Consider the following 144,179-nt stretch of genomic DNA (forward strand, 5'->3'; position numbering starts at 1 on the left):
TAATAATAATAATAATAATAATAATAATAATAATAATAATAATAATAATAATAATAATAATTCTTCTTCTTCTTCTTCTTCTTCTTATTATTATAGAACACAATACTACAAACACTAAAACATCATCATTATTATTATTATTATTATTGTTATTGTTATTGTTGTTGTTGTTGTTATTATCATACATTGTTATAGTTTTGGTTTTAAGTCATTTTTATTACAACAGAAACAAAACAATTTTTTTACCAATTATAATAGCCACATTTATGTCTATGTTTATTATTAAAATGGTGAGGTGAGTTTGTTTGTGCTTCAAACCTAATTGTTGTTTTCTTAAATTATCGTTCAGTCTACTGTAGTCTGTTGTAATGTATTTATCTTTAGTATTTATATTATTTGGATGGCCAATCAGCTTTCACACGTCCCTTGTCAGCGCAAACACATTGATCTTCCACCAAGTGAAACCTTACACCAAAGTATCGCACAATAACTAATAAAACATGACCGCCACCAGGCCAGCCTCAACAAATATGACAAAATGAGAGCGGTGAACCTGTCACAGTCAAGAAAAAGGACACAACACACATCGCCTTTCAATGAGCCCATGAGGCAGATGGCTCTATCTACACAAGAGTACCACTTCTAATTCAGTCACTTGGCTCCAGCGCCGCCACCTCTGTGCCTCACCAGTCCCCATTTTGATGCATTTCTGCCAGAGGTATCCATTATGATTCATTTAAGCAGTGCTGGGATGAACCGCATAATGCCATGAATATAGATTCGTCCATCTGCCTGCCCATAATATCTTGATTTTGGGATAATTGCATTGCCTGGTGTTTGGCAGTGCATTCAGGACAGTCGCTTCGTAGTCTGTCATACAGTTTGTTTCAAGAACAACTTAAATACATCACATTGCGAAAGTCAGATGGATTTTTATTAGTAATTTTCATTGTATTTAAATGGAGATACTGTAACATATGTGTCTCGATGAGTATGAGACTCATTTTGTCTGTAAGCTGGACCGCGACTCATCTCATATCACTCCTAGGTTTAATTTCCACCAACATCCTCAGGTGGGAGCGCAAACATCCAGCCCCTTCATTTCCTCCCGTCTCGCCGGAATACCTCACAGGCTAATGACGGCGATGGAGAAGGAACCCGTCTGTGTGTTTGCTGCAATGCAATGTGTGTTTGCTGCCCCTGCTGCTTTTGGCTCTAAACAGAGAAGTCCTGGCGAAGAAGACTTCCTGTCTGGCTCTGACTGGCAGGTGGGCAGTTTGGCACCAGGCCACTGGTTTCTCAACAAAGTAACTGTCACTATTAGAAGAATTTTAAGTTCCTTCAGTCTGTGTTTCCTGCAGTCTGTGCAGTCTGTAGGAAATTGAAGTCATTTTTAAAATGCATGATTGTCTTTGCATTAAATAACAAAATAGTTAACATATGCAAAATATTAATAAAATGGTAAAATATTAAGCCTTTATTAACACCTGGCATTAACGTGAATTTTTATTTTTGTTTGCATTTATTTTTAAATAAAAGCATTATTATTATTATTATTATTATTATTATTATTATTATTATTATTATTATTATTATTATTATTAATGTGTATGCTTACCATTCAATACAATTTATTATGTAGAAATATGTATAATAATAATTATAATACTACTACTACTACTACTAATACTAATACTACTACTACTACTAATAATAATTATTATTATTATTAGTATTAGTATTAATAATAATAATAATTATTATTATTATTATTAGTAGTAGTAGTAGTAGTAGTAGTATAATTATTATTATACATATTTCTACATAATAAATTGTATTGAATGGTAAGCATACACATTAATAATAATAATAATAATAATAATAATAATAATAATAATAATAATAATAATAATAATAATAATAATAATAATAATACATTTAATTAATTAAAACATTACTAAATGAAAGTAATCTTATCTTATAATAATAATAATGATAATAATAATAATATAAATATTTTAATAAAAGTATAAAATACTACATTTTATGATGATGATGATGATTATTATTATTATTATTATTATCATTATAATTATTATTATTATTTTTTCTGCTGTTGTTGTTTAAAATAATTTATTATATAAATATAATTTATATGGTATATAACTATAGTATTTACAATTATTTATGGTATATGAATATTTTTGTTGATAAATTTTTTAAATTGGCAAATAACAATGCACTGATGTATAATAATACACAATCAAATTATATATATATATATATATATATATATATATATATACACACAAATAGTGTATGTATATACATGATAATAATAATATTTAGTAAAAAAAAAATATTTTCTTATTATATTTAATATAAAATGACTTAAATGTTACATTAAGTATCCATAGGTGTTCTCATACTTTGAGGCCGCTTAATTTTCCAGACTGCAAAATGGACATGAAAGCATGCTGAGGGAGAGAGGGGAAATAGAAGTACATCTGAAGGTAGAGCGATTTGTTTGTCTGTTTGATTTCGTCTCAACGCCTTGCTCTGTCATAGTACTGACATCACTCTCCGGCACACTTGCGAGTAAACCAATTACGACGAGGGGAGAGGCGAGAGGCAGGGAGAGGAGGGCCACGGCAAAGGTCATGTCAATCTCAATACCCTGATGGCTTTGAAATGAAAAACCTTGACCTGTCTGGACAGTTTAGTGTCTGCTTTTTGATAGTTCTGTCTTGCCATTATGGCTCACTGAAACCGGCCGCAGTGGACTGAACAATCAGCACAACTGACACTGCTTTAAAACTGCATGAGAAGCATCTAATCAGATTTATTTATTTAAATGCTGATTATTACATATTCTTGCCATTTCAGAAGCGGCTTTAGGTGCAACATCTCAAACACCAAAACAAAATGGCATCTGTTTTTTCCCAGCAGCCCATGAGGATGCTCACGTCAATGCACACAAATAAGTGCTAACACCTTATGAAGGTTGAATTTTGTTTCCTTTTTACTGCTGACAAGAGGAAGGACATGTTATCACAGCTTTTCTTAGGATTAGCAGGCTTTATCTAACGATGCATAATGAATCGGATTTATCTGTCCCTGTTGCTTTAATCGACACTCAAAGCATTGTGGGAAGAAAAAGCAATCTGAAGGGAACAGGTTCATAGTGTCACCTTATCTTGAAATGAGCTAGTTTTGTGGCTTATTGTGAAAGCAGGCTCTGAATTAACTATGCTGACATTGACCGCATATTGGCCATGCACCATTTCATTGTTTAGTCAATGCTTATTTATTTAGGATTGTAATCACTGAGACATATACATTATTTTGCTAAAATGGCTTGCGAAAGAAGGATACTCACTTGTTCTGAGAGTGGAATTCTATGCACTAAATGAAACTGTCTGATCATTTTTAAGATCCATGCATTAGACTCTTTCTAAAGGAACCATAGTTTTCATTCCATTTCAATTCTAGTTTATTTGTATAGCGCTTTTTATGATACATATCATTGCAAAGCAACTTTACAGAAAATTAAGTTTCCACAATATTTCGTAGTAGCTTATCAGTGGTGACTGTCAGTTTATGTGCAAATGGAAGACATTTTCAGAAAAATTTATAAAAGACGTAGTCAAACAGACAATGAACATTATTAACAGCAATTACAGTATTATATGATGCAATCACACTTGTAGCAATATTTGGTAGTTCTGTATGTTGTGGCAGAACTTATAGAGACATAATTAGTGTAGCATCTGTTCAAACAAAGTAAAATTAATTAGTTTAACCCAAGCTAAAGAATAATAATGCGCATTTGATCAGATATAACTGCAGTCCAAAATTATGAGATGCATTATTTGAATGCTTGGCGAAAGAGATGTGTTTTTAATATAGATTTAAAAGAGAGTGTGTCTGAACTCCAAACATTATCAGGAAAGCTATTCCAGAGTTTGGAGGTCAAATGCGAAAAAACTCTACCTCCTTTAGTTGACTTTGTATATATATATATATATATACTGTATATATTTTTTTTTTTTTTAAATGGCCTCATAATTTGCCAGTACACTAGGATCGAGTTTTGGTTTCTTAATAAGAGGCTTAATAACCGCCAGCTTGAATATTTTTGGGATGTGACCTAAAGATAACGACGAGTTAATAATATTGAGAAATGATTCTTCTGCTACGGGTAACAACTCTTTCAGTAATTTAGTTGGTACAGGATCTAATCTAAACATGTTGTTGCTTTAGATGCAGTGATAAGTTTATTTAGCTCTTCCTGTCCTATATTTGTAAAGCACTGCAGTTTATCTTTGGGTGTGATGGATGAAACTGAAGTATTAGAAGCTGTAGAATAAACGTTTGTTATTGTATTTCTAATGTTATCTATTTTATCAGTGAAGAAAATCAAGTCATTACTATTAAACGTTGATGGGATATTTAAAGTGGGTGGCATCTGGTTATTTGTTAATCTAGCCACTGTGCTAAATGAAAACCTTGGATTGTTTTGGTTATTTTCAATGAGTTTGTGGATATGTTTGGCCCTGGCAGTTTTTAGAGCCTGTCTATAGCTGGACATACTGTTTTTCCACACAATTCTAAAAACTTCCAAGTTAATTTTTCTCATTTTGTACTCAAGTCTATAAGTTTCTTTCTTGAGAGAATTGGTATTACTGTTATAGCATGGCACAGTAAGTTTTTCTCAATTTCAATTTGATGGGGGCAACAGCTTATAATGTATTAGAGAAAATAGTGCCCATGTTGCCAGCCATTCATTTGTATTTTTGGGTACACATAGCAGTTGAGATAAATCAGGCAGGTTATTTTCGAATTTGTCTTTGGTGGCTGGAACAATAGTTCTGCCCAGATGGTAACGCTGAGCCACATTAATATTAGTATTAATAGTTAATATTAGTGATACGCAGCCTGCACAATACAAGGAAATGATCAGTAACATCATAACTTTGAGGTACGATATCTATATAAGCTAGATCGATTCCATCAATGATATAATTAAATCTAGTGTATGGTTAACATGATGAGTGGGTCTGGTGACATTTTGCTTGACTCCAAAAGAGTTTATTAGGTCAGTAAATGCAAGTCCTAATGCATAATTTGTATTATCAATGTGAATATTAAAATATCCAACAATTAGAGCTTTATCAACTGTAACCAAAATGTCTGAGAGGAAATCTGCAAATTCTTTTAGTAATTCTGTATACGGCTCTGGTGGTTTGCACACAGTAGCCAGAGCAAGAGATACAATAGATATATTTTGGAGGTCTGACAGTGTAACATTAAGCAGAAGTATTTCAAAAGAGTTAAACCTGTATCCTGTTTTCTGGGTAACATTGAGAATATGACTATATATTGTTGCAACACCTCCGCCACGACCAGTCTGACGGGGCTCATGCTTAGAACAGTTGTTTGGTGGAGTAGACTCATTTAGACCAATACAATCATTTGATTTTATCCAGGTTTCAGTCAAGCAGAGTACATCAAAACTATTATCTGTGATCATTTCATTTACAATAACTGCTTTGGGTGTGAGTGATCTAAAGTTTATGAGCGCAAACTTAAACATGAGGTTTTGTTCATTTATTTTAAAATTTTCTGTTTTAATCATGATAAGATTTTTTTTTTCTAGATCCTACATTAAATTTATATTTTGATTTTGATTTGATAATCTTAATAGATTGTACAGCGCAAGTACTTCTATCATTTAAGTCGGTAGAACAAAAGCCATCATAGTAGTTATTTGAGAATTGGCTTACTAGTCATATGGAGCGAAGTGTCCTGGATATGTTGTCCAAGAGGAGTTCCACTACGACTCTGCTGGGGTGCAGGCCATCAGTGTGAAAAAGCCTAGGACGCTCCCAAAAAAATATTGCAATTATTAACGAATAGCAGTTTCTGTTCTTTACCCCATGACAATAATCATTCATTTAAAGCAAAAAATCTACTGAATCTTTTGTGTCCTTGTCGATATGTGTGGGTGTTCCTGACACGATGATCGTTTGGCACGGGGATCGTGCTGTGCACCGTCTTAGCCCTGGCATAAAGCACGACTGCTCCGGGGCTCTTGTCGGCCTTAAGGATCGTGGGTATCTGCGCAGAAACATCGAGAACATGAGCCCCAGGGAAACAGTGAGTGTGCACTTTACCTTTGGTTAAAGAAACATGGACGTGTCGGATGATGGAGTCTCCTACGATCACAGCTTTGTGTTCCGTCTCGTGGTGGGGAGCGAAGCAGTTCCGGGTGGAGATCTTGAAGACCGGAGGGGGAGAAGCCTGAATACTTACCCCAGACTTGAGAGCGTCAGCCTAGGAGGTTGTCCTCACCTGCATTCAAAAGTAGACATACATCTGCTATTAAAGCAAGTTAAAGTGAGTAAAGCAATGGTAATGTGTGTAATTAGAGTATTAGCAATGCAAGTGGGATTAGCGACAACCACGTTGGCGATGCTAACGCGCTATAAGCTAAATAGCGGACACGGGAAATCAAAATAAAACTAGTAATAAGGCGCTCTGATTTTTTTTGTTGTAGAATACGATAGAGGATATATTCACATATTATAGAAACGAAAATGATGGTGTATAAAATAGATTTTAAGATAAAAAAGTCAATAAAAAAATAACGTGACGGAGCTCAAACTCAAGACACAACAGCAACAAACAGGAAGTCTTATTTTTGTCTTAGCATTCCTACAGTAGAATAAAGTTTAACTATATTTATATTAGTATTATTGTTATTAATATTATTATATTATTAAACCTCCCCCCATTTTAATAGACTTAAACATACATATATTTTTATATAAAAATTACATTATATATATATATATATATATATATATATATATATATATATATATATATATATATATATATTTATTATTATTATTATTATTATTATTACTACCTATAAGAGGTTGTTGTTGTTGGTCTTGTAGTAATCTAACTATTCTAATGGAACAGTCTGTGTACTCTGTAAACTGCTGATTTCTTTAATTTCTAAATTGCTATGGTGAGTTCAGCAATATACATAAGCAAAGAAATGAACTATTTTGAGTCGAAGGTGCAAAAATAGGTCTTATAATTCTCCTGGCTGCCCAAAAAAAAAAAAAAAAAAAAAAAAAACAAATATATATATATATATATATTTTTTATTTTTTTTTTTTTTTTTAAACTGCATTAATTTGGTGTATAAAATCCTTTAGTGAATAAAAAAACTTCTGGCAGGGAATAATGAAAGCGGATTCTTTGACCTTTGGGACAGTGTTTAGCCCAGCAGTAAAATTAAAAGTATAAATCAAAGGTTCTGTAATAATATCACTTCTTTTTCTTTTTTTTTGTCAAATGAGTTTGTGAGGGCCTTTTAGATAAGCATTTTCACAGCCGAATAATATTCTAGTATCAGTGTTTCTCAGCAAAAAAAAAAAAAAAAAAAAAACATTTTCTCATTTTCTTATCACTGGGCATTGTTACATTCAACATTATTCCGATGAGACGAGATCCATAAACCGGCTAGAACAAAGTGGCAATGCATTCATATTTATCACGGGTCACCTCCTGTTTCCTGCATTCAGGAGAAAATGGCTGGTTTTTCTTTGCCTTGTTTCCTCTTTGATAGAGGAGATGCACGCGTTTGGCATAAAGTGAGATGCTGTAGCTTGTGGCAGAGGATAGAGCTGATGGAGGGGGCAATGGGAGGGCAAGAGAAGGTGCATTTATGTGTGTTCATACTGCCTGTGAGCTGTCTGATTAGGTGCCATCATGCTGGGACATCCAGAGAATCTGTATTCATTCGGTCATGCACCTGCCATCTAAAGCAAAGGGAGAGGAGCTTTTGAAAAACTGAATGAAATGACACTGGAGAAATGGGGATGATAGGGAGAGAAGGAGGCTTACAGACAGGTGAGAGCAAAATGGTGTCTTTTTCTAGGTTCATAATAGCTGACTACCATATTCTGCAGTGTAGAGCATGTGTACTGTGTATGTTATGCATGCATTTTCATGTACTGAATAGCTGGAAGACTTACTATATTTGCCAAAATGTGCTGTCTACAATGGAGTGTATTGAGAGAGTGTTCTTGACTTGATCTTCCATTTTTAGTGGGGGTAATAAATGGAAGTAGTGCTTAGACTTAGGTTTTTATTTTTATTTTATTTTTACATCATTTCAAATGCAAGTTTATTTAAAAAAGCTATTTATTTCTGAGATAATTTCTTGGACTTCATTTGTTGAATTAAATTGGATGATTCCAGTTTCATGAAAACATGCCCAAGTCACATTTCACTTAAAAATCAGAAGAAGAAAAAAAATAATAATCTGAAATTATATGAATAATTCTGATTACAATTATGTAAGAAAAAAAAATTAAGTATAACAGATTTTAAGGCCATTCATAGTTTCAATCACCTTCTATCACTAAATTATTTTTACTGTAATACATGCAGCCATTATCTATTTTTAATGTAATAGAAATTTGTAATTGAAAAAAAAGTTAAATACTATAAATAATGTACTATTTATTTAGTCTCTTATTTATTTGAATTATAATTGTCATTAATGATCTGCACTGTTGTAATAGTTTTTTTTTCTATTATAGTAATAGTCATATTTATTGTAGTGGGAGTTATTACATAATCTGTTTTTTTATTATTTTTATTATTAAAAAGTTATTTTTTTATTATTAATATTTAATTGATGAATTTTTTATGTTACTATGTGCATATATATATATATATATATATATATATATATATATATATATATATATATATATATATATATATATATATATATGTGCATATTTTATTTACATGCATGTGACAACCATTAAAAACACTGCTGCTACACAGTGTGTGCAATAGAAGCAGTCAAAATCACAGAGGCAGTAGACAGGTTGGGTGGCTCTGCAACAGGAAGAGGACTGCATGACACATAGAACAGGAAGCTGTAAACGTCTCATCCCCCATTGTCTCCATCCCCTCTGCATGGGCAGTAGAGATCCATCAAGAATGGACAATGTTCAATAAAAGCACACCAAGAGCCTTGTCTGCCTGGGTGGGTAACAAATGAGGGGGCTGGACCCTGTGGTCCCTCCTGGCTCTCAGCTCTCCTCTGTCTGATAGTTTATCTGCCTTCTGTCTGTCTCTCTGTCCCCTGAGCTCCCCCGTGGCTTCTCTTCCTGTTTGCCTATCTCTGCACCTGTCTGTATCCCAGCATGCTCTTTTTTTCTGTCTCCGGCAGTTTACCTCTCTGAATGTTTATATGTGTGTATGTTGTAATGTAGGTGTCTGCGCACTCATCAATGCTGAAACACTGTTTATGATATACAGTATTGTTCAAAATAATAGCAGTACAATGTGACTAACCAGAATAATCAAGGTTTTTCGTATATTTTTTTATTGCTACGTGGCAAACAAGTTACCAGTAGGTTCAGTAGATTCTCAGAAAACAAATGAGACCCAGCATTCATGATATGCACGCTCTTAAGGCTGTGCAATTGGGCAATTAGTTGAATTAGTTGAAAGGGGTGTGTTCAAAAAAATAGCAGTGTGGCATTCAATCACTGAGGTCATCAATTTTGTGAAGAAACAGGTGTGAATCAGGTGGCCCCTATTTAAGGATGAAGCCAACACTTGTTGAACATGCATTTGAAAGCTGAGGAAAATGGGTCGTTCAAGACATTGTTCAGAAGAACAGCGTACTTTGATTAAAAAGTTGATTAAAGAGGGGAAAACCTATAAAGAGGTGCAAAAAATGATAGGCTGTTCAGCTAAAATGATCTCCAATGCCTTAAAATGGAGAGCAAAACCAGAGAGACGTGGAAGAAAACGGAAGACAACCATCAAAATGGATAGAAGAATAACCAGAATGGCAAAGGCTCAGCCAATGATCACCTCCAGGATGATCAAAGACAGTCTGGAGTTACCTGTAAGTACTGTGACAGTTAGAAGACGTCTGTGTGAAGCTAATCTATTTTCAAGAATCCCCCGCAAAGTCCCTCTGTTAAAAAAAAGGCATGTGCAGAAGAGTTTACAATTTGCCAAAGAACACATCAACTGGCCTAAAGAGAAATGGAGGAACATTTTGTGGACTGATGAGAGTAAAATTGTTCTTTTTGGGTCCAAGGGCCACAGGCAGTTTGTGAGACGACCCCCAAACTCTGAATTCAAGCCACAGTACACAGTGAAGACAGTGAAGCATGGAGGTGCAAGCATCATGATATGGGCATGTTTCTCCTACTATGGTGTTGGGCCTATTTATCGCATACCAGGGATCATGGATCAGTTTGCATATGTTAAAATACTTGAAGAGGTCATGTTGCCCTATGCTGAAGAGGACATGCCCTTGAAATGGTTGTTTCAACAAGACAATGACCCAAAACACACTAGTAAACGGGCAAAGTCTTGGTTCCAAACCAACAAAATTAATGTTATGGAGTGGCCAGCCCAATCTCCAGACCTTAATGCAATTGAGAACTTGTGGGGTGATATCAAAAATGCTGTTTCTGAAGCAAAACCAAGAAATGTGAATGAATTGTGGAATGTTGTTAAAGAATCATGGAGTGGAATAACAGCTGAGAGGTGCCACAAGTTGGTTGCCACACAGATGTCAAGCAGTTTTAAAAAACTGTGGTCATACAACTAAATATTAGTTTAGTGATTCACAGGATTGCTAAATCCCAGAAAAAAAAAATGTTTGTACAAAATAGTTTTGAGTTTGTACAGTCAAAGGTAGACACTGCTATTTTTTTGAACACACCCCTTTCAACTAATTGCCCAATTGCACAGCCTTAAGAGCGTGCATATCATGAATGCTGGGTCTTGTTTGTTTTCTGACAATCTACTGAACCTACTGGTAACTTGTTTGCCACGTAGCAATAAAAAATATACTAAAAACCTTGATTATTCTGGTTAGTCACATTGTACTGCTATTATTTTGAACAATACTGTACAGTTTAATTGCAGGTTTCAATTGTGACAACTTAGCCCATATAGAGTCACCTGTTTTCCACCAGTTTCCACTGTGAAAAAGGCAGTTGCAGACCAGAGAAATTGGCTCAGCTTTAGCCTCTAAAACATGCTACTATCAAAACAAGAATTGCTACTAGCTAATGCAAATTATTTTGTATATTGTGTGATTGATATGAATTCCAGTCAAATAAATACAAAGAAACTTAGCAGGAATTGTAAACAAATATTGTGATTTTGGAAAACAGATTATTTTGTTCCACATAAGAAGGAAGCATTTAACGCTAATGCAACCTAATCAAGGCCAAAAGATGAACACTGGGTGTGTATTTTTCATTCTTGTGCTTCACATGGGATGATGGGATATGTAGTTTGATCGCACAAGCCTTCCAGCTCATAGACGAGTTATTTCTAGCAAGCTAGAAAATAAATTGTGCTGTCACAACGTTACAGACAACCCAGGCTCATTGAAAATACATCCCTGTGGTGAAATTTATTAAAAATATTATGTTGCATATTGCACATTTACGATGACAGTAAAAGTCCATTTCAGTCAGATAAATGTGAACCTAAAAATGCTACCTAGCCAATAGTGTCAAAAGCAAATGTGAGATAAAAAGGGATTTGCTTAAGCAACCATGCCATTTTAGCTTGCTCTTAAAAGTATTTGAGCTCTTGTATCGTGATATATGTTTCTAGAATCATATTCAAGCACTGCACATTGCCAGTGTAATGCTGTATCAGGTGGGCTACAGAGCAAGTTTACTATGTCAAAAATGCCATACATTTGGAGCTAGTTATGCAAATGTTCAAATTAATATGCCAATTAATTGTTAGTTTTCAAATCATTGCTATGGTAAAGGTGTTTTGAGGCCATAATGGCATGAAAACAAGTCTTTATTAAGCGATAATTTATTTCCATAATCATAATTTTCCATAATCATAGATTTGTGATAAAATAAATTAAAGTTGTTGACGTTCTACTAGCTCTAGTGTCCATTTCAGTTAGAAATTGCTATGAATTTCTTGTAAAGGTATTTGGAGTTTTTGAAATGTTGGTAGAGGTTCCTGAAGGAAAAATACAGGGTTCAATCCAACCATTTTAATTGAGCTTACAGTCGAATGTAAGAAAGGAAGGGAAAGGGTTTATGCAGATGTTGTCTGTCATCAGAAGTTCAAGTCATGACCTTTTAATAAAATATTTGGTAAAATAAAGATCACATAAAGATCAATAATAGATAGAATTTCCATTTCATGTCGACTTGGTGGAACTCACATGCAATTAATTGCTAAATAAAATCATACTGACATGACTTCAACATGCCAAAGGATCGCAATGCACTTTTTTTTGTGATCAGGATTTGTTGTCAGTTACAGTACATTAGTATGCTGTGTAGTCAGTTATTGTTTGTCTCTTAAGTCAGATTTCCCTTCAGCCCATCTCACGCTTTCTCTCCCTTCATTCCTGCCTGGGAGATCAGGGTCATTAGTATTCAGCGGGAATCAAACACCTGCCAGCCACGTGAAGCCTCACTGCGGTGAGCACAATCAGCCAAATGTTTTCCTTGTGCGATGAATGTGTGTGGCTGTCACCATTCCAGTTGATATATGTGTTCTCTGTTCTCTCTCACTCGCTTCGGCTCCATCCCTCCCTCTGTTTCCTCCATTCTTCTATCTAAGATTCACCAGAGGGGGTCTGTGAGGGTAAAATACCGCATAGAGGCTTCAGGTGCGCCTGAACGACACCATACTCTGATTAACCATCACAGTTCTTGCTCCACTTTACAAAATGGCTGATCGCTCGGAGAGTTGTAGGAATATTGGCAGCCCAGACGTATGGCCATACTTCATTTTTCCATTTAGGACACAAGCTGGTCAGTTGCCACTGGCAATGTGCTAAAGGCTTTGCAGGGTCACCGCAAGGTTACACGCCAAATGGACCTCCATTCCCCTAGGGGCGCCATTACACACTGCCAGATGATATAATGACCAAGAATGAAACCGTGATGCCCGTAGGCAGAATTTTAAAGCAATGCTGTGATGTGACTCACATGATGGAGAGATGTGCGCTCACGCTAACAGCTAGTCACTTGGAAAAGCAATGGTTTTATTTATTTTCTGTTTTTAATTCCACTGCAGAATGTTGGTTTTTAATTAGCATGGTTTTTCATGTATTCATGTTAGCACAAGCATGTATTTAAAAAATTATATATATATGTGTGTGTGTGTGTGTGTGTGTGTGTGTGTACAAAAATAAACTTTTTTTTTTAATTTTATCAGGATTCAAAAGTTAATAACTTTTTTTATTTCATGAACAATAAAGAAGGTAAGGTTTATATTGATAAATATTTATAATAATATACAAAACTTAAGTATATTTGATTTAAATATTGCAGTTTCTTGTCAACTCATATATTTCTAAGCTAAAATGAAATGCCATTTTTAATAAATTCATATAAATGAAATCACAAAATATTGAAGTTCAAATGAAAGACTTTTTAATTGTTTATTTGATTAGTCTGCTCAGCGATAATCAAGAAATCCGTTGATTCTCAAACAGAGCTTTGTAGTTTGCTGCACTCTGTCTTAACTAGAGGTGTCTGAGATTCTGCTGAGCGTGGAACTTTTCAGTAGTGCAGGTGTGTGAGCCATCACACGTTGTTGTGATTCACATGTTTGAAACACTCCACAGTTCGTAATCAATGCACATGTGAGCATCTCACACAAATGTGCCACCAGTATGCTAACATAAGCAGTTCTTGGCAAACAGATCTGATCCGATGCAGTCTTCTATCTGCTCTTCACATTGCATCTTGTACAGTAGACCTTGAGAGAAAGAGAAAGAAGTAACTGGTTAAACTGTAACTTGGTTCCTCGCAATCTTATTTAGTTTAAATTGAATTGAATATACTGTAGTGCCTGCCATCTGTTTAAAGTCCATAATACAACTTCAATATCATCACTGAAAAGAATCTTTGCCCTTCTTTCTGTATATGAACCGTTTAAGGTTGATTCTAATTAAGAAGAGGTTTCAGTCTTGTGCTAGTCTCCTAATATATGTGCGTGTGTGTGTTTGTTTGTGTGACCGAGAGAGAGATTCAATTGATTTATGCCTGCGGAGATTTGGTCACTGTGTTACATTTGCTTCTTCATCTGTCCCTTCCGGAGAAGCGGCTGTACTGTCCTTCCCCTCCAGCTTCATGGGCGTTTATACAGCTATAAACAAAATGCACATTGAATGTTGTGCCTATGGCCTACTTTGTTAAGGACCATAAAGATGACTGACTGCCTTTATGTTCCTGCCGGTTTTTTCATTGTTTGGCCCGACTGCAGAGGTGCTGGCACAGGATATTAATGCTTCCTGTACCGGGACTCTGTTTTGTTGACTAGCGCCGGTGCTAACTTTGTTTTATGACATAGGGAGCTAATCATGCTGCCTGTACTGCAAGAATATACCGTGGCATGTTGTGAAGGAAAAAAAATGGCTGAAACAAAAATAGCGAGTGTGTAAAATAGCTTCAGAACTGTGGCCTAGCAGTTAGCATGTAGCACATGAGTTTAGCTTACTACTGTGTAAAAAAAAAAAAGTGTTAGCAGTTGTTTCTTCAACAAATGACACAAATTGAGGTGTCATTTGTGTTCGTAGGACTCTCTCAAATCTCTAAAAGCAATAATAAATGCAGCTAATGTTAACGGATAGTGTGAAGTGTATTTAGTGTAAGCAGTGCTAATGCTTATTAGAAGGCGTGACGGGTTCTTAGCACACCTGAGGCTCCAGTGGATGGTGTACCATTAATCTGTTTCACAGAGATGAAATTGTGATAACCGGTAAGCTGCTGCTTTCAAGTATTTGCACATTTCCATGTCTCATACTGAGTGAACGAGCTGTTTATTACTTAAGGAGGCACTCTATGAAAATATTCCTCTTAATCGCTTCATTTTTCCTCAGCGCTTGTCACTGGAGTGAGGCGTCCTCACTGAAGAGGAAATAAGCAACAAATGAGGTCTATGAGGCAGTTTTTGTGAATACAGTAAACTTTAAAGTAACATTACTTAAAAAAAAACAAAAAACAAAAAAACACCGGGCCATAAATCCTGTGCTTTTATTTATTTCTTTTTTTTAGATATGTTTATGTTAGATAACAATGCAAGTAGGGTAGGTAGTTTTGTAGGTATGAACTGTCTGTATGCTAAAATGGTTTTGTACTACACTGACCCTGTACATACAGTACATGCATGTATGTTTTGCAATTGTATATTCTGCATAATTTAAAATACAGTATCTCAGGAAATATTTATAATGAACGCTAAGCACCTTTTGTCAACTGGCATTTTGCCAAAGAACGCCGAATGTTATTCCTTATTCATGGAAACCCAAAATTAGCCACCTGAATAAAAGTCCTTTGAGTTTAGAGGTCCTGCATGTTTTTGGCTCACGCCCAAGGTCTTATTTTCCTCTGTATGCCTGAGGATACTTTGTGCAAATAACGTTTGAGTCCAGACATGCCTACCAAGGCGCAATCGAAGAGGGTTTTCGAAGAGAAAAGTGGCAAGATGAAGACAGCATTGTTGTTGTCTGCCTCACAGGCAATCAGAACACCGGGGAGCCGATCCACTGTGTTCATATTCTCTGTTTACCCAACAAAAGAGTTTTGTCATTGCTGCTGACACCGAGGGGCACCGGAGGTATATCTGGGCAATTCGCAAATTAGGAAAAGAAGAAAAGCAACCGACCTCAGGCCATTACAGCGGTCTGCACAGGAATGAGCAGAAGAGACAGTACAATTACGGCCATAGGAAGTGGCTCGAGTGTTTTCCAGCTCTACCACTTCCAATCAGTCTCATATGCTAAGAAAAGAATGAATCATCCCCTTTGCCCGTGTCTGTACCTCTCGCTCCCTTGCTCTCGGACGAAGTGGTTTGATGTCAAGGAGACACTTCATTGCACATTGGTGAGATCAGAGGACGTAATGCGAGTAATTTATTCGTGCAGGTCTTCATGGCTGCTTTGCATTGCAATCAGGGCACAATTGCCATTAGAGAGAAGTGGGCATGGATAGTGCCTGTTTTATCTTTTATAGCTACCTGAGATAGAGAAAAGTGCTCTGCACATTCAACATCAAAGGAAGCCACACCAGCTCCAGGCAAATGGCATTCAGACAGCAGGGATCAGATGCCTTTATAAACCGGATCAATCGTCCATGTCAACTTTCACACAGATTCGGCCCTAGCAGGTGTGTGTGTTTAAAAGAAAATTAGATTAGAGAGATGGAGTAAAGGAGATCAGTTTTGATTACTCTGGTCTCTAAATGCATGCAATACGATTCCCGGTCCCATGGTTTCCATTTGGGAAATTAGATAAACTATGCTCTAGGTTTGAATGTGTATATATATATATATATATATATATATATATATATATATATATATATATATATATATATATATATATATAATTATTTTTTATTTATTTTTTTAGAAATAATTATCATATTTCATCTGAAACTTAAGCATAAAAGGAGAGATCAGTGCAATGACAGAACGTGAGTCAAATCCCACTGCAGTTCTGGCTTTCACACATGTATCAAGCAACACTCTCACAAACATTGCACAAATTGTGTGACACTGCTGCGCTACATGCAGCAAGGCGATAATTTATGTGTGTGTCTGCATGTGTAATGCATGTCTTCATGCAGGATTACCGTAGTTATTTTCAGTGCTAATTAACAACGGTGTGAGAACATCCTGTAAGCTGTATGAAAATCAGCCCAGAAAGGAGAAGCACATCATCTGTGTTTAAACAACAAGGGAAGCCAAGCTCATTTTTAATGTTTTTACACATGGCTGCAGGTATTTGCAGTGATTTAAAGTGTTTTACAGGAGTAGTTCACCCATAAATGAAACGTTTGTCACTATTTACTCATTCCATTTTGTTGTTCCAAACCTGTATTTATTTATTTTTATAGCACAAAAAGAAATGTTTAGCAGAATACTCTTTTCCATATATTATGAATGGAAATGGGGATCATTCATTCAGCAGGTTTGAGCATTGCACTGAATTCTAGCATTTTTATTTTTTTTTAATCGCTGTCATTATTTGCAATTATATTGTTGACAGTCTGAATTCTGACACGTAGCAGCTGTCTTTGTGGAGAATTTGCGGGTTCTCTTCCGCCCATCTCACAATTTTATTAAACCGACGTTGTTCTTCAGATGCAGAGGTAGAAGAAAAGATGAATTAATGTTTCCATGTAGGCAATAAATTATATTGGCCTTGAGGCTTTCATTGTTCACGAAGGTGGAAGAAAAACATAATTCATCACTGAAATGTGCTTTTTAAAGTGTTTTATGTAGTGCTGAGTCACTTAAAGCATACTGAAATACATAAATGTTTATTTTATTTATATATTTATGCTCTTTTTATTGTTTCTTAAATGCATTATTTGGAATACAGTTGTGCTCATGATTAAGATTTACTTGTGCATTGTATTTATTTATTCAAACATATTATTTGGAATAGAGTTGTGATAATTCAGATTGCATTTATTTATTTATTCGTTTGTTTTTGTTTTTTGGTCAGGGAGGGCGTTTGGAACTTTAATATACATGGAAACTTCTGGACCAAACACAGTTGTCTTGGTCCAAAGAGAAGATGACAAGAAAAGGTTGTCCTGTAGAAAAGGGATGACTCGCTACCCATTTTCTGTTCCGGCTGCTTTAACAAATTGTTTCCTGCATTTTATTGATAGAGTTCCTAACTTAAAATGCCAAAAGGCAACAGTGAGTGAATGCGATCTTCAATTCACCATGCCAGCTGTATAATAGGATTTCGAAAGTGCCATTTGATATGCTCTATGTATTTATTTTGAAGCGCATTAACAGCGGCGTCTGACCTTGTGCATCTATAAGTATAACCGGAAGATATTGAGGAGGAATTTTAAGTTCTGTTACTCTCAAGCTTAAAACGTAGCAATATTAATGCAACTTTAATCGGATCTAATTAAACCAATTTTAATTTTGTGGATAAAATTTGGCTGACTTGCAACTTAAGACCTGCAAACTTAAAATGTATATTTTAATTTAGACAGTGTATAATAATATAATTTATGCACCTTCAAGTTTTTGTTAAATTTAGTTTTTAACTATATAAATTATGATCATATGACTATTAGGGTGATGTTTTAAAGAACATCACCTTTTGACCTTGTTAAGACTCCTTTTAGTATTTACAAAAAATATTTAAATGCTCCTTTTGGGACTTTAAGACTTTCCAATTAAGGAAAAGAAAATATTTTAATGACCCAATTAGCTGCAAGGGTTATTTGACACTTAGCTGAATGTCTCCTCCTGTCTTAAAGGCTAAATCTAATTAAGACATTTCCCCAAGATTTCCCCTTAAATATGTCACAGCAGACCACTGCTATTGTCTCAAAATAATCTCCGTGTATAGACATGAACAGCCGCAGTCGCTTTCATTACATTTAGATTTCAATTTGAAGTTCACAAAGAGCAGTGCAAAATCTGATAAAGGTCCTTTTCATTTCAACTTTCAGTTCAACTAAATACCAAATGAAACCTTGATGATGACTTTTATGCTCCCTAATGAAAGAATCATACAAATTAGTTATGCAGTTGGTACATATTTCATATTACATATTTTGTTTACTTGTTAATCCTTCAGTATGGCTTATTTACCCCCAGTCTTCCCATTATGATATCTACCAAAAGAGATGCACATATATTTGTAATCCCCAAGGGAATAAACACTCCCAGTCCATAGTTTCAGGGGGTTTTTTTCATATGAAAGTCCTTGTATCTTTCACACTGAAGCAGCTGAGCGTATCTACAATGTTAAGCTTTCTTTGCGTACTATTACCTCTCTTTAAAAATAATAAAATAATAACTGGGCCTGTCTGTCCGCGTTCTGTCCACACCACTCGTTGACCTTGTGTCAGGACGTCTGACCTTGTGAACTTAATGGCCTTGTGAATCTTCCTAAGAGAATTCTATGGTTAAACTGACTGTCAGGATCAAAAACCTTGAATGACAGCATGACTATTCCTCCATGTTCTCAGCATTATATGTTGTTGAACATTCAAAAAAGTCAAATGTTAGTTCACTCAGTCAAAGCTTAACAGAAAGGACTTTTTTCTTTCTTTCTCCCATCCAGTCAGGCCAATAGGTCAAACCTTCAGTTGCTCTAGTGAAATTTTCAGTGACCCTGAGGCACAAATGTGAAAAATGCTGTTTTCTTAGAATTGCTTTGAAGTGAAGTTTGAATATTAAGACAGCATCTCAATATTGTCATATACAACATCATTTGTATATATAAATATAAAATATTTTAATTAACAAAATTACTACTAAATATTATTACATTTACATATAAAATACAGTATTTTATTTAACAACAGTACTTCTAAATATTATTGCATTTACATTTTATTTGCATTTTAAATTAATTATTACTTTTTGTTTGTTTGTTTGCTGTTTTTAAGATGGATGGATAGATAGACAGACAGACATAGCATCAAACTGATGCCAGAAATGCAGCAATGACTGTATTGGGAAAGTGCTGGTTCAGTCGGCTGTCCTGAAAAACTGTCATTTCGGCCATCGGGCCATCTTTATTCTCAAGGCCTGTCATTTATTGTCATTCAAAACTGAATGTGGGTGTTTTGTTGTTGACGCCACTAAATGAGCTGATGACGTGGCTTTAGGAAACTTGGGGAGTCAATGTTTACCATGGCCCAGGGCCACGGCAGCTGAGGCTTCTGGGGTTGAATCAGGCGTTTAATGTGTGACCAAATGACAGAGAAGAGCTCAGAGGGCAGTCGCAGCTCTAAGAGATAACATTTATTCTGACAAATGAGCCTGCCCGCTTTTCCCTCTCAGATGTATTATGCTGCATTCATTTTCCATTAAGCAACCAATGTCATTTTGTGTGATGGCTCTCTTTTTCTCTCTGCAGGACCCGTGGCTGTGATCAGTGGTGAAGAAGACTCCGCCAGCCCCCTCCATCACGTCAATCACGGCATCATAACCCCATGCACCCTAGATGCCGGGCCAGACGCTGTGGTAATCGGCATGACTCGTATCCCAGTGATCGAAAACCCACAGTATTTCCGGCATGGGCACAACTGCAACAAGCCTACAACTTGTGAGTTCCAAATAGGCACAAAGACTGTTTATTCTGATTTGTTTTTTATGTCTAGATTTATTAAGTGTGGTCATTTGCAATATTTGCCTGCTGGTAATTTATCCTGAAAACATTTAAATTGCATTTGTGTTATCTTGCACTCATAACAAGCCTCCACAAGATTTTGTGATTGCCAGATGTCAAGATTTAAATCTCCCAATCAGAGCTTTCATCTTAAATCAATTCAATTTCTGCCTAGTGCTAAAATGCTATTAATGTTTTCAGTTTGATGTTTTTTTAGTTCTGTTTCTTGAGTATTCATTATTTGGGGACACATACTTTAGAAATTTTTTTTTTTAGAAATTGTAGAAATTTTCACTCTATTATTTGTCTTTTTCATCCGTTTCTAAGAAAAAGCAAAGCACATTGAATTAAACATGAGATTTAAATGTTTTTTTTTTTTTTTTTTTTTTTTTTTTTTTTTTGTGCAATGCAAATTGATTATTAAACAAATTTTGGGCAGATTCAAATCGAATTGAGCTAATGCTTGCCAAATAATTAGATTCACTTACTGAACCACAAGCTATTCATAGTGTTATGTCCAATTGAAAAGAATCAGTGAATCAGTTAATCAATCATTTGGTGAAATCAGTAAATTTGTGAATCAGTGAGTCATTTGAATCTTGTGCCAATTAATGAGTCAATGAATTAATAAAATCATGAATCAGAGAATCAATTCGGGCATGACACATTTAATTAATTTAGTCTATTAATTGGCGAATCAGTACATTTCACAATCAGTGAGTCATTTGAGTCTTGTGTCGAATAATGAATCAATGAAGCAATTCAATCATGAATCAGTGATAAAATGTTATTAATAATCATGGATTCAATTAAACCAGTTAATCATGTTGTTCAATTAATCAAATAATTCAAACTTTTTTGTGTGTTTTTGAATATATATCGTGCACTGCATACTCACAATTCCCATTCCTACTTGCCAACAGCCATTTTTCGAAATCCGACTTTGTTCCACACAGCAGACGTTCCCGGGCTCTTCATTGCCCCCTTGAGTACTCTTCCAAACAGAACTGATTCAATTAAAGTCGGAAGACTCCTGCCATTTGAAAAGCCTAAGAAAGCATACTTATTACAGTGAGTGGCAGCGACATTGACAGTGATTTGTGGAGTTTCTGTCCTTGCCTAAATTTTTACAGTGTACTCAGGGAGTGCGTAAATCTGCTGCCTCCCTTAGCAAGACTCATCATATTTTAGTGCACCTACTGTACTGTCATATTTCCAGAGTAAATTGAACTTGGGTTTAAATTTAGGTCGGCTGCAAATTCCCTCATGTGCCTTACAGATTGAATTCTAGACAAAAGAATATGTATGCTTGAGAAAGAGAAGGTGAAGTGGGAAACGGGGGCGTGAAAAGTCGATAACTTTGTTTAAGAAGAATTTGAGTGGGCTCTCAAAGGGGTCTCAACCACTAAAAAGAAGCTGAATGTTGTGTTTTGAAATGCTCACTTGAAAAATATAGTTATTAATATAGAGAAAAGCTATTATGTAATAATTTTATAACATATATATATCTATATCTATCTATATATATATATATATATATATATATATATATATATATATATATATATATATATATATATATATATATATTAATTATTATTATATTGTATAAATATTTTTAGAAGAAAAAAATCTTTTTAAATGAACTTTAATAGTTAATTTCCAGTTAAAGTTTAATTTCATCTGCTTTAACCAGGGTGAAAAAGAGTTCATATGTTATTTTAGTAACTTGCACCATTGGTAAACCTTCTGATTTACACCTGAGAAAAGGATTCACAATAGTCCTTTTGGGGCGCCGATGGATTTTCTTTTCCACACGGCCTTGATCCGGACTAATCTGTGAATTATCTGTCTTTAGGATTTTACATTATTCCGGGGCTGGCAGAGTGTATTCCCCCAACGCATCCATTCTTTCTGTTCTAGCTTTTCCATGATTTCCAAATTAAGCCAAAATTGGATTCTCAGCGACATGCAGGGAGAAAAAGTGTGCTACCTTGTGTTTCTGGGGACCATGTGCTTCTGTTCTGCCTGTTCCTGCTCCAATATGGAGACAATCCCAAACTAAGTGAGCTTTGTTCAATCGCTTTCTTAATTCTATCGGCCTCTAAAGATGTGATTCTGGTTCTCCACCATCTTTTGAACCCCCCAAAAGTGGCAGAGTATCATCGGTCATATTGTTATTGTGCTGCTTTGTTGCCTCATAATCAAATAAATTTGATTTGTCTGTGGGCAGAGACATGAAACTCAGGAGGGATATAATTTTTTTAAGCACCTGGAGGTAACCAAGTAGATTAATTTAATTAATCTGAGCCAAAGCAATAACAACACAGCTTGCATGAGGTGTCAATGTCATGTCCCAATCCCAAATTTGTATTATTATTTTTTTACGGAGCCCCAACATCCCAATACATGACATGCAAAAAAAAACAATACGGTTTATAAATCGAGGGAATATTTTTGTAAATTTTGTGCAAAATGTATAAATTGAGGGAACAAATTAGTAAATCGTGCACATGATTTAGCCTACTATTTTTTTTTCTGCATTGTTCCCTCGATGTACTAAAACGTGCACACGAGTACTATTTCATTCCCTCAATTTGCTAATTTATTCTGTCGATTTACTAAATTGTTCGCACAGTTTACTAATTCGTTCTCTGTGCATGAACGAATTAGTAAATTGTGCACACGATTTAGCCTACTGTTTTTTTTCCCCTGCATGTCATGTGCGAGGCTCCGTACTTTTTTTCTTTTAGCACTGACATTTTTATTGCAGGTTCTTGTAGATTTTTACATATATATATATATATATATATATATATATATATATATATATATATAGATATATATATATATATATATATATAAACTTCGTTAAACGTACTTTGAGCATTGTCAATTTGTCAAAGTTGTTTATTAGCCTTTCCAGGGATCCTAATTATTCACATTTCAGTGAACTCTGATACCAAAAGGAAAACGAAACAGAATGGAGGGACCCAGATGAAAAACGACAAAGCCGTAGGCAAACAAAGCCAATATCCGCTGCTCCATGAAACTGATACACAATCAAACAGTGCCTGGTGGCTATGGAGAAGCACATGAATGGGTTGTAAAGCTGCTTGATTTGTCATTTTGTACTTGGAGAGTGGAGGACGTGGAAAAAATGAGGTATCAGTGGCAGTATATGATGACTTGGGAGCTGGTGTAGTTTAGTGGGTAAACTGTAAAATATTGAATTTAAATAATTAATTCCTTGCTCTGAATATTTTGTTGTGGTGGTGTAGTGGTTAAGAAGCTGGTCTAATAACCACAGAGTTTGAGTTTAAAAACTACAGCTACAGAACATTGGAAATGGATTCCACCATCCCTCCATAGTCCACGTATGTATAACTCAGTAAGCCAGATAAATCATATTAAGTGTGGAAAAGCATATATATGTATATAAACACCCACAATTACACTGTAAAAACTGCAAGTCTTTAATGGCAAAATGACTGATTTATAATCTGCCAGGCTTGTGTTTGTGGGTGTTTACAACAAAGGTTTTGAGAATGTGCATGCTAATAGATTAATAGCACAGGCTTCTTTTTTCATTCCTTTTTATTTCCAGTACCTCTTCCTTTTCACATGCAAGGGGCTGAAATGAGCGTGAGTTTAGAATAGAAAAAGCAACTTCATGCTAGCTTGAGCATGATTCATTATTAATTAATGACAGCTGTTTTTAGTCAGGCATCATGCTACAGCTTTCTGTAGTTTTATGTTATTAAAATAATCATTAAACTTTTATTTAGAATTTTATTCATATTATAACTAATAATTTTTACTAGTGTGTGTATATGTGTGTGTGTATATATATATATATATATATATATATATATATATATATATATATATATATATATATATATATATATATATATACTACACAACTAAATTCTGCTCCAGGTTAAACTCTCTCTATAGTGACACCATTTGACTACTTGTCAGGTCAGCAGGGCTATAAAAGTATTAAGATGGATATATCGATTACAGTACATACACAGACAGCTTCATTATTGCAGGCTGACTAAATGCAAGGCATATAGCAATGTTGGCCAAACACTGAGAAAGCGGTGAACCCTTTGTTCAATGGCCGTCAATTACCCAAGCTTCTTCCCTGTAATCATCTCTCTCAAGACTTCCACCCAGAACCTTCTGGCATTTTAGCAGCGAACTCATTCCACCCCAATTAGCCATTAAATGACCCCACAGAATTTTACAGCACATTTGAAAATACAACCTTCAAGTACTGAATTATATAGTCTTTACATTAGCTAGCAGCAGTTTTTGTTGCTTGGCACAAATATCTCTACTGAGAATTTGGAGATGCATGTGGAACAATGAAACATCTTGAGTTTTACTTGAACAGACAGACTACACACACATGCACACACACATGCATACATGCTCAAATGACGTTATATGTGCTACGTGATCATGAAAACTTATAGTTTGCAGGGCTGCACAATTAAAATTAAATCGCAAAGGCAATAAATCGCAATTAGGCAGAAGCATCGATTGTCATGCATATCTTTCAGTGAAGCACAGTTCTGTGATCAGCAGTAAATATCCATCCAAAGGCTTGAGGTTTCTTTTTTTTTTTTTTTATTTAAGCTACTAATGTTTGAGAGCAAGGCAGTCTCGGCTGAATGTCCACTTCTGAAACCAGACTGGTTGCTGTTAAGGAGGTTGTTCTGTGTGAGAAAGGCAGAGACTTGGTTGAACACCGCTCGTTCGAGTGGTTTTGCAATGAAAGGAAGAAGTGAAACCGTTCTTTAAAAGAGATGGGTTAAGTGTGGGTTTTAAGTAGTGGGGTTATACGAGACTGTAAATGCTGAGGAAAAAACACCAGTGTGAAGGGATGTGTTAATGAGAGTGAGTGCAGGTAAAACTGCAGTAGAAATGGCTTGAAGGAGATGAGATGGAATAGGATCAAGTGGACAAGTAGAAGGATGATTAGAAAGGATGATATTGGAGACTTCTGCCTCAGAGAGTGAAGAGAAGAGAGTGAACAAGTGTATATTTGCTGGTAAGATGTGCTTGACAGGTTGTGGTGTTGAAAATTGTGCACTGATGGTTTTAATTTTAATAATAAAGAACGTGGCAAAATCGTCATCTTTGTAGAGCTGATGAAAGATGGGAGGAGGAGGATGAAGTTGCCGATCCTGACTCCACACCACTTCATTAGACACACCTTTAGAGAGAAGTGCATCTTTACGGATCAAGATTAAAGCGAAAAGAGTTTTTGATAAGTTTTATTTTATTAAGTATAATTTAAAGCTTTATGTAGATATATTTATTATAGATTTTTTTATTTGCGCCATACCCTTTCAGCAGCCCAGAGTTTAGAAAGATGTTTGCGGAGAACATCAGAAAGCCAAGGGGCAGAAGGGTTGGTACGGGCTGGTCTGGAAGACAAGAGGCAGACAGTGTCTAAACAAGATGTAAGAGTGGAGCAGAAAGTATCAGTAGCATTGTTAGCATCAAGAAATGCTAATTGTTTAGGGGGAGGAAGCCAAGATAAAACCATAGCAGATAGCCTGGAGGGTGAGTGAGCGTAGGATATGTTGAAAGATGACATGTGGAGGGTAATGTGTTGTGTAAGGAACCATGTTGAGCAATGGAGTTACCAGCACATGACCAGTGGAGCAGTGTCGTGTGTAAATAAGGTCCAGTTGGTTGAGATCAAAAGAGGTAAGCAGAGTGTGGAAGTCTGCAGCCTGAGGTTTATTGCGGTGTATGTATGTATGTGTATGTATGTGTATATATATATATATATATATATATATATATATATATATATATATATATATATATATATATATATATATATATATATCCTGTATGTGTATACAGTAGAAATAAATGGTAATAATAATATGTAAAATAATAAATTTGTTTTTATTAATTTAATTAAAAACAAATTATTTGAGCATATGACTATTTATTTCATATTATTTTATATTATTTCATGTTTTATATACATTAAAACAACATATAAAATTATATTTTTTTGGTGTATGGGACCAAAAAAGGTCTTTAAGGGCTCAAGGATATATGTTTTTCATTCATCTTTTCCATCCTTTTTATGACAGGGATTTCTTTGATTGTCTGAATCCAAAGGAAAGAGCGAAGAACAGCCTTATCTGTTTTGACGGAGCACCTTTACTGTAAAACGGCATTAAAGATGATCTTCTCTCTTATGTCTGCTGGCAAGCTTAGAGAGGAAGAGCTCTGTAAAGAGTTACAGACCATTTACTGCTGTCGTTTAGCTGCAGAGAGCTTCAAAGTGATTTTCTGTTTGGACTAATTTTGCGTAAACTGATTTTGCATGTTATTTCATCTCAGCTGATTGCATACGAGAATTTTATTTTCAGTGAATCTCCTCCAGTGGTTGCCCAACTGGTTGACTGAGTTTTTGAGTGGGAACCCAAAAATGTAGCTCAGTTATGCAGCGGGAGCCCTTTTTTTTATTTTCCCCTTGCAATAATTTAAATTTGCATGTAAGTGCTGCCAGAATTACCTAAACAAAAGTAAAATAATTTGTACCCCAATTGAACTCCATCTTATTTTACTGGAATGCATATTTCTATCCCTGTCAGGCCAGAAGGAAGGTCTGGAGGACAGATGCGTAAAGTGGGACATTTATCTCCAGCCATTTAGTCAAAACTGTCAAACAAAATCCTGTTAAGTATTGACCTCAGTCAGCGGGTGCAAAACTGTGTTAAACCAGCATCGATGTGATGTTTTCACCAAAATGACATAACTGTGGTATACGGAAACTGTTTCTTCTGCTTGTTTCCATAAAAGAAGTTCAGAAAGTGAACATTTAACCAAAAAGAAAGCCAGGAAAGCATTCCAGTCTGAAATTGCCGAAGTGTCAGTGTGAAACAGCACTCTTGAGGGCCTTTTAGAAACGTATTTACTTCAAGCAACTGCAATACAAACAATGTGCTGAAAGATATGTCCTTATTTTCTTTGCCTTTGTGCTCTAGACACAAAAAGCATAATAAACTTCTGGCTCACTCACCTTCGGAGGCAAAAGTTTTCCTTTATAGAATTATAAATCATGCTTGACAAAGAATAGTGTCCATCCTAAAAGCAATCCTCTGTTGTTACAGTGGAAATATCATGATGCACCGAAGCAATAGATACAATAACAGCTCTGAGGATGCAACAAAAGCTGCACATAGAGATGAATACAGTCTTATTTTAAGGGCATGGGGAATCATGATATAGCCTTAAATGGATTTCACATTCATGATCTGGAAATGGTAAGATGTATACTTTGAAGACATTTACAACTGTTATTATTATCCAATGAAAGTTAATACAGAAGTAATAAATAAAACGCATATTACAATAATTTCTGAGGGATCATGTGACAAGACTGGTACATCATTTTTTTTTTTTTTTTATCACAGCACTTCATTAATATGTTCCTCTCTGATGGTCCCCTCTTGCCATAAAAGAAACAAACCTGTCTAAAAAAGACTGATGGTCTTCTCTGGTGAACCATAGGGAGCTTTGGCTGAAAATAATTGTGCTGATGGTGCGCACCTTGTGGTCGGCCTTCTCCCATTAGCTACAGGTGTAACCACCGCAGGAAATTAATCCTTATTAGGGAACGTTGAAGGGGGTGCAACTCTGGACGCTTCTGCTGGCCTAATGACAGATACATATCTGCCCGAGGTCCTACTATTCCTTCAGCCCCGGCCCTGCCTCCTGGCACTCTGGTGCTGGCGGTTTAATGAATCTGTATTTTTATCATCTGTCAGTTTGTATTAGATGATAGCTTTAGATTTCTTGCAGGACATTAACGGAGCGCCTGTTTGGTAATGGGAGCGCACAGTGCAGCAGGAATGATGGAATGCGAGTGTTGAAGGAACAGATTTCCAGTGTGCTTGGCTCTTTTATTTGAGTCAAGGGTAATCATTTTGCATGATGTTTGGAGAGGCCTCGAGTTTTATCTTTTTAACTGCTTCCCCGGTCTGTTTTTAGAGACAGTACTGTAGTTATGGCAGGCCTGAGTCATCCAGATGGAATCCATTATCTGCACTGATCAATGTATTTCAGACACTAATGCAAGTGCTTGTTTTATATATATATATATATATATATATATATATATATATATATATATATATATATATATATATATATATATATATATATATATATATATATATATATATATGTGTGTGTGTGTGTGTGTGCGTGCGTGTGTGTTTGTATAAAGAAAATGTTTTATTCAATTATTAAATCAGCTATTGAATATACAATTTTTGTTACAGACCTGTATTTTGTGATGTAAAAAAAAAAAAAAAAAAAAAAAAAGATTAATAATAATAGCTGGCAAAGAAAATTGTCACTATATATATATATATATATATATATATATATATATATATATATATATATATATATATATATATATTACATTTGATATGCATATTGAGGTATGTGTACTTATTTTATGAATTATTATTATTATGAATCTGTTTTTAAGTGACATTAACCCTCTTAATTAACCCTCTTAAAAATAAAGATATTTGTTGTCTTTATTTCCTTTTTAATATTTGTAAAATATTTTAATGTGATGTAATTAAATTATTTCATTCATTTCCTTCCTTTTTATATTTTTTAAATATTTTTAGGTATTATTTTATTATTATTATTATTAAAATGTTTTAATGACACTAAATTGGTAAAGTGTTTTAATAACCATTTATTAGTATTTTTTTTTCTTTTTTACTTTTAAATGTATAATAAAATCAATTAACAAACAATTAACAATTATATTGTAATTACATTGTAACAATTAACAATTATTAAAAATTGACAAACTGTAAAATATAACAAGTTGAGAAAGCCCTCTGTTATGTACACTAAAATACTGATCAAAATCATTCTAGACGCTGGCAGTGTGCAAAGCTACATCTGTCTGCAGAATTGTTCAATTCAAATGTAAGACTTTTTAAGACCTTTTTTAAAGACCTGAAAAATGTATTTAAAAATAAAAATTCATACCATATGAGTGGGTAAGGCAATGTCTATGGTAACGCATTGAACTGTAAAATGACTTTAAAAACACGATTTAATTACAGTAGACATTCAGGTTTTCAAAACAGTAAACATAAATAATTTTCTTAAATGATAAACCTCACATTTCAGTTTTTAAACCTTTTTTTAAAGAAATGAGACTAGTCAGAAGTATAAATTATATTAATTTAAAACAGGGTTTTATGAGCAGATGGCAGGAAACAGTAGACAGGCTTATTGAAAATCCAATGTGATTGCCAGTAGGAGGCGCTTTTGAAACAAATATAGCAGTTTCCCCGGTAACTGCTGTAAACAAAGCAGCGCTGGGCTCATGAATGCTCCTTTTTCAGATAAAGTTGAAATGCAAACAAAACTTTTTGAAGACGGTTGGTTCCTTTCAGAAATACGTATTAAAAACACCTGTTTCACATCATTGCTTGGATTAGTAAGAATGAGTTAAATATATATATATCCTATAGCCTATAATGTTGAAAATGTACAATAAAAGTACTCCGATGAGTTACCAGGATAAGCCTATGTGCTGGGGCTCAGCTCCTGAAACCCCTGGACCAATTTAACCCCTGAATATATATACTGCTTTAGCAGTTTTTAGTTTTCTATTCTTGTACCGTGTGACTTAAACGCATTTTTTAAGATAATTTTTAGACTGCATCACCTGAAAACGAGAAGCCTTCGGAAACCAATTTGAGTCACATCTCTCGCGGTGTTCAAATACTGCTCATCTGTGATACCCAAAAGATGCCTTTGTGTTCTCCGCAGAGCTCACAAGGTGTTTACAGACTTTATGCTGTCGAGAAATTGCCGTTTAAGCATTGGCGTCTGCACCACCTGTCAGAAAGCTCTCGGTCCTGGGGGCTGGCAGGAGGCTTTGAAGGCAGCAGAGTTTCAAATCGCTTAATGATCAGACAAACTATGACAGATGAGATCTTTGTAACCGTTGTCTGAATGAGACGTGAGTCGCCCAGGCCTCTGGATGAGGTCATTGCGGTCCTCCCAGTCTGCCTCACTGCACTCTCTCTCACTTTTCATCTTCTCTCTCTTTTCCATACACCCTTTTCTTTGGGCCAGGGAGCCATAACAGCATCCCAAATGCCAAATCATCAAGGGAAAGGATACAATTATTAGGACCATCATAGCCATCTAAGCAGTGTCGTTTCTCTGTTTAAAAGCCCCTGACTTCAGAGTAATTGATAGGACGGTACCTCCTCGCACCCTCCTATATCACACCAGCGCTCTCCACTCTCAGATCATGAGTTGGAAATGAATTTGCCCCAGATGCAATCAATATCAAAAGATTGACTCGAATCCGAGCTCTCTTCCCCATCTCCAGATGTCATGCCCCCTTCCTCTCATCCATCTATGTCTTAATCTCTTCCATGCAGGCCGCGGCGCATGAAATGTTTACACCGACTGGGAGAGTTTGGGGCATTCAGATCATGTGTTAAGATGCATCAGTAATGACACTCTCACTTCTGGATCCAGTTGGCTGCAGTTTTGTTTGTCAAAAATGATGAATGTTGGATTTAGCTTGGTTAATGTTACCTCAAAGACTAGTCTAGACCATGTCTTCATCCTGATCTTTCATGTTAACAATCCTAGAAAATTGTGATGCTTGAATGTATGTAACAAAAATTTCAATAGTCCATTTCCTGCAGTACATTAATAAGTAAATCAAAGTGGTGCCAAAGTTACAACCTCCAGACATAAATTAGAAAATTTCTAAAAAAAAAATTTTGCATCCTTATGTTGTTCCAAACTTTTATATCTGACTGACTGACTTCTGCTGAACACACAATTTGATGTTTGAAAAAAGTTGTCATTTATTTATTTATTGGTTATGTTTTTTCTTATGGGGCCCTTATCACAGTGTAATTATACATTTAAGTACTGCAACTGTGTAATTCTGCATAATTAGGATCCCCATTGACTTCCACTGAATGGACAAAAACAATTGAAACGTGTGTTCCACAGAAGAAGGAAATCAGACAAATTTGAAATGACATGAGGATGAGTGAATGATACCAGACTTTAAATCCATTTACTGTACATAAAACATGTCACACTATTAGGGACTGAACCTTCCTAAAACCTAAAATTGCCCATGAAAAAATCTAAAAACACTACTAATGTAAACAACTTAAGTCATGCAATGCACTCTCTCTCGGGTTGTTTGTCCTGTTGAGCCTGTACCTCACTATAAATGCTAATTCGTCCCCCACCAACTCATTAAAAGACTCTAATTGCAACATAGTGGCGTAACGGTCATTTGCCCAAAATGTATAACCTTCATCACTTCTCCTCATCATCCTTCCCTTTCCCCATCCATTCTCCTATAATATGCTGCATAATAAAATCATTAGACCGCTGCCGTTGCAGCCTAATTAATTAACCCAATAAAGCAGTAAATAAAGGCCTAGCTCTTAAGGCAGGCCTATGACTGACGTGGCTGTTTTGATGCTGTAACTTTTATGCATCGACCTCCGTTGTCTGTCGCCCGAGAGACGATGTACTTAATCACAATTACCTGGGGCGAAACATTGAACGGAATGCGTGCTCTGTGGATTAGCCTGGTTTAGTACACAAATTGGTTTGTATATAAATCTGGTTGAATTAAGTTTGCTGACTTCTGGCCCGGTTTGTTTTCAATAGTAATGCATTCATTATTTTCGGAGACACGACTCAAGCTTTTTCATCTCTCAAGAGCTCCATGGAAAAAGCCTATCATGGAACCTGGTACACAAATGTACTTTCAGGTACAGGATAATTGAAAGCACTGGGTCTAAATGGCCAGTTTGTGTGCGTGTGTGTGTGTGTGTGTGTATGTCGTTTACTAAGGCTGGTAGGCAGCGATATGATTCATAGGTTTTCGATTCGATTCAAGGATGATTTTTGCTAATTTAGAATGATTCTATTAAATTCGATTCACAATTTAGTTCAGTTTGATTCGATTATAACGATACGATTCTGCATTTTTTAAGTGCATATACAGGATTATTTAAATGCTTACCCTAAATTCTTTAAATGCTTAGTCAGAGGGCAAATTACACAGCAGCCTTTATGGTTAGAGAACCATAGGTAAAAAAAAAAAAAAAAAAACTTTTGTCCATTGTTAGATGCTAGTTTAATGATGCTATGGCATGACATGGCATACATAAAAAATTGTTAGCCACACACACACACAAAAAAAAAACTTTATCATTCAATGGAACTGTGCATATGATTTAGACATTTACAATATGCTCTGTCCGTGCAATAAAAACACAGCTTTCAACTGCTCGTGTAACGCTGTCGGTAAGATGCAAGAGCCATTGACAAACTACAGAAAAGTAAAGATACTTCACTTTAGTATTACTGGCCACGAGTCCTAAGAAGTAATCACACATCAGCTGCATCAGAGATGAATGGAGCGCGAGCGAACACTGTTCAAGTTCTCTATTAGTTTGTGCTTGTATTATTTTAATGTGCATATATTTTGAAAGCATTGAATCACTGTAGAACGATTTAATCGCTTCTTAGCGTTTTAAATCAATTACTATCTGAGATCGGCGATTCACGATAAAAAAAAAATCATGTTTCAAGATTGATGCATATGCATCGTCAGGGTTTGTAATCGATGCATCGAGAAAACGAGTGAATCGTTAAACCCCTATCATTTACACATACACAACAAGGGATGACATATGCAGTGAATGTAAATCTTTAAGCTTCAGAACATTTGATTCAGGATGGGATGTTTGTGAACTGCTTTGAGGCAGTATTAGAGATGTCTGCTACTCGCAGAATGTTCAGTTTCATTAGTTCTTACTCTGTGCTTGTGTGTTATGTGTATGTACGGTACAGATCAATGGATTGATGCATATATATATATATATATATATATATATATATATATATATATATATATATATATATATATATATATATATATTCATAAATTTATTCATAAATATATATATATATATATATATATATATATTCATAAATATATATATATGTATATGTATGTCATTTAAGTATTTGATTATAAATCTTTTTACATAAAAATTATGTACAGTATATTTTGTAAAAATTATAATTGTATGCTAGCTACATATAATATATATTAAATAATAATAATATATAATATTTTTTTTTCTTTTTTTTTCTGAAAGATCAGCTTACCAGTGCATGTATATATATGTATGTATGTGTGTGTGTGTGTGTATTATAATATATTTAGATAGATAGATTATACAGATAGATATATACATACAGTATATTTTAACATGTAAGTTGAAATAGGCTGTGTTTATGTGTGTGTGTATGTATGTATGCGTGTGTGTGTGTGTGTGTGTGTTTGTGTAGAATTACTAATAACAATTTAATACTACTATTATTAGTAGTAGTAGCTGTAGTAGTAATATATCTAATAATTTTTAATAAAAAAAAATACATATAATTGTAAATGATAGATTTCTTCTTTCTATCTATCTATCTATCTATCTTTCTTTCTTTCTTTCTTTCATTCTTTCTTTCTTAATTTATTTTCTGATACAAATATTGACACTTCTATACTAAAATGACCTCTGTTTTTTCTGTTGTACTGTCCCCTCTTCTGAAAATGGACAAGTTTTGACAGGTTTGAACATTCTGGAGCCACACAATTTCATCCAGATCAATCATTAGGGGAGCGTGTTCTCCAGGTCACTCCATCTCAAAGACCCAAGCTGACATGACATGCTGTGGACTAACATGTCCCACACTCATTTCATTCCCTTCCCTCAGTGCTGCCTCCAGGTTGCAAACTACTCCAGGCTCCAAATGAAAACATAGGATTTCTGTAAACGAGCAATCATTCGGAGAACGAGCAGCACAGTTCCCTTTCTGTCATTCAATTTGACATTGTGTCGAGGGTACAACACTAGTGGTTGTTCTTGGGTGCCCAATCTCCTCTTACATCTTTGAGAAAAAGGCCAATGAAATTGGGTGTGCAAAATTTGAATGTCTGGCCACACCCTGGAAATCTGGGTATAAAAAGGCCTGCATAGCATCTGCTCACTCATTCTGTTTTTTTGGAACTGAATGCAGCGTCTCTCACTAAGACATTGCAATTATTCACCTCCTGATCGTGAGGCAGGTTGGGCAACGCCTATTACATTTGCTAGATTGTATAATCTGTGAATGGAACCAGTCCTAAACATCAGTTCTTCGACTCAGGAGACCACTCACCCCTTGGGTGGTTATGCGCTTATTCCTTCCATCTCCGGTTCCTTTCATGAACCTGGACTACCCTTCCATCACATAAGCACTTTACTTAGTGAAGTTTGATTTTAGAACTCATATTGAGGTAGGTTCCCTCGAGTGATCTTTTGTATTGGGTTAGTGCTCCAAATATAGCAGCTCCTCTTGATGCCCCATGTGTGTATTCTCCTTTGTATTGCCCTTGAGGCTCAGTGTTCCCCTAGACAGACATTATTTTGATATGTTCTGGGTTTTGGTAGATCTCCCCTTGTGTGGAGCCCACCTCAGTACTTTCCCTATGTGGACATGTTACCTTCCCATCAGGTAGGATGTGATCTCCGTAGTGCCTTTTCCCCTGGGGGATTTTGTAACTGTCCCAACGTTACGTTCAAGATTTCTTTAGCTGTTTATAATGGTGAGTATTATTATGGAAAAATGCTCTGGCTGAGGGGGCCTCGGCCTCTATCGCGATTCTCCTGGATGCTTGAAATTTGGTTGTAACATGCTGACTTGTCAACATCTGTGCCCCCGTTGACTTGTGACACAGTTCAGCAGTTGTGGCATTTAGTATTGGGAACCCTAGTGTCGTACACTCGACACAATATCGAAGTGAATGACAGAAAGGGAAAATCTTGGTTACATATGGTAACCCTTGTTCCATGCCACAACTCCAAATTGCCTCTGGGTCGAGTGGGTTGAGATGCACATGGGGGAACACGTGAGAGACTCGCTGAATGAAAGCAGATTCACTCTCTGACGGCAGATGACACTAAACTGCATAAAATACAGGCCTTACCCTGGAAACCCCATAAATAAAGCAGCTGTGCTACTTTCTCAAAGATATTAAAATAATTGGCATTTCCCTACACTCGACACAACGTCTCTGTTCCCTCTATCAGGGAATGAGGGTTACCATACGCAACCGAAACGTTTTCCATTTTCCTGTAGTGGGAGAGTGTTTAAGTCTAGCTTCGTTTCTAACTTGGTCTCGCTTGGTCTTTTCTGATCATGAGAAAGCAAACATAAAACCATTTTCTGTTGAATGATTTTCTCAAATTGTCAATCAAGCAATATACACTTCTAAACTAAAGAGCTAAAAATGGTCTGATGCAAGCATTGCACCGTTTAATTTCTTTCTTTCAATAAATGTCCTGCTTTCTTCTTGAAAAGCGTCAAAGCCCTGGCACATGATTACAACTCTTGGAGATATTTTCATAAAACCTATTTCGATCTAAGCCATTTCAGTGACATCTCTTATGCCACAATTGACTGCCAAGTACTGCTGCTGCAGAATGCTTTAGCTTTTTTGCATCACATTCAATAATGCCAATAGACACTCATATATAAACACCCTGGCTTGGTCTGTTATTCTCTCACTGTCTGGTAGTGCATGAATGACCAACTCATAGTGGCAAATTGACTTTGAAATTGAAATGGTCATTGATCATGTTACACCTACTTACACCTTAATATATAGTAAATGTTTTAGAATAAATAACTAAGTAATAATATATGTAGTAATTATAATAATCAAGCACTCTACCTGCAAATTGAGAAGCTAAGCATGGCATGGAGCATCACACCAAATGCAACATTGAGCAATTACAGCAATTTTAGGATGATTGTAATTGAAATGGCTGAAAAATCATAAATACAACCACTAATAATATTATTAAATGGCTTACCACTTTTGGCTAATGGGTGGCGCTGTTATCGAATCATTTTACCAAGTAGGTTTTCAACATAAATCAAAATGGAGGACAGGAAGTTAAGCTTACTCTGGCATAAAGTAAAAGTGTTGTCGACATAAGCCAGGGAATATTTTGAGACCAGTTACTGCAATAGGCTGATGCAAAAAAAAAGTTATTAGCATTTTTTATAAGTGTAATTATTAATGGTTAATGATTGGTTTATTACTCTTGACCAATAGGTGGCACTGTTACCAAAATGATGTGGCATGGTCAGTGTGAGGTGACAATGACACATGCAAAGTTTGTTGCAAATATGTCAAAGCTTTGCAGAGATACAGCCTCAAATACATTTTGGCACCCTTCCAGCAAATTCGTTGATCCGCTAAATTTTGTATATCGACACAAAATCCATAAATTTTTGCCAATGGGGTCGGAAGATGATCCGCGTCGAATTTGGTGAAAAGTGGACTAACGGTCTACGAGGAGTTTGAAAAAGTAGATTTTCATCATTAATCAAAATGGCGGACAGGAATTATGGCCATGTTTGTCATAATTGTATCGATGTTCTTGACATGACCCAAATAATATAGTGCAACCACTTTCATTTCAAAAATCTAATTTATTCAAAAGTTATTAGATTTTTTTTTATATTTCGTTATAGAAGAAGAAGAAGAATAATTTTGGTGTTCATTCGACTTGGCATGAGCCAAGTATTCAGAGGAAAGAATTTCCATTTTCTGGCTTACGGTTCAAAAGTTATTAGATAAACATGAATTTAACTTTGGACAAGTGGTGGCGCTAGTGAATTTGAGTTAAATTTGCTATGGTTAATGTTGAAACGGTCCTCTATCAGTGTGTCATGTTTTATACATTTTTTATAAATGTGTGCGTGTGTGTGTGTGTGTGTGTGTGTGTGTTAGAAATAATAATAATTTGAAAACAAAATATATTATTATAATGTATCAAAATATTACTTATAGTTATAAAGGCATTAAACAATTTAATATTATGAAATATTTTCAAAACCATAATTAAGTATATTATGTATATTAGTTACTATTATTGGTGAGAACAAGCTACTATTACAAGATATTACAAAATGTGTTTAATAAGGAATGTTTCATAAACCAGAATATATACAAGCTTCAAGTAAAATGCCCCCTCCGTCTTTGTGTGTGTGTGTGTGTGTGTGTTCTCCTCATGAGAGCAGCAGAAGCAGGTGATCCATCTTACAGCCATGTTTTTGTTCAGTTCACATGTAGGCTTTGAAATAGTGTGTGTAGATCTATCGTACCAGACTCTATCTTCAATGTCTCTGTAGGAAAGACCAGGGGAAAGATATTCATAATAGCAATGCATACGAGGAACTCTAAATAAACCTGTGATATCTCACCAGCGCATAACCACATGGAACATGTATTTCACCTGCTGTTGACTGGGTTTTAACGGTATCTGTCCCTCATGAGCTGTATTTTCTCACCTACTCATATCTGCTTTTTTAGATGCTCTAAAGCATGCTTTCTCCCCACCAGAGGGAAATCTAGAACTAAGGAGATAAAACGGAGAAAAATGACAAGATGGTGGAATTGTAAAAAGTAGGCCTGAATCGTGAGTGCAAGATGCGTTATGTGTTCTCGTGGGAGGAATGTGAGGAAATGGCACAGTCGTGTGTATGTAGGACACATGGTTGTCAAGTGGGTGTGTCTATGTGCTGCAGACTGTCTTCTGATGGACAGGAAGGGGGTGGGTGTGTGTGCATTTACAGACAGAAACTCGCCCCGCAGTCCTCTCTGACAGTCCTTGTGGGGCTGTTTCTGACAGCTGGTCCAGATAGTAAGCAAAGGATGTAAACACAACCAGGGACACCACAGAAGGCAGGCTTGCATTAACCTTGCCTGCAAATGGCTGCACATCCCAATGCTTTATTAATAGTATCTTGAGGGCGCTTGTATAGCACATTTGCTCGTTTAATCGGGACTGTGAAAAAATAACGCTTGGACATCTTTGCAAACAAAACATGTGGCCTTGTTGTCATGCGGAGCTCTATTTACGTGGGTGTGTAGCTCTCAAAGCACAAGTTATTTTTCATTGGGATGTAAAACATTGGTGAAATGTATCTCCTGATCTCATGTTTGTTTGTTTTTAATCGGTCAGTTTATCAGTTAGACAATTATTTTTAATTCAAAAGGAAAGTCTCTCAAAAACTGTTTGGGTCATATTTCGTTCAGTTTACTGTACATCCCACTCTATGATATTATTGGATAAATATACAAGTATACAAGCTATTCATTCTGGCACTCTCACACACTTACAATCTCCTTTCGCATACATTTATATTGTCGCACACTTACATTGTCCTTTCACATACATACATTTCAGTTCTCACACACATACTTTACATTCTCCATTCGGGTGCACATATTTTAACTCATTCTTGTTTCACAAACATATGTTTCTGCTTAAATAAAAAAATTAATAAATGAATAAATACAAATATATGCACTTTTATTTACTTTATATTTACATTTCCACTATGTATTCTTTATTTTGACATACCTACATCACATACCTAACATTCATAAACATATATTGTCACTTACACTTTTTCTCACTTATATGCATGCATGTCTGATCTATATATATCCATTACTTCCTCTTTATGCAGAAACTCTCTCTCAAACCAGGAAAAACATATGCAATACTTTTCAGATCATCCTAACACATCTATACAATTATGCTATCATCCTGTCTTTTTTATTATTATTTTTTTTTTATTTTAAATGTCATGTAAACCACTTGTTATACAGATCTGTATACAAAAATATGCTCTGATCATTCTTAATGTTGTAATAAGATGAGTGTTTTTCTTCTTGCTAAATATAATTTCCTATCTTTTATTAATTATTTTATATAATTTTGGTGTAAAATAATACTTATCCATGAGGTTTTACGGTATGTTGATGTCTATCTCAAATAGCTATTGTACATTTCCAACCAAGCAGGAAGTGAGAGCGCAGATATGTATGAGAGTCCATCAAGAGAAGAAAACCAAGGTTACAGGATAAAGTCCCTTAGCTTATTATTGTAAAGTCCCCACTCAGATAAAACTGAATAATACATCTCAGCCAGTTCTGATACCTGAACCAGGCAGGGATTACATTTCTTCCATTTATGTGTTTTCATTTGTTTTGCTCTATCGTGTATTTCAAGATGATGTGGAAAAGCTGTCTATAAAGATTGACTGTTAGCAATAAGATTTCACCTGATGCCAATGTCTACTGAAAATATTATCTTAAACTGAAACTGTCCTGCGGAAATTAGGGTTATTAGGTGCCTCATGATTCATTTTGAATTTGATTCAGTAATTCTTGAAGAAAATTCTAAGTTATTATTAAAGGAATAGTTCACCCAAAAATTAAAAATTGCTGAAAACGTACTTACCCTTGAACAATCAAAGATATAAATGAGTTTGGTTGTTCATTAGATTTGGGGAAAGTTTGCATTTCATCACTTGCAGTGAATGGCTGCCACCAGAATAAGAGTCCAAACAGCAGATACAAACATCACAGTAATCCACAAGTAATCCACACCACTCCAGTCCATCAATTCACATCTTGTAGAGCAAAAAAAAAACTACATGTTTGTAATAAACAAATCCAACATCAAGATGTCTTCTTTCCAAAATCCTGCTTTCGATACTGAAAATCTGAATCAGGAGAGAAATGTGCACAGGTCACTACATCGTTTACAACAAAATGGTCCAAATCAGTTCTAAACAAACATGTTGGTGGAGAGAGCACAACAAAGGATGAACTTTTTCACTGGAGGAAGTGTTATTATGGGTTATGGACTCATATATTATTGACAAGAAGCAGTGGTTTGAGGTTGAAATGCTTTGATTGATTTATTTCTTACAAACACTTAAAATGTTAACTGATGGACTGGAGTTGTTTCGGTTACTGTGATGTTTTTATCAGCTGATGTCACCCATCCACTACAGTGGAAATTGTTTTCTGATGAAGAAACAAACTAATCTGTGTCTTGGATGGCTTGTCATTGGAAGAGTGTGTTTTCATCAGATTTTCATTTTTTGATGAACTATTCCTCTAAAGCAGTGGTTCCCAACCACGTTCCTTTAGGCCCCCCAGCACTGCAGGTTTTCCATGTCTCCTTTATCAAACACACCTGATTCTGATCATCAGCTCATTAGTAGAAGCTCCAAAACCTGAAATGGGTGTCAGACAAAGGAAAGATGCAAAATGTGCAGTTTTGGGTGGCTTCCAGAAACGAGGTTGGGAACCACTAGTCTAAAGCTTCAAGTTTTCAGCATCACTGCCCCAGTCAGATATTCTATTTCCGGCTTTTGTTTACTCCATTGTTTCTCAGCCTTCAGAGACTGTAGCATTTTAAAAGGAGCCATTTACAAAACAGTCGTAAGTGCATTAAGTCATCACGCAGGACGAAATGACTTTGTGGCTGACTGGAAACAAACAGGTGCTCTTTCAGATTCATTTAGCGTCGCTTTCAAGCGAGGAAGTAAATTGCTGCGGGGAAGTCCAGCCTAATCCTGTTTTTATTTAATTTTTTATTTTTTTCTTGCAGCAATTTACATGTATTTGAACCCGAATCAGCTTCGGTCTGGTCCGTTGTGTCATTTTCACTGAGACCGAGTAAACATCTGCGGCAGAGCGGTGGGGGTAAAAACGGCCTAATTAGGATGAAGTCCATGTCCTGTATTCCCAGCTGCTCGCTATGTTTAGACAGACGACGTCTAGCGTGGGTAACCTCTTCTCCTCTTCTCCTGAGAGGGCCCTCTCACAACTCAACCTGTGAGGTGAACACAACAAAACAGTTGGCGTAATAAGACAATTAGCCAGCGCAATTTGTAACTTTCCTAATTGCACCGCAAGCTGAAAGCGCTTCCAACGCACCCGTCACCTGCTAATTGTGAACCTATCACTCACTAGAAAATGGAGAATAGGAAATGGAGAAAACAAAAGGTCTTTCTCTCTCTCCATCTTAGTCTCAAGCTCTCTCTCTCTCATCGTCTTTTTCTGTCCTGATTAAAGGAATGCTTTTTAATTAGTTTGGAAGTAATGCATGTGTTCGCCATCCTTTGTCTTAATCTCCACCGGTGCCTTTTTGAAGAAAAAAAAAAAAAAAAACAACTTTTGCGACGGAGACTCGTACAATCGAGTGTGCTGAAATATTTACCATCGTCATTGGAGGCCTGCCACAACGTGCAATTGCCGCGGCAGCCCTAAATGAAATTGTCCCTAATATGTTTCTGCTGATTAGAGCCTCGGTTTTGACGAAGAACGGGGTGATTGCCAGCTAATACAAAAAGCTATCATTGAGTGCTATGTTTTTTGTTTTTTTTTCTTGGAGAATTGGCCATTCTGCTGGGGAAAAATCGTAGAATGAATCGTATCTTGAGGCAGTAAGTATTGATGATGGACGGTGGCTTATCCAAAACTCCTGTTTGGAGTAAATAGCAGATGCTGTCGTGGTCGGCCATATGGAGCTCGCTGCCTCGCAGCAGACTGAGAGCTGGGGATGGAAGCAGGTGGAAGGTACATAGATTAAAGACATGCTCAGGCTGCCTTACATCACTATCAGTTGCACTTCGCTAGCCATGGGTAAATCTGCTCAGTTTGATGTTTCTATTCGTATTGAAGATGGTTCATCAACTTGAGTGCAACATACATGCAAAGTTACTTGTAAATGAACGCGCAATGTGTTGCTCCTAAAAAAGTTGGAAGTTGCATTGCATTGGCCCTTACTCAAAAACTACGAAAAATGAATTTCTTCGTACGTTGTTTGCAACTGTTTTTATTGATATATTTACTTAATTAACATATTCAAAGTGGTTATTTTTACTTTGAAAAGTTTGTCTTCCTGATCTCGTTTGTGTGCAACCACTAATACCCTGTATGAGTTTAAAATATACTGAATAAACGTAACGTACCATTAACAGTACACTAAAAAAACAAAACAAGTGCCCTTGGAAAGCTTTTCATTTCTCATGGTGACCCGCTATATGTTGTTCTATCGATCAAATTTCTTCATAACATCCAGCGATTATCTGGACATCAAAGTCAGACAGAAGATGATCATCTCCAGATTATCACCTGTCGTGGTAGTATTTATTAGGGTGTTTGAGGTTGCATTCTTCTCTCAAGGGCAGAGCGGCAGTAAAGCTCAGCAGGGACTTGAACCGGCAGCAGACTGGTTGCTGCTCCATTAGTCTGCCCAGTGGACCAAGCGTGACTTCATTCATCTCTGTATCAGAGGCTAATCCACCTGATCTCCTGTGTTTAGATCATTTCATAATGCAGCTCCCGATGGGCACTCACACACAGTTTCTGATGTAAAACGTTGCAGGTGTGTGTGTGTGTGTTGTGTAAAGCTACACAGTACAGACGTTCGTTTGAGCAGCCCGGTTAAATGAACTGCATTCAGAGATCACAGCAGCTATCTAGGATAAAAGTGATGAAAGTTCATGAACGCTGGAAAACAAATTACATCAAAGGGTTGCCTGTTTTGTCTGTGTGTATTGTTTTGCTAGGTTATGTTACCTTCTATTACCTTTTATAATGTAAACACAATGTATGATAAATATAATGTATGATACATTTACCTTAAATTTGATACATTAAGGCCTTTTTTTTACTTGATTTGGAATATAAATAAATTCAAATACATATTATTTACTAACATTTTAAATTAATAACATTTAAGATAAATGTTTTACTTGACTGAAATAATACATTTAATACATTAATAATAATAACAGCAAAAAATAGGATTATTATTATTAATAATATATATGAACTATTAATATTGTTGTTAGTGTTGTAGTTATAATTTCAATTAATATTGTTAAATCTTCTTCTTACAAATGTATCACTCTAACAAATTTCTATGTGAAAGGATGTGATTGTTATTATTATTAATATTAATCATACAGTTATTATTATATGAATCATGGACAATAAGACCTCTAAATAAGTTACATTTTTATTTCATATTGTTTCTTTTGGTTTATTTTCTTTCTTTCTTTTTTCTTCACTCTGTATGTCACACGTCACTTTTTGGTGCGATGTTCCTTCAACTTACCTGATCAGCCTGAGTGACAGCATTCCGACTCATGAAATTCACAAGTTCCTCCATCTCTGTTTTGCTGCACTGCCCGCAGGAAGAATGTCACACAATCCGCTCAATCAATCTCTCTCTCTCTCTCTCTTCCCCTCCAGATGTACAGCACATTAAGCGCAGAGACATCGTGCTCAAGAGGGAACTGGGCGAAGGAGCCTTTGGGAAGGTGTTCCTGGCAGAGTGCTACAACCTAAGCCCCTCTAAGGACAAGATGCTCGTGGCTGTCAAGGTAAGAGATGATCCCTCCATTCCAGCAGGGCCGTAGCGCTCTCCAGTTACACAGGACTCGTTCCAAAGGTCAGGGCCCTTTTTTCCAGCCCCCCTCAAATGACATATAAAGTTGATCCCCCTGTGCCAACCGGAGAGGGCTTTCTTTCTTGGAATGATCGCTAGACGTCGTGGTGGAGGATTTGTTGACTAAGATCAATGATGGAAAGAGCTCTGCTGTGCTCTGAGGAGAGATCAGCTACAGTAGCGTTTAATATTTGCCATTGATATAAGGTTTGGGAGGGTATTAAGATATTGCAGTGCTGTGGTTTAGTCTTCATGACATAGAAAGAGAGGAATGAGTCACCGGCGTGGGCAGACGGTTCCTGGATAATGCTTTAACATGGTTTACCACATGGGACTGTTCACCAAGGTCAAGGAACTCAGCGTCCAGTGAGCTCGAGGTGCTCTATTGAAGACGGTCTCTAGATCAATGCTGATGTATGAGTGTGTCAGTTTGTCTGTCAGTTTAGAAATGTCAAGGTTTCAAGGTTTGACCGAGGCTGACATGTTGAGGTATGAAGTCAAACATATACTATTTAGTTGTGAATATACAAAAGTAAAAAAAAGTCAATAATTTTGTATTAAATTATTAGTGATAAATTATATGATTAATAAATATTAACTAAGAAATAATATTATAAAACTTAAATAATAATATAATTAAATATAAGTAAATCTGTTTTTAATGGAAGCCCGTTTCGGCCAAAGGATATCTTCCCTTTTTTTGCTATTCCATACTGGAAAAAAAAAAAAAGTTAGAATTGGAAGGTGTAAACTGTGAATTATGGGAAAAATGTCTGAATTAAGAAAACGATGCAAATTGTAAGACGTTAACTCCGAATTCAAGGGAAAAAAAGGTCTGAATCGCGAAAATGGACCAAATTGCGAGAGACGTAAACTCTGAATTCAATGAAATAAAAAAGGTCCTAATTGCGAGGTATGAACTTAGAATTCAGGTAAAAAAAAGTCTGAATTTTGAGAAATCAACTCAGAATTCAGGGGAAAATGTCCGAATTGTGAGGTATAAACTCAGAATTCTGGGAAAAATGTCAGAATTGCATTATGTAAATTCAGAATTCAGGGAAAAGTGTCAGAATTGTGAGGTGTAATCTCAGAATTGAGCGAAAAAATATCAGATTCGCAAGGTGTAAACTCGGAATTTCGAGAAAGAAAGAATTTACATTTCGCAATTCCGACTTTTTATTTTATTTATAACCCTATATTTGAGTTATAGATAGCTGGTCATAATGTTACCAGCACCCAGATCCCCCATGGGTTCCTCTTTTTCATCATTTTTGAGATGATGTTGGCTATCATGTCGTGGAGCTTTTGTTTAGGTCAGCTGGAGAAATAAATCTGGCGCAATAACACTGTCTTCCAGTGACGGTTTATCATCCCTCAAAGCATATTATTCTGGAGGCGCTGTGATCAAGAATGATGGTGCTGAAGTGTTCATTCTGAATCCTGTGATGGTGTCAGAAGATGATTCTCATGTGCAGAAGAACACAAGCAGCCACATGCCCTGTTTGAAACCCATTGGAAGAAAATCATGAATAAGTTCTCTAATATCAATTGTTTTTCTCTTTTTCTTTTTCTTTTACACAGCAGTAATATTACATCGAGAGCAAGTGTCCTGCTTCTCAGATTTTTCTCCTAAGAAATAAATGGTTAAAAATAGGTTTCTCTAAGACCAAACTGTTCTGTTCTTGGAGGAATCTAATGAGAAATGAGCTTGAGCTACAGTCCTTTTAATTTCATAGCTCTATACGTATACTGCCTTTCAACAATGGTGTCATTTTCACCTATTTTTATTTCACCTAAGGAACTGTAGTAGCAACATCTGGTCTGAGGCACAGTTGACACTTAAAGGAAACCTAAATGTGTCTCTTTAGCTTTGAATGAGCAATCTCCGAGCAATAAAACGTTCCTCTGGGAAGCTGCTTGGCTTGGTCGGCTTCATGGAGCTCCATCACTGCAGCTGTTGTTTGAAAGCCGTCCAGCTCAAAATCAGAGAGGTCAGGTTTTGCCTTGTATTTTGGCCAAAGAGCTGCCAGTGTCTCTCTCGTACTTTTGCTCTCCCCCATCTCCACCTGATGCCCAAGACCTCCAGACCCTTATTACGAGTGACAGCCCCCCAGGTGGTGCTGGATTCGTCCCCTCTGCTCTCTCCAGCCTGTGCAGGTGGCCAATTTTGCAACACAAGGGTAATAAAGCATTATTTATAGGGATAGATACCTCGCCATCTGCGAATTGGTTCCCTCATCCATCTCCAACGCATGTACCTTTTTGCAATTCCTGATATGGATTAACCCACGGTAGATGTAATTAAAATTAAACTGCGAGCTCTGAGGGCGAAACGCAATTATAACATAATTGAAGGAGCGATTCCTCACAAACACACCATGATGCAAGGCTGGCTGTGAGAGGGACTGGGAAACCAATTGACATATCACGGCCAAGGCCACAAAGGGGGGTATTTTTCTGTGAATGACGGGATATATGACAAAAAGATGGATGTGTACAGGCAACTATTAAATCTTTCAGAAAAGACAAAGACAGGCACGAACAAACCCGAGACGCCATGCTGGTCATTTGTGAATCTTCTTTGGCGCCCCAAGGTTTAGACCATAAATATGTGCATTTAAAATTCTGAAAAATCTATAAACTGTTATGAAAGAATATGTTACATGAATAATTGAATGCACTTTGGATGTCTGCAATATTTGTGCAGTAATGGCATTAACGTACTATGTTTTCATGAAGTCAAATATGTGTCAACGTTTTAAGGTTTCACAGATGCTGACATTTATAATTGGTTGTGAATTAAATAAAAAATAATAATTACAATTAAATAAATGGCTATCTTTGTATGTATGCATTTTTTTTACACGAGGAAACAAAATCATTTACAATTTTATTATATTATATTGCACATGATATTAATAAGGAAATAATATTAAACATATGAAATATTACAATTTTATCAAATTAATAAAATTAAATATTAGTAAATCCAGCTTGTGTGTGTGTGTGTGTGTGTGTGTGTGTGTATATATATATATTTATATATTAACTGCATGATTTGAAGCACTTTGGATGTTTACAACATACTGCATGTGCAATAATGTTGTTTTTAAAACTCATTTACATTTTGATTATGCATTTAAATATATTGTCAAAAATAGCTCTGCATGCTCCATTGCTTTGTGGCATATTGTATATCGATTCATAAACCATTAGAGACGGAACCGTTTAGATCCAGATTAGTTGGAGTGGTTAGTCTCATTAACCTGATTAATTGTTCACTTGAATTATTTATTACAGACTGACTCATTTAAGCGCCCTTAATTAATTTACTTGTACTGTGAGTTTCAAAAAACAACAGCAAATGCACATTTAATTCCTGGATATACACAATATATTCAATCATATAAATATTTAACTTTTCCCCACGATATCTTTGGTTTTCCCCTCAATGCTTTAGTTTCTGGGTGTTTTTGGAGTTATTAGACAATTAACTGGTGTCTTATGTGTTTTTGCAGACCCTGAAGGATCCCACCCTCGCGGCGAGGAAAGACTTCCAGCGGGAGGCCGAGCTCCTGACCAACCTTCAGCATGATCACATAGTGAAGTTCTACGGCGTCTGTGTAGATGGAGATCCGCTTATCATGGTCTTTGAGTACATGAAACACGGAGACCTCAACAAGTTCCTCAGGTTCGTGGGTGTTAAAATGCAGTAATCTTTGTGCTTTGCTTGTCTAATGATTGGAGATATGAAGGGAATTGGTTATAATTGACTGAGGTCATAGACCAAGTAGAACATAATTATGGAACCCAGAATTTCTCAACCAGAGGTTCATGATTGAATTGTAGTGGGGCTGCAAACCGAATAGGAATTGTTAGGGCTGCAAAGGGGCGGAAAATTTTCAGTAAATTACCGGAAACATTAAAAAAAAAAACCCTAAATTATGATAATGATAGAAATGCCCATTTCATTTTAAAATATATACATTTTCTATTAAATAATCTAAATGTAACAAAATATAAGAAATTTTATATGGCTAGTTAATGCTTAACATGTACATGAATCATAATTATTTTATCATTATCACCATCTTCAGTGAATGTATTTTAGGAATGTAGTAAAGCATTTTTATTTTACCAAAAAAAAAAAGTTAGTTAATTATATGGGTAGTTTTATTTGTCTAACGTTTTACTGCATGACAATTTCTTAAATGTATATCTAAAACGCATCTACTATATGTATAAACTATATATAACACAATTATTCAAAAGTTTAAAGTAATACAGTAAGTTTACATACTCCTGCAATTGTCATGATCCTCCTATTTTGTTGGAATTTATTAGCATTTTGCATATTCTGCCAAAAATGAGCAGAAATGTATACATTGCTAATAATTACTATAAAAAAAATCAGTATCTTCTATAGCTACTGCATTAGAAAGCCCTGCATTCGCTTTCTTGTTGTGATGTAAAATCCAGCGTTGTGATGTCAGCAGGTTCGTTCTGACTGTGATTGATAGGTTACAACCTTCCACAGAGGTATTGAACAAGCAATAGGAAGTGGATACAAAGGTGTACATGGTTTCAGACAGAGCCCTGTCGAAAGAGCAGAAATTACATTCTCTTTCCAGCCAGCAGGATAGGGGGATAACAGGCGATACATTCGTGACAGGGCAGAGGAACTGGCAGGGATGCAAATCGAATCATACAGTATACGTTTCCTTTGAAGAAGAAAGTAATGCATTGGTAACTTTAATGTGCATTGCACTGACATATGTAAATGGCAGCATTAGCTCATTCTAATTTCATTTGGATTTGTTTTGTCAAGTATTCATGAAAGTTTTCTGAGTTCATTCTTATCTAATGCAATCATTTTAAAGTGTGTTGTAAGCGTCCAAATATTTAAGAGGACTGAAGTGGCGTTATTTTATACTCTCAGAGCTCATGGTCCAGATGCAATGATCCTGGTTGACGGACAGCCGCTGCAGACCAATGGGGAACTGGGTTTGTCTCAGATGCTGCACATAGCCAGTCAGATCGCATCAGGGATGGTCTACCTGGGGTCTCAGCACTTTGTGCACCGTGACCTGGCCACACGCAACTGCCTGGTGGGCAACGGGCTGCTGGTGAAAATCGGAGACTTTGGAATGTCAAGAGACATCTACAGCACTGACTACTACCGGGTAAGAGGTTTTTTTTTCTTCTTCTTTTTTTTTTTAAATGCTTGAGCAAAATACACTACCAGTCCAAAGTTAATTTAGTAGGAATAATTAATTATTATTATAATTTTTTTTTTTTAAGGAGTCTCCTATATACAGTATCTCACGAAGGTTGCATTTAAAAATGCAGTAAAACTGTAATATTGTGAATATTGGTACAATTTAAAATAGCTATTTTATAATGTATTGTATTTAAAAATACAGCCATTGCTTCAGTCTTCAGTTTCATATGTTCCTTTTGAATCATATTGCATATCTTAATATTGTCAATGTTAAACATTTTTGCTGAATATATTTCCATTAATAAATTAATACTTTTATTCAGCAAGGAAACATTAAACTGATCAAAACTTGGGGTAAGACATGCATATTTTTATTCAGCAAGCCATTAAATGTCTTATTAAATGTCTTATTTCCAACAAAGTATTAAGTGAAAAAAAGAAAAAACCTGTAAAAAATAAAACACATTATTAATAATTGAGAATTGAGAATCAATAATAGATAATGATTGGTCATTAAATATTAGAAAGATTGGAGACTGGAGTAATGATGCTAAAAATTCAACTTTGCCATCACATAAAAATTATGTTAAAATATATTAAAATAGGACAGTATTCCTACCTGTTGAATGGTTGAAAGGTAAAAAATGGTATAAAAAAAAAAAAAAGTATTTTCAAAACACAAATTAACCCTCTGTCACCTGTGGATCCATAATTACATGCATAATTGCTCATTTTAATGATTTTTAAAAAGTTGTAATATTGATATATCCAGCTTCTTAGCACTTTGAAGGACCTTAATCAAATTATTTACATCATTAGCTTAGTCATACCAAGTGTTAATTAATAACAAGGTAAAAAAAAAAAAAAACTACATATTTGCTAATTCAAGTTTATTTCAGAGTGTTAAAGATACTAGCATAAATACGAACATATGTAGCCCGTTAAACATTTGACCAACATCTAAATCAGCTTCGAATACAAGCTTTAATGAGCTGTGACCATTTATTGAGTATTTTAAAAATACATTTAAGATGTTAAAAGCTCAAGTTATCGTATGCAAGTTTTAAATCCATGAGGATTCACAACCATATACGATTAAATTAAATGATTATAGCCCCCACTTTTATCTACAGTTCTAATTCATTCAAGCTGGGTTGCTCAATTATATGCTTCAGATCCATTTGCACTTCTACAGAAGATCCTCAATCAGAATCTTGTCTTTTCTTGATGCAGACAGAGGCCTCTCTGTAGATTTGGCCTCGATGACGGAGGGCTTAATTTGCAAGCTTGGGGCCCTAAATGAATTAAAATGTATGTCTTCACTTAGCGCTCAACAAGAGGATGAATGAGGTGACACTGAATTTACAGAGCTCCTCTGTTGCTCGACTAGATTAAGTTGATTTGAATATGATTGTTCATCTCTCTGTTCTGAATGTGACTCATTTTTAAGGCACTGAAGTTAAATGAGAATTTTTCTCACTGTCAAATTTCAAGGAATAATTCAAGAGTCAAACATACAGCAAAAGGCTCAATTAGCACATATTCAGATGTTATTGGTATATATTGGTATGTATGTATGTGTATATATATATATATATATATATAATAAGAATTATTATTAATATTATTATTTTAAGAGCATTAAAATAAACATTATTTTATAAAATAATATTGTATATTCTATTATTCAATTTATAATTGTATATATTTTATTACTTTTATTATTATTATTATTATTATTATTATTATTATTATTATTATTATTATTATTTAATAATAAGTATAATAATAATATATTACATAACAAATATATAATTTTGATTTGTTTATTTATTGCTTTTTGTTTTGCAAGATTATTATTATTATTATTGTTAATATTTACTGTACATACTATATTATTATGATATGTGTTTATATTTATTATAGTCTTTTTTAACAAAAAAAAAATATAATTTATAATCTTGGACATTTTGGAACTGATTGGAAGCAATAAAAGATTTTGAATACTGTGGAGAAAAACAAAAAACTCGTTTGATCAAAAAGCAGAATACCGACTTATGCCTCCAAAACACACTTCTAAATGCAGATCCTTCAGTAGACACAGGTTGTTGCAGTGCCCGGAGCATCAGTTCTGATTGAGAATTGAGGAAATATGTTACATTAGCAGTAAATGTCAAATAGACTATTGCATTTCTTCTCACTTTATATATTCTGTGGCTTACTTTCTCTTAATGGCACTGTGAAATGGCAGATTGGACTCTGCAGAACAAAAGAGACTGCAATTAACCAACAGGAAGTGACCTGACCATCACATTTTTGCACAGGCAAACCTAAATGCAGCTGTGAGGCAATTTGCATTGATGCATAAAGATGAGCAGCATAAGATATATTATTGCTTTGTTTTTTTTTTATTCTTATTATTTTTCTAGCATTATCAGAAATAGCATTGAGAAAGCTATTTATATGCCTAGGTAGAGCATTTCAAATCAGTGACTCTGCTGTTAATTTGCTGTTTATGTAGGAAGCAGCTCACTAGGTTTCAGAAACAGAGCTTTTATCATTATTCTGTGATTTTTGCATGAACGCAAACCTGATTCGCAGGTCTGTCTTAGCTTCCAACTGCAATAGGCACCTACGCCTCACATCTCAAAGCAGATATAAGCCAAAATGGCATCCAACAGCACATCTTCTCTGACACCGATGGCATTCTGACGTGTTCATTCTCCAGAAAGAGCCTCTACAAGGTGGTCTCCTGGGAATGAATGCAGTCGGTTAGCCCAGAGTCAGTATTCATCAACAGCCTGGCTTCCTCATCCATGTAATGATTGTGGCATATAATCTCACTTGCAGAAGGTGGAGAAGCTACGGTCGATTTGGAGTCGCTCAGGTTGTCTTTGTCAGAGTAAATCTGTGCTGAAGGCCATGATGTAGGAACCAAACACCTCAATTCCCTGCCAGCAAGACCTGGCAGAGCAAAGTTGAGCTACCTTGCTACAAATTCATTCAAATGTCTAGAGCTAGCAGGTTCTTCTATGTGGTTAAAGTACTGGAATACTCCATTAATTGAAAACCTGCTCAAAATTCAATCCGCATATGTCTTATTTCTCAAGTCTTTTTAACTTCTGACAAGCACTCGTTTAATGACATCATCTCTCATCAGCTGTTCATTGAAACAAACATGCTATTGATTTTAATATGCATTAATTACCGCTGTGTGATTCCCGTCCTCCTCGTCTCCGATTTCTCCCCCCTCCAGACACTAATTGTGTTGCCTTTCATCGGTGCCCTTTCAGATTGCGTTGGCATTTTTGTCACCACCCTGCCAGCTCTCATTCCGATCTCAACGAAGCCCCGCAGACTGATTTACATGCATCTGCAGTCTCGTCGTTCCACCTCGGAAAAGATGGCGGGAAGCAATCCAGGAGAAGCTATTCAGATGAATAGAAGTTCAATCATTGCAATCGATTCAATTTCCCAAACACTCGAGAACATATTCACTAAACAAAAGCACTGAATATGTCTGTGTTCAGATTAGCATACTAGCATACTACTATTGCTGCCGTATAGCACACACTGTGGCCTAACAAACATAGCCTGTTTCTTTTGGTTTTGAAATATAGGAGTGTGCGTGGACATTAGGAGTGGCTAAAGCAGTTGGTTCTGAAAGTTCAGAATTGCGCTTAAAGAACTCTTTACCATCCGCCTACTTACCATCTCCTACTTCCACTGCAAATAATGTTTCAAGTCAATCTCTTTATGTTGTCTTAAATATTCAACATGCTGTCACTCCCAACTGTTCGCATATTGACGCTTGGTGAGGTACTTCTGAATGACATGAAACACATAACAGGCAAAATATAAGTGCAGTCACGGGTATTTATCGCAAAAACTGACCAAACAATCAAGCAGTAAAAAAGCATTACAAACAAGTCGTGTTGCAAACCAAGTCTATGATGTTTTCATGTGAAGAAGAGAGTAAAAGGTTTTAATTACTGAAAATGATCCCGCGCCATTAACATGCTCACATCACCTCATTCAAAAAGATACTCCCATAGCATGACGCAATCAGTCACTGCACAAACAAAGCTGACGTAAGGCTTTTAATTTGTGCATAGAGCACAGATAACCGCACACAGGACTGAGACGGTGGATGCATCTAGTCCTTTCACAAGCAAGGTTTCTAAAAGCAATGGAGGAGCATGCATTTCGAAAAGTGATGGTGACGGTGTGACGGTGTACCCTGTGTATTAAAAAGTGATGCCAAGGGTTCCTGACCTAGCTTCAATATGTGACAAGTTGGGAGTGACAATGTGTTGAAATATTTGTATGTAAATGCATATTTCAATAAACATGCTGGTATCACTTTAGTATAGGGACCAATTCTCACTATTGTGGTTTAATAACATATTGGCTGATTATTAGTACTTATAAAGCACATATTCATATTCTGTATGACCAAATTCTACATCATAATTCCTACCCAATATCTAAATCTTTCTAACTGTTACTAGTCTGCTAATGTAAACTATTAATATGCAGCAAAATAAGAGTTTGAGGCAAATGTTGTAGCTATTGGTTTCGTAAAGGCAAGAATTTGACCTTAAAATAAAGTGTGGCCAACAAGTCTTACATCTCTGATTAACATATTTTAATCAGTGGTTTAAATCAGTAAATCGTTTTTTTAATTTGATTGTCATTTGAAAAGGTTCATGGAATTGTAGTTCTTTCCCTCATTATAGCCATAAACACAGCATACAGTCGTCTGACTTTTTGTTCGTATTTCAGAATTTTTTGCTTCAAATTAAATTTAAATTAAATGTTTTATGGTTTGTATGCAAGTAGTATGCAGTGTCTTATTCCACTCAATGCCTGAAAAAAAGTAGTAGTCTGTTATTGTGATATATTGTTCTAGCTAATCAAACAAGCCAGTTAACCAGTCTTAAACAGTTAACGCTAAGCTAATAAACTAAGCTCTTGGCTTTCCAATCAAAGCCTAATTGAAAACACAAAGGAAGATAAATGTTTCATTTGACACTTTTAATTCTCTGACATGTAATTTAAAAGAAATTACTGTATCATGTTTTCATGAATAATGAGCTATTTTATCATCAGAATGGGGGAGAGGATCTTACACATCAGCAGCTAGCTGGTAGCATTGCAGCTAATGTATGTTAGCATTTTGTTTGACTGTTTCAAGCTCTCCAAACATTATTCTGTCTCTCTCCTCTCTATCTTGGTCTATTACCGGTGATCATACCTTCATTACCTTCATCCATGACTGACTTTTCTTGGCAAGGATGTTGTGCGCTAACACTAAAGTGGGCCGAGTTAGCCAGGCGAGGAGCTCAGTATGGCCATAGGGAGCAGTTCCTGCCCACGCATGGGGAGCGCTAGCAGCGGCCCAGTAGTACCCTGAACTCCATCTCACGGAACAAGAGGAGTGTTGTTTGACCGCAGCAGGACTGGCATATTGCTTACACCTCCTAAAGGGCAGAGGCGGGAGGGAAAGAGCGAGCCAGAGAGGGGAGGGATATTTGCCACACATCACTGGAGCCTGTGGGACAGCTTCCTCCTCTGTGAGAAACTGGCTGCGAATGAGAATCACAGAAGCGTAGCTGATTAACATACAGTACACAGCCTTATCGTTCCCTACATTAAAGACATTACGGCGGGGGGAAAAATAAACTTTCCAGACCTTTAATTATAGTACATCTCAATGCCTTTATGGTTTCCTAATCGTGACTTTCATATTTTTGCAGTCATTATTCCGAGTCATTTGCAGTTTGTACATTTAAACGAGAGTGGATGCACAACCACAGTTATTTTTTGTTGCTTATTTGAAAAAACAGTGATTTATTCATCGTCAAACATCGAAAACAGTCACATTTTAACATTTGAATTCTTAAATCATCGTCACTGTGCTCTGTGCTTAGAGACACGTCCTGTTGCCAAGGATATACTCTTGCCAAAGCATTGTGGGACGTGAGCCAATAAACATTTTACCATAATCTCATTAAGAGTTCTTTTTCTTCGTACTATTTTCTACCTAAATTAATTTCTGGTAAAAATGAAAGCATAATGCGCTTACTATAAAGCACAAGCAGGCATTCTGAGGATGTACAGTATGCCGCAGGCTGCTTTGTATTCCGGCGCGCAGTCGATAGCCTGACCCCCATGTGAGCAAACCACTAATGAGCCTTGTAATTAATACGCAGTCACCACTTACGAGTTGAAAGCCGCAATAACCACGCAGCCGCCATTGAAACATCACTCTCAGTTGTCCTGGCACGGCTGTAATTAACACAACCCAACAGACATGAAGACGAAATGGATTCTAAACCAATCCAGTCCGGTGTCAGCCCAGGGCAGAGATGATTAATGTCTCATTGTTTTAATCGATTAATATCTCGCTTAACATAGGGAAGGCCTGGAGGGAGACTTTATTTATGGCTTTTGATGATTTGGAGCTGTCAAAAACCTTTAATGGATATATTTGTTTTCCCTTTCTCCGTCTTTCCTGGTTTCTCAGTTTTATGGTTCCAGGCTTGACAAATCTTATGAATCATATTGGTTATTTTTTATGGCAAAAGGGCTTGATCTATTTGCCAGCTTCTAAAAAACTGAAATTAGGATTAAAGGCCCTTTTTCACACCAAAAAACGATAAGTATACAGATAACTATAATGATCTAATTTAGGGTTGCGCTTTATTTTGCAGTTCTGTTACTCATGTACATGCGATGTACTTATTATAGTGATTAAAATAACTGGGTACTAACTAAGGCTGGGTATCGATTCAGATGTCCTGTTTTGATTCGATTTTTGTGTATTTGTGTATTCATGTCATCATATAGTGTTAAGGCATAGGCTGAAAACACCGCAAGTGTCGTCCGTGCTTTAATTTGTGTGTACATTACTAAACAAAACAGTGTGCTGTGCCATCCGCCAGTCATTCATTGATTGCGGAAATCATGGCACCTTATGCGATGTGATAAGATTCACATTAATCAGATCTTGTTTTAAATGGGTGTTGAAATAAATACCAGAAAAGAACGATTCGCAGCTTTTGAGAATCAATTTTGAATCAACATCATTTTAAAAAACTATTTTTTTTTGCCCAGCCCTAGTAATAATCCTGAAACTACCCCTAAACCTGACCCTAGTACCCCAATCTAGTTACCTTATATTACCAGTACTTTCATACTTACTAGTGTGACAGAGCTTTAATAAATTAGAAAATGCTATGAAAAATCAAGAAAATTATGGAAAGTGGACAATTTTTTTAAATGCCTCTAGGCGACTTTTAATTACTTTTCTCCACAAATACGAGTACATACAAATAGGGATTTTAACTCATTTTAATGTGGAGTGTGGCTTGGTTTTGGGTTTGAGTTTGTGAAGGTGACTAGTCCTTGATTATCAAAATTTGGTGCCCCGACAGGTGGGAGGACACACAATGCTGCCCATTCGCTGGATGCCACCAGAAAGCATCATGTACAGGAAGTTCACGACGGAGAGTGATGTGTGGAGCTTTGGCGTCATCCTCTGGGAGATCTTCACCTATGGCAAGCAACCATGGTTTCAGCTGGCAAATAATGAGGTATGCTCATTTTATCGGTTTCCATAAAGAAAAAACAATCAAGAAATCTTCTTTTTTTAGCTGTTTGCTAGCCCTCTGGCTAGCTTTGGTCACGCGTTATTAGTTAACCACAAGCGCTCGATGACTGGCGTAGGTGAAAGCAAGTTGTAAAGACTCATTGCTTTGATGTAATTATTTAACAAAAGCGTAATGGCTACAGAACGTCTTTACTGGACTAAAAACTGGATCTGGAATCCTACAGTCCTGACAATTATGCAGCAATATGAGACAAACTCAGAGCTAATTTTAGCGTAGGTTGTTGTCTGGTCAGAATAAAGGAAGTCTTCTAACAGGATGACAAAAAAGGTGAAATTAAACAATCACTGGCTGTTATATTAAGTAATTTGGCAGCTATAGACGGTAACTCTAGCTCATCTTGAACATGACGTCTTTCTATGAGATGAACAGGAAGTACACATGTTGAAATGTCATGTTGTTGGCGAATTCATCGCACACACATTCCCTTGAGTGACATGTTAATGAGGAACATCGCTGCTTAATTTTCAGCTATTGTACTCCATGTAACATTTCACAACTAAGGTTTGGATGAACTCCAAGCAGCCGCGCACACAGAGAGATGCTGCTCCCAAAACTATTCCATGTTTCTAAATAGCAAAGATTATTATTTATTTTTTACACAAATCTCATAATTACTACTATTGAACTCAATGTTGTTATGGTAAGACAAGAGCCTTATAACATTGTGTTCGCTACTGTGACTGAACTGGGCTTTATTGGTTCATTTATGCATTCAAAACTAAATGTTGCGACTAAATAATCCCATGTGCAGAAAATGAAGGAAATTATATTGTGAGTGACTGTAGACTATAAAAAGAGAAAAGAGTTGTTATAATAAGAGAAGTTTATGGGTGAACCTTGTGAAAGCTTATTTCGCTCCCAAACCAAAAGGGGGAAAAATAAATATATTTTGCATAATGAAAATGAAGGCAGTAATTGTATAATTTTGTGTGGGGGGTATATATATATACCCCCCACACAACATTTAAAAAAATATTAATAATACTGGTTACATTGTTAAATGCCCATATAGTTATATTATCATATAATTACAGTAATTATTATTTTATAATCATCATTGGGAATTAAAACAATTATGAGTAGGACAAATTTTCAAATATTCATGTATTTACAATATCATAAAATTACAGTAATGCTAATCTAATAAGAATCAATGTTGCGAAGGATGGCAATTATAAGTAGAAAAAATGCAAACAATCATAATAGTCCTACAAGTTATTTTATTATATAGTAGTTATATAATAGTTACTAGTAAAACGTTGCTAAAATATGTAAAATATTATATAAATAGTGCTGTCAAATCAGTTGATTGCATCCAAAATTCATCCAAAATTTTTAAATGTGTAAAATGTAAAAATAAATGTAAAATTGTATTGCATGTTTCTTAAGATATACATACATATACATTCACACACACATTCTCACACACTCTCTCTCTCTCTCTCACACACACACACACACACATATATATATATATATATATATATATATATATATATATATATATATATATATATAATATACTAATGTATTATACACACAATAATACAAATAACATATATTTTAATGAGATTCACAGTGATAAGCAGGAATCAGAAGAGAACAGGCACCAGTAATATAAAGCAGAGAATCTATGTGAGAAACTGTGTTCTGTTTTTCTCTGCTGGCCAAACACAGCTGGATCTGCCAAAAATATTCCATTCCCCACTTCAGATTCCCAAGCTGTGAAAAGTGAAAAAAAGCCACAGAGCTTCTCTCTAAGCTTCAAGTCGCAGCTGGTTTGAGCTCTACTTCACACAGGCATTATCAATATCAGCTCAGTGAACCATAATCTACAGGTGCTGTGTGATTTATGCAAGAAAGATGTGTGTTTTTGTATTTTGCACTGAAGGGGCTTGAATACCAATCACATGCACTGCTTCATATTCTGTTGCCAGAGGGACGGTGGCTACTGTATTGCATCAGAACGTATGGTGTCATTTCTTGCCAGTGGAAGAAACTAAATCAAACTTTCAGTCGATAGAACACAGACAGCCACTAGCTGGAGTCAGCCCGGGGAACCCGAGAGACCTCCAACAATCATCTGTCTTTTCTAAAAGTCGATACGAAGCCACCCACAGAGGCAAATGTCTTGAGTTTCATGAGATGGTCCCACTTTGCGTATCATAACTTACAGGCTGTACATGGTTTCTCTACAGAAACAGGAAACTGGTAAATGAGAGAATAGGTCTGCTGTACAAAAGAAACACATCAGACAGTTTTTCAGACCAGAGGTGGGTAGAGTACCCAACAACTGCACTCAAGTAAAAGTAAAAGTACTTCTAGAAATATTTACTCAAGTAAAAGTAATAGTCTGAATAGTTACTTGAGCAAGAGTAAAAAGTAACAGATAAAAAAAAAAAAGTTCTCAAGTAGTTACTGTGGATCATATACTGCATATTTATAGTCTATTTTTATTCAGATATACAGTATAGATTAAAAAAAAATAATAATAATATGTTAGGTAATTTATTTCAATGATGCAAATCAGAATTTTCATCAGCCTTTATGCTAGTCGTCAGTGTCACATAATCCTTTATCCATCATCTCTTTTTTATAAATCAGAAATCTCATTGAAGAATTGCAATAAAATTTATCCATAGTCCACCAATCAGATGTTGTTATGGAAACTACCCTCTAAAAATGATATACGATATCTTTTAAAAGTTTTTGTTGTTGTTTAAAGAAGTCTTTTATTTTCAACTTTTCTATTTGAATATATTTTAAAATGTGATTTATTTCAGTTGTTGCAAATGTGAATTGTCAGCATCCATTACTTCTGGCTTTAGTGTTAAACGTCATTTCCTTCAGAAACATGTAATATATTCTAAAATATTTTAATATGCTGATTTGGGGCTCAAGAAACATTTTTGTTGTTATTGTTAAAAAAAAAAAAAAAAAAAAACAGTTGCTTAATATTGCTGCTTACTATTTTTGTGGAAACCACTTTTTTTTTTATTTGCTAATAAAATAGAACTGAATAACTTACTGACCCCAAACGTTTAGTACATTTTCTTTGCATTTTCGTTCTTTTGTACTTGTAACTAGCAATTTCTGAAAAGGCAGAAAAATATTTGAAAGCAAATCCTACAAAAAAAAGTTAACTTCATAACTGAAGTTCAACTAAATGCTTTGTCTGTCTTACATGTAGTCTATATTACTGTATACGTGTGTGTGTGTGTGTATTAGTGCTTTCAATTTATTAAAAAATAACATTAATAAATCACAAATTTTTTCTGAAATTATTTGTGATTAATCCCACTTAACATTACTGTTTTTAAATATGCAGTTATATTGCAATAATTTCACATTCAATCTTCAAATTAATGTACAAACATCAAGGCAGTATATTGTTTATATATTTGTTTAATGCCATATTTTTTATTGCCAGGCCAGTATCACTGATACAAATTAATACTGGTTTCCCTATAAAGAAAATGTCACCCTAATATTTAACCATTGACTATAGCCATTTATTTTTTTACAATTTAGAGATATCAATTTTAACATTTATTAGACCTTAAAAATAATTTCTTATTTAAGTGAACTTAAAACAATCTTCAGATAAACCTAAATTTATTTTAATATTTAAATTTCAATATTTATAAATTAATCAATTTATTATTTAAATTTATGAAATAATAATAAATGTCATATTTAGCTACCAGTGCCCATCAGCAGAAATATAAAGAAATGTAATAGTTATCAAAAACTAAATTCTAAACTAAATACAGATGAATCCATAAAGCTTTAAAAGTAAAAAAAAAGATTTCCTCTTTTTTTCTTTTGTTCTTGATGAACAGACCTCACAGCTGCTGGTTATTAGAGCATTTACCTACTGTTGCGAGAGCTGCAGCTGTTGAACATGACGCAGATCTGACATGCATCATATTCTGATATTAACTCTCTTTACCTTTTCTGACCCACTTCAGGTCGGACCCACTTAATCTTTAATAATGAACTGACGAGTTGAATCGAGAGTGTTACATAAGGCAGACAGTGCCGGTGTTCTGACGATTTATGCTACCCGCTCAGATTGTCCTAGCTCCCATTAAACAGAAAGGTTGCACAAATCGATAGTGAAAAATGCTACCAATCAGATTTGTTCTACCAGCTTCTTATTCATGTGGTTTGAAGCTTTTTTTTTTTTTTAAAGCCTTTCCTACCCCAACCCTAAACCTACCCACCCATACCTACCCCTACTCTAAAAACAATGCAGATATATATTTGAATAAAAGCTGCTCCAGGACAGTTTGGAAAACCATTTCAAATGTGACTCATACTGTATATAACATATTACATGCATGCAAAGTTTTAAGGCAGCTTTAAACGCCTTTTTGGTAACTTCATGACTTAACTGACTACGACATTGCATGCTCATAGTTTCTTTCACAATTTGATATAAAATGATACAGACTACAGCGCACACTGGCACCTCTGTGTGTGTATTTGAAGAGCTTGCGCTGCGAGAACAGTACCGTTTCCACACTCGTTTGAAGTTGGGGCACGTGTCTGAAACTGATACAAGAAAAAGTGACGGAAGTAGGATTTATGAGGGCGTTGGCCAACCCTAGGCCTCACCCCTGCATTAACGCCATTAAATAATTTCAACTTGTTAAACTGAAAAAAATGTATTGCCTCGAAAAGGTTGGGGACCCCTGCAATTGAATATTTGTGAAGTAATTCCATTCTCCGTCCTCCCCGCCTTTGCAGGTAATCGAATGCATCACACAAGGACGTGTGCTGGAGAGGCCACGGGTTTGTCCCAAGGAAGTGTACGACATTATGCTGGGATGCTGGCAGAGGGAACCACAGCAGAGGTTGAACATCAAAGACATCCAGAAAATTCTTTATGCCTTGGGCAAAGCCACACCTGTCTACCTGGATATCCTGGGCTAGTGTTTGTTGGGAATATGTGTGGATGTCTGCGTCTATCCATCAGAGGAACGAACAACCTGGGATTTACCCAAAACAACACTGTCAGACACCTACAACATGGGGATGGACTTAAGTGCCTGCTACTCCTTTCGATACACTGGATAACAGTCTTTAAAAAGCACTTTTACATTTTGTTTACCTGCATTTAAAGATGTACAGTTCTACTGCAAGAAGAGGAGTCTCATTTCTCTATTTCTTTTCGTTTTGGTAAGAACAGCCTACTTGAACTCTAAAAAAGGAATAATGGAAAATTCCCCCTAAAGTATTAAAAAAATCTCTTTTTTTTCATTTCTTGGCTGCTTGACAACTCTCCCAGTGGTTATTTGTTTCATAAATATATATATTTTTAATTTATTTTTCTTTCTCCAAGTGTGGATGTATGCCATGTTTCTTGCTAAGGGTATATCGCCTTTTGGATATGACTGCTCACCGTTGCCATGTCAGATGATTGGCAAGGACTTTTTTCAGAAAAAGCCTTACTGCGCTGTGATTGGCCGGATCTTCTCTTTGTCGCTACAGGGAGTATCCAACAGGGCTTTTAAATATTCTGAGGAGCTTTTTAGTGAATAGATGAACTTGAAGGAACCACCAATCAATACAGAGGAGTTTATTTAAAAAAAAAAAAAAAGAAAGAAAAAAAAGAATGTATATAATGTAAATTTCTGTGTCACAAGCGACAGTATGTTAACTTATTTCATTTCCTGATTAGATGATTTTAGTTCCTTGGTGTGCTGTTACGGTGAGTGAATTCTATAAATATTTTGATAATATTTTAATGTTTTTATTTTTCACATGTCCATAGAATGTATGCTGATATTTCTAAATGAGCTTCTTTATTTTATTAAATTTTTTTCCCCTCTTTGGGTCCAACCAAGAGCTAGAGAACGGTTAGCGTTTCGATGGTGGAACACACCGTAATGGGAAAGTCATGAGACGTAGCCTCGCTCCTTGTATTCCAGAGACCATTTGCTTTTTAAACGAATGTAACAGGAAAGGTAGATGTATTTCCCAAAGCAAGCTCATGCCCAGAAAATATTAATAGGCCTATTCCATTCATTAACACTCATTGCATTTATGATTTGTGATTATGCTTTTTGCAAACATATTATATTGTCCTTTCCTTTCCTTTGAGTAATAAAAGGTTAAGCTATCTGGAAGAACTAGCATGTGCAAAAAAACATTATATATGTATAATTTTTATAATAATCCTTTCCTAGTTCAGTGACTTTTTTTTTTACTACTTTCCTCTAAAAAAAATATTGTAGCTGCTAATGGAGTCATCAAAATATAATAGAGTGTAATCCATAACAATGTTTTGGATTCTGTCAGGTAATACATATTATTTTCTCCCAATTGTTTTAGAAGACTGTATACACAATTGTGGGGTAACTTAATTGTGTATTCAAGATGGAGCTTTCCTAAGACTTAAGGGCTTCTTTTCAACATTCTTCATTTATTCTGAAGTGACATTTGGATTTTATTGTAATGTGTTCTCTCATTCACTCTCTCTTGCACAGTTTTGCTGGTTCATGCTTTTCATTCAAGACGATCTGTGGCTCAGTGTTTGTCTGATGATAAATCTGTAATCACTGCACATAGAGTACATCAGCCAAGTAAACTTTAGTTCAGCTTTGGCTGCAGATGTGTGCAAATGATTCTTGAGCATACAATCTGTGACATTTCAAAAATGAATCTTGAATTCTGCTTAACTCTCACACATATTAACAGCGGAACATTAATATGTATTTCATGAGTGCTCACGTTGACTCTCGCAACTTCATCCCACCCATTACCAAAAGTGAAAATTGTCAAAAACTTTCCTGCTTTTTCCACTTAAATTGGTGTTTGAGGCAACCTGCCCATCAGAGTTCATCAGAACAGATTTGCGCTTAACCATAATCTCACCCTTCGCATCAGAAAAGTTCCTGACATAGAGGAAGTGACTTAAACATTTGTTGATCTTGTTGTGTGGTTTATTTCTGCTTCCCACTGTGGCCAGATAATTCTCTCCACATCTATGACAAGGGGGAAATTGCAAAAGTCTTTCAATAAGACCGCCAGCGATGTGCTTACGTGTGATAAGATGCTTCTCATTTTGATTTTCTCGTTGGCTGCAGGGCCCTGCTGCAGATATTCACTGACTTCACAATTTTTCCCAAGCTTTCGTGCAGAAAAGTAACAGAGGAGATTTACCCTGGTATGGGTACCCCAAATGCTTGCTCAAAATGTTTGAGGTTCATTTAAGTAAACATGTACACCTGCATCCCAAGACTTCATTTCAAGCGCAGTCCTCTTTACTGAATGTAATTTCTGCAAATCTTTCACTGATGTGGCATACCAGATTTTACATGTCAATTGTAGCACAGAGTGAGCATTCACGCCGAATTAGGTTCTAATTAGAAGGAAACAGACAAAATGTCAGTTTTGGCAATGACACCAATTCCCAGATTTCCTGTAAAGAGACAAGGCTTGGAGAATGCATGTGGGGATAATTTCCTGAATTATCATGAACAGGCTTTTATGTCTTTGGTCTTTGTTCAACCTCTTTTTCAGTGTGGGCAATTTTCGGTAAAAACCTTTCTTGCCCAATTATTTCTCTAATAAAATATTGGTTTATTCAAAAAAGTAAACATAACAATATATTCATCATTTGAACATTGTCTGGGCATTTTTTATGACCATTTTATGAAACAAGGATTATACCCTCATGCTTCTCAACATTTGTGTATGTTGCAACAAAATGTAACATTACTGCATTTAATACTTGCATGTTTCCTAAAGGACTGTGGATTGTGGCTTACTGTTGTGAATCGGTCAGGGCAGCGATTACTGAAGATTATTTGAGTCATTGGGTACATAACTGTGACTAACAGGGTTGAAAGAATCAGACATTTGTCTGTGGTGAGCCCGATCGTTGCTCGACGACCTGTGAAAGGTGGATTATACAAACGTGGCAAGGAGAGGTGGGGTGGCTGTATCGTTATCGCCTGAAGCCGTCGGAGAACAGGCCTGAACTGAATTAGCAGTTTCTGTAAATGAAAGGACGTGAGCGTGAGAGCCACAGCTGGTTTGGAGAGGGGGATCAGATGAGAAAGAGTGTGACAGCAAGGTGACAGTAGGGCAGCTCCAGGGGTTGCCGTGACTCTAATGACTTCACCTTGCAGAAATGGGTGGAAATTACCAATGAAATGAGTTTTTGGCCCGGGCTTTTAGATATCCCTTAAATATGATGGCCAGTCTTTCGGTAATCCTCCCGAGGCAGAGAAGAGAGGTGTGCGGGGAAAAAGCAAGGGTTTGGAGAGATGAATCAGTGAAGGTCACACATTAACAGAGTGGATAGAAGTGCCACAGCGCTGTCTGTTGGCAGGCTAACCGAGTCGAGTTGAGCATTCAGAGCTGTGAGGCAAGCAGAATCTCCCTCTCTCGCTTACCGCCGCCATGGCAGCGAATAAGCGCAGGGCGATTGATGAGAGGTTTAAGACCTTAATCATGAGGAGAAGAAGCGAGGCAGGAAGCTGGAACATTACATCTGGAATGAGCTCTCTTTCAGCACTTCATAACCGTGCAGAAGGGCTGCAGAAACCCAGCACTGTCATGCTTCGCTGCTGATCTCAGATCAGCCCTCTCCTCATCCATTTATCCTACCTTCTGTGGGGTTGATTTACCAAAGCATTTAATGCATGCAAGACTGCCTTACTGGGGCAAAGTGAAGAAGAACAACTATAATTGCCTAATCGCCTCCTAAAATGTTGCTATAATCAGATGCAGAGGCAAATCGTTTTAATACGTTACGTGTTAACTTTTTAACTTGAATTACTGCCTTTGATATATTCTGTTTTGAGCACTCAGATGCAATACTAATCCAAGCGTAGCTTCTTTAGAAACCAGTAACAACCCCATCAAATTACAAATTACCCGACCAGCTTTTAGAACTCATTTAGCACCCTGACACTTGATGTGGCCACCTGGAGCAATAATCTCAAAGAGATGCAGTCACGCTGAATATCTTACTGATTGAATCTGTTATCCCAAAGTCGCTACAGATCTTCAGCTGTCACTGTGGCTCACATAAAAAAATATTATCCGTTTTTGCCTCCAGGATAAAACTAATTTCATTGCCTTCAAAACATTTAATTAAAGATGCTTATCTGATTTTAAACCCCACTCCTAAATTACAAATGAGGCTACCAGAACAAGTCCTTATCTACCTCCAGTGCATTGCCACTTAAGTACTCTTAATGTACTCTGGAAAGAAGCAGTTCCAAACTTGCAGTCGATTCATGGCACGCTCTGCTGATGATATGAATAGCAATGGTAATGTTTTTATACATATGAAGCAGCTACATCCCTGAGAAAGTGCTAGCTGCATTTTGGGAGCCTGACTCAGCACATGCTGCAGCTACTGTCTACTCTGGGCACATGGACAAGCATGTGAATCTTGTTGCTTAGAACCTAAAGTGATCTATAGTTTAGGCCAGCAGATCTCCTGAGCTGTGGGAAAAGCTGAAACTGCTTTCAAGGACAGTTGTGCATTTACCTCCGAAAGCATTGCCAATTGCAACTCTGGATTTCTTTAAAAGGGAGCTTAAAATTGACTGCGGCATTAAGACTTCAGATGGGGATGTCACCCCAGAGCAATCTCCTGCACTGTCAGCAGACTTTGACATCTAGATTAACCTTCCTGCTGTGAGCATGCTGACAGCTCTCATTGGGATGCAAGAAGCATCTCTGATCTTCTATTCCAAAGGTACTTTGGCCCCCTCTCTCCCTGTTTGAAAGGGAAAGTAGGAAGCATGAGCCAGCACATGCACACTAATCCAAGGAAGGTCCTTACGCGTGTCCGTGTGGGAAAGGATGTTATCGCCTTTGGAATGGAAATGTTGAACAAAAGGTGATCTTTCCCAGCCTTCCCCAAGTTTCCCAGTCCGGCAGCGAGCAAAGATACACAAAAGGGCCTAGGTGGATATAGTAAGTCTCTTTCAAGTCTTTTTCAACAGAACAGTTGTATTTCCTAATAGAGACTACGGCCCTTTGTTCCACAGAAGAATGTGTGTCAATCACAACAAAAGGGAAGTGAGCTCCTTTGAGCTCTTGCACAGTCTCTAAAATGTATTATTCCACCTCTGGTCAACTGTGTGAGAAAGTTGTTTACCAAGGTGATTACTACAAAGTAGTTCCAACTTTGAGCGAAAAGTTATTTCACCTGTAATTGTTTTCTTTTTTTTTTATTTACTTGTGCCAGATAATACCTGTAACCTTGTTGGTCAAAGCTCAATATCTAAACAGCATGAAGATTAGTCATCAACCCCTTTGTCGGCCAAATTTGTAAAATAAATTGCCAGTTGTCAACTCAATAAGGAGCCAATATGTCAGTTTTTTCTTTCTATCAGAAGCCTTTTGAAATATCTTTGTTGCAGTATCCTTGCGTATAAGATTTTAAGTGCTGGGGGGAAAAAGTCTAAGCTACTCCTTGCCTTGCCAAGATGTTGTTGATGAAAACATCAGCTTAAACCAGGTTGGTTCTCTGATCAGCTAGTTTAGCTGGATTGGGAGATCAGCTAAGACCAGCTACTCATCTTAGGAGTTATTTTTTACTACATGATTGTAATTCTGAAGGCACTGTTTATAACACTGCCATTACTTTAATTCATGGTTCCTACATCCCAACAATTATCTGTCGTTTCAGAGGCAAGCGAATGTGAGCCTGTGAGACACTCTGTGAGACCGATTGCTGAGAAACCACTTTAAATGTCTTCATTTGCAGCATGGCTTACAGTAGAACACCCCTGCAGTGTTAAGAGGGTGCTAGCAGGGACCTACCCATACAATAACCCAACTAAAAATAACCTTGCGAGGAGGTTTGATGGAGTGCGGTGGTGAGTTTGTGACTCATGCTGCCTATCTAGGCTCAGATCACAGCTCGTCTGCACTAGCTCTGCCACCCACAACACCATACGTTTAAGTCAGACTACTGCAAACTAGCCTCTCACTGCAGCGAACAAGAACATGTTTGAGTCACTGTTATAGTGCAACATCTGGCCTTTTCGTTTCAATGAAATCTATAACGATAGAGCTGACGTTATAGTTCGCGACATGTTTAGTGCATTTAGTACATAGCCTTGTTAACGCATTTCATGAGGTCAGAGCAAGATGTAAACAGGAAGGTGGTGAAATCTGTCACCTTGTGTTCTTTTATTGGTGCATGTAATGCTATTGCGATCATGCAAACAGTTATTTATTACTACATGAAACCCTAGAGACTCACATTTTAGGCCATTGCTTTCAGAGAGTGTTTGATGACTGAACGACAGAAAAAGAAAAGAAGGTCAGAAATAATTAATTGCCCTTAGGTCACAGTAGAAGCAATGTAGGACACATATGCTTTATTAGCTGCAGCGGTGTTACAATCATCTAGCATGCCATTCAACACAGGGATGTTTTTAGAGATTAAATGCTTCTAGAAAAGGACAATTTTATAAGCCAAGCCTGTTTTTTTTTTTTGTTTTGTTTTTTTGTACAGTATTTTGACGAGTTGATGTAAGCATAGCTATATTCACAAAAGTGGGCATACATACTAAATAAATAGTAAACAAACCTATTTCTAATGTAATATTTGGATAAAGGTATTCGCTTAGGTATGTTTTGATCAGACTTGCTAGGCTAGTTTAGGATGCTATTTTTTGATGGGTTAAACTTAAGTAGCTTACGGTTACAGTTTCTCGCTATGATCTTCCTCTTGCAAAGACACTCAGACAGGTTTTCTAAAATCTTATATTGAATAACTTCTGCTTTTTTACAAAAAAATAAAAAAGTTTCCAATTCATCATAATATGGAAAGGTAATGATACACCTTCATGGTGTCTTTCTTAAAAGCATCAGTCATTGGATATTTGACAGAGTTAGAATTTTTGGAAAATCCATATTTTATATATATATATATATATATATATATATATATATATATATATATATATATATATATATATTATTATTAATATATATTATTTTCTTTTCTCAAACAAAGCCTGGATTAAAGAAGGAAAATTTAGATAAGATTATTGGTTTGCAAAATGGGGTCTGCAAAAAATATACATGTTTCAGATCGAACATCCGTCTATGCTTAATGGTAAATCTTGAAAAGCCATAGATAGATAGTCTATTTGGTATTTAAAGCCATAAGGAACTATGTTAGGAATCACACTAGGAGTATATGCACACACTTGTTCTATCTTCTATCTTGCCATCAGACTACTTAGCTTTAAAATATGTGAATCAGGCAAAAATGAGTGGGAAATTGTGTAGGTTTGGCATGGATATGCCATATACAGACAAACACTGCAGTAGAAGCATAGGAAATATTGTCGTCCCACACTTGCAGTGCTAAATCCAATCGACGCTGCGAAAGCCACAGCAGGAGCTGACATTTCCAACCTTGTTTTAAAAACTAACCTCAGCTATATTAAAGTCTGCAGGCAACAGGATTCTCACCCCAACATTATGGCTCACCGTGTATTGTTTTGTCCATCTTTTCATCTCTCAAACATCCTGGCCCTCCAGGTAGTGGACTTGCACTTCAAAACTAGATATTCTGAGATAACGGCGCCATCTTATTTTATGCGGAAAACAGAAAGACTGGACAGGGATCTGGAATGCAGGGAGAGAAGCTAGAATCCTTATCACCTATGTGATTGGACTCTGTGTTTCCAGTAACCCATACTGGCAGAAGAGAAATATATTACCAGTAGGCTGTATTGCAGCAGCCTAAAATTCATGTCCATTTTTTTTGTGAAACGCTTTGTTCACTGACGCCTTTGGTATTGATGTCATATAATCAGTATATACTGTAAACGAGGGTAAGAGATTCATAAAACCATGTTAAAGCAAACTCATATTACACATTAGCAATATCTGTGTGTGTCACTATCATTGTTGGTATTCATCTTTCAGCCTAATATATTTCTCTTCCTGTGAATTGTGTTAGGGAAAAATCCGTTGCAATATTAAACTATGGGAGACATTTAAGCTACACATCTGTACGCATCTGTTTATAGACTATATGTGGTCTTTTTCATCTGGGCTAACGCGAGAACAGCAGTCGGGCAATGTCGAGTTCAAATGTCTGAATATTTATGTGTGACGAGTGCAGATATTTTGTGTTTTCATTGCCATTAAGCTGTGTACGGTTTGAAAAATAATAACTTTGTGACACCCTCTGGCATCCACGGTAATGTATTTTCCATCGGAGAATTCTTAGCTGAAAGGCTGACTTTACTATTTCTCTTGAGTATTTCTATCATCTTGTCCGAACCCCTCGTTAGAATGATGAAGGGACGGGGTGTGAAAAAAAAAAAATCTCACAGTTTCTCTATTTGTAACTCATCGTTAATCCACCTGTGTTCCGTTTACTGATCCATCTATACACTAAAAACAGTTGTAACTAACTATGTATCCTATGATGATTTATGTAGACTTATTCTATAAATAAAAAGAAAAAAATACACTTGCCTTGTGTGGTTTTAAATATATAAAAATATATATTTTATATGCACACAAACACACTTTTTGAACAGACCTGCCTCCACTTTCACTGCTGTCACCAATTCTTGGTAGTATTTTTTACAATAATGTCACTTTTGAAGGTGTACAATGCCTGAGTTACAGCCCAAAGTCATCTGCGCAAACAGGGCACCTTTTCTGGCTCCTCAAACCCCTTTAGGTGCTTTGCCATCTGACCTTGAGAGAAATAACTGTCTCCTTATTCGCACAGCAGGCTGGAGAACATAATATAGCTACTGCTGCCATCACAGCCATATATTATGTGCACCCAAATCACTCTGCATCCACGACAACCTGTCTCCGGGGTGGAAAAGAGGAGACAGTTAGAGCCTCCATACCTGCTGTGTGGCGATAACCTCTTTAGTCCATGACCTTTCCAGAAAATGCAGTGTAAAGCACAGTCCTCTTTTAACCCCTAAACAGTAGCGTTGTTCAGATACAATAGCAAATTAGACCTTATTTGATGCCCCGGGAAACTCACAAGACTGCCAAATCTGTTTTTCATAATTATTTAAATGGTATTCATTGGAGCACTGCATAATCAAAGAAAAATTCACAGCCTTGTAAAGGCATCATCTTTCATCTCTGTGAACCAATAGCTCAAGCGAGCATTACTATTGCACTATTACTTTTCTAACCAACCAGACTTAGTTGCATAAAAAAACAAGCATAAAAATTAGACTTAGGAGCATAAAAAAACAAGCATAAAAATCCCATGAATTTACACTAAAGGAAGCATAGCCCAAGCAAACAGATAGCAATGCACTAAAACATTGTTACAAATAAATACAACAGAGCAAAGTTACTAATAAAATAATGTCTAACAGGGATATTCAATAACACTGCATTGTTATAAATATAGATAAATGAATGTATAATCTGTATAAATTAAATATGGATTCATCCTTGTAAAGCTGTGTTTTGTTGTTTTATTAACATTAATGATACACCCACATAAAAAATGTTTTTTGATCACTTTCACAATCACTTTCCCCTCGGCCGCAAAGAATGTTTACTTGTTTATCATGGGTCACATAATATGCTGTCAGGTCACTAGCCTGATGTGGGCCACATGATCACTGGACTGATCTGGGCCACACTCCTCCTACCTACAATCGGCGCTCATAATGTTTGCCTGATCTGGTCCATGCTGTGCCATCATTGTGACACATGGCCCAGCTCTGGCTGAAAGGGTACATGCCATTGCCGACAGAAGGCAAGCAGTGCCAGCTTGAGACCACATTTGGGTCAAGCCTGTTTATTATGTGGGCAGCAGCAGGTATTTATAGGCTACTGTCCCTTTAAGACTGAAAGACTGAAATCCAATGTAATGATACACATCCTATTTCTTTCCATTTATAATAATTTTACTTGTGTTATACCACCCACTTACAGTTTCCCCGATAATATTTCGACCACCTGGGTTGTCAGTTTGCAGAAAACACAGCATACTGCAGTCACGTAATAGAGCAAACAAACTGGATCAGAGATCACAGATTCTACCTGTGCTAAAAAGCCTCGGCATCCATATAAAAAACTTTATGACCAAAAGCAAATATGTTATACTGGCCACTTACAGTTTACTCAATGTTTTGATGGCCTGGGTTGCCAGTTTGCAGAAAAACACAGAATACATGCAGTCATGGCGGTGAGCAAACGGGATCAGAGATCGCAGATTCTACCCAAGATAAAAAGCCTCAGCATCTATCTACAAAGCTCTATGACCGTAGGCAAATTAAAACGCAGATAAATTTAACTAATTGGTTTACAGTATAAGGTTTGTCGTCTTACACTGTCAGTTGCGCTCATTCGTGCTGAGCGTCCTCAATCGGAGAACATGTGTGAGCACTGATTCTGAGGAGCAGGGGCTGAAGAAACAATATTTGGAATTTAGACTGTATTATACTTTTCAACCAATACCTGTCATGTTATTTCAATTCATTATGTGTCAATTCAAGAGCAAAGAGACAAGAGAGAATTTTCTGGGCTTTAAATAACCTTTTTTTTGTTCAAATAAATTCAATTCAGACTTTAAAATCAAAGTTATTTTTAAGCAACTTTTTCCCAATATAAATATTCTTCCCAACAAAAACATTATAATTTGTAAAACACAAATACACTGGGTGACAAAACATTTAGGTTGGATGATTGTAGTTAAAAAAAGTAAAAAAAAAAAATATATAGCTTAAGTCCTATTCAATTTACCCCCCCCCCCCCCCATAAGAGACACTTAAAGGTGGAATCCCTCCCATTTTCCAAAACGAAATTCTGAACCCGATTTGGCATTCTGTTAAAACAATAGTTACATAACATTACAAAATTTACTGTAAAAATATAACAAAAATATAAAAAAAAAAAAAGGCAACATGTATAGTATTACTTTATCTAAAAAAAAAAGGTTAATGATGAACAGCGAGCTTAAACAAAGCTTGAAGCATCAGAATCGGTATCGACCTATCACCATGATAAGAAATCGGTACTCATTATTGGCTAGAAAACCTTAGCAATGCCTTGGCAAAGACTCAGAACACATGAAACTAGCAACACAATAAAACCTCAAAACACTTCAGCATTATATGCTGCATATATTTTCAACAGACAGCCTCTACTTATGTATTCATCAAAAACCTCTGAATATGGCACTGAAAAAGGCCCACACACTGTGTATATAAGGTGCTTCATGTGATAATTGTACCTCAAAGATGCAAAAAATAATATGGTTGAGTGTTACTAATTGTAATTTCATGTTTATGCATTGCAGATCCAAAAAGAGAATAAAGAAACCAGGACAGTATCTACCATGATTCAGCACTGCTTCAGCATAAGGGCAGCCATATTCTCTTGAATCTCTTCCCAGGGTTCATCATTCTCTTTCAGAGTTCTGTGTTTAAGTTTCACTGCAGAAAGGGGAACAAAAGGCAATACAAAGAGTCAGAAACATTCAGTCATTTTTTGAAACGCACGCTATTTCAAATGAATCATCTCAAATATGCTACCTGTCAAATCTTGATTGGTTCCTCGTTAACGAGGTCGCCCTTCCCGTCTTTGATTCAGGGCGTTAAGGGGTGATTGATAGCTGTAAATCTTTTTCTGAGGATCTCCTGCCATCGTCCTGACCCAGCATAAAAGTGAGAGACAGCACTTTATTAGATCCTTAATTTACATGCAGGCCGCAGAGCACTTCGTCTTTAATTAAGACAATGTGAGACCGTCTTGAGGAATGAACATGACACGTCTCTCATGCTGAACACCAGGCGATTAAAGATAAGATAAAGTCGACCTGCCAGTCTAAATCCATAATGACCCCGTTCTTCACTTTCACCTCTTGGATGCCTTGTAAGGTGGGATAGAGAACTTTAATGGAGCATCTTTGTAAAGCTTTGCATAGTAGGCAAGTAAACAAAAAGTCAAACACATTGCAATTCTGTTTGGTGGAACTAGTGGTAAATAAATTCACCTTAAACATCTCACAGGCCTTTATACAGTGTTGCTAATCAGAAACGTTCATTTTGCATTCCATTTATCTTTGGTTTTGTATTATTTTGTTTGCTAGTTTTTCAATTTAGTTTTCATTCACAGCAACTTCTTCTGATTCCCAATAAGACTTAAGTTAATACATCTCACCATGGAACTCCCAGTGCAATGGCAGGCAACCGCGAATCAACCTGCGTCTGTGCAACCTACAGATCAGACATTATAAACACCATGCAAGTCAGACTGGTAATGAATTATGCAGACAGGGTGAGTTGACAAGGCTTTGAAGGTTGGAAAGGAGGGTGAAAGGCGGCATCATTTTGGATGCACACTGCACACTGCACAATGGAGACAGAGGTGTTGCACACAAGCGACAGGGGATGTGTGCCAAGCATCAATGATGGTTTAATTTAACACAATATACCCCCAATGATTATTGCCTTATTACATCTATTACCACGGGACATAATAGTTTTTGTTTATAATATGTGTGGGAATCACTAAAAGGATAATTTGCATCACTCCTTGTTGATATCCAGACACATTTATTTTAAGTCAACAGGCAAAAAAAAAAAATTCTGTCACTAAGTCCGCCTCTTGTCATTGTATATCATTTTATCTTGTAACCTATGATTTTGGTTCTTCCAATGAATGCAAAAGGATATGATTAGGAACTGAAATGTTCAAATTGTAAAAAAAAAAAAATCCGGGATAGTTCACCCACAAAAAAAAAAAAAAAAAAAAACGATTGAAGTGATTTTATTTTTTCAATGTCCTGGCTCTTCTACGCTTTACAATGGCAGTGAATGGCTGTTGTCTTGTCACACACACACATACAGTTTTGTAAATTTTTGAAAAGTAAAAAAAAAAAAAAAATGAAAAAAACTTCAGAAACCATTTGCATGAAAAAAATATATATAATTACAGTATCATTCAAAAAAAATGTGTATGCACTGTACGATGCATTTAAAAGGGGTTAGGGGTTGTTGACACAGTGGTTAATTCCGTATTTCATTCCGAAAAGGTTGCTGACCCCTAATCTCAGCAATGATCTTGAGAAATTGGAGGCACCTGAGCTAAATTTCAAGTGTTGTTACTCATGAAAATGTGATATTTCATTTTTTTTTTACAAACATTTCTCAAATGATGTTTTCACTTTGTCATTATGAGGTAGAGTGCAGAATAATGAGATACAAATGAATTTAAACAATTGTAGTATCAGGCCGCAACATAACTAAATTGAATACTCTGAATACTTTCTTAATGCACTATACACCTAGCATGGCTTGAGGGTGAGTAAATCATGGGGTAATTTTCATTTTTGGGTGAACTATCCTTTTAATGTTAATGTGGACACACCAAATAATCTTGCCCTCCAGTGAAAACCGGATTAGTTCCATTTGTAAACCATTCAGAGATTTGACTCAAGAGAATGATTCATTCATGAATCTGGGATTTCTGATGGTAAGTAAATGAATATTTCTGAACTATTTCTTTCATACACATTCCTGGAGTTCTATGAATCTGGAGGATTCCCTGATAAAACAGGCCATTCGTGAGTCGTGACACATTTCTTACGGCCTAGATGTAACAAAAGCCTGTAAATGTTTTTCATCCTTTCCATCCCTCCTCATTAATGAAATGCCAGCATCAAAGCATTCAAATAACAGTACACTGATGCCTGTTAAGTAAGTAAAGAGGCTATTTTTCAAGAATTAAATTATATATTAAGTTGGCCAGGGCAATTCCTAATGCTCCCTTTCTTGACGAAACAGCGGCTGCTTTATGATTTATTAAAAACGCAGAACCTAAGTCCCATTAACATTTCAGAAAGTGAGCTATTTTCTACACTCCTTTAATGTACCTTTTAATGCACCACATTTATCCATGGGAGTAGCAGGTGCTGCCGGAGATCAGGCACATCATGAAGTTCACACATCTGCTGCCACTATGAGACCGGGCTGCTAGAAACGTGTCCGAGTTGCTGGATATTCCTCTTGGGCATGAAGTCTGCAATCTCCTTTGGGAGCATAATAAGTGTTATGGGATAGAACGGCGGCCCAGGTTCAGTCAAGCTATAATGAAAATCTAAAATTCCATGTCTGTGAAAGTATAATAGTATTGACACATTTTCTTTTCCGTGTGGTTTTAGCTCATTGCCATTTCTTGAAATTAATCTAGCATGGAGAATGGACTTTAATTGAATAGAGGCTACTGTGTTGCTTAGGTTGCACTGCAGTTTTGGATTGATCTAAGCTCTTGTGCTGTTAAATCTGGCATTATTCTTTTGTGTTACAAACAGCACGCTTAACCACATGAAATCTATAGGCTTTTTCAATTGGCTGAAAATGGAACATGAGTAGATTGTCAACAAAAAGTACAAGTGTATCAAAACCACTTGTACTTATTTATGGGGGAAACATTTCTGAATTGCAAAAAGATTTTGATTGTGTTAGGTCAATAATTGGATTCTGTGTAATCAGCTTTCGTCTGGTGTGCATTTCAACCTTACAAGTGTCATGACCTACTTCTGTATTGATTGACTTCCCATACAGCAAGTGAATATTAATTACAGATGTAACACAGAACCTCATAATAATGTTTGACTCATTCAAGTGGTCAGTTAGCTTCTCTAATGAGGGATGCAATGGCATTATCACAGTGTATTGATCAAACAGTGGTCTCACCAATAACACAGTTTCTGGTTTCATCTCCAAAAAGCCCATGATCTTCAACCATTTATTGTTACTTCACAGCAGGATTGCATACCACACTTAAATGGAGTGTATAACTGTGACCACTTACTCAGTGCTGTTGTGTTGCTAAATTGTCTTATGTTTCACAAGTGAGAGCATCTTCTCCTTATCCGAAGCGACGAGAAAGAGAGACACTAGAGTTCCCCAGAGGGAGACAGTGGGCTCGTCTGATTGCCATGATCAATATGGGCCCTCCTCGCTTTTATATAAGGAAAACAATACAGTGGCACCATAATGCATCTGGTTATGGCCCCCCGGCATACGCTTAGGGAGGCTGCCATTTCTCATCCACTATAAAGCAGTACCTTTTCAGCACATCCCCTGAGGGGCCATGGCACACGCTATCAATGGGAAAACAAAGCACTTTTCACTGTTAGTGATGGTGCAGTCAAACCTGCACTAAGGATTTCCAAGAAGCTGGGGCACTTAATGGAAACTTATGCAATATGCCACATTAAGATATTCAGCACTTTTATCCCCCCCTCGATTTAAGTATATAAGTATATATATATTTTTTTTTTTGCTTTTTGAAGAATTCATTTAACTAACTTATTTAACATGTGGATTGAAGTGTGTGTGTGTACTCTTGTTTTTGTGACATATCAGGACACAACTCTGTATAATGACATGGGTATGACACAGGTATTACAAGGAGAGGGTGACTTATGAGGACACATAACCCATGTCCCCATTTTTCAAAACGTTTATAAATCATGCAGAATGAGTTTTTTTTGAGAAAGTAAAAATGGACAAAGTTTCCTGTGAGGGTTAGGGTTAGGGTTAGGTGTAGGGTTGGTGTAGGGCCATAGAATATACAGTTTGTATAGTATAAAAATCATTACACCTATGGGATGTCCCCACATTTCACAAAAACAAACGTGTGTGTGTGTTTTAGCATATTTTGCAGACAGTCATGATGAGATAAATGCTAGATTAACCAAACAGAAATGCAAACATAACATCAAATAAATGTGTAAATGTTTTTACTCACCTTGTTTACTAAGCCAAACGTATGCCCCCAACGTATTCTATTGGATGAGCCAGTGTCGCTTTTTTACCAATCAGGACACTCAAAAAAGACAGAACAATGTTTAGACTGTGCCACAAAACTACAATATTTATACTTTTTTTAAGGGAAATTACTCACAAATTAAAATACAACCTGTGATTATCTTCCATGTTGACTCAGTATTTAAAATCAAAGCTATTGAGTTCCTAGAGGTTAATGAGACATTGTTTAGATAATTACGAATTATGTGTTTAGCTCCAGTATTTTTCGTGGAGTAACAGGGTGGCATCACAGGAATGCAAGTGCAATGCAAGTGTGATATAAGACGCAAACCACCCTTCATTCCATTAAATTACATTCCCGGAGGCCACTTCAAATGGCATAAATCTAATAACAGGATTCTAGTGAGGTGCATCATGGGTAATACATATATATATATATATATATATATATATATAAACACCACTTTACAGCACAGAAGGGCAGATAGAGAGAGGAAACTCAAAGCTCAGCTACATAATGTAGCAGGAAAACATGGTTGATAGCAGATTTGAAATGTGATTAAAATTTGCATACAATGGTAAAACTCCTGCTCCCAAAATATGTTTACTCTTCATTTCTCATCTCTAACTCCAGTTAAGGTTGCTTACTTGTCCCTGCACAGCACGTCTGCAAGACTGTAAGACAGTATCCTCTCACCCACAGAAACAAAAAAAGAATGGAAAATGACTATTCTTGAGGTCCCTTATAGGTTTACACCCACAACATCTATATGCTATAGTCACTCCACCAAACCAGCAGCTTGCCTGAAACAACTCTGAAGACTGAACATTGGTGGCTTCAGACCAGACCTCTCATCTCGGATCTCTGCTTTTGATCTGGATATCTCTTGATATGTCACAAGTGCATGTCGGCTTCACTCCGGTATGACCTCATCAGACAGCAGAGTCCTCTGCTCTCCTCCACCCCTATTAGCTGGGATGGTTGAAGAGGTTCCTCGGTAGTTATTTTTGAAGAGCTCTCAGAAATCTCGAGATGTTGCTGTGTCCGGTTTCATTGCTGGAATGGACAATGAATCTGGCGAGAGTGAGATGATGTAAAGAAAACTCATAAGAGGTCAGGCTTGGTGGCCTCATTGCCCAGATTATCGACAATTCAATGGAACCATGGCAGCAGCTTGTTAAACTCATGTCCTTTGGCAAAGAGAACAAGATTGTGTTTTATCCCCAAGAGGACATTTGCGGTTTCAAACTCTCTACATTGTTAATCCTTATTAATCTTCAGTTAGAAACATTTGCACTAGGTACAATGTGGGTTCATATAACTCTAATGCTATTTGTATGTTTCATCAAGATTGAACAGGTGTGGAGGACTCGTTCCTCGTACGTTTGGCTAGCCTCCAGCAATACAATACACCTTCCAGCAGAAACAAAACTATAAAGTTGGAGTGATTTGTAGCTGCTGATGGTGCAAAATAGCAAATATCTGAAATTTTCCCATAAAAGAAACTGAACTTTTTAATCCTTGCCTGTATTGGCTTGCTGTTTACGCTCCTCTAGTGGTTGATGCCTCACACCTGAGTACACTGGTCTTTAATTAAGACTCTTAGCAAGACTTTCACACTGCTCTCTGTCCTCTATACCCTGGCGCCACAAGTCTGAAGTGAGCCTAACAAACTAGCAGCTTTTTTAACATAAAAAAGAACCCTTACTGACAATTCCAACTCAGAAAGAAGATTTGGGAAAAATAATCAAGATTAATGGTCAAAGAGATGCACAGCATGACCATCACGTTAATCCATGATACAAATAATTTGCTTCCTCGGACTGGTTTCCCAAACCCCAGAGTACAAGAGCCAGACTTAGATTCCTTATGAGACCTTTTAACCTTTTTGTTCCTCACAAACCACAGCTCGTTCACAGAACGACAGAGAAATTGTCTTTTACAGATGTAGATATGCCAAAATGATGCTAAGATGACTTGTGAGCAACTAATAATTTATAAGCATTACTCCATATTATGTATGTAACCCACACATTTTGCTATCATGTCATGTTATGTATGTCTTTTGAATAACAATTTAATAGTTTATAGGTTTATATTCATTTTGGGTATGTATGAGTTTGAAAGTAATGCTTTAAACATTTCTATCAATCAATACTTTGTAAAATGTATTCTATTCTTGTTATAGAAATCATGTCCAAGTTATACTCTGCAAGTGTGGGAAAAATTCAGATCATGTGACTGATAAGATAGCATGTTGATTTATGTATGAGGAGAAATATAGCAACACCCCAAGCTAAGACAATGTCTAAATGGTCAAAACTGTGTCCAACAGCCATGTTAAAATACTCAGGACACCATCAAATTATGCTTTATGCCTTTTTGGCTTTTTTTGCCACTGCATTTTGACGCTGCTGTTTAGCACTCTTAGAGCGTGCTCTGGCTTACACACCAACTGCTCCTCTAAAACCATAAGGATAAACACCATCTAGTCTTGTCACTCTTCTTGCTGGCTTCCACTTTAATTTCTTTTTTTTTCTGTTAACAGTTTTTTGTTCTGAGATAAGTTTTGCCGCAACGCCATGTCTCAAAGTTCGATCTCTAATGTCCTTATAAAACTTCAACCAGCCCACAACTCTGCAACTTCAGCTAATGCCCAATATATCACTACCAATACCTACTGAACTTCTGGCCAATCAGCAACCTTGGGCAATCCCTGATGACACAAAAAGGGAATCTGTTAGCACAAAGGCAATGCAAGTACAACCTATAGATTCTAGCTGAATTGGTGCATTTAATATAAAGTTTATATGCTCATTGAGAGACTCAATGTGAGGGTTAACTAAATGATTTATTAGTTGTTCAGGTCTATGCAATTGCATACAATACTATAAACTTAGGATTTAATATTTTCACTCTTCTAAACTCATTCTTTTCTCACTTTCTCTCTTTCTGCAACTTGTGCGAATGGATAAATGTGTGTGTTTATGTGTTAGATTAGTTTATATGTCTAAGATTTATTTAATAAAGCCTTATTTATACTGAAAAGAGAAGTATTTAGTGTTTTGTGCTTACAAGTTAATGTTAAACTGATGTTCTTGTTACTGTGCGAATAAATAGTGTTTTCACTATATTTTGGATATTAATATCCATGCAGAGTTGATATTGTACTGCTCGTTCAATTAATCGCTGGCCAATTCAGTGACCAGCCGTAAAAAAAAAGGGGTTTCATGAATTATTCCCTTTGAGCTAAATTGACCTGGTTCCCATAATTGACTTTATATTTTTCATTTATTTAGGAGTAAAATTATTTTCCACCTTTTTTTAGGGATTCGCAAAAAACTTGCTTGAAAATGCTTTCTCACTATCTGAAAATATCAAAAAAAACATTGCAAATCTTCTAATGCTAGTCAATAGTGTCGGCTACACAAAATATGCATCAAATAATAGGAGTTTGTCAGTTACAGTATGCATGATGATCAGATTTGTTGGTCTTCGAGTTGTTGATTTTATAAAAGTGCATTAAAAAATAAAAACTTTCACTGGATGTAAAATTATATTTTTTATATCATGAATTTATTTGTATTTGCTAGTATAAAATGAGCTCACTATGGAGCCTTGAGAGCATGTGACAACGTGCTAATGTCTAATTTACTAAATATAAATGTGAAGCACAAATTTACATTTTACTGGTTGAAGTGGGTGTGAGTTTTGCATATTTGCAATATTTGTATTTTTAAGACAACGAATAGTAACTCTCAACATGCAGGTGTTGCAGAAAAAAAAATATTTCTATTGCTGTTCATGGAAGGGGAACAACTGGGAATAGAACTGATCTTGTTGCTTTCTTCAACAAAATCCTTAATTCACCTCACTACACTCTAACATGTGAAATGTTTCATGAGATTTTACTGAAGATTTCAGCCAAGGACATGGAATAAATGTAAAGCTCACAGTTCTTGAAGTGCAATGTCTTAATGAAATGGTAAGATATGTCTATTCATCAAAACATATGAGGCAGAGTTTTAACATCATTCATCTTGTATGTATGAGAAGTGATTTTAAATAATGGATTAAAACACTTCAAAACAGTGATAATTTTCTTGCTTCAGATTCAGAGTAAGTTATTTGTCCATTTTTCCATTTGTAAAAGATAACAACAAATTTCTAAAACAGGCCATTCATGTTTCATTATTCATTTAATCATGTTCTTCTTTCCTTTGTTTGGTTCTTTCATTCTCTCCTTCATTCAATCATTCATTCCACCTTCCTGTGTATCCATCCTGTCTTCCTACTTTCATACTTTCTTGTGTTCTTTTTTCCTTCCCTCCTACAAACTCAATCTGTTTTTGTTCATCTTACCTTCTTTTCAATTTTTCCTTCCTGTGGGAGATGAAGGTGCTGGGGATCCTGGACTTTTGGGGGTTCACCAGTTACCTACAGCATCGATGTCGGTGGGATGACTCAGCCACACCTGTCTCTCTCGGTGCGATGGCCAACTACAGACAGTAGGACCGCCAGCCCAGCACCACTGCACAATATGACCGCCAGCCCAGCGCCACTGCCCAAGATTCCTTGGACCCTCCAGAGTCAGGGCAAGTCACCGTTGACCCTCCAGAGTCAGGTCAAGTCACTGTTGACACTCCAGGGTCAGGTCAAGTCACTCTTGACACTCCAGGGTTACAGTCAAGTCACCGTTGACACTCCAGGGTCAGGTCAAGTCACCGTTAACACTCCAGAGTCAGGTCAAGTCACCGTTGACACTCCAGAGGCAGGTCAAGTCACCGTTGACACTCATGGGTTAAGCACTACCACAGTTAGACCTCAGGAGTCAAGTCAAGTCACTGGTGATCTTCAAGGACAGAGTCAAGTCTTCAAGTTCTTCATGGACAAATTCAAGTCACCATTGATCTTCATGCGCAAAGGCAAGTCACCAGAGATCTTCATGGACAAAGTCAAGTCACCAGTGTTCTTCATGGGCAAGGTCAAGTCATAGACTTTCTTCATGGGCAAAGGCAAGTCACCATTGATCTTCATGAGCAAATGCAAGTCCCCATTGATATTCATTGGCAGAGTCAGGTCACCAATGATCTTCATGAGGAGAGATAAGTCACCATTGATCTTCCTGAATCCAGTCTAAACTCTCTCTCACTCTAAACTGCGGAATAACCAGAGCTTCTCCAGGTCTCTGCTGAATTACCAAAGCTTCTCCACATCTCTGTTGAACTACCAGAGCCTCCCCACGTGTCAGCCGAACTCTCTGAGCGCTCGACTGATCCTGTCGTGGCCACAGAGGCCACCCTTAACCTTGTTCATGTTCTCGGTTTCAGACTTGCCTATCCAGACTTGCTCTCATGTATTATCGATCCCACTTTGGTGGTCCTCGGTGCTGCCCTGGTGGGCTCCTGTCGCAACAACACAGCTGTGGTGGTCCCTGGATTACTGCCCTGTCAGTTTGGCCCGGGGCCACTGAACGTTCTGTCCTTCCTGGACTTGTTTTTTGTTGTTGTTTTTTTGTTTTGTTTTGTTTTTTCCCCTTTTTATTTTCTCTCTGGTGGTGTTCCTCGGTGCCGCCCTGGTTGGCTCCTGTCGCGACCACACGGCTGTGGTGGTCTTCTGCACCGCCCTGGTGGGCTTCTGTTTCGACCGCACGGATATAGTGGTCTTCTGCGCCGCCCTGGTGGGTTTCTGACTCAACCGCATGACTCCAGTTCCACCTTGCTTCACCCTGGATTACTGGCCTGTCGGTTTGGCCCGGGGCCACTAAACTCTCTGTCCTTCCTGGAATTGTTTTGTTTTGTTTTTTGCCCTCTTCTCTCTGTTTCCCTCTATGGACCTGGTCCTCCGTCCCTCCCCATGATCCTCCGCCGGTCCACTTCCCTCCTGGGCTCCCTGTTTTTGTTTTGCACTTCTTGTCTCCGTTTCCCCATTTTTACCTGGCCCTCCGTCGCTCCACCTCCCTCCTGGTCTCTGTGTTCCTTGGTCTCTTCTTGGTTTCGGGTGGAGCATCTGGTAGCTGCTCCGTGGAGGAGGGGGTAATGTCACGCTGTCTGGTCTCTGTTTCCCTGGGTGTCCACTAGTGGTCTCACTTCCCCATAGGCACCTCACTGTAGGCACTACAATTCCTACTAGCCTTGTCCCTTCATCACAGTAATTGCATTCCTGTAAATTCCACTCAGGTGTCTTCACTTGTTAGTCATTGTCCTCCCTATTTTAACCAGTCCTTTTCTGTTTGTCGTCTTGGAGTCCTTACTTTCCGTCACCTAGTTTCCTCAAGTTTTCTAGTCTTTGAGTTCCTGATCTTGGTCTTGTTTGTTTGTTTGTTTGTTTCTGTTTGGATTGATGTTCTGTTACGACCCCGGCTTGTTTTTGACTGATTTGGATTACCCCAATAAATGTCACACTGCACTTGGATCTTCCGTCTCCTGTGTTCCCGCACGTGACAGTTCCTTCCTGGATCATTAGTTCCTTTATTTCTCCCTTCTCCCTTCTTTGTTTTATTTCTTTCTTTCTCTGTTCATCCATCCATCTTTCCTTCCTGTGTTCTCTCTTTATTCCTTCAGATATTTTTCCTTATTTCCTAATATTTTCCTTCCCATATTTTTCTTCCTTCCTTCTATATCACAATCTTATTTCCTGTTTTTCATTCATTCATTCATTCATTCATTCATTCATTCATTCATTCATTCATTCATTCATTCATCCAACCTGTCTACATTCTTTCTTGTGTTCTTTCTTCCTTTCCTATGTTCGTCCTAACTTTCCACTTTTCCTTCCTTTGATCCTCTTCCCTTACTTTTTTCCATCTTTTGTACTTTCTTTCCTTATTCTTTCCTGGATCAATAAATCCTAATTTTCTTCTTATGTTTCTTCTCCTTTTTTATTTTCTCCTAGAAATTTTACTTCCTTTCCTGTCTGCGTCCTTTCTTCCTTTTGGTTTGTTTCATTCATTTCCTCCTTCCTTCCTTTGATTTTCCTTCCTTTCTTCTTTCTTGGGTTCTTTGTTACTTCCAATTTTCCTCCTTGTAATCCGTCCTTACTTGTAAACTAACTCTACAGTGAGTGTGTGTCATCCTGGCTCTCACAAGATCTTTGTAGCACTTGAGCTCTTGTAGCTCTATCTGCAGCTCTGTTGTGCTTGTCAATGAGATGAGTTACCAGCCACAGGTGAAGAACACTTCCAGCACTTATTTGCTCTACAAATGTGTGCCATTCTTTCCTCTAGTGTGCTAAATGCTTTCAACATACAGAAATCAATAAAAAATGTGTACAATAAAGGATGTACTAATAAGGGCACTATATGGCAACTCCACAGGACATTTTTACTCTATGATAGCACTTAATATATGAAAAAAATAAGATATACTTCTGAAATAAAAAACGTTGATAGATAACACAAAAGTGCCGCTGCACTTTCGTTATCTTGTGCACAAGAATAGGTATGAAAAAAAAGCACAGGTTTTGCAAAACCTCAGAATATTGAGATAACACTTCACCGTTAATAGGCTTTTAAACTTTATCACTTGCTTTTAGATACAGTAGTTCTACATAAGATGATATGGCCAACATGGAGGAATGAATGTTTCTGAAAAGTATATGCTTATTAACACAATATACTCACAGTAAAGGATGACTTTAAGGTGAAAGGGTGCTTTGATCTCCTTTCCAAATTCAGGAAGTCTCCCAACACACATGCCATGTATGAAAATGATTAATGCATGTAGATAGGACACTCACGATGTGTTCTCAGAGAACAAATCTCTTCCAAACTCACACTGTGTCTCTAGAAATCAAAGTGGGGGCATCTCTTGAGTCTACATACTGGATTCAAAGAGGTTTCTTGAGAGGAACTTGCTTGAATTTCAGAGAAAATAAATAAATCCTGGATAGTTCATTGGCAGTGTTCCAATAGAGAAACTTAAGAAATTAAATTCTTTAGAAGACTGCAGTGATTTGATCTGATATTTCTTTGCTTGTTCAGATAAAAAGTTTAATTTTCCCCATGTTTCTAGAGTTTTTTTTTTTTCCCACCACCTGGTGTGCACAGACTGTCAGTTCTATCTGACCTTTTTGCTGAGCTTAAATTTCTGTTGTAATCGTTTCCTTTAATATTCATTTTCCCATCAGACCACGTGCCCAAAATTTTTGAGGCCACAAGTCTTTAAAATTTATTTTAAATCTTAGTTAACAGCTTTTTACATATTTGGCTTTGATTGCATAATGTTCAGTCCAAGGTAATAGAGATTAATCCATTAAAAAACAAACAATTAAAAGTCAAGGCCAGCCATCAACAGCATTTTGTGAAATATTGTGTAATACTTTAAAGGGCAGGTCATATGGTATTTTAAAGTGTCCTAATATTGTGTTAGAGTCCCCTACAATAGGTTTAAATGCATCTAAGGTCAGAGAACGTTGTAAGTTTCTCAAAATATATTTTATTATTAGAGTAATTTTGCCAATAATTCCAAAAGGATTTGCTCCTAGTTTGGAGCAAACCCTATAACTGCCGGTGCAGCAAAATAAACAGCAATTTCACAATGATTATAAAGTCTGTGTGCTACAATACATTCTTTATTATTAAACAAAGTAATTAGAACAACACCCGTCTACAATAATTGACACATTCTTAGGAAATATGGGTTCACAGCAAATTAAAAGAACTACTTCGGTAAACAGGCAGGTTTTTGAGCCCGTAAATCATGACTTCAAACCATGACTAACGACTTTGTCGCATTTCAGGCAAATCACTCAAAACTTCCTGAGTGCTAGAAATTGTAGGTAGATTATCCATTTTATTGCAACTTTATATTCTCCTAAAATCGTTTTTTCAATGTGTACCACTTGCATAAACACCGAATCCATAGGCAATATTATCTGTAGGGGCTGCCATTGTTGTTTCGCTTGCTGTGTAACATCAGAGCTCTGAACTCGGAGTACATCGATCTAGTACTAGATCACGGGTGGGAAATCACGGGTTTGACTGCTGTTCCAGTGCACCTTCACGGGTATAAGGTTGGAAAAACACGGGTAATGGGTTGTCTGGAATGCGGCATAATATTCTTTACCTGGAAACCTAAAGCTGCACTAGGTATTAGCACAAAACCTGTATACTTACAGGTTATGGTTCTGAGAGCTTGTTAGTCCAAATTAAGAGATTAGAAGCTAATAGAAAGTGTTTGCGGGCAGGTCAGACTCTGTTCGTATATCGCGGGCAGGGATTATGCAGATATGTTACCCAGTGACGTATACCGGTTACAGGCAAAAGATTTGAAAATATGATGTCTGGTAAAGGGACTATGAGTCAACTCTCTCTTTTGAGAGACAATATCTTAATTTATCATGCACTTTTTTTGATTACCAACTTTGCGGTTTGTGGATAGCTACGTTATAAACTGCAAAAGAGATATTTTTTCTTCAAAAACCCATATGACCTGCTCTTTAAAAAGAGAAACTCAAGGGATCCATGAGACTGTGTTAATCAGTTTCACAGCAGTGCTTTATTATTATTTTTATTTTTCCATGAGAAAATCACCTGTTTATTTTGAAGTGTAAAATTTAGATTTTAGAAATGAATGAATAACCACATATGGATTGGAATGAGTTGCATGTAAATTTCTGCAATAATACTTATAACAACAACAACAACAAGTAACGTTAAAAATAAAAGACTAATAATTAACTAAATGCTTTTTAACTACTTAATGAATAAATTAATGTGCATAAATGTTTTGGGTTGAGTTACATGTAAAAGTTTTTTTTTTTTAATGTTCTAACTACTTGAATTAAGTTTCTGAAATTCTGACAATTTTAACCAACACGGCGAGGGCAATTAAAGTTTGTGTTATTTCTGATAGTAAGTTGGGCACGGCCAACAGAGAGACTTCAAATGATCACACATGGCAATTAACTAGATACCTGAAACCGTAGATACCTGGCATGCTGTTATTTCCTCCTTTTAATTCGAAGCAGACAAAGGTGCAGGCATATCAACTTTACGTCTGAACGTTCCTCATTACTGCTTCATTTTTCTACAGCCGATGTTTCGTGAAACAACTGTGAAATGACTTGGTGTCTTTTATGCGACTGGAAGCAGCAAAAGCAGGATTTGCCTATCAAAGTGAATCGAGTCAGCAGACCTCATCTAATTCTGCCCCATTGCTTCTGAAGTTGTCCAGACAAATGCAATTCACAGCTAAACCAAGTCAAGCATTGGCTTCAAAAGGGTGTCACACACATACACACACGCTGACAGTACCGGTGTGGTAATCGGAGTGCAATGTCGAACATTTGCACTCATCTCAGCCCTGGCCGAGCAGCTGGTGTGTGGCTATGGGCACATCTAAGCTGTCAGCCTTATCAGAAAGGGTAATACATTGGGGACAGAGACACTGATAAGGCATCAATTATGCATGAAAATAGGTACTCTACATTGCTTTCAGGGTTGGCTTTGCTTTTCTTTGCCAATCTCTTTTATCCAAATGCAGGACAGCTGGATGCTTAATTCACCCTTTTTTTTTTTTTCACAGACGCACTCAATTTTCTAGTCGTGACCATCACGTTTTGGTCATAATTTTCTAGTTGGAAGCCCAGATAAGGCTCTGAAAGTTTCATGAGGGCAAATAAGATCTCCATCTTGTCTAAGGACCGGTGCCATGATGTCACTGGCGACTGCATATATGAGCAGAAGATAGATGAAAACCTGATACCTCAAAAGTGAGAGTTTTCATGCTGGGGAGAAAGAGAGAGAAAAGGATTACTTTGAGCCCTTAATCTTATATATCAGACGTTCTCTTATTTCTATATTTTTCAATAGCCTTCCCTAAAGTATCAAAGCGGGTTGATATTGCTGGAACCTGAAGGAGTAGGGTGTCAGAATTCCCACATGCAACAATCCCTATTAATTTCTCCCATTTGGTGGACCAAATTACGAATTTAACAGCGGCCATCAACCCATCGTTACTCAAATCCCTTTAAGAGTCCAGTTTTAAAAAATAATGTCTGACTTAAAAGATAAACAAGAATCCTTTATAAATTATTACTTTTTTCTTTATTACGTGTACTGATATTTACTTCTGTGGAGAGGGAAAATTGGATGAAAAAAAAAAATTATTAAGCTGACAGGTAATAAGAGTGACAGCCAAAAAATAATCTCCCCGAGGTTCCCAACCCATGTAGGAAGAACCTACAGGTGCTGCGTCTATCATCTTGCTTTTTTGCCATCTGCCACTGCAGGATACCCACCAATAGGCAGCACTGAGAGCTTTGAAGAGGCCTAAGAAATCCTGTGCCTTTCTGGAGGGCTTACTGGCACACGTGGAATGTCAATTTAAGAGCATTTGTGCCCATTTCTGCTTGGATTAGTAGAACCCAGGGCAGCGAGTGACTGTGGGAAGAGATATTGTATTTTTGTCCTGTTTCTATTCATCACTCTCTTGGACTCTTTTGAAATCAGAGTCAAAAGTTTTCTTGCAGTTTGGTTCTGGTAATGACTGGTAAAGCCACGTAGGTAGAAAATCATACATTTTAGTTTATCTGCATGTTGCTTGTGCTTCTGTTGCTCAGTTTTGGGTAGTAACTAACTAAAAGTAGCAATGCAATAACTTAGTTGACTTTGCAGTAGCTTTTTTGGGGAACAAGCTACTTATTACTTATAATATACTTTTTACAGTATACGAGCTGTACAAAGAACAATCAAATAAGGTCCAAATTATTGAATCGGTTCATTAAAAAGATTTACTGGTCAAATAAATTATTCATTTTCTTGCACAAAAGTTTATTTTGTTGTAGCAAAATGTTTCACTAAATTTTACTGCTAACAATCATGCTTTGATTAAATTATACATTCTAGTTTTTTTTATTATACTGTATTTATTCTTAGTTTATTTTATATCACCCACAATTAGTTCATTATTGTTTCTGAGCCAGAAAAATGCTGCTCTGATTATGAAATGAATTAGCATTTATATAGATGTTTTTCTACTACATGGCTTTAATGTAGTTAGTTATTTTTATCAGCTTGTATTAAAACAGCTTAATTAATAGCTTGTAGAAAAGCCACTTTTTAAAGTAGCTTTAACAACATGAATAAATTGAAGTGTAAAACACTACAGATTTTTCCCAAAAAGTAGCTTCTGCAATTACCTTAAATGTAAAATAAAATAAAATGTCACCCAAAATAAAATGTTCATTATTTTTGTGACGGATAAATACTGATCTGATTATATATATATATATATATACACACACACACTGAACAAAATTTCATGAGCTGAACTCAAATATCTAAATCTTTTTCTATGTACACAAAAGGCCTATTTCTCTCAAATATTGTTCAAAAATCAGGGGTTTTTCTATGTGGTTAATTTACATTTACTAGAATGAATTAGCCTTCCAAGGCTGAATACAGCAGACCCACTAAAGGCTGGGACACTGATGATTCAATTACCTGTGACAGGATTACGAGGCTGTGCATTAAACGCAGCTCTTATTTATGAACAGCATTGCTGTTTAACATCTATATCCTTTGTTTGTTGATCGTGAGGCTTCATTGTAGCTGTTAAGAGTTCAAACTTGAACTCATGCCATATTTCCAATGACATTTCTAGTAAATGACTATAGTGAGGGCCTGATGCTCACTGGTTTTACGGTGACTTGTGGAAATTTGTAGGTGACCTGACTATGGAATGACACATATAATCAAATATATGTTAAATAAATGTAGGGCATAAAGTTGAGATCCTCAATCTAACCTCCTTAAAGATCTGTAATTGAGAAAGAAAGGTGAATGACATTCATTTTAATAAAAAGTGGTTCAGGCTCCAATTTGTCAGTTCAATGAGATTCAACATCAGCAAACAGTGTTTAAAGCCGAGAAAAATGAATACACTATTTGCCACCTCTGACAAATCTCTGCCGGAAAATCTGTGCTGGCAACCACAGCGATGGTATATATATCAAGATATGAGCCCTGAGATCTGAGTGAGCTATATATAATTATATATATATATATATATATATATATATATATATATATAGAGAGAGAGAGAGAGAGAGAGAGAGAGAGAGAGAGAGAGAGAGAGAGAGAGAGAGAGAGAGATAATACATCATATTCCTTATTTTAACGGTGTCTTTATCCAAATCATATTGGCTGAGAAACAGGAGAATGCTCTAGGCTATTCAAGTATTTGAAAAGGATTTTATCAGTGTCACAGTGTTGCTGTCAAAACTGCAGTCTGCTGTACTCAGCAGTTCAATCATCTGTGAATAAAGTGATCACTCCCACAGCGCAGGTTAGATGAGATGAAATCCTCTGTGATGTCATAAAACTAAATCACTTTGAGTAACTTATCAGGAATGGAAATAGTAAAGAATTTAAGAATTCTGTTTGAATTTGTTACATTAATAATACTATTTATAAATGTTGTCAAATGAACAGTTAATCAGATTTAAGTCTGCACATGTTTGAACCACTAAAAAAAACTTCACAGTCATTTTTTCCGGAATCGAGCTACACTGGTTGCGCTGTATGTTTTTGGTACACTAAAAAGAACCGGAAAATAAGAGAATTTCCTCCTGGAGTCAAATTACAACGGTTACACTGTTTGTTTTTGATGACAGAAAAAAGTACCGATTCAAAAGAGTCATTCATTTAGGAGTCATACTAGACTTGTTGCGCTTTATATTTTTCATTTACTAAAAATAACAGGAACATAAGAGTAATTAGTTTGTGAGTCAAATTACACTGGTTACACTGATTGTTTCGCATTCAACAAAAAGAACCATTTCATAACAATTATTCATTCTGTATTAGACTACACTGGTCTGTTTTGTTCTGTAAAATCAGTAACAATTTTACCGTCATATGGTTTTGGTATTTTTTTTAAAGTTTTTAATAAGAGAAATAAGATCCAGGCCCAATTCCCAAGCCTAATCATTAGTGCTTGATGGACCAAGATCACTAATAGTATTGAGACAAACCTCTAACAAAGTACTAAACTACACTTCGGACACGAAAAGCCCTAGCATCCAATCACATACCCTAACATGTTGACAGCACGTTTTAGAAGCACAACTCATATTCTCCCTCAGAAAAATAAAATAAAAAAAGGTTATATACCATATTATATATAGAAACAGTCCAGGAATAACTAGCACCACAACTTGAACCACTAAACAGATATTTATTCCCTTTCTATTCTTCAGTCAAACTGATATCATTTGTACTCCACTGTCATTTTATTTTATTTTTTTTTTGGCCTGTATTAATATTCTAGAGGATTGTACACAAGCCTCTTGATTTGTGGATTTATAGGGTACTGAGAATGCAATTTCATACTGCATCTAACACTTAGGGTGGCCCAGCCCAGTTGATCATTTCAACGTAATTAATTTGTTTGTTGGCACTGACTGGGTCCAGAGCACATATGCACTGGAATGTTAATTAAATGAGATGGAACTCCCTCCAAGTCAAGTTTGAAAAGAAATACTTGCCCTGTTTGGCAAAGCCCTGACGACTGGAAACTGCTATACACACAAGCGATTCACAAGCTATATACACATACATAAATATAAATATATATATATATATATATATATATATATGTATTTTGTATATATATATATATGTAAATAATCAGAATTATGCTTGCTCAAAAGTCATGCTAAAGTGGTTGCCAGGGTTTTCTAGGGGGTTGCTAGGTCATTTTGGGTTGTTTCTTACGGATTCACTGGTCCCTAAATACTGTATATGACTCAGCTAAGCATGAACAATATTAGTGATGTTTGCCTTAATAATACATAGCATATAATTACCTGTTAGCGTAAATGCTCCTCCAGGGTAATTTCACTCTGATTTTCTGTGTCTTCTTTCATCATTCTTTTGATACAGGGAAGTGGAGAGACATTGGCTTCCATTACCAAGGTCATAAATAGCAGACTCCTGTTTTCACCGTAGAAACCATTTCAGCCTGGTTTAAGGTGAACGAGTCAAATGTGGGTAACCAGCTCTGTAACACTTCAGCGTTTTGCATTTCAGGGTCACTTGTGGTAGATCAGGGAACCAGCAAACATCTCTGAGGCTGATTTTGTTATGTTTGTAGATTGTATCTGTAGAAGACAGAAAATAGAACCACACTGTTGACTTCCTGTTCATTAGAGGACACACATATTTATCTCTTGGGCATGTTTGAATTGCGCAGTCATATGAAACTTTTAAAACATATAAGGTTACATTTTATTAATGAATAATTGTTTTTTAAATGAAAAACAATCTATTACGTAATCTTTTTTCACTACCAGTTGATACTCTCCTTCTGCTGTCTGTTTGACTTTCGACATTTCAAAGTCACGTTTTTGCAGACATTTGCATATATTATTATCCAAAATTATTATTATATATATATTTTTTTAATGTGAAGCAGTCATTTGTAAGTAGAATGTCCAACAGGACAACATGGACATCAAATACCATTCCTATTGTGGTCCATTATAGCAATGTCTCCAAGGTGCTCACCTCATATCCGAGCACAGCTCTTTGCTCCCTGACAGACCCCCACCGCCTGCAGGCTCCCCGTTCCCTTTAATCATTTTAATGGACATTTCTGGGATTGCAGGAGATCTGGCAGCTTTTAATGAGATGGGCTTTTTACCTCATATACCTGCTGTGGTGTTTTATAGTAGTGTTATAAGGCTGCTCTTTGTTGTGATCTGTTTGTTTTCTCTCTAGCTCACCGAGTTTTCTTTTAAAACACTTGTATAATCCCTTAGGCGAGAAAAATGTCAATCAGGTTGCTCTATACGTTCGGCATCTGATCCATGAGGTGTGAAAAGACATGGTAAATATGCCAGTGTGTAACCTTTTGTATTCTGGGAAGGGATTTGAAGCTTCTAATAAAGTAAACGAACATATTGTTTGGTGATGTGAAACTTGCGGGTTCTCAGGAACACCTCATCTCAGCTATACAGTATCTCCTCTCAGTCCAAAAATGCTATAGAGGTGGAGAAAATTGACTGATTTTGTCAGGACAGACTAAATTAATCATTTGTTCAAAAGCACTGATTCATTCAGAAATGGAAGAAATGGTTGTCTATATGTTTGACTGCTTTGATCGTTTGTAATTGTTTCCATTGGTGAAGGAAAAACAGAGAAAGTATTTAAGCATTGTTGTGTCTATATATTGTTTGATGAACTGTTTCATAGACTTATCCACTATATTTAGCATAAAAATCAATGAATGGAAATGGATTGTGGATAGAATATCTGCAAATTTTGGGTCTGTGCTGATTTTAGGATCTAGGAGCCAGAATGGATCAAATCCAGTAATCAATAGTTTTCCTTGTTATCTCTATTTGCGTTCACCGTCATTACTCTGCCCCGCTGATGGTCATAAATATGGCAAACTAATGAAAAATTAATCTGATTAAAACAGGTGAATACACACACAAGTAGGAAATGGATAGGAGTTTTTAACATTTAAAACCAAATAAACAACTTATGACAGATTTTTTTTTTTTTTTAAATAGCACATCAAAAGGTAAACTTGCATCTTGTCAAATCTGATCTCACAAAAGCAAAAGATGAAATGAAAAGATCAAAGGTATTTGTTTATGAAATGTCAACAAGACGGCTTTGGAAAACTCGCAAAAGATTAAATAAACTCTGGTTTGTATATTTTTATTTTGCCATTTCAACTTAAACATCATATTTATATTTGACTTCTGCAATATTCATTACAATACAGTACACTTTCACAATAGAATGTCTGAGCTGCTCTTTTGCATAAAATGAAAATGGATGGCGACCATCAGTCTTCATGCTTTAAAAACTACAATAAAATCAGCTTATAAGTAGTTCATGCCATTTATATACTTGGATCCAAGTTTTCTTTAGCTTTATGTAGGGAAAAATAGCTTGAGAGATATATTTACCATTCACTTGTCTAACCCGGACAAGTTTTCATTTATAGCAAACTTACATTTTTTGGGTGAATTTTCCATTTAAAGCAAATGCTTGGATACCTCAAGGGCCAGCCAGAGATCGGCTTTAAACAGCGTTTTAGGACACTTGAGGCTGTTATGAAAATTACTTGCTGGGAGAAAAAAAAAAGTGTGGTGAATTAGTCCGTCAGCACTCATCTCGCTCATGAAAGATGATGAGATGCATCAGGGTGATATGATAACAGAGCTATAATGTTACACAGCTATGATGGCATATCAGACCACCTGCTCATCAAATGCTGTTACTGTGCCACCAGTTAAAAATGTAATAAAATCTGATTTAGTTTAGTAAATATATATATCTATTATTGTACAATTACCACTAGCATTTAGAGGCAGGGAAGCTGCTGTCTGATTTTGCGACAGTTAGATGGACACAACTACAGGATACCCTGCAAGGGACAGTTGGAGTCTGAGTGGACAGATAAAGTCCAACAGCCGGGGGAGATTAGATGACAAGACACTAAGTGGCTTTAAAGATTACAAAGGGGAAGCAAATGGAGACACACATACCATTTTACAATCTGCTTGGAATTGATATCATAGTTGTACACAGAATGCAACTAGGGTTGGGCAATAAAGCATCCACAATTATTTCCTCGCAAATAAAATTAAATCTATGCATTCAATTAATTTAAAAGTCATCTTTTCTTTTTTCTTTGTATCATTTCCCATGAAGTTCTCAAGTTCTCTCACTCATAAGGACGGTCTCATTTTGTCCCAAAATGAAAAATGTTTTAATCAATGATTCATTGATTAACTTGTTGCCACCTCCTGGCATTTCAATGTAACCTGCAGAAAGAGACGATGAAAAAGCATTTAAGCATTTTTATCTCTTTTAGCTTTAAATTATGTAATTTTGCAGCTACTCTGCTATTACTTCAGGATACCTTTTATACCACTACTAAGAAATATAAATGAGCTATTGTTCGCTGTGGATTACAACATCAGCACTCTGTTTGGCTTGTTTTATTTTAAGCTTTCCAGCAGAGCGCCATACTATCTAAAGCAGTGTGTTCAGCACTCTTGCTGTTGTTTAATTAGCACCATCTAGCATGTAATTACACACAAGGCAGCACTGGAAACTGTGTGCCACTGTTTTATTTGATCTGAATCAGAACAAGAGAAAGGGGACACAGTTACTGTATGCTCTGACTAGGAGTTTAACACAGAATTGGATTATTGTGGCCCTTTGCTCAAAGGAGATAAATGAGCTGTATAAACTCTCATAATACATCTTCTTAACATGATCACTAAAGCTGACAGCAAGGGCTGATGTATTCTGGATTATTCTGTTACAATGTACACACACTGTTCTTTTTTATGCTGTGGACTTTTAAGAAAATAAAATCTGTCTGTCAACAAATTGTCCAGCAGTTATCGGTTATTATTTTTCTGGCATGTAATTTCAACAATATTTTAAATCATGTATTGTTTTAATAGCATTCTGGTATGGAAATTGCATGTATATGTTTTTGGAAGAAGAAAATAAATACACTAGTGTGTTTGCCTTACTAAAGCTAATTTATAGCTAGCATTTAAAGGCTTAGTTCACACCAAAAAATGTAAATTTTGTCATTAATTACTCACCCTCATGTTGTTCCATGAGGGTGAGTAATTAGGGTCAGAGAGTTCTTAATTTGTGTTCTGAAGGTCTTACGGGTTATGGGAACGAAATGAGGATGAGTGGTTAACGACAGAATTTCATTTTGGGGGGCACTAAACCTTTACAGTATACAATTTAATAACATTTTCATATTTAGTCATGAAACATAGGATAGGAAATCATGACTTGTGTTAACGTCTGATTAAACTATTATAGGCAAAACTCTTGGTCATGCCACGGCTGGGACAAATTTTAGTACGGTTTTGGAATTATTTTTTACACAATAATGATTTAAAAAAATACAAAATGAAATGGTTTAAGATGGTCATTATGACAGTTTTTATATGCTTGCAATGAATGAATGGAAATCTAGGAAAGGACACACTCAAACATCCTGAATGAATGAATGAATGAATGAATGAATGAATGAATGAATGAATGAAAATCTAAGAAAGGACATACTCAAATGTCCTGAATGAAAGAAAGAAAATCTTATAAAGGACATACTCAAATTTCCTGAATGAAAGAAACAATGAATGAATGAGCTGGCATCTGGAAAAGGACATACTTATATATCATAAATGAACTGACCAATTGAATGTATGAATGAATGAATTAATAACTTTCCATCTGATAAAGGACATTTTCAAATATCCTGAAGGTACTGAATGAATGAAGTACATACTCAAATATCCTTCATACAGTAACTCGTGAATAGTAGTAAGGAAGAAAGTTTAACAAAATCTATTTTTCTACGGTCACTCTTGAGAAATTTCAAGCAATCTGTAATCTAAAATGTGCAAACTAAAACGTGCAAAATGCAAACATAAGTCAATAAATATTAAGCATGAGTAAACAAAACTGAAGACAAAATGCATAAACAGTGAAGGTGCCAACTAGATAATCATATCCACCTCCATCAATCTAGATCCACTGCAGATCTTACTGAGAAAAAAATAAAAACACCTGAAAGCCAAATTAAGAAGCAGATGAGGTTCGACTCAGTTGCGCATAAAAGCATAACATCTTCTACGAAGCATGTGGCAGGAACCAATCATCCACCTCACCTGTCATACTGGCATCTATCAAACTGACAGCCCTCCATTCTCTTCACATGTTGAGAAAGAGGAAAATAACACCCTAAACAAGTGACAGTGATGAAGAGTAGTCTTCCACAACTGACTCCATACTTCATATCAAACCATCTCTGCCACACACAGGTTTGATGGAAGATACTCCATGACTTAAATGACACATTCTTTTTAATAGAAAAACACGTGATGGCCTCCTCTGTCATTTAACATCAAACATGTTCCTGTGAGAGCATAAATGTATTTATATCAGTGGGACATCTGAGATAGGACATACTCAAATATCCTGAAGCACATTTTCTGATCCTCTCCACTACTGGGACTAAATGAAAATGGCAGGACTAATACTGAATTCTGGGTCATGGAAGAGAAAAGCTGGAAGCAGTAGAGTAGACATTTGATAAACTAAAGGAAAGCACATTTCAAAGCTTGAGGAGTCAATGTAGGCCTTAGGATTTTTTTTTTCTTTTGTAAATTCTCGGCTTATATTGTGATAATGCAATACTGTCACCAGCAAGTTCTTTTTTTTTATTATTATTATTAAAACTTTTACCAATTTTTATACATATATTAACCTTGTTGAACATTCAGCTGTTTTGAAACTAAGTAACTAACAAACTAACTAACTAACTTCAGTTAGAAAGTAGCAACTGTAAATGAGGAAGGCCAGATAAAAATATTTTTCCAAGAGCTTTTTTTTTTTTTTTTAATTGCTCAACTGAGAATCTACAGTACGAGTAATTTGCACTCTAATAGGTGAAAGCTAAAACTTGCAAATCACCAAGTAATATTTTAATAACTTTTAATTGTAAATAAATAAATTAATTATAATTTAATAAAACATATTTTTATTATTAAGTGAAATAAACACATTTCATGTATTTAAAAAAGAAAGCACATTTATGCCATATTTTATTCATATAAAAGTGTCTGCTAAATGAATAAAGGTAAAATAAATAAATAAAATAAGTCTCATTGCATGGGAGAAAAATATCAGTTGTGAAAAGATTTTATTTATTTATTTGTGTGTGTGTGTGTCATTTCCAATCAAGCTGTAATTTCTAAATTATAATAAATATTATTAAATACTATTAATAAATAGTATTAATGATTAATTGCATTCAGAATATATACACTTTAGATATGAAATTGACCTTTGCAAGACAGACGAGTGAGACATTGTTTTCTAAAAATGTTAAAGATGTCATTTTAACAACAAAATTGCAGTAAAAAAAATACCTCATTTGAAACGTGGTGAAGACGCACTCTTTCTGACAACTTTAGTTTCTTTGTGTGACAATTTCATTTTCCTTATCTTTTCTATCAGTTCATTCACTCTTAAGAGTCTAGATGAGCAGTCATGCTTGCACTTTGCAGCTCTTCTGGACCTTTAATATTTCAGGATGTTTTGGGACATGGTTATGGTTTCTTGGGGGAAACAAGGTTATTCTATTCCCATTCACATAAAGACAACACTGCCACTATATAAAACATAAGAGGAATGCATGTTGAATAGTTCAGGTGTTGAAGAAGAGACGATGTAGAGGGAAACACATTCTGCCGTTCAGCCCATAATCTATAGATAACAGGAGCTGAAACATTCAAGTTATCCTTTAAGCATTGTACAAAGCCATCTTGAAGCATTTCATTCTTTTTTGATGAGCTCTGGCAAGATGAAACATTTCCTCAAGAGTTTTTTTGCAGAGCCCTTGTGTACAGTTTGTTTGGTCGCTGTCCGTGGTGCTGAATGGCTGTCTGCCGGCCTGACAGAGTCATTTCCAGTTATACATTTAACACAAAGCCACAGTTAACGGTTTTAATGGTAGAAGTGCTTGATGTGCAGACAGAAACATGGTTCACTTCCTGCATGATTACATCTGAACTGACAAATAACTGTTGCTGAAAACATGCTGGTGGGTGTAACAACAGTTTTCTCTACAGTGTTCAGAAATACCATGAGAAAAAGAAAACATTACATATGTAAGAAAGAAACTGCTAAAGCTGGTTGGTTTGATAAAGAATGCCAAAAACGAAGAAAATAATTATGATCATTATCATATAAAAAACACAGAGAACCTGCAAACCAACAAAAATTAGCCACATATCAACAAACCTTCTGCTAATCTGCTAAGTCACTGCTAATACAGAAAAAAAGCTGATCACATGAAAATGAAGCTCAACAAGATTGGGGAGGCGGTCTATCTAAATAATTTTGTGGAATCATGGAATAATTTTGAAAAATCCAAAGAAGCTTAGCACATTCCCATCCGTGACCCAAACATCTGGACTGAACATTCCTGAAGTTTATTCATAAAACGTACCAACCCTTACCCAGTAACATCTGACCTCTGAATTTCTTGACCTAGAATTCACTACAAAAGAGCGGCTTAAACGTTTAGACAAGCCCATAGCATTGAAATTAACTAATAGGCTAAATGAAATCCCTTAAAAGTAAAAAATCCTGTTGCTTGGATGGAATATCTAATGAGATGCTGAAACACAGTAGCTCCAAATTGAAAGATGCTATTCTGAAATTATTCAATTTCCTACGAAAATCCGAAAAGCCTTCGATTCAGTATGGCACAATTAACTTTTCCTAAAACGTATTCAAAATGGAACAGGAGGAATGATATATGACATCACAAAGGACATATACAATGGGAACAAATGCTGTGTCAAAATCAATGACAAATGGACTGATTATTTCAGGAGTCCATCTAGGATGCAGCCTCAGCCCGACTCTTTTTAATATCTATATTAACGAACTGGCATCAGTACTTGATAAGTCCTCTTGTCCTGGTCTGACCCTCTAGGGCAGAGAAATCAAAAGCCTCCTGTATGCTGACAATCATAAAGAGGGGCTGCGCCAAAGTCTCTCCATTTCAGAAAAGTACAGTAATGATTGGGCCTTACCAATAAACATGGAGAAGTCTAAAATCGTGATCTTTCAGAAAAAGACTCATCCTGCTGACAAAAAAATGGAGTTCACAATTGGAGGAACAATTCTTAATCATGTCACCTGTAATTATTATTTAGGTCTGACAATCTCAGCCTCTGAAAAGTTCAATACTGCAATAAAAGATCTGATGGATAAGGCACGCAGGGGTTTGTACGGTAAAAAAAAAAAAAAAAAAAACACTGTTCAGATTCAACCCACCAATTAAACTGTGGATGAAAATCTTCAATAACATCATCAAACCCATTTTACTGTGAAATCTGGGGCCCAAAATTTAAACTAAACTATCAATCAAGTAGCTGACATCACAGTGCTTTCAATTGCAGTGACCCCATTCACTATTTAGTGGAAAACATCAACTCAATTCAACAATCAATTTAAGTATTCAAAAATTTGAGAAACTGAAAAAAATTACCCAGGAAGAATACATTCATGATTGCAGCACAAAGTAGCTCAATTAAAGAAATTAACTTTCTTCCACAGTATAAAATCTGATTATAAATTGACGCTTGAAAAATGAAAGACTATGGTCAGAGAAAACTACTGACATAGTTTGGTCTGAGTGAGCACAGTCTGAGTGTGGAGACGGGCCGTTACAAACAGTGTGTTCTCACTGCACACAGAATGAACTGCACTTTCTCACACAGTGCAGCAAATATAAAAACACATTAGAAACACCTATTTCACCCAAATAGCTCTAGTTTCACCTGAATTCAAGCATGCAAGCAACTAAGACAGATTCCGTTATATTTTTGGAGAAAAGGAAAAGTGAATCCACCTAGTAGTGCAATGTGTATTGTAATTGAATAAACAACTCTAGTAAGCCTTTAGCTAAATTAACCTTAAACTAATTAATCAGCAGCCTAATTGGGAAATTTGTGTCAATTTTTAAAGGTCTCTCCTGCAGACAGCTGTGAAAAAGAAAAAGGAAAATGCCCTATTATATGATATGGTAAATGGTATGATATGGTATGACATTCTGTTGAATTAATATTAAATAATTTGTACAATTATAATGTAATATTATAAAATTGATTAAAAAACAAATTAAGTTGCTTTATTTCTTCTGAAAGAAAACATTCAGTTTGACATTTTGTTGAATAATTTAGTCAAAAATGTGTTATAAAAAATATAAATATATATTGTTTATAAAAAAAAACATCCAAATTGCGTTTAAAATGGTATTTGTATTTTCATAAAAAAGCAAAAAAAGTATAAAATGAATACACACTAAACATATATGTTCTTGAGGTTCATAAAAGTATTTTCTGAAGGCTTCTCTTTTGACTGACAATTTGAATAAAAACATTGATAGGGGAAAAAAATTGTCAAGATGTAATGTTCCCTATTTGTGATAAGTAATAAAAGTCAAAGAAAAATGAAAAATTCTCTCTCAGGAACTACTCGTGGCTTCACTCTGTCATGAAAAGAATATTAAATATGTCTGTCTGATCATCTTGTTCCTGCAAGTCTTTGAATTTTGCCTTTTTTTGTGTGATTGGGTGGAAAAATTCACCTGAGACTCTGGTGCTCTAATTAAAGAGGATCGCAAGCCGTTTCCTCTCCAGTGCTTCCTCTCACGGACTTCTCTTTGTTCCCTCCATTCTTGGCAGAGTTAATGCTCTCTTCCTTTGTAATCTCAGTCTGTCACTCGTGAAACCTGACCAAAATGAAAGATGGAATGGAAAAAATATTGTTAAGGGAATACGCCAGTTTGTCATGGTTGTGATCCAACATTGACTCATGATAAAAGAAAAGAGGACGAGGACGTACTGAAGCATCTGAGTCTAAGAACGCATGGGAATCAAAATTTAATCAACTTGAAAATAGAAATGAAAATAAAGTTTTAGTCAACATTTTGACAGTCACAATACAGGTTATAAATGAATTATCACTTATTATTGTTTTCTGAATAATGTGTCAATTTGAACAGTGCGATTATGAAACAAGAAATTTTTCCCTCTTTACCATCACTTTCTCTTCTTTTTTATGTAAATTAAGTGCAGGATTTTAACATAATACTTTTTTTTTCTTCTTGTGTTGATTTCAAAGGCAGCTGAGTTTATCTAAGCTTTTTATCACCAGATGCTGAATAGATTCAGTCAATAACAGCGAAGCTCCTAAATCCTCAGGAGTTTGTCCATGGCAGATTGAAGTCATCTTCAGAGGAGACAGTAAAACCAGAAAAAACCCTGAATACTGATCGCTATCTTTACTAAAAGCTGCACTTTAATCGGGGGGAGGGGAGGGATGACATGACCACTAAAAGTATTTATACAGTCAGACTGCACACAATACCGTATGACTTTCATTGCATAGATGAAAGATCTCATTTCAAGTGCATCTGCAAACAAATAATGCTAGTGTTTTTTTTTTTTGTCTTTTGCTAGATTTTTTAATTTCTCTTAAACTATGCATTTCTTATTTTATATTATGTAAAAACCAAATAAACCTGTTTTTGTCAACAAAAAAAAAAAGTGTCTCTCTTGAAAACAATGCTTGTGTCATCTTTACAGTAAACAACTAATAACATATTTATATTCAGCTTACCTGTATACATACGTTGTGTTCACTGTGTATTTATGCAAATTGTGTGGATTATGCGGGTAATTAGCATTTATGCATATCAATTTAAATTGACTGACAGAAAAGGACACGGTTAACAAGAAGCTATGCAGGGTTTTAATTATGGTAGGCGCTAAACTAAAACATTCTCAGGTTTTGGTAGACATCAGCTGATTTATTTGAAGGCCTCCCATTTTATTATCCTTGTTGTGAATAGCAAGTCTTGTTGTGAACAAAAAATTACAATGTGTGCAATTTTTTATTTATTTTTGATTCAGTTTATTTTGTTTTAAAGAGGTGCAGAATACTGTTTTTGAAAATGTTTGCTATTTAAGGTATTTAAGGCTATTTTTAGGGTAAAGTCTGTAAATAAATCTACATTCAAGATTGATTTTGACTCTAAATAAATAGTATTTAGACTATATGGACTCTATATGGAAATTTCTGTCACTGAGCTACACACTTCCAAACTTCATGAACCAATTTTGGTGTTTTGAAATGTCAGCGCTGGAATCAAACCTGTACAGAATTAGAATCATTGAAAAGAGAGAGAAAAGTCTGCACTAAGACTGTGGAATGACCTATTTAAGTTCTGGGAATTAGAGACAAAATCCTATTATCTCTCTGTATTGTACAATGTAGACTGCTTTTTTTTTTTTCTTCTTCTTCTTTTTTTTTTTTTTAAAGATTACAATGCATTAATATTTTAAATCTTCAAAAAGTCACACAACTCCACAGCTGAAGCTGCCAATTGCATTTGCACACTTGAGGGAATTCACTTTCTGCTGCTTTCTTTTTAATTCTTAAAGCTGTAGTGTGTCATTTCTGTGCCACCACCGATCAAATGATGTACAAATAATAACTGGTTTTAAACAGACCCACATTGGTCAGACAAACTGATAGCCCTGCCCCACACTCACTCCACTAGATAGACTGCTGATGTGTTTTTGCTCTCACACATTTCAAATAGTCCTCAGTTAGGATCCACACCAGAAAACCACACTTTCCTCTTTAGAATCAGCTGATATCCACAGGAACCTTATCACCACGGGACACACTCAAATCAAGTCAGCTGTTCACGCAGCATTCACATACCTGAACACAAGCAGACGTTTGGTTAGTCTTTGGTAAGTCTTAATCATCCCCCTAATATTGCTGCTTTAACTCACAATGAATGCATTAAAGTTAAGTGCCAAAGGCCTGGTCGTCCCAGCGGAGCAGATGGGATGAGAGGGTTCACAGCTGGCCATGTTTACCAAGCATTTACTTTCCTAATGGGAGAAATGAGAGAAGGAGAGAAAGAAAAACAAAGACACTGACTTGGTAGGAAGTGGCACACAGCTCTGTCAAAGAGTTTTTGGCAGAAACAATCACTCAATGTAAGAGATGTTCAGTGCTTTTAGGAAATAGGATGCAAAATGAGTTGATCAAAATATTAATCTAGCTGGGGAAAACATTGAGATATATTGTTTTTAAGTTATTTTGAATCCTTAAATGAGTGGTGTTTTTCATATAATCAATGCATACCCACTTATCTTGATGAATCAAAAAGTTTCTCTCTGCTTTCTTTTCTTGCTGTGTCTAAAATGATAATAATAGAAATAATAATGTACTTTTAAATAGGTAATTTGATGAGCACTTGACATTATGAATTTCCCATTTGTAATGACTTTTAAAGTCATAAGTTTTAATAATGAGGACAGGGCATTTTTAAGATGCTAAATTAATTATATTTTCTGAAGTTTATAATTAATATATATTCACTTTTGTTTCCCCACTTAATACTTCCAAATACCCCCCCCCCCATCTGAAGAATAACTTGCCAACTAAATAAACAAATAATATAAAATAAATAAATAAATATTATATAATAATAATAACATACTGCAATAAAAATCCAAATAATATATAATATATAATATAATAAATGATCTAAGTTTTTATTTATATGTTACAATTATCATTGTTATTATTATTATTATTATTATTATTATTATTATTAGATACCACGGATAAGAACCTGATTAATATTGCATAATTACATCATGTATTTATTTATTATTATTTGTATTGTAACATTACTTTTGCATAATAATAATACTAATAATAATAATAATAATAACTCAATAAGTTAATCATATTAACTATTAATTATCATGAATAAAATAATTATAATAATATGCAAAAATAATGTTACATAGAAACAAACAAACAAACAATAAATAACCAATCACAGTTTTTTTTTTTTTTTTTGAAAGTATAGTAGACACTTGTCAAACAAAAACAAACAAACAAACAAAAGAGATCACATTAATTGAGCATAGTCAAATGACCTCTTACCCCAAACAATAAACCCCCCACACACCCCACACCTACAGTAAGCCACGGCAGTCCAGTGTAACAGTGGGATGTGTGCCCAGCTTCCCCCTGCCCTCTACCTGCAACTGTATCCTGCAGTACAGCACACATTAAACATTTATTGCGGCCATCCTGAGCAAGACTCCATTATTTATTTACAGGAATGGTTTCGTCCCAATCCCTTGATGGAATACAAATGAAACATGGCTATTTGTATTCCAGACTGCCTTCATTCCCGAAGATATTATAATAAAAAAAAATAAAATAAAAATAATGATCTTTTTTACTATTTCTTCAAAAAGCTGTGCTGTTGTTTACAGTGGCTCTGGGTTGTTTTGAGGTTGATTTAACAGTGTAATGAGTGTCGCAATTGTGTTAGTATATTCGTAGGGTGATATAATTTTAGTTAAATCTGATGTGGCATGATTATTAACCATACATGATCATAGAACAATCTTTTCGAACTCATAACGCGACAATCTGTTGTCAACAAGCAATAATTTCAGGTTTATTCAAGGTGTGTGGGAATTTAGGATGCCAGGGTGCAGATGGAGACCAAGGTGGCAACCTTATGATTGCCGTCTAAAAACATTGTTGGGCAGATCTGAAGGAATATTATCATTGACTTCTGAGGAGCCACATTGCGAGCCTCAGGGAAAGATGTTGACTTTGAATTTAGCCTTTCCTTCTCTGTTCCGGGTCAAATATTGAGTTTTCTAAACGTATTTATTTTTGTCGGAAAGACAAACTTGCATTTGTGCACTAGGATTTCCACAGACATTTATTATTATTATTTTAACTCGAGCGTCTAAAAAAAACCTCTGTTTCGAGATATACCCATTAGCTGGGCAGAGGTGAAAATGATAGCCAAGGGGGAGAGAGATGTTATTTCTACAGCGTTACGAACAGGAAACCAAACAAGAGACAGCCGATCATTCTTGTGTGGCTCTGTTGCCCACAAAACATATAGAGGCGCTAATTTAATTTCATGTTTCATTGGCCGCTGTTGCCATAGACAGGAAAGTTAGAATGGCATCCCAAAGGTTGATGTTTGACTTTGCCGACTAGAGGAAGGTCCTGATTTCTGGAGTTTTACATCTTATCAGTTGTCGATGACAATGTGCAACATTTACAACTAAAGATGCCTTTATCTTGTGTCAAAAGACAATTGTTTAGAAAGTTCTCAACTATTTCAACATGAGTAGGTATTCAAATGTGAATTTATTATTTTAACAGCATATACAAACCCGATTCCCAAAAAGTTGGGACACTGTACAAATCGTGAGTAAAAAAGCAATGGAATAATTTACAAATCTCATAAACTTATAGTTTATTCACAATAGAATATAGATAACATATCAAATGTTGAAAGTGAGACATTTTGAAATGTAATGCCAAATATTGGCTCATTTTGGATTTCATGAGAGCTACACATTCCAAAAAAGTTGGGAAAGGTAGCAATAAGAGGCTGGAAAAGTTAAATATGCATATAAGGAACAGCTGGAGGACCAATTAGCAACTTATTAGGTCAATTGTCAACATGACTGGGTATAAAAAGAGCCTCTCAAAGTGGCAGTGTCTCTCAGAAGTCAAGATGGGCAGAGGATCACTAATTCCCCAAATGCTGTGGCGAAAAATAGTGGAGCAATATCAGAAAGGAGTTTCTCAGAGAAACATTGCAAAGAGTTTGAAGTTATCATCATCTACTGTGCATAATATCTTCCAAAGATTTAGAGAATCTGGAACAATCTCTGTGCATAAGGGTCAAGGCCAGAAAACCATATTGGATGTCCGTGATCTTCAGGCCCTTAGACCACATACATGAATGATCACATACATGAATACATGGATCACATACATGAATGATACTGTAATGGAAATCACAACATGGGCTCAGGAATACTTCCAGAAAACATTGTCGCTGAACACAATCCTCCTTGCTATTCACCGTTGGCGGCTAAAACTCTAAAGGTAAAAAAGAAGCCATATTTAAACATGATCCAGAAGCGCAGGCGTGTTCTCTGGGCAAATGATCATTTGCAATTGACCGTGGCAAAGTGGAAAACTGTTCTGTGGTCAGACGAATCAAAATTTGAAGTTCTTTTAATTATTAACCATATATGATCAGAGAACAATCTGTTCAAACTCACAACGCAACAATCAGTTGTCAACAAGCAATAATTTCAGGTTTATTAAAGGTGACTGGAAATTTGGGATGCCAGGGTGCAGATGGAGACCAAGGTGGCAACCTTATGATTGCCGTCTAAAAACATTGTTGGGCAGATCTGAAGGAATATTATCATTGACTTCTGAGGAGCCACATTGCGAGCCTCAGGGAAAGATGTTGACCTTGAATTTAGCCTTTCCTTCTCTGTTTCCGGGTCAAATATTGAGTTTTTATTTTTGTCAGAAAGAACAACAATCCTCCGTGCCAGTCACTGTTGCCGGCTAAAACTCTATAGGTAAAAAAAGAAGCGCAGGTGTTTTCTCAGGGCCAAGGCCCATTTAAAATGGACTATGGCAAAGTGGAAAACTGTTCTGTGTTCAGACGAATAAAAAAAAAATTTGAAGTTCTTTTTGGAAAACCTTGCATTTTCCGACACGACAATGCCAAACCACATACTGCATCAATTACAACATCATGGCTGTGTAGAAGGATCCGGGTATTGAAATGGCCAGCCTGCAGTGCAGATCTTTCACCCATAGAAAAAATTTGGCTCATCATAAAGAGGAAGATGCAACAAAGAAGGCCTAAGACAGTTGAGCAACTAGAAGCCTGTATTAGACTAGAATGGGACCAATATTCCTATTCCTAAACTTGAGCAACTTGTCTCCTCAGTCCCCAGATGTTTGCAGACTGTTATAACAAGAAGAGGTGATACCACACAGTGGTTAACATGGCCTTGTCCCAACTTTTTTGAGATGTGTTAATGCCAAGAAATTTAAAATCAACTTATTTTACCCTTAAAATTATACATTTTCTCAGTTTAAACATTTGACATTTCATATATGTTGTATTCTGAATAAAATATAGAAATTTGAAACTTCCACATCATTGCGTTCTGATTTTATTCATAATTTGTACAGTGTCCCAACATTTTTGGAATCGGGTTTGTACACATCCTAATCCTAAAAAGCACAGATGTTCACAAATCCTTTTAGGTTCATAGAATTTTAAACATATAGGGTAAAAATACAAACAAATGCCACCATTTGTCTAAATATGCAAAAATAATTTATGTAAATGTCAAATTCGAATACCTATGAATATTCATGGACATTTAGAGGGTTTTTTATTACACAAATTAAGCTAAATTTCAATTGATAAAATTAAAAACTTGGAAAAAAAAAAAAAAGTGGATGATTATATAAAGTAGAACTTAAAAAAATTTGAACTTTATATAAAAAAATGCTTTAAAATTTGTATTTATATTGTACCATAAGATTGTTCCATATAAATATCCTTTATCATGGTATTACAATAGATTGTTCATCCTCAATAAACAATATGGAGTATGGACAAAGTGAATCAATAATTGGATGAAACTATAAGAAAAGAGCTTATTAATATTACAGTCGGCCAGCATTTAAGATGCTAAAATATCACCTTATCTTATTCGTTTGCAGTTCTTTTCTTCAGCTTTCTCATAGTTTCTCTCTCAAGAGTGATTGTTCTAATCTAGGCCATGACGAAATCCCTGCAGAGAAACATTATGTGTAGGAGGGGAGGCTTGAATGAGGGGATATTTAAACAATTTATGAGAGCAGGTCACAAGCAACTGCGTCACCTATTTTATAAAGTAAAACTGCTGAAGACTCGGACACATAATAAAAACTCAGATCACAGTTAAACCGACCGTTAAAGTGGAAACTGTCTTTGTGTGTGTCTCGCAGCAGACGTTATTGACTGAGGGTGGGATTAGCTGCGTTTTATTTATTGCAGATAATCTATTGAGTTCTGAGTTCTTGTTAAGCGTGGTCATCCGGAAATGTCAAGCAACATGAAAACATTTGAGAAAACCTTGCAACGGTACAGCCTTCAGTCGCATAACGGCCAAACCAGCCATGAAATGTTTTTGTCTGGATGTGGGCTCGATCGATCTGGCTGCTGTTGAGGTCAGTGTTCTACACACGCAGGTTAGAAACAACTTAAAGGTGATATCCAGTACACAAAACACTGCTTGGGCTGCTTAACACAACGACACTAATAACAATATGTAGCTATAACATAAGCAGGCCTATTTCTTATATTTAATGCTTATTCTATGATATAAAAACTACAGCAGTTGAGAATTTACGTAGCCTCAGGCCATCCAAGATCCAAGATTTTGAGAAATGTAGCATTACATTACTTGCTCACCAATGGACCCTCTATAGAGAATGGGTCCCGTCAGAATGAGAGTTTAAACAACTGACAAAAACATCACAATAATCCACAAGTAATCCACATGACTCCAGTCACTCAATATTGTGAAATGAAAAGGTGCATGTTTGCATTCATCGTTATTTATCAATCCATCATTAAGGCATTATCTTCAAACCTTCCCTTCTGGCTGAAATATATGTAAACAATCCATAATAACATATTTATATAATAATATATATAAAGTGAAAAAGTCTAGCACCTGCTGTCCTTTCAAACAAAAATACAAAATACATTATTGTTTTGGAATGCTGTTACTTGTAAACAGTACTTGTTCTGTGCATATTTCTCTCCTGATTCAGACAAAAAAGTTTAAAATGTTTTAATGAAGCATTTGTTTCTTACAAACATGCAGCTTTTTGTTTTGTAAAACGTTAATGGATGGACTGGAGTCATGTGGATTACTTTATGTGTATTATTGTGATGTTTTAATAAGCTGTTGGGAGTCTCATTCTGACGGCACCCATATGTAACCCATCTCACCCGGGTCCTCTCACATACACACTGCTAAATTCCTCCAAATCTGTTTGCATGAAGAGACAAACTCACCCACATCTTGGATAGCCTGAGGGTGAGTATTTTAAGGTTTGTTTTTATTTTTGTGTGAACTTTAATGGTAAACTGAATGACCAGACATAATTTACCAACCATAGTTTTTGATTAAATTACTAAAATAAATAAATACATTTAAAGTTGCGGTAGGGAACTCTAGCTCTAGCGGTTAATAAACAGAACTGCTTGCGTCTTGCGGAAGAACATTGTAGCCGGAGCTACTTCTCTCTGTTTATGTCTATGAAGAATCACAAAGGTACTGGGTTACTCCGCCGCGGTACACCCGAAGCAATCTAAAATAGTCCGTATATAAACACTTATTATAGGTGTACACTAGTGATTCAGGACAAGATAAAAACACGGTTTGGAAAATGGATTCATGGTGTACTCGCTTATTATATACATTTTTCTACATTTTGAACACAAACAAAGTTACGGACCGCAGCTCTGATTGGTTGTTTTTTACCGGGAGCACATGACTTTCTGCAAATGGCAATAGGACCACTGGGAGGAGCCGGAGGAGCTTGATTTTTTTCACAGATTATCTGTCTCATATTCTACTGTCAGGACATAATGACAGGTTTAATAAATATGTAAAAAATATTTTTTTTGCAAAAGTTCCCTACAGCACCTTTAAGTGTAAGATTTTATTTTCTGTGGCAATATGACGTTGTCAAACTGTTGTTATAGAAAAACTAATTATCTGGCAAAACTACTTTTAACTACTGTACAGTCACAGCTCCAATAGTCAATATTTTGAGTAAGTTGAGTTTGGTGTTGGCAAAGCTAATTAGCTGCTAAGCCAAATGCTCCTGCAAGGTACTCATGATGAAGTTAAACTGTAATCATGCTCCTTTTTTGAAAAACTAATTTAACTAAAATCAACTAATAAATAGCTAACTACATTACAACTGTGCTCAAAAAGAAAAAAAAAAAGAAAATAGAAACATAAAAACCAGCTTATTACAGGAAAATAAGCACTATTTTGAGGTAAGCTACTGGCCCTTTTCTGAAAAATATAGTTGTTAGTTGCGGTGACTCGCAACGTATTGAACAGCGACCATATTTGTGGCACAAGTCTATCAAAGTGGCCATCCATTCTAGGCTTGTCAATAGAGCAGCAAGCTTTCCTGACATTAATTGTTACTAGTGCAACACATTTTCAAAGTTGTGCATGTCTCCCTGAGAGAAGTGCATTAAATCCCCTTCACAAGAGCACAGAAAGTGGTCAATTATCCACTACAGACAAATTTAACACAGGTAATTTAGTGTCACGCTTTTTTTCACGACTCTTATCTGCTATGACAGTGATGCCTGAGGCGAAAACAGACTTGAAAGCAGTGTACAGGGGCATTATGAGGGAAAGGAAAAATCTCTAAAAAGAGCTTCTTTTTTTTTTTTTTCTTTAAGGTGAAAAAGTTTTTGCTGTAGGGAATAAGCTTTCCAGTTTCCAGATATCTACCAGTGAAAACTTTAGACATACCTGCACTTTTTTTCCACTGTTATCATCTCCACAGTTAAGAATCCTAGTCATGAAGTCATAAAAACTACTAAATTATAGGAATCATGTAAAATTATTAAATAAATGCTCTGGGATGCTGATGTTACTTTACTATCCATTCCAACCTTATTAAAAATATTTAAATAAATAAAAATAATAAATACAATTTAATCAACGATCACAAACAAATGAATATAAACATGATAAGCATGAGCAATAATTAAAAATATTAATTTGCACAAAGGATCATCAACATTTTCTGTTAAGCAGTTTTTAAGCAATGTATATTGTGAGAAGTGCTATATATATATATATATATATATATATATATATATATATATATATATATATATATAATAATATAATATATATATATATATATATAATTTAAGGTGATGTGACAAAGTTCTTAAAATAATGCTCCAGTAGTCTTATGAACATGCATGAGATCAAAAGTCACATCTCATGTGATCACATCCAAACCTGTCTAATAATCTACAAATGGAAACATGGCCCAGAATTTTTTTTTTTTTTTTTTTTTTTTTTTTTTTAATACAACCGGCAGGACCATAAATCAAAAAATGACACACAATATCCAGATGGTCCACTGACAAGAAAAACAAACGGCAGAGTTAATGATCAATGTAAACAGGTTCCAGTTTGATAGGAAGATGTACCACACAAAGCATCCAGCAAAATCTAATCAACTTAAAAGGGAATGACGCTCATTATAAACAGAGCTTCTGAGCAATGTTTTATTCATAACACTCAGATGCTTTTCAATTCCATCATATTTTATCCGTTTCGGACAGTATTAGGTTTCTCCTGAGGAGTTAGAGGTTAAAATTAATGATGGTCTGGCGTCTTTCTTCAAATTATGCTTCTGTTGGAATTGCATGTGTTTCACATGCATGGTTTTAATGAATAAAACACCTGTTTTTATGAAGGACTTGACGCACTGTTTTGAACAGAAAGAACTGAAAAAAATGCATGAGCAATATTCATATTTAATGACGAAATTTAAACTGTAAACATGTTAGGTTCAACTGGAGACAAGCATGAACTCAGCATCTTGTTTGCACTGACCTCTTGAAGGGGATTGTATCATGAGGAACCAAGCATTCCTTCATCTTTAGATTACATACTGCATAAATTTCAGAGCTCATAAGTTATGTTTAAAAAAAAAAAAAAAAACTTTACTGCAAAAACCTTTTCTTTTTTTTAAAGAAAGAAAAAGAATGCATCAATACACGGCTTTTCAAATTTAAAAGTCAAAAACAGCTATTTGGTTTTCAGAAACATGGCCCGTCAACTGTGGTGCTCAAACAGGCAACACAAGATCAGTTTCAACGGTGCCATTAAAAAAAATGGGGTTGGTAAGATTTATTTATTAATTTTTTTTTATAGGATAGAAGTCTCTTATGTTCACCATGGTTGAAAAAATAAACTTATATATATATATATATATATATATATATATATATAGTACAGACCAAAAGTTTGGACACACTTCAAGTTTTCTTTATTTTCATGACTATGAAAATTGTAGATTCACACTGAAGGCATCAAAACTATGAATTAACTTGTGGAATTATATATAGAATTATATACATAACAAAAAAGTGTGAAATAACAGAAAATGTCATATTCTAGGTTCTTCAAAGTAGCCACCTTTTGCTTTGATTACTGCTTTGCACACTCTTGGCATTCTCTTGATGAGCTTCAAGAGGTAGTCACCTGAAATGGTCTTCCAACAGTCTTGAAGGAGTTCCCCAAGAGATGCTTAGCACTTGTTGGCCCTTTTGCCTTCTGTCTGTGGTCCAGCTTACCCCTAAACCATCTCGATTGGGTTCAGGTCCAGTGACTGTGGAGGCCAGGTCATCTGGCACAGCACCCCATCACTCTCCTTCTTGCTCAAATAGCCCTGGATGCCTTCAGTGTGACTCTACAATTTTCATAGTCATGAAAACAAAACAATATCTAACAAACTAGTGAAGCAGTTTTACCAATTTGTAGAATTTTTTAAATAGACATTTAATCTCTTACTGGCTTTTTTAGGCAAGCTCTACATAAAACAAACCAAAAAATTTATTTGAAGCGTCGAAAAGGTTTGTTGCACCCCGTTATAAAATGATTTGTCTTTGCATCATTACGTCATGTCTGTACACATAAAGGAGGAATCCCAGTTAGAAGGCTAAATCGCATATATGGGATCGTTCCTAGCCTCTTCTTACAGCACAGAAATATTTGACATTTTGGAACCAGTTAATTGTCATGGTTTAATGTGATCTGAGCTTTGCGATAATTATTTAATTACAACTGATAGCATGGCTTATTGTAAAATTATTATACTTTTTTTGGTCAGAACAAAACTGGCAGATGTGTTACTTATTCAGATGACATTTTCCTGTGAAACTTCTTTTTGACATAGTTCCCAGACTTATATCCATCACTGACTGACTGCCCATGCATACACCTCAAAACATTCGATTTATCTGTGCTGAAGAGCCTCATGTAAACGCATGTAAAGTAGATAATTCCGCAAATAACTGCAATTGCAGGTTTCAAAACAGAGATGGTGTCAAAGACGCAAAACTTATGGACCGCAGCTTTAGCTAAAGTTTGTATAGTTATAGAGTATATAAAGTTATAGATTTTGGCATTTTAAAAATCGAACCATCCTTCCTCGTGTCCCTGTGCAGTGTGGTGTAAAATCGGAGCTCCCTATAGCTATTTAGAGAAAGCCACCTGCTAGCTGAACGTATGCGATAATATAGTAATCACTATCACAGCCCTGAGAGCTCCTGGAGGGTCATTCTGTGGGGAAGAGAGAGTAATGCCACGCTCGCTAACGTCTTCCTGCTTCGTCTGCGGTGGCTAGAGCCGAGCCGCAGACAGCCCTGCAGAGAGACACAATTAATAAATGCAGTGGTGTGTGCCGTGCTCGGCATCTGCAGCATACCAATGAAGACCTGCCCACCTCTCCCAGCTCAGGTACGTTGCCCACCCTGCCAGGATCTAATTAGACCATCTCTTTGTAAATGGGAATGAGATTACAGGACAGGACAGCATGCCGTTTGCCGCAGGTTGCTGGAGGTCACTACTAAGTCATTACCTAGCCCTAGATTGAGCCCCGAATGACACGGGAAGAATGAAAATAGAGTCATTACCCATACTGCCTTTATTCAGAGAAACACACCGCACTCACCCTTCCTGGTTATTATTCTGTTGTTGCAGCAGCACTGTTTACTAACTTACATTCAGTGCATTCGATTTTCTGTGTTTAGAAACTTCACTGCGGTTGATTTAACTTCTATGCAGTGTTTGCAGTGTATACACACACACACATACACACACACACACACATATGCTTATTATGTTAACTAACAGTATTCTTTCAGTTTAAAGACTGTTAAATTATACAAAATATAGTTATTTTATTGTTGTTGTTTGAATTTCATAAAAAACAGAAATAAAAAAATCACATTGCAATATTGTTATTATTATTTTGGTTGCACTTTATTTTACAGTCCGTGTACTAACATGTACTTATAGTGTACTTACAGTGTATTTATCTAAGAAAGTTCTTGTAATACAAGGTAACTACGTGGAGTAGGGTTAGGTTTAGGGGTAGGTTCAGGGTTAGTACCTAGTTATTACATAGTTATTGTAATTACTATAATAAGTACATGGTATGTACATGAGGAACAGGACTGTAAAATAACGTGCTACCATTATTTTCATATAATTAATATAATAGTAGTTACTTGGTATATACACTCACTATTTTTAGTTACATTATTAAGCAATTGTTACTTTACTAAATAACATTTTTAAATAACAGCAACATAATTTGAATAATTTGAAAAGGCTTTCAGTTGAACGAATACTTTGTTCTTAAAGTAACAAGTTAGTGAAGTAATTATTTCTTAAGTTAAATTAATATATATATATATATATATATATATATATATATATATATGTGTGTGTGTGTGTGTGTGTGTGTGTGTGTGTGTATTTTGTTTTTATTAATATTAATAATAATATATTGGTATTTGTTTTCATTATGCCATTTAGAGTATAAGTATAGGACATATGATTAATTTAATATTCTTTTAAATATTATCATCAATATAATGATGATAAAATATTAATAAAACTATGTTTTGAATAATTTAAACAGTCTTTCAGCTGAAAGCATAAGGTTTCTTAATATAATAATGTTTTTTATATTGTAGATTATTAGCAAAACAGGTATTAATATGTGTGTGTGTTTGTGTGTGTGCGCGCACGCTTTATAATTACATAATAACAGCAATGCTAATAATAATAATACACTTTAGATCGCTTCAATTGGCTTTCATCTGAAAAACAAACATGAAAAGTTTATTAATAATAATATCTTGTAGCTACATAAACCAATGAGTATATACACACATTTTATTGCTACTACTTGCTGCTATAGGACGCTTATGATTGATATATTAGTAACAGTTTTTGTTGAATGGATTGCAGGCCGATGCTGCAAGTTACACTTAATAACACCCTGTAGCCATGATTATACTCATAGCATTGCTACATTCATAAAACAAACAAACATTTCTGGAAATACGATAATATTGCAAATTATCAAACTTCTGTCTGACAGACTGGAGATGAAACTGCACATTTATTCCACGATGGCAGAATTCCCTTTAAGCTAAAAGTGTCAGTATCTAATTGCAGGCTTCTGTTGGCTCCTGAATTTGAACATGGACTGACATGAGTTAGTCTTTGTAGCTTCTCTCTAAACCAAAGGTTGTGTGGATCCAGCTGAGCAGAGATGATGGAGCTCATTATACAAAACATTCTGGGGAGAATCTGGTTGAAATCTGGCTCAAAGGCTCAGATTGGCTTTTGTCAAACAAACTTCTTCACCAAACCCTAAATTGAATAAGATTTGTTCACCAGAGGTTATCGTAAGCCATTTTATTATTTTCTTTTATGTATAACCATATGTATATAAATACATATACACTACCGTTTGAAAGTTTAGAATCCGTAAGATTAGAGAATTTTTTTTAATATAAATAAATATATATATACAGAGAGAGAGAGAGAGAGAGAGAGAGAGAGAGAGAGAGAGAGAGAGAGAGAGAGGTATATTATGCTCACCAAGGCTACATTCATTTGATAAAGAACACAGTAAAAACAGTGATATTGTGAAATAATATTACAATAACATAAGTGTTTATCTGATTTATCAATGTTGGAAACAGTTGTGCTATTTAATTTCATTTAATCTTTACATTTTAATTTCATTTCATTTGTATGCCCCCTTTTTTCTCCAGGATCCTTTGATGAATATAAAGTAAAATATAAAGAACTGCATTCACTCAAAATATAAATATTTTGTAACAACAAAGTCTCATTTTTATTATTATTATTATTATTAATTTAACATATCCTTGCTGAATAAAAAAAAAAGTAAAAACATACCACAAACTTTTTTTTTTAAACCATTATTTTAAATTGTAATAATAATTCATAATATTACTGAATTTTTTTTTATCCAATAAATGCAGCCTTGATAAGCATATGTTTGAGGTCTCTTTTAAACATATTAATATCTTACTGCTCCCAAACTTTTAAATGGTAGTGTATATATAAAAACTTTATATACAGTGCCTTGGGAGAAAGTGTTCATATCCCTTCATTGTTTTCATGTTTTGTTATATTGCTGCCTTACGTTCAATTGCTCTAAAGTACTTTTTTCCAACATCAATCTACACTCTATACACCATCATTGCACAGCAAAAAGACAGGTTTTTAACATCTTTGCAAATTTATTAAAAATAAAAAACTTAAATGATTCCATTGCATAAGTATTCAAACCATTATCTGGGACAGTTGATATTTAGTTTAAGAGCATTCATATGGCTTATAGATGTAAGTACACTTCAAGTGAAGTTAACCTGTGGCAAATTCAACTGAATGGTTATGATTTGGAACAGCACACGCATCTTAATGAAAGGTCTAACAGCTGATAATGCATTTCAGAGCAAAGACCAAGCCCTGAGGTCAAAAGAACTGCCCGTAGAGCTCAGAAACAGATCTGCATCAAGCCACACATCTGGGCAAGAGTTCAGAAAAAGAAATCTGCTTCACTTAAGATATGGAAGATGTTTGAAACAACTAGAACTCTTCCTAGAGCTGGCCTGCTGGCCATATTGAGCATGTGATGGAGAAGGACTTTGTCTAGACTGGTGATCAAGAACCTGATGGTCACTCTAGTTGAGCTCCATGATCACTTTTGCAGATAGGAGAAATCTACAGAAGGACAAACATCCCTGCAACACTCCACCGGTCTGGGCCAGATGCCATCCTCTGAGGGACTCGTCAGAGAAGAAGAAAAGCTCAATGCACTAAAATATTGAGATAGCCTTAAACCTGTAAGACACACTGTTGTAATACTACAACATCAGTTTTAGCTTGACTAAATTAAAGCTGCTCACGTCTCTCTCTCTCTCTCTCCAAGACCACATTTACACAACTTATAGGTCCTATTTTTCAGCCTTGCAATGCTATTGGATGCTAGATTTCAAAAATAGTCCTATTTACCTCTAACAACCTGCAAACTTCCCTTAAAGCTAAATCATCTTGCTTTCCTGGACTGGATAAATCTACATTCAAGTGAAATGCCTAAAATATTTCTGTGAATATTAATATGTGTGGTGTGGATCATGTAGATATTTAGGTTTTGTTGAATGCACTGATCATTTTAGATTTTTTGAGCTTGTGTCATGTCAGTGTTGTAATTTTGCAACGTTGGGTTAAAGGGGTAGCAAAATTTGCCTGTGCCCCTTGCACATTACACAGATGAATTGTACTTCTGTCCCGTGTGGGGGAAAAAAACATACAAATAAAAACATAGTTTTTTGATCATTCACAAGTTTTAAATATATTTTTCTTTGTTACCATATTAAGATTCAATCAAGATTGTACGATTATCAATTGATAAGTTCAAGTTGAAGAACAAATTATATAACTTCAATAATTTGAAAGTATTTGTGTAGCAATATCTTAAACATGTTTTTTTTTATTGTTATGTTTTTATTGTTTTATTGTGTTAGCCTGCCATATATTTTTACCTAATCATAATAATCCAACAGCAGTTTGATTGACATTAGTTGGAATGCACTATGAAAAAACATGATTTTTGAAAAGAGTTAAAGACTGAGATATGGGATATGGCTTTTTGCATATTAACTTTTAAAATATATACTGTGTATCACTTTAGAAACTAATAGCCATAAAAAACAAACATGATTACTGATTTTCACAATGTAAGATAATAAATATATAATTAAAAGTAAACTTTATATGCAGTGCTGTCTTGCAATATCACGAGTTTCACTGGTAGAGCAGTTATATAGCAGAGTACTTCTGTCAGGAATCTACCAGCCTCTAGTTTACACTAAGAGCAATTCGTAAACAAACCCACAATGCCTCACCGCACAGACCAAAGCATGAGCTCATCACGCTGTTAGGATTATGCAAAAATCATTTACTCTTCAAGTGCATTTTTATGCAGGAAATAGATATTTATATAGTTTATATCAGGGAGCTCAGGTTGGACTAGTAAATGTTCTGCAGGTGTGCATGACTTGTTTTGTTTCATGGACTACACACTAAATACTTCAGTATCACCCTTATGATAACCTAATATAAATTATAAATAACAGAAAAGATAAACAACAAAAAAAAGCCTAATATAAGTAGCCATTACTGCCGTTACACTGTCCACCCTTGATTGTCAGAGTCTCCAGGACATCCTGTTTCAAGTAGCAAGGAACGAGGTGGGACTTCCTGTCGCTACACATTCTCCCATTCCTACAGATATCTGCATCTTCTTCATCCTCTTCGCTGGAAGTGTTACCGTTCACCTCTGTGTCCAGTTCGTTGGCATCAAACGGGTCACTGAAGGATGAGTATTCAATCTCCTCCATGCATGGCGGCTCATCGTCCTCGAAACAACTGCGGAAATAAACACAATGGTGTTACAATTTAACAAACTAACACAACAATCCAAAACATTTTGTTAAATGTAAGCTATTATTAATACGATCAATACAGCTGAAATAATATATAAATATTAAATATTTTGTATGTTTAAATAATAAAATATAAGATGAAAAATAAAAAAAAATAAAAAAAAACTTGAATCATACAAAAACAGAAATCAAAGAGATTTCTTTATTTAGACATAAAAAAATAAAAACACAAACGTATGCAAAATGGCAAGAAAAAGAAAAATGAAAACAAAATATAAAAAATATAAACAAAAAAATAAAAAATAAAATGAAAAAAAGCACAGAAAATGTTAAAGAAAAATAAAAAAAGCTAAAAACATGAAAAAGTACATAAAATGACTAAAAAACTGAAGAAAAAAACGGAAATATATAAAATGAAAAGCTAAAAATAGGCACATACTACTAAAAATCGAATGAAAATTTTAAATAAATGTTAATTCAAAATATTAATCAAAACAGCTGTATAGAGTAATACAACACTGCAGCATTATGGGAAGAAAATACACCATAACAATGCATTGATGAACTTTCTTTGAACTTTACAATGATTTTTTGGGAATAATCATTTGTTTAATTTAAAATGTATACTGCAGCAGTTAAACACAGATGTGTGCACTGAAAAATTGAATAGAAATGACAAAAGCACATACTACTAAAATAAAATGAAAATTGAAAATAAATGTTAATACCAAATATTAATCAAAACAGTTGTATAGAGTAATATAACACTGCAGCATTATGGGAAGAAAAAAAAAACTATTAAGTGCTCTGTAAGTCATCACTTTATCACTGTGGAGAGAAATTAATTTGAAACCTATCGCTCTGTCTCCGCTGCTGGATCCGCTGAAGGACGGAATGACCTTGAGTTTCCTGAGCGTTTTGATTGACAGTAAACATAAAGCCCAGTCACACTAATCAGATCAAAACGACAGAAATCCATCAATCCGATTCGCTCGTCCTCACCACCAGTGTGTGTGTGTGTGTGTGTGCACGTGTGAGTCTGCTTATCATTTTCTTTGCCCTGGGTGGAAATTAAAGGGAAAAAATAACATCTGGCGTGCCACAATGTGAAGAACCACATTGTATTTTCCCTCTTCATTATATAGGAAAGATGAGATGATGCTCTGGGTGAAAGACGGAGCGTGTGAGAGGGGTCTCATGAGACGCAGGAGACATGTCCCTTTCACAAACAAATCACGTCCTCTTGACTCGCAAAATGAACCAATTTGTTATGCGGTTGTCAGTGCGGCAACAGGTGCAAGTTACTCGTCTATTATTCTGGCTCTTACTGGGTGTCCAAATTTTCAGTGCAGGACACATAACAAGCAAGAATATTAGTGTCTGTTTTGTGGTCGGAGGACCTGTCATTTGTAAGGGGAGATGATCTGCATATATAGACCGTGTGACTAAAGTTATTACGGCCTTTTGAGTATTTGAACAGCTCTTTTAAAAGGACATTAAATATATTTATGGAGTCATCAAACGTTTTGAAAACCTTGTTGAAACATCAAGAAAGAGATTAGAAATTGTTTTTTTAAAAAGCAAAAAAAAAAGCAAAAGGAAAGGAAAGCAAAGCAAAACGAAGTAAATCAAAGCAAAGCAAAGCAAAGCAACAACATCAAATGTGGACAAAAAACAAAACAAAACACAAAACAAAAAGAAAATACAAAAATAAAACAAATAGTCTAAAAACTAAACAAAAGAGAATAAAAATAAGAAAATGAAAAGGATCAGAACAATTAATCAGGAATAAAAAAGAAATAATATATATATATATATATATATATATATATATATATATATATATATATATATATATAAGAAAATAGAGAAAATTGAATAAATAATCACAAACAAAAAGTTTAAATAAAAAACATGAAAATAAATAGAATAAATATAATTATAATAATAAAAATAATAAATAAACAACACTTAGAAAAGAAAAATAAAAAGATCTCTCTCTCTCTCTCTCTGTATATATATATATATATATATATATATATATATATATATATATATATATATATATATATATATATATATATATATATATATATATATATATATATGGAAAAAAAAAAAAAAAACACCCACCAAAATATATATCTTATGGCCACATTTGATGTTGCTTTACTTATATAATACAAGAAGAAAAGACACCATAACATTGCATTGATGAAATTTCTTTGAACTTTACGATGATGTTTTTGGGAATAATCATTTGTTTAAAGGGGGGGTGAAATGCTCGTTTTCACTCAATATCCTGTTAATTTTGAGTACCTATAGAGTAGTACTGCATCCTTCATAACTCCAGAAAGTCTTTAGTTTTATTATATTCATAAGAGAAAGATAGTCTGTACCGATTTTTCCCGGAAAAACACGACCGGCTGGAGGCGTGACGTGTGGGCGGAGCTAAAGAATCACGAGTGCGAGTAGGCTTTTGCGTTGAGACATTACCGTGAGGGAAATACCATCATCCAAAACAAACCATGGCTTACAGTCAGATTCAGCGTATATTTATGATCCAGAATCAGATCCAGAGGCTGAAACTGAACGAGAGCAGCAGCAGCAACGACTCGCTCGGAGCGGGGCTCGAACCCGGGTCTCCGGCATGGGACGGGACGCACTAACAAGGAGAGAGATATTTAAGCACTTTTACTTACCACCTGTGGTTCCAACACATGATCGTGACCCTTTTTTGTTGGGATTGCATCATCCTAAAGAAATAAACGATACGCAAATCCGTCGTCAAACTGGGCCATGTGAACAAGCATCTTCGAAATGCAGGGAACAGACAAAAACACTTGCACAATTCCGTTGATGCTCTGTAAAAATAAACTCCATCCACTGGTCCCTTAATGCTGTTTTGTTTTTTCTTGGTAATCTGTGCAGGGTTGTCTTGCCCTGGCAACCAAAAACACACTTCTTTTGTGACTTTTCGCGACGCTCTCGCTCTGATCAGTGAATCGCTCTGATCAGTGAATGTCTGTGCTCTGCTCTACGGGAGCGCGCGTTCTTCCGGCAGAAGTGCCTTAGGACCCACATAAGGAAATTCCGCTCCATCTAATGTCACACAGAGCCATACTCGAAAAAAACTTTCCGAAATTTGTGACAAACCGGAAGGAGTATTTTGGGAACAAAAATACTCCTTCAAACGTACAACTTAATTTTTGAAACTTTGTCCATGTTTAGCATGGGAATCCAACTCGTTAACAGTGTAAAAAACTCTGTATGCATGAAATAGCATTTCACCCCCCCTTTAATTTAAAATGTATACTGCAGCAGTGAAACACAGATGTGTGCACTGAGCCTGGCATTACTTTCATACTTGGCCGAAAACCACATAATCAGAGTGAAACTTTAAATATGTTTGGACAAAACAATAAAAAGGCAAAAAAAAATAATAATAAAAAAAAAATTAATAAGTATACAAATTATACACAGATGATTTCAGTCTAAAATGATTATAGTGTACAGTAAATATTAATAATAATTTGTGATGTTAAAAAGATATTTGGAAGCGATTTTTCATTCAACAGCAGTCATGTGAGCTTTGGTGACCTACTGTTTACTGCTTGCAGCTGCTCACCAATGATGCGGGTTTCTGACTTGATAGGCTTGATTCTCTGAAAGCAAAGACTTTGTGTACTTACACAGGTCTGCTTTCAATTACTTTAAGTGGCCGCTGAGAGCGAGAGCTGTTCATTTCTGTGCCGCTCAGCCAGGGTGATCCATGCGTCTTTGTGCCAGTCAGCATGTTGGCTTTTCAGCACTTAGTAATAAAAACACAACTCAGAAGATCAAAAGATGACAGGCAAGGCAGATTGGGAGATATGTGGGGCTAGTTGTCACACTTTTTATGATGGCCGGGCTAGTTTGTTTGGTGTGTTCCACTTGTCAGCTCTCGTCGGGCTCACAACGGCAACAGTTTTCCGGATTCAAGAGTGAGAGCTCTGATTGGTTGTACAGTTTAGCGAACGAATCAGAGCAGAGAATTAAAGCAAAAGTGATGAAAACAAGCAAGCATGTGATGAAGGTGGTGCTGTGGGTTCCAGCGCCGCTTTTTGTTCCGACGCTTCTTACGTGAGGTGAAAACACCGTCGGGGTTTAGGCCTTTAGGGAAGATGAATTCAGTTTTCATAAAGACATACCTTTAAATAATAGTTATCCCAAAATATTTAATTGTCATTTACACACATGTATATTTTGAAGAATGTTGGTAACAAGCCAAACAGTGAAGGTAGGATTTTCATAATATTTTTTTTTTTTTCAATTCTATGGAAGTCAATGGGTACCGTGATTTGATTGGTTAATAACATTCTTTAAAATATCTTATTTTGTGTTCAACAGAAGAAACTTGTTTTGAAAAACTTGAGCGTGAGGAAACGATGAAAGAGTTTGAATCCCAATGTGCCCAGTAGAAAATGGACTTGTTTCCTTCATTTAAAACCAGTGCTAGTATTATGTATACAGTATTACTATTTTGAATTAGCTTTTATTTAATTTAAGTTTAATTTTAGATAGGCTTTTTTTAAGTTTGAATTTGTCATCTATTTCAACTATAATATTTCTAAACTATAACTTTATAACATTTCAAGAAAAAAAAAAAAAAAACACTTCTGTGACAACATGCCCCAATAGCAGGCACTGTATGGAGTAAATTGACCCAATGGGAACCTGCCATTGAAGTCAACATGAACATGGCATTAACAACCAATTTTAATTCTATAAAGTGAAATTTCTCAAAATTAGCTAACTAGTTTACACACAATATTTTGTGATGTGAAAACTACCCTGGTCGCCTAGACAGAGAAAGAGTGAAATGGAAAAAGAAAGAATGAAATCTATAATTCAATTCCCTAAAGTCAATGGTGTCTTAGGGGAAACTGAGTGTCCAGTTTGGCTAATTTGATGCAGGTTTCCAGAACACAATCACCTGCCATTTCAATTACTCCAAGATCACTTGCAATTCACTGTACGGATGGAAGACAATCAATGACTATCAGGAGGATTATGCTGCTGTGGCTGGAGCCTGAACATGGGGACTCGGGGGATAGATAAACAGACAGTCACAGAGTTTGCGGTTGACCACTCCGCATAGTCGTGAATGGAAATCCTATTAGCTATAGCACTTGCTTTTATAAATTCTCCCGGTGTCTACCAGCAGGAACTGAAGCATGCTGAAAAGACAGGCATAGACACCTTCATTTCACAATCCTCAAAAGCAGAAGAGGAGACCAAACAAGGGTTTTCTTGATCGGTAGAAATAAAAGATTTGATATACTGTAGCCATAATCTAACAACAACAATACAGAGCATCAAAAATGTCACCCAGAGCAATTTTGTAAACTAAGCTGAAAAAATTAGACATTCAGAAATCACCACAGTTATGTCCAAAATATCGCTTCATACATACAATATGTCCACCCATATTGTTATATCAAAAACACATTCAGTAGTCAGCATTATGTTGTTTAATAATCAAAAAGAAGAGCCTCTTTAAATACACTATATATATATATATATATATATATATATATATATATATATATATATATATATATATATATATATATATATATATATAAGAGTATATAATAGTATATTATATGATGTCATATGTAAAAGTCTTAATTCATATATTAAAAGTAAAAAAAAAAAAAAATACAAGAAACTTTAATATTATAAATAAAGAATTAAAAAAAGGTCTACAGTATGTTATACGATATACGATGATCAATACAGTGTGATGCTCTTTAACAGCTATATTTAACCATTTAAGGTGTGATGTAACATCCAACCCACATCCAACATCCAACCCTGTTGGACCACTAACCTTTGACCCCTACCCATAATTCTTTATGACTGTCCGTTTATTTGTCACAATGTTTCATATATATGACGCCATAAATTCAGCATGGCTGACAGAAGTGTTGATGTCTGCAACAGTTTAATCTTCTATTGCAAAAAAACAGCAGTGTAACGATCACAAAATTCAATTTCAGCAACAAAAATAGGTTTAATATTTTAAAATTCCTTTCCTGGGAAATATAAAGCTTATGATATAAAACGTTTCCACCGTTTGCCTTTAAGCATTAGTTTGATGTAAAGATAAAAATGTCCTGCCCTAATTTTCTTTCCCTCCTCCGGTGTGTTTACCACGCAGAAATATCATCCGTCTTATGTTTCGCTATAGGGTTGAACTCGCGAGTCTGGGAGTCGTCTCTTAGACACGAGAAGCAGCTCGACAAATCCGCTATTTTGGTTTAATGATCTACAGAAGTCTCTGTTGGCTTGGCTAAATTGGTACGCGTGTTTATGAAACACTAGCGCGTTCTCCATTTGTCATCTCGCCAGCGCCAGCAGAAAGAGTTTGAATTCCACTTTAGGTAGTTGCTAAGTAAATATATCATTCATTCAAGTATTATGCAAATATTTACAAGGCCTGTGCCACATCTCGATGAATATGAGAACAGACGTGTGGCAAATACTTTTGTTCCCCTTTGGTACACAAAACAAAACGATACAAAAACTGACCCTGCGATCTACATACATTGTCAATGCAGACATCTGATTGCATTATTATTCAGAGAGGCAGTGTATGTCTGCTGAGAGGAGGATTTTTCAAACAAGCACTGGTGGAAATCCTGTGGGGGACAGGACTCTGTCTGAGCGTTGTTCCCCTAAAAATATGATTAAAACCATGCTGTGTATTGTAAATAACCATGTTTTATACTTTTAATAATTGTGTAAGTGGTAAGACAACACAAATGGGGCAACATTTTTATTTTAAATCTTAAGTTTAGAAAGATTTTGAGTCTCCCCATCCCTTACTTCACAGTGCTTTGGTGCAAATGCCTGCTTTACTCTTTTACATCACCTACACACACACACACACACACACACCTCCGGTGAGAGAGAACACATGCAGTCAATAGTTGATGAACTCCAGTAAGTAAGGCTGTCAAGGCTGTTATTCATCTAAACATTGGATGATGTGATTATTTTCTCTACAGATGATGCCAGTGTATTTTTCGATGAGCCGCTATGTTAGCAATAATAACGCTTCCTGCTTGACGGAAAGGATTGCCAGGTTATTACAACAAAACCCGACCAATTGCTAGTCAAAACTAGCCCAAAACTAATCCAAAACTAACTTCATTTTGAGGGGGTTCCTTGGTAAAAATCGTGTTCTGGGGGCTAAAATAAATAATTTTTGGGGTCGCTTCAACCCGTGGACATGAAAAACAAACGGCAACAACAGCAACCCAGTTCACCGGGAAAACCACAGACTTGGCAACACTGTGACGAATAGTAATGTCTACAACGGACACAAGCGCTGTTATGGCATGACCACAACAGCTTGACTTAGTCTAGGTTGGCACGGTCTTGATCCCTGCTGCACTAATAGTAGTAAGGCTTTCCCCGTGTATACATATCCTTACAAGAACAATGTTAGTTGTATTATTTGTGTCTCCTTCACAACCCCCCTGGTGTTAGACAAGAGATGCCCCTGCAAACAAGCAAAGGTTTTCTAACAATTTGTTGTGGGTTATATTCTGCAAAAAGCGTACTATGCTTATCATTACCTTGACTAACCTCACAGAGTTAGTCACGTGTGCCTTAGCATTTATGCTGTTTTCAGCATGTTTTATGTTTACAATTCAAAGCCAGTGGCAGATCTTGTCAAGGGTGATCAATAGACCAAAAACTGTGACTTATACATAATTAGGGAAACTAATGATGAAAAACAACAGGGTTGAAAAAAATGGGGACAAATATTTTAGAGGTGCTTTATGTATATACACATTTTATTTTAACTTTTTTTATAATAATAAAATAAAAAAGTCATACAAATTGTAATTAATTACTAAGCATGCAAATTAAATCAATGAATGCATGAATTAATGAAGCATGGATAAGATTTTTTTTTTTCATAAATAATTACTAATAAATACAGCACAGTGAATTTATTTGGTCACAAATATAGTGAGATTTTATAGACTGTTTTATAGTTTCATATATTTTTAACTATAATTTATTTCTTTGACAGCAAAGCTCATTGTTTTAGCAGCCATTAAGTCTTCATTGTAACATGAACCTTTGAGAAATCATTCTAATATGCTGATAAGTTTTAAAATTATTATTATTATTATCAATGTTGAAAACAGTTGTGCTGCATAATATACTGTATATATATAGAGAAAGAGAGGTGTGTGTGTGTGTCAACCACAAATATTTTGTTTACATAAGTAATTTGCTCATTTAGTCTCCCATGGCTTATCTATTGTGTTTGTACAATAGTAGTAAAACCTTTTGTCAGTTTTGTAATTATAGATGCAGTCTCAATCGGATTATCAATGTCATGCAATCGACAAATTCCAACGCAATCAGAATCAACAATCAAACACAATGGAAGTATGAGAGATGAGGGCCAATCTCTTCCCTCCATCACCTCCTGACCGAAAACAATCCATGGGTCATTAGAATTCTCCCCTCGCGGCTTTGATAAAGAGTCTTAGCAGCTTGAATTTTAAAAGCCTAATTTATCAGTGTGAGAAAAAAAAAAAAAAAAAAAACAACGCTTCAGTTGGAGCCGGAAAATATGTTTTAAACATTTATGCACTATTTAAATCAATTCAAATCACTATATTCATGCACAGAGCTTTGTGCCATCAAGTTGATTTGACCAAATTCGGTTTTAGCAAGTTCAGTTTGTGTATACTCCAACCAAGCTTTTACACCACCATCAACAGTTTGTTATATGCTGTCACACGGACATTATATTACATAATATAGCCAAAATAATATATCCAAATATTTATTTAGAAAACTAAATAAATAATATAATTGTTAGTAGTTACTGTAGAAACCTTAATATATACATGTAAATCCAATTAATGTATAAATGTAAAAGCAAATACATAAAAAAAAAAAATATATATTACTTATGTCCTCAATGTTTGTTCAAAATTGCTCAACTTTTTAAGAATAATCAGGTGCATTAAGTTTGTCTGCACATTGTGACAAATACTTAAAAATAATCTTTGTACAATAATGCAGTTTATAAGGAGTCTAAGGAGGCAGCAAGATGCTTCATGTTAATGACGCTACTGATATTTTACCTATTTCAAACGCAGAACCATGATTTAATTACTCTTAAGAAAGGAGTTAAGTATATCTGGAGAGAGGTGTGCTGAGGAAGCACACGGCATGTAATTGCTTCTCAAATCCTCTGGTGAAGACCTGGTCAAGAAATAAATATATAAATAAAATATCATCAACTACTTACAGTGGATTACAGTTTGACATCCATGAACTACTGATGAGGTGGCAGTAAGTACAGATAAGACTGGAAATAGCACTTAATACTTTTCACTGACATGAAAATGATTTTTGCAGAATTACAACATAAAAAAAATAAAAATTATGAAATCTACTATACTAATAAATAATATACTACATAGTATAATACTGTAATATATTATTTACTGTAACAATATACATTATATATACTCTATTATGATATTCTATAATAAATACATTAACTATAATTATTAAAAAAGTTAACATTAATTTTATAATTTATTAAATTATAATTTATTTAACATTTTATAATTTACAGTTATTTTATCATTGCTATTGTTATTATTTACCATTATTATTATTAGTAGTAGTAGTAGTAGTATTAATAATAATAATAATAATAATAATAATACTAATAATAATACTACTAATAATAATAATAATAATAATATCCATAATTTATTTAATAAAAATAATAGTTGTTGTTATAATCATAACAAATAATAGGTGCTGTTATAAACAATTAAACAAGCCTAAAAACTAAAGAAAATAAAGATATAAACCTGTGCAATGTAGCAAAAGTAATTAATGTAGTAAACTATAATTTACTCTACTTATAAATATGCATTGATTTCAAGAAAATGCCATACCATAAATAAATAAAATACCATAAATCTTCTACCTTTAACAAAATGTCTGGCTCTTCAAAAAGCTATGGAAAAAATAAAAAAAACGGGAGTCCAAAGTTGCGGAAATAATTTCATTTGCAGATTAGAAGGTTCAAGCTGCGTTCTGCATGTACGGCGAGGGAGTGAGCGTGTCTGTGTGACGGCAGGGGACAGCGATTCAATCAGCTCTCTCCTGGGAGACGTCCATCGCTGCACAAGGATACACAGCTCTTGTTTACAGTGTGTGCTCTCACAAACTATTCCAGACACCTCATAAGAGATCTGCCAGCAAATATCTCCTAGAAGGCATTAAAATCAACGCCACTCAGAAGCTGTTTGCAGCCCACTTTTCAAGCTCTTATCTTCTCCTCCGTCCTCAGCCTCTGTGTCTGAACGCATGCTAGTAAAAGATGTGCAGAGGCAGTTTGATTTTACAACACATCCTGCTATCAAGCCTGTTCATGCGAGGACTGTAACACAGGGAACAGCAGCTCTGAATTTTAAGTACGCTTATAATGATTCTTTTGGAGAGTCAGTCCAATTGTGCGTTAATAATTAAACGTGAAACTGAAACACTGAGCAATATGAAGTTCTGGCAAACTTTCAGAGTGTGCAAAACAGTCCGTGCCTCTTCCCCACGGTTCGGTAATTTTTGTGGAATATTTAGAAATGGATTCGGATGATGTCATCTGCACTGAAATGTAGATTTATCACAAACCTAGAATTAGCAACAATGCAATGAGAAATCAACACCTCCTGGTCTCGTGTGCAAAATTATGTGAGAATATTTTCATACTTTCTTGATAGATACAATTACTAAAATGTACCACAATAAAAGTAACATTTAGAATGAATATAATAAAAAGAATGATTAAAAACAAATGCAATTAATAGTCTCTGAACAAAACAAAAAATGAATTGACTCAATTTAATACAGTAAGTGTAAATAATTATGTATACAAATTAAACTGGAAGTCACACACACACACACACACACACACACACACGTAACACATTAATATACTGACCAAAGAAAAAAAAAGAATACTTTGTAAAAATGATTGAGCAACAATTTGTTAGCGTAAGATATATTATCAAATGAGCAAAAACAGTAAATAAATAAAAAATCATATTCAGAAAAAGTTTGTTTACAAAGTTTTGTGGTAGTTATATAAAAACAAACAAACAAACAAATAAAGTGTATAATCACATACAAAACCGTTCTTATGTACAAAGATTTTGGGCAATAAAATGAAATAAAATAAAAAATAAAAAAATAAAATAAAATAAAATATTTATTAACAAATATTTCAAACGACACTGCTAAGGCTTAGAAAATTTAAGAGGGATACACCAAAAATAAAGATATATATATATATCAAATAAAGTGGAAACTGGTTGCAATAAGGTAATAAATCTAACATTTTAAACTCAAAAACCTGCTCTCCCTCAGACAAATAACAAAAGGATGAAGTCTGCCTGGGAAAGCAGGGTGATGCATGCCTATTTCTTTCTAAAGACTTCTTAAATGGTCTAAATAAATTGAAATGAAGTGAACTAACTGGCACGTTCAACCTTCCTCAGTTTCCAGAAGGGCGACCATCATTTCAGAGTGGATTAACAAGTTAATGTAGCTTGTGGTAACTTTTGATGGAATAAGTTTCACAAGTCAGCTCAATTCTCATTGTTGGAGAGGCTGGAGGTGCTGGGTGAATCTGAGGACAACTGCAAATAGATGAAATGGGCCAATTGGCATATAAATTCAATTGGAAATATTTAGAATTGTAATAATCAATTAGAACTATTATTGTTTGGAGATTATTTGTTGTTCTTGTCCGTCTGTTTGTTTGTTTACACTTCTAAAGATCTCCTTTGTGTCTCACAATCCAACACGTTTCATGGTTGACTAAGCTTTCAACTTCGAGGCTTTGGCGAAGTGCTCTGATGTGGGGGAAGAAAAGAAATCAGGCGCGGGAAGAATTACAGAGCGAGCCAGAACACACCGTAGGGACTCGTTTACAAACTGCATAATAAAATAAAAAAAAAAAACGAACAAATGTGTCAAGCTGAATTGTAAGATGTCATGAAAGGTGTGGAGACGTTCAAAGGTGTTTTTGTGAGAGCTTGTTATCTTCTGAGGGTCGGTGTTTGGCCATTTTTAGTTTATTAGATAAGAAAACACTTACTGTTAAATGATGTCATCAGAAAGCGGTTCTAAATAAACTAAAATTGATGTCAGATACAAGAATTAAAAGATTTCATTTCAATGCACGGGCATATCGTGAAATCTATAAATATATATATAAAAAAAGTAATGCTTTTATTATTAAAAAATAAATTCCCTTTTTAGAGCCAAAAAATATATAAAATACTGACCTTTTGACACAAGATATAATAAACCTGAATATGAAGAATGCTAGAGTATTCTTGTGAGCCCTCTGGTTTTATTTGACATCTGGCAGGTACTGAGTGTTCTGTCGGGCTACTTTTCATTTGGAAGTGCATAGCCAAAAGTGCTGGCCAGGAAAATAGCATCCATCTGAATGTGAATTCGCTTTCCTCACACAGGAGTCACAAACAAAAAGGGCTTGCTGGCAGCTCTTGAAGAGCTCGCTTCTCTTTTGTGTCTGGGGCTTGAGGGGAATTAACCATCCGCATGACTTTGTCTGCGATGAATTTGGATGTGTGGCATCAGGAGAGGAGAGGAGAGGAGAGGAGAGCAGGAGAGGAGAGGAGAGGTGAGGAGAGGAGGAGAGCAGGAGAGGAGAGATGAGGAGAGGATAGGAGAGGAGAGGAGAGGATGAGAGCAGGAGAGGAGAGGAGAGGAGAGGAAATAAAAGATGAGGAGAGGAGAGGAGAGGAGGAGAGCGGGAGAGGAGAGGAGAGCAGGAGAGGAGAGCAGGAGAGGAGAGGAAAGGAAAGATGAGGAGAGGAGAGGAGGAGAGCGGGAGAGGAGAGGAGAGCAGGAGAGGAGAGCAGGAGAGGAGAGCAGGAGAGGAGAGCAGGAGAGGAGAGGAGAGGTGAGGAGAGGAGGAGAGCAGGAGAGGAGAGATGAGGAGAGGATAGGAGAGGAGAGGAGAGGATGAGAGCAGGAGAGGAGAGGAGAGGAGAGGAAATAAAAGATGAGGAGAGGAGAGGAGAGGAGGAGAGCGGGAGAGGAGAGGAGAGCAGGAGAGGAGAGCAGGAGAGGAGAGGAAAGGAAAGATGAGGAGAGGAGAGGAGGAGAGCGGGAGAGGAGAGGAGAGCAGGAGAGGAGAGCAGGAGAGGAGAGCAGGAGAGGAGAGGAAAGGAAAGATGAGGATAGGAGAGGAGGAGAGCGGGAGAGGAGAGGAGGAGAGCAGGAGAGGAGAGGAGAGGAGAGGAGAGGAGAGGAGAGGAGAGGAGAGGAAAGGAAAGATGAGGAGAGCGGGAGAGGAGAGAGGAGAGGAGAGGAGAAGAGAGATGAGGAGAGATGAGGAGAGATGAGGAGAGGAGAGATGAGGAGAGAGGAGAGATGAGGAGAGATCAGGAGAGGAGAGGAGAGATGAGGAGAGATGAGAAGAGGAGAGGAGAGGAGAGATGAGAAGAGGAGAGATGAGGAGAGGAGAGGAGAGAAGGGGAGAGATGAGAAGAGGAGAGGAGAGATGATGAGAGGAGAGATGAGGAGAGATCAGGAGAGGAGATGAGAGATGAGGAGAGGAGAGGAGAGGAGAGATGAGATGAGAAGAGGAGAGATGAGATGAGAAGAGGAGAGATGAGATGAGGAGAGGAGAGATGAGATGAGAAGAGGAGAGATGAGGAGAGGAGAGGCGAGGAAAGGAGAGATGAGGAGAGGAGAGGCGAGGAAAGGAGAGATGAGGGGAGGAGAGGAGATATGAGGAGAGGTTACTGTGATGTTCATTTTTTTTGTTATAATTTATTTCATTTTTTCTATATGTGTACACTAAGCTTTGGCAATATTGTATAATTTACATTCATGCCAATAAAGCAATTTTGAATTGAATTGAGAGGAGAGATGAGGAGAGATGAGGAGAGATGAGAAGAGGAGAGGAGAGGAGAGATGTGGAGAGATCAGGAGAGGAGGAGAGATGAGGAGAGGAGAGACGAGGAGAGATTAGGAGAGTTGAGGAGAGATGCGGACAGTTGAGAAGAGATGAGAAGAGGAGAGATGAGGAGAGATGAGGAGAGGAGAGATGAGGAGAGATGAGGAGAGATGAGGAGAGGAGAGATGAGGAGAGATGAGGAGAGGAGAGACGGGGAGAGATGAGGAGAGGAGAGACGGGGAGAGATTAGGAGAGTTGAGGAGAGATGAGAAAAGGAGAGATGAGGAGAGGAGAGATGAGGAGAGATGACGAGAGGAGAGAGGAGAGATGAGAGGAGAGGAGAGGAGAGGAGAGATGAAAGGAGAGATGAGGAGAGATGAGGAGAGAAGAGGAGAGATAAGGAGAAGAGAGATGAGAAGAGAAGTGGAGAGATGAGGAGAGGAGAGGAGAGGAGAGGAGAGGAGAGGAGAGGAGAGGAGAGGAGAGGAGAGGAGAGGAGAGGAGAGGAGAGTTGGGAGGAGAGGAGAGATGAGGAGAGGAGAGATGAGAAGAGATGATGAGAGGAGAGGAGAAAAGAGATGAGGAGAGGAGAGGAGAGATGAGGAGAGATGAGGGCTGTGAGTTTGGGCAGGAATTGTAAGTGAGGGAAGTGCATGTACAGCGCTCTATCCACCCTCAATACCATGACTTAGGTGCCCCTGAGCAACGCACCGAACCCCCAACTGCTCCCGGGTGCCGCAGCATAAATGGCTGCCTACTGCTGTGTGTTCGCGATGTGTGTGTGCACTTTGGATTGGTTAAAAGCAGAGCACGAATTCAGAGTATGGGTAACCATACTTGGCTGTATGTCACGTCACACCTTCACACTTTCAAGATTTTCTATTAGGGGGCAGTCCTTATCCAATCATAATTATTTTCATGTTATTCGCCATAATTGATAAATGGCTGACATTAAAATGTTATACCATTTTGTCAAAAAAAAAAAGAATACACAAAAAAAACGTTTTTTTTTTTTTTCCCTAAACCCTAAGATAAAATAATATTCAAAAATCAGTCATTTAGCAATTACAGTATTACAAAATATACAGCAATGAGTAAATGTATATATATATATATATATATATATATAGTTGTGAGACCTGCTAAGTATATGTGGAGTTATATTTATTAATGTTTATAAATTGTTGTTAATAAAAATACACTAAAACTGAGTGAACAAGGTATTTAAATGCAATAAATTTAAATGTAATAAATATAATATTATGAAAAATAAATGAATAATAATAATAATAAATTAATATTCAATATCTATCTATGCTACTAAAATGTTACATGACTTGTTAAATGTTGATCAAATACATTGTTCTTGTTTCATATTAAAAGTGTGTTTGTCTATGACAGTAAAAAAAAAAATATATATATATTCTACATCCATCTAAGAAGAGCTGAGCTGAATCAGACAAGGCTCGTAAGCAGCATAGTGCATAAGTCAGTTATGCAATACTCTCGGGTACAACCAGTCAAGTTTACCGCTTTCTCTTCAGTAATATGAAGATGAGGGGAACAATAGAAACATTGTGAAATCCTGAAGAAGAGAGAGGGGTGGGATAATCTCCTCAGAAAACGGAGCGCTCTGTGTGGACAAGATGTAACAATTCAAAACGCACACAAAAGGGATTTAATTGAACTTCGTAGAAATCAATAGCTCAGCTTTGTTCCATTCCATGACAGAAATCAAGACTCGAACTTGAGGATGCTGGGGAATGGAAAATAGAGGGAGAGAGGAGAAGAACGAGTGTGTGTGGAGAAGAAAGGAGATGGAAAGACCAAAGGAAAACAGAGAAAGTGGCAGTGCTCCCAGGAAACCCCTTTAGTGGCAAATTGAAAACTTGAAAAGCAGCTGATGCACTCTGAATGAAACTCCGTCCACATCCCACAGCTCAAGATCATATTTAAAAAGAGTAAAATGGTGCGCCTGACTTGGCAACAGCAACCCTGCAATATAACTCTTAAAGGTCACTAACAAGGTAACTTTGTCAATAATCGCATTATGCTAATATTATAACATGGTACAACGCTTAGAAAGTACTACTGTACAGATATCCTTCATTCTAGTTAACAGCACTATCCAAACTGAACTGAAAGTAATAACATCACTGTTCTGTTTGCATACTGAATTGCAAATAATCATCTTTCTTGCTTGCTTTAATTTGCATAGTGAATTCTCACATAACTAGCCACCTAAAGACTGAACACAAGCCACAGACAGAAAACAAAAAGGGTCATGACAACAACAAAACATCTCTAACAACTGCTTTAATCTATATTTACATTTACTCTCAATGTAGTCACTTATCTTGTTCATTTTATCGCACATTTCTGCAGTTAATTCAGCTCCAAACTACCTAATTTACTCCATGTACACCTCATTTTGTAGATAATTTCAGCATTACATGTATTTTTTTTTTCATTGTTGGGGAAAGTTATTTTTTAAAAAGTAATGCATTACAATATGTTCAACACTTCCTAAGAAAAGTAACTACAGTAATTGCATTAATTAGTTACCTTTTATGCAAGGTAATGTGTTACATTACTTTTGCGTTACATTTTTCTCATCTGGATGAGGCTTGTTTGTTTTTAATACAAAAATTTCAATTTTGGCAAATGTAGAGGTGAAATGAATTAACCTCTGATGTCATACTTTCTATTCATTTTGAGGAATACCGAATACAGTATGTCTTTACTTGCTAGTGAGGTGAGAAAATGCATGTTCACATTTAATCTAAAACTAAAGCAAGCTTCATGTTTACACCGTTCACAGAACACCTCTGCACTTACTTACGATTTCTCTCAATATGAGAACAGGAGAGCTGTCAATCAAACCACGGGAAAACAAAGTAACTGGCGATACTTATTTGAAAAAAATAATCTGATTACATGACTTGCGTGACTTGTAATGTGTTACACCTGTGTATTTTTAGTTTTTACAAACTTAATCGTCTAAGATAAAACTGGTTAATCTCCCAAAGAATGAAACTTAATATTAAATGTTAACAAAATAATAAAATATGAAAGCAATATAAAATAATCACAAGTGCCACTGAGATGTACAGTGTGGCAATACTAAAGGATTGCTTTCTCTGGTTATTATAGACTTTTTTATTTTTTTATTTTTTTATCATCAGACATCTGGCTCAAATAATAATAAAAAGTGAACCATAACTGAAGAACGTCTATCAGCCTCCAACTTTCCAAATAATAATTTTAACAAAAACATTAATTTTATTCCTTTGCTGCTGTGGGCTTATTCCTTCAGGAAATGTACATCTAGCTCTTATTTCCATTCTGCTCCACCGAAGCGGAATCATTATCATAATATAGTTACAGACAATTATGGTTATCGAATATAAACCCCACAAGGCCAGCTGAATGTGCACATAATAACAAAATGTGTCGGTTAGTATGCTAAATTCCAATAATAAAATACAGATATATCTTTCAAATTAACAGTCTTATTTAAAAAGGAGCAGAAAATGATTCAGATATCTTTTGTTTTTAACATTTTGTTTAAGGCCATGTGTCTAATTAGTCTCTGCGGTATTTGCAAATTTGAAGTATCTTCTGTATCTTAAGCAAACCCAGTTGAGAAGCACTGTTTTAAAGTATTGATTATAAACCGTTGATTTAGAAAAACTTTTTATCGTGGTCTATTTTGACAAGTTTTGAAGCCCTAGATGCGTCTGCGGTCAAAATAGGTTCATTTAAAACTCACTTATTGGATTTGTGGTTGAGAAGCCTGTCGTCCAGGTCCAACAGGGCAGATGCGTGTTGGATCAGACGGCTGTTATAATGGATGGCGTTCCTCCTGAGGGTGAGAAGACTCTGACTGAACTTCATTCCCATCTCCTCCAGCTCCCGTGTCCCTGTCTGCAACCCCTGCGAGGTGAAGACATTTGAGATTGACAGTTCAGATTTATGATTGACAGACTGATTGATTGGGGCTGTCAAACTACATTTATAGACTTGTCACTTAATTCTGGAGACTTATTGTAAGTGGAGACATTTGCACTGGGAACACTAGTGTAAGAAAATATATGAATTTTCTTGACTTAAGTCACAAAATCTCTATAAACTACAACTGAAACTATTGTTTGGACAAAATGTTTGATTTAAAATAAATGAAAACAAATAAATGAATGCAAAATAAAATCAAAAAATGAAAATAAAAAACACAAAAGCAAACAAAACATAAAATGAACTACAGCAACAATGCAAAACAAAACACTAAACACAAACCAAAAAAAAAAAAAAACAAGCCAAAAAACAGAACACACACACAAACCCAAAACAAAACGCAAACAAAACGCAAACAAAACAACAGAAATCCAAAATAAATACAAGAACAAAAAACTAAAACATACAAACAAAAATCACAACTAAATTCTTACAAAACTCAAATTAAAATGAAGCAAAGAAAAAAACACAACAACAATGCAATGAAAAACAAAAAAACGTAAAACACAATCCAAAATAAAAACAATACAAAACAAACAGTAAGTAACAAGAAAAAAAATAAAAAAATAAAATATATATATATATATATATATATATATATAACAGCATTTTTGTATTAAGGTAAAACTGAAGATTCATGAAAAGAATTTGGGGAATGTTTACAATTTAACTAATTTATTTATTTATTTTGCAAATACCACTTGGATGTTTTTGTATGTGGAAAGAGTTAGACATTTTTATTTGACACCAACATATTGTACCCATTGTAGCACTTTGGAAAATTTGCTGAAAGCAGCATTGAGTCAGGTCCAAAAATGCATCTGCATTGACACCACAATGTTATTGCACACTTCCCGCTGTGCACAAACTCTCCTCTCATATAATGCACTGTTCCGGAAACAACCATTAATGGAAATCCAGACACTAACAATATTTTCTGCCACTAGTAAACAAACACAGCGCAGGCACTGAAACGTTCATGCTTTTCTAAGCACACAAAAGCATGCAATAACCCAAAGTACTGACCCAGTGGTTCAATGAGCTGTGGATTACTGCAGGTTAACAAAATCAATAAATCTGCAGTGTCTCCATGTTTCTTCAGCGCTCCACTCACCGGTGAAACCAAAACAAAGAAGCTTGTGGAGCTTTTATCTGCTCACCCAAGTCGTAATTCAGGTTTCCATTAAATTCAAACCAAAGCATTTACTGTATGCATTTATTGTATACAGTAAATGTTTTGAAATAAACTAAGGATGTTTCATAAAAAATAAAAAATACATATGGCTTTGACAACATGATTTTGTATTTAGTATGGGTAGTTGACATTATCTTTGGTAAGATGGCCTGCTATACTCCATCTAAAACGTTTATAATCTGCATTTTAAAGTTTCAATCATATCAATCATAATTTTCACCTCAAAAAGACATTGTCTATCAGTTCCTAGCAGATTAAATTTTGTAGTATAACATAACTTCATAGAACATATTTTGTTTACTTTCATGAATTTTGAAAGCCTTGACTGATTGATTGATTGATTGATTTTTTCTTTGATAAGGAACCCCACGAGTTTATTAAAAGATACATAAAGAAACAATTCAACAAAATGTAAATTGATTTCAGAGCAACAGTTGGTAAGATTTTTGGTGAACAATTAACTAAATTTCAGTTTGTTTATATGATTTCAGAATTTCAGTCTTGTGATGAGACTAACGTTGAGAGAGGATTATAAATTGCAACAAAAAAATGCAAATATATTTATAAATGTTTTAAAAACTACAAAAAGCATTTTCTGATTTTTTTTTTTTTTTAATTTACTTTGATTCTTTTTATACTTTAAGTCGTTTCATTTAAATTAACTAATAAAGGCAAAGTCATTGTAAAAAAATGCAAACAAACTTAATTTTTTTTTTTTTATAATAATAAAAAAAATTGTCCACTAATAGAAATATATAAAAAGAAAATCCCCAATTAGAGTTTTTACATACATTTTAACCTCGAATCTATGAACATTGTACATTGAACATTGTACTTGTAAACATTTTGAAAATGGAGACATGAAACAACTGTGTGCAATCAGTCATAAAATGAACAGTCAAACAACATAAGAACAGTCATAATTACAAGCTGTTCCCTCCATGTCATATGCATTCTCACCCATATAAAGTCTTTAACCTTGCCCATTTCAACGATCTGTTTTCTGTCAGATTACGCCTTTTATAGCAACATAATGATTGCAGATTATTTCGCCATGGAGCAGCTGCACCTGCTCACTCGAGCATGTTATTAGCGTGTGAAAGCTGCACACTTCCCCAGAGAATGCGCGGCTGCGAATCCCTGTGAGCCCATCATTCACCGCAACCTCGGCTCGGTGAGATCGAGTCCGGTTTTGCTGCAATGCAATCTCTATTAGAAACTATTCATTATGAGCGATCGCGACTTACAGGGCTGTGTAGGCTGTGAATTTTTCAGATGAACAAACCTTTATTTGATTGCCTCTTTCACCCCACGTGACACCAACAACCCTTCTTACTTTCTCTCTCCCCATGTACGAGCCTTGACGCTGTAGATAAGTGAGCCTTAGTTGTAAACTCGGCAGGGCAGATGAGTCAGAAGGGAGTTAGCATCAGCGCTAATACCTTAAGAGTCTCACCACACTCTGGGGAAGCGGCCAAATTAATGGGAAGCTGTGTAAGGTAGAGAATGATGGGCGAGCAACACCAGGCACACCTACACACACCTGACCTTTACGTGATCGAGAGACACAGCGTACAAAAACACACACACGTCCACAGAGCAGACACAAACTCACTCTTGTCAAGACGGCCACAAACAAACAGACGTTTACCGCAGCCTCCCTCTAACCGGCCAATGAGACGCTGGGGTGCCGAAAGCGAGGGAGAACTGCTCAGTATGAGCACGGTGGTGTGTTCTGGGTATCACTCTTCAATAATTTAGAGGCAAGCCAAGGGTAACGTGTAGAATGCATAGAGCCTGGGCTGTTTGCTCGCAGTCGAAAATCAATTCTCACCATGTTTGCATTGAGTAGGCCACACTGATCGTTTCAGGAGACGCACAGCCCTTTAACTTCCATTCGGGTGCGATCGGTCATGTCAAAACTCTCGTGCTTATGGGTTTCGAGCGGAAGCTGAACCCATCTGCTATATTTGCATGTAGCTTATTGCAAATTAAGTGCAGCAAAGCAACTACATTAAAAGCGGTTGCTGATATGCAACCTGTTCAGTGCCAATACTAAAATCTAGGTCAGATGTTAGAACATCAGAACATTCAGATGACATTTTTGTGACGTGGGATTCAGAACACTCATGAACCTACACTGTGAAGGACTTCAGATATTAGTTCATACTTTATTCAAAATTATATATAAAAAAATAAATGCGTGTGTGTATCTTTCTGCATACTTAATAAAATATACACAGTACACAAACAAATATATTCTGCAAACAAAAACTGTTATTTCGGATGTGGTATATATAAAATATAAAATATATTTTCAGGCATCAGAACTGATTAACTGATTGATCAAAAAAAGTAAATATGTAAGTTTTCAACCACTTAACAAGACTGATTGATTTAACACTCGCTGAGGCACTTAAATGCAACAAATGAAGCAAAAAATACTGCACATAATAGATTATTCCCAAACACAGACAAATACACACAGCTTGCACGCTCTTGTTTACAAATTAAATCTAAATCACTTCGAGCCTAGACTCTTCCATTTCTGTGTTACAGGGAGAGAAAAAAATAAATATCTCTTATGCAGCAAAGCGTTTCGGTCGGCAGGGGCAAATTCCTTGTTTATTGGAGTGACAGTTTTTCCCTTTGATAAGACCAGAGTTGAGGAGAGCCAAGCAGGCAGCAGGAAGACTGCCAAAACAGCACACAGGCAGAGAAGCTATCATGCCCTTTCAGAGGGCCCAAGCCATTAGAGAGGTAAATTACCCCTCCTGATCGCTCTTATTAACTCTAAGCTAATCTCAGTGGCATACGGCTTGATCACCATGGCTATGTGCCACTGAACAGACTGGTATCAATTGTAGAAAATTGCCCCATGGCAGCAGATTAGATTATTTTTTTGGATGGATGGAAGCAAATTCTTAAGGATGTGAAAACTACTTTTTTTTTTTTGGTGAAATATATTGTATAAAATAGGCCTACATTAAATAAACCGTACCATATATACTCAAATTATTTGTTAAATGTAATTATTATAGTTATTGTGCTCTGCGTGAATAAACTTTAATCCTACAATAATAGTTTATATTTTGATTGACTGGGTCAGATTTGGTGGGAAATATCAGGTTTACAACCTTCATACTTGATTTTTTACGTCATGTTCGTAAGTATAGAAAATAAGACCCAGCTATTATGGTTCAAGATATGCAAGTAACTTGTTCAGATGATTTATTATTATTATTATTATTTTTTTTTTTAATAGAATTGATTACAGTGATTACAGGAAACCGTAGAACTCAAGTCCATAAATAACTGGCATTTTTTCTTTCAACCATTTTTAATTTTAAACCACTCTCGTGCAAATAGCTACACTCTTTAAAAAAAAGGTTTTAAAAGAGTGATTTCACAGGGATTCCATAGAAGAATATATTTTTAGGTGTGCTATGGGATTGAATGAACGCACTCAAATAAATAACACAATACATACTATTGTTTCCGAAACTACTACAAATAGCTTTCCCCTCTAAAAATTCACCATGTAAGGGTACAGGAGGTGATTTTATACGGTGGCCCAGTACTTCACAATTAAATCTCCACAACTCAATATAAAACAAGCTGCAACACAATTAAATTAGTAGCAACAAAACAGAAACAAGTCACAACACGATCAAATTCGCACAATACAATGGAAACAAGCTGCAACATGAAAAAATAAGTGCAACACAATAGAAACAAGCCACAACACATTTAAATTAGCACAGCACAACGAAATGTGTTGTGGTGATTTCTCTGGGTTGTGCATTAATGGACCACCATAATTTTAGCTCTAGACCAAATGCAAAAGAATCGACCAGAACGTGTGTATCTTAAAGTTAAACATTTAATTTGACACCCAATCTTAAAAAATGATGTCTGATAAAAATTTTAAATATGCATGATACTAGTCCAGATGTTCAATATCTTAGACTCTTTCAACAAACACATCTGAACAAATTAAAGAGATTTCGGAGTTCGAAATTCAAGACTTCGGAGAGAGTTTAGCATGCTAACAGCTAACAGTACGTTAAAGCTACTTGTCAAAAGTAGCTTTAAAAAATGTGAACATTGAGTAAAAGTTAATATAACATCTTTCAGGTATAAAAATCTTCATAATAAACACTGAATATTGATATCAATTTATTATTTTTGCAAACAAGCTTTAAACACTTTAACTGCAGATACAAATAATTTGTAACCCAAACAGTTTAAAAAGCTGAAAAAGTTGTGTAACTCAAATACTAATTTAGATGTCACAAAACATAGGGTCTCTAAATTTATCAAAAATCTAGATAAACTAGTCAACTACACTAAATGACTAGTTGACCATCCATGCCTACTTCTTAGTCTATCTTTTAAGAATTTGTATAATCTATTCATTTGCATGCTCCTCAGAGTGGTTTTGCACATTTCAGTGATTTTGCAGAAACGTGGCTAATTAATGTGACATGCTAATGCCACTGTTGACATTTCCGATGACAAAGATGTATTGCATATAAACTGTCTGGTCTTGCGTCGCTTTGCCCACTTACCTCCTTACATATACAGTACTCACAAAACCCACCTTTCTTCCTTTCAGCCTGCAATCATAAATCAATGACATGTCACACAATCGCTAACTAGTAGCTACCTGGCCATTTTCAACCAAGTGCTTTATTTCCCCCGAGGCTTCTGTAGCTTAGTTCTGCGGTTAAACAATCTTACAGGACATTTGGTAGCACAGAACTCGAACTGTTTTCCAATAGATGCCCAAGCATAAGAGAGCTCTGCTAGCAAGCCTATGTGTCATTGATGAAGTGAGTCATGAGGAGATTGGAGTTCTTGACTCAGTGGCTCCCTCTAGCTCTCAGCTATATCACGACATAGCCTCTAAAAGAATAACATCGCAAATGACCTACTGTTTTTTAAAACTAACTCGGACGTCCTCTGAGAAATATCTGGAATATCTTTGATTGCATAATATATATTTTGAAACCATAATGCTCTTCATAATTTACTTTGACCTTCGTCAAACACGGATTAAAAGTTACGTTTTTCATTGTGCTGCTCGGTGCATGTTCATTAAATATTTGGCCATTTTAACCAACTTTTTGGTTTTTCAGATATCCTATTTGCTATTCTATCTATGCACGATAATATGTTTAACTGCATTTTATTATTAGAATTCATATAGCATTGTTTTATCACTACTGTGCATGGCCTATAACACAATACAGTTGCTAGCATGATTTTCTTTGTCAATCTTAAAATAAAAAAGACACTTAAAAACCCGCTGACATCTTTTCTGATTCTAAATATAAATAATAACGTGTTTATGAAATAATGAAGAATTTGAAACGAGCCTGGCGATAAGTGCATTTTTCATGAAGTCCTACTTAATGCAAGGATCAGAGGAGTCTTGTTTCGTTGGACGAAAAATCTAAAGACAGTCGGGGCTGGCTTTGATAGACCATATGTTCACGTA

The 144,179-nt window shown here is 35.8% G+C and overlaps 2 protein-coding genes and 1 long non-coding RNA gene across 5 annotated transcripts in view; 1 reads left to right on the forward strand and 2 right to left on the reverse strand.

The window, feature by feature from the left end:
* Window positions 1-6,192: 6,192 nt before the first annotated feature.
* On the forward strand, window positions 6,193-61,515 carry LOC113042814 (NT-3 growth factor receptor-like). Its single transcript, XM_026201813.1, has 7 exons — window positions 6,193-6,343; window positions 19,922-20,155; window positions 43,485-43,615; window positions 47,199-47,371; window positions 48,620-48,863; window positions 56,341-56,499; window positions 61,330-61,515. Exons 1-7 carry the CDS (start codon window positions 6,193-6,195, stop codon window positions 61,513-61,515), a joined length of 1,278 nt encoding a protein of 425 aa, XP_026057598.1.
* Window positions 51,441-52,325, reverse strand: LOC113043075 (uncharacterized). Its single transcript, XR_003275666.1, has 3 exons — window positions 52,110-52,325; window positions 51,746-51,865; window positions 51,441-51,653 (listed from the first exon to the last, which is right to left on the reverse strand). It is a non-coding gene; the product is annotated as an uncharacterized LOC113043075 (long non-coding RNA).
* Window positions 61,516-117,103: 55,588 nt separating the features above from the next.
* LOC113043076 (cytosolic carboxypeptidase 4-like) overlaps window positions 117,104-144,179 on the reverse strand; it is a 200,452-nt gene continuing 173,376 nt past the window's right edge. For all 3 annotated transcript variants that reach the window (XM_026202202.1, XM_026202203.1, XM_026202201.1), the window contains exons 23-24: window positions 137,240-137,403; window positions 117,104-119,415 (exon numbers count right to left, since the gene is read on the reverse strand). In XM_026202202.1, coding sequence (XP_026057987.1) covers window positions 119,148-119,415; window positions 137,240-137,403 — 432 coding nt within the window. In that variant the 3' untranslated portion in view covers window positions 117,104-119,147. The remainder of the gene's footprint in view (window positions 119,416-137,239; window positions 137,404-144,179) is intronic.

This window comes from Carassius auratus, chromosome 25 (genome assembly GCF_003368295.1).
Source record: "Carassius auratus strain Wakin chromosome 25, ASM336829v1, whole genome shotgun sequence".
In the NCBI taxonomy this organism is placed as follows: domain Eukaryota; kingdom Metazoa; phylum Chordata; class Actinopteri; order Cypriniformes; family Cyprinidae; genus Carassius; species Carassius auratus.

Excerpts from the sequence above, each read along its gene's own strand:
- LOC113042814 (XM_026201813.1), top strand. The coding sequence starts at position 6,193 with ATGGACGTGTCGGATGATGGAGTCTCCTACGATCACAGCTTTGTGTTC. Across the intron at positions 6,344-19,921 it reads TGAGAGCGTCAGCCTAGGAG|CAACCAATGTCATTTTGTGT; the intron begins GTTGTCCTCACC and ends TTTTCCATTAAG. Across the intron at positions 20,156-43,484 it reads CTGCAACAAGCCTACAACTT|ATGTACAGCACATTAAGCGC; the intron begins GTGAGTTCCAAA and ends CTTCCCCTCCAG.